General features: G+C 41.8%; 1 protein-coding gene and 1 long non-coding RNA gene across 8 annotated transcripts; both read left to right on the top strand.

The window, feature by feature from the left end:
• Window positions 1-579: 579 nt before the first annotated feature.
• Window positions 580-83,334, top strand: SHQ1 (SHQ1, H/ACA ribonucleoprotein assembly factor). 7 transcript variants are annotated; one of them, XM_014605227.2, is made up of 12 exons: window positions 580-655; window positions 2,249-2,425; window positions 3,012-3,076; window positions 4,408-4,530; window positions 6,906-7,063; window positions 12,311-12,423; window positions 15,234-15,364; window positions 31,461-31,615; window positions 33,729-33,782; window positions 36,969-37,092; window positions 47,629-47,749; window positions 82,152-83,334. In XM_014605227.2, the coding sequence occupies exons 2-12, from the start codon at window positions 2,283-2,285 to the stop codon at window positions 82,795-82,797; spliced, it is 1,833 nt and encodes a 610-aa protein (XP_014460713.1). In that variant the 5' UTR covers window positions 580-655; window positions 2,249-2,282; the 3' UTR covers window positions 82,798-83,334. The 7 variants fall into 7 exon arrangements, with proteins under 7 accessions (XP_014460713.1, XP_014460725.1, XP_059572076.1 ...); XM_014605239.3 differs by having other exon boundaries at window positions 587-655; window positions 2,252-2,425; XM_059716093.1 differs by lacking the exon at window positions 580-655 and adding an exon at window positions 700-896 and having other exon boundaries at window positions 2,252-2,425.
• A 5,345-nt stretch (window positions 83,335-88,679) lies between these two features.
• On the top strand, window positions 88,680-91,222 carry LOC109286184 (uncharacterized). The gene is made up of 2 exons (XR_002094139.1): window positions 88,680-88,757; window positions 89,386-91,222. It is a non-coding gene; the product is annotated as an uncharacterized LOC109286184 (long non-coding RNA).
• Window positions 91,223-106,617: the final 15,395 nt, after the last annotated feature.

Genomic DNA, 106,617 nt, shown 5'->3' with positions numbered 1-106,617 from the left:
GTTAAAATTATATTGGGTACATATGAAATTATTGTTCAAATGTGAAACCGTATAAATTGGTTAAAATGGTATTGTGTCAATATGAAATTATTTGTTCAAATATGAAACTGTATACATAGATTTAAAAAGTATATTGTGTAAATACGAAATTATTGTCCAAATATGAAATCGTATACATTGGTTTTAAAATGATATTGTGTAAATATGAAATTATTATATAAGTATGAAACCATATAAATTGGTTAAAATGATACTGGGTAAATATAAAATGATTGTATAACTATGAAACCGTATAAATTGGTTTGAAAGCATGTTGTGTCAAGATGAGAGCATTGTATAACATGCTAGCTACGTCCGCACCGCTGTGCTGCAGGGCGGCACCCGCCTGCCAGGCCACCCGCGTGCACGTGGGAGGCTGCCCCGGCCCTTTGCGACTCGCCCGCCCGCAGCCGCGCAGCCGCGGCAGAGTGACGGCGCACCCGAGGATCAACAGTAGCCCCGCGTCCTCCACGAAGCGCGCGGGCGGCGCCGACAACCAAAACCATCAGAAGCAAAAGCGGGGCGGCACCAAGGGGAGGGGGCGGGGCTCGCGTGCGTTCCCGCGCGTGCGCACGCCAGCCCCTCCTCTCCGCGCGCTTCCGGGTCACAGCGGCGGGTGAGGGGGCGGCGCCGCCGGGGCAGTTGCGGCCGTTGGAGCCGTCGGGGGAGTCGGGGCGGGCGCGGATGCGGACCCCGCGTGGGGGCAGCGCGCTCCCGCGCAGCACGAGGCTGCGGAGGAAGGAGCCGCTTGTTTCGTGGGGCAAAGTCAACGCGGGGCTGGGTTACAGAGCTCCCCTCAACCCAGCCGCTCATGATCGCGGCAGTGACGCGCACCAAACAACCCCCCCCTCCCCCCGGTGCGGACCCGTGCTAAAACTTGGATCCTGCTCCACGTGGTTGGAGAGAGGTGCTTTGCATCCCCGCTGTGCAACGTCACAGCCACGCTGCCGTTACTGCGCAGTATACTGTCATACTGCCGTTCCTAATTACTGCGCAGCAAAGTTACAGGGTGGCCAATTTGTGATGGGTGAAAAAAAAATTTTTTTTTTTTTTTTAGTTCGTTTTGTGTGTGCACATTTTCCATCATGAGACATCCTTTTCCAAAATGTGGTCTGTAAATTGGTTCATGGAGATTACACATCTAACACACGCACCTGGAATCCAGATGATTACTGGAGTTGTAGAAAACTAAAAGATTGATCGATTGTGTTTGGGGGTTTTTGTTTTTTTTTTTGCTCCTCCTCAAACTTGTTGCTCTTTGCAGCAAGGAAGAGCTGTTTATTAAGTTAATGGCTCTCTCAGTTGTTTCTGAGAGAGGTGGCATTTACCTAGACCTTTTCTGGCTTTCGGATTTGAATCTTTATTAGAATTTCATTACTGGGAAGGGTGAATACATTGGGGCCAGGACACATCAGGTGGCTCAAGCCTGCACGATCCCCGCCGCCCCCAGGGCTGTAACAGAGGCCAGGTATTAAAAATAATGGCGATGGGGCAGCCCATATATTCCATGTACTATATGGTTTCCAGTGATTTCTTCCTTATATTATTTCTACATCTGCCACAATATGTGCGGGGCAGTTCAGTAGGAATGGATGAATTTTCTGTTCGCTGTGATCGATATATATCTTCCTATGGGACTTGGTTTGCAAATATTGAGTATTGATCAAGTATCTGACTGCTTTTGATGGATAACCAGGTATTTAGGGACAGTTTGTTGTTTGTTGCCACCTTCCAATGAAGTAGAGTCTGCTTCTCTCCCCCCCACCAGGTGTATCAAGATTTAATAATAGCATGATTAGGTCTCATGATTTCTTTTGGCATTGTGGAAGTGAAAAGAAGTCAAGTATATCTTTTCACCATGGATTAAACTCCTTTTTGTTTCTTTATTGACATGATTATTAAAAGTAGTTAATTAGCTCAAATGTAACAGTATCAGCTGGATGCATTACATAATGAATACAGTTGGTAGTTTAAATGTTTACCTTCATTTAGTTGCTTTGTTGTAAGAGAGATGATTAGGAACCAAACAGGCAGTATTTACAATTGACAATGAAAATGTAAACTGTTCTTTTGTTGCCGTAGATGTTCTATTCATGGGAAGATAGTCTGCTTCAAGTTAAATATTCTTGTTTCATAGCAGTTTGAAGGAGAGAGGATTTACCATAATAAAAAAGAAAACTACAAAATAATATTTCTCTCTCTTTTTCAGTAGGATTCTATAGCCATTCCAGGCTAGATTCATCATGATAACTCCAGCATTTGAACTTAGCCAAGATCCAGATTTTCTTACAATAACAATCAAAGTACCTTATGCCAGAATTTCTGAGTTTGATGTGTATTTTGATGGGGAGGATTTTAAATTTTATGCCAAACCTTACTTCCTCAGGTAAGTTACTGAGGGATTTAAAAATCGTAAGCTTCATCAAATAAAAATATTGAAAAGGGGATGAGTTTTTTTCCTGGGTCTTGCAGAACATCCTAAAGCTCGAGCTCCTGTACAATGATCTGCAGACTAAAGTTATTGATAATAAGCTGGCTGGTCAGATGATGCTGTTAAATCACATTGAAATGACCTGAAGTATATGAAATGTTTTGCTAACATTATTCTTTCATGATGAATATTATCATTTGCAAGAGGTGGAAGTTTTTTTGTTCCTTTGCAAATCTCTCACGTAGGTTCTATACCAGTGTCAGTACGCAGAGGTTGCTCACGCTCCAAAAAAACTGAGAACCTTTGGTTTGCAATCATGAACTTTTTTATTTCCTGTGTGTTATGGAAGCTTCAGTATCACATCAGTTGTCATATCTTGTACACATTTAACAGATGTAATGGCACGATGGCCATTCGAACCAGTTGGAGTCATGCATTAAAAACTTTGTACTGCTTTTGGAATGGGCCTTATAGTTTTATGGGCTTATAAGGTGTTAGGTTAGAGTATGAATTCAATAAGATGCATCATTTTTGTCTGTAGACTGACTCTTCCTGGAAGAATTGTTGAAGATGGAAGGGAAAAGGCATCTTACAACACGGACAAAGGTACTAGTTAATAGCATTGGTCTTTTCTTAAAATATAACACCAGGTCCCTACAAATTCTGCTGCATTGCAGTTCCACAGAATGTGCAATCTGTTTGCAGCAACGGCAAGTGCATTAGGCTAGTTAAAAGGAAGGTAAAGGTGGTTTCCATGTCCTGCCCCTGTCTGATGTTAGGAGCTACTCCTCCTGGTGTCCAGCTCTTGATGGACCTACCATGAATAGTGACAATCCTTAATGGCAAAAGTTAATAAGCTGAAGACCAAATTCTTTCAGAATGAAGATCATAATCTTACTAATAAAGGTGTATCAGCATAATACAACCTCTTCAAACATGATGGAAACTATGCAAGTCAGTGAACCAAGATCACAAGTTCATTAAGCCTACAAGGCACCTAAAAATTGATAAGTTGTAGTAACTCAAAAGAGACAGCTGCCAAGGCAGATTTCTAGGTAGTCTGAAAGAAATGGCATACTGGCCTTGCTACTTCCCTTTGAAGAGATGCATTGTGGACACAAACCTCGAAAATTTGTTTGCGCTCCTAATTAAAGTTAAAACTGTATAAAGTAACACAAATGTTTTGTTGGCTATCAGAATAATATAATATTTCATGCGGTATGATAGTGTTTGATAAGCTATTTTCAAGTGTCAGAGAATTATATATATATAAAGTAGTTTAAAATTCACAGAAGTGAAGGACATGTAATTGGATTGTTTGTAGGATGTTGTGTATTTTCCCTCTGATAGCAGCATGACTTTGCACTGGTGTCTAGCTGATATAGATCTCAACTGCCGCCTCAAGACTTAACTTGTTAACTGTCCTGTACGAAAATAATATCACTTAAGGTAAAGCCCCCCAAAATAGGTTTTGAAACCAGGACCTTAATAAATTAAGATGTGGTCTGCTGCCACCAAAAACGTGTTGTTTCTACACTGACATAAAACATGCAGCAGAACATTAAGTGGATTTTCCTTCAGTCTTAGATTTAATTACTTGTGAGGAGAAAAGACACCAAGTGAAAAGTAGATACCTGTCTATTCATGTTATATGAGCTGTGTTGAGATGCTATTACAAGTGATAATTAGTGATGCAGTGTTTAAGTTCTTTTTAAGAAACAGTAGTTTAAATCTTTGACTTTTGTGGATTTCACGCAGCAAGTTAACTCTAGAAAGATGCATAAAGATTAATACATAATAAAATATTAGTTGCATGCACATATGTAGATAACCTATCAATATATTTATTTTTAAATGAGAAATGCTTGTGCATTTTACACACTATATCCTTTTTCACACATTAATTTTCTGAACTAAATTCTGACTTTTCTTTCAAGGAATATTTACAATTCAGTTACCAAAGGAGATTCCTGGACAGTACTTTGAAGGGTTGGACATGCTAACAGCTCTCTTAGCCCCAAAGAAGGCAAGATCAGCAAAACCTTTAGTGGAAGAGATAGGTATGTGTAGAGACATTGGTAGATACTACATATTTAAATAGTTTAACTTAATGTGTTTGATAGTTGTATACGTGTTTGTAAGTATAAATTTGTATACAAAACAGCTTCCTACACCTGAAATGCCTAGTAAGCTTATAGGGTTTTTAGAAAGCATGTTATACAAGTTACATTTGTTTTCACTTGCAATGTTTGTTAAACACATGCTAACCCTGTGTGGATCTTCGTTCCCCTCTAGTGGTTATATGGTGCAAAGAGGTTTAATCTACCGTTGCCTTCAAACTAATCTACCCAGTCTTCTAGCTCAAAAAATAGCAGCTTGGGAAATCCAGAAGTTCCCTGGTTCAGTCCCTGCAGATAACTATTCTTAATGCATTATCACATATACAAGAATCCGTGGTTAATTGTGCGAATATCTGTTGTCTTATCAAATTAGTTGCAATATTACTTTGTGTTTTTACCCCACATTGTGGAATTTCATTGAGTAAAATTCAATGCAGAATGACATTATTGGGACCAAGGTTTCACTCTGTATATAAAAAGAAATATCTGCTTTTCATTAGTCTCTCTTTTCATAGGGAGGAGAGTGTAGACAGGGATCTTAATCAGGCATAGAGCACCCATCTATTTGACACAGCTTAATAACCAGTGAGCTACATTATTTACAAATAGAACTATCTGAAGATTTTTAAGCTATGTTGAGTCCAGTGTGAATCACAATTCAATAATGCAATACCCATCATCAAAGTGACAAAGGTTTGGAAAATGTAATGTTCAGATGCCAAGTACAGAAGATAACATTTCTCTAGAGAACAACCACTTGGATATCCAGAGGTGGCAATGTTCCTGCAAAACTCAACACATTCTAAACCAGAGTAACAAATAATGGGCATGGAAACTAATGCAAACCATCATTTTTTCCAGTTTTTTCCTTCGCCTTTAGGGCTTTTACTGGTCATCTGTGGATACTGTTTCTTTTAGTTAGCCCTTAACCATGCCACGCTTTGCTTGGCATTGGTATATTTTCTTTTTGAGGCCCACCATGGTAAAATAGAATGGATTTAGAGCTAAGAGTCATTTGTATAGAGGTGCCGCTTTGAATAATCCTTGAGGATTCCACGTGTTCAACAGGATGAGTGATGTAGTAGAATCCTGCTGAGCCCTGCAAAGAAAAGATATGGTGATGCTGAAGAACAAAATAGATACACTGTCTGGGAGCTCTCAAAAAACATTGCAGAGCCATTAGTGTACAGGTATGTTAGCTGTTAAAAAATCAGACATCTTCAGTGTATTGAACCTGTTGTTTACTCAGGGCTAAAACCAAATTGGCTTGTAGTAGGGAGACCGTAGAACCATAGATGTGGCTGAAGTTACCTCACCTTTCTTATTATCTTTATTATAGCAGTATCCGAGGGCCCCAATGGGATCAGACCTCACTATAACAGATGCTGTGCAAACACAAAACACCAGTCCCTGTCCCAATTAGAGCTGTTTTTTTTATAATCTTCCTTCCAGGAAAGAACTGTCTGAAAGATGGTGATGACTGAAAAAGAGAAGTCCTTCCATCAGTAACCCACAGTCTTCACTTTAGTTACTATCTTGCATCGTCAAATCGGAGGTGTTAGCACTTTTTTTAAAGCCAAGTTCTGATCTTTACAGGCTTTTAGTTGCTTAGAAAGAAATGAATATATTTTGGTTACAGATATTTGGGCCAACTAGATCTGACTCGATATTTTCATGCCTGATATTTAGAAGAGGCAAGAATTCTTGTGGGTGATACCTTTTATGGGACCAAGTGCATGATTGGGATAGATGTAGGCAAGCTTTCAGTATCACAGTACCCTTCCTTAACCCTCTGAACCTCAGACCTCTAACTACCATGCTTGGTATTAGATTGCATTTATCTATACCACTACTACTTTTTTCCCTTAGATAGTTTTATACCTTTGTTTTACAAATGGCTTTCATCCTCATCAGAGGCAAAGATTTTTGGGTAGTATCTTGTATTGGAGAGCTGTATAGTTGGGAAAGATCTTGGATAAACCTTTGGGTACAAAGTACCTTTCCCTCAAGTAACCATTTGTTGTTATTTTTTTTTCTTTAAGTCAAGCCAGATACATGCCATTTTAGAGAAGAAAACAGTAGCAGTAGCTAAGCTAAAGCCAAATTTTGCTATTCCTGAAATCCTAAATGTCTTTTGCTAACCTTTCTTTTTCCTTTTTATTCTCTCGGAATTATTGGTTGTTCTGAAATATTTTCACATTGTTGGAATATAGTAAAAGGAAAATGCTTAATAGATTCATCTTTCTGTTAGCTGTTAATTTAGTCACATTGTAACTTTATAATCCTTTTCCTTTTATGATATAAAATATTTCTAGGTAACTCTGCTGAGCTTGCTGATGAGGAGGAGGAAGAAGAAGAATTTGACTGGGAAATTGAACAGACTCCGTACCAGGAGACTGTAGAAAGCACTTTGCATTTACAATGCTCCTATGGTTTTGGAAACTTAAAGTCAGGAGTGTTTCAACGACTGCAGGTGTCTGATTTTTCTTTGAAAGGGCTTGATGATTATGAGGTTTCTAAGGTAGTGTTTGGTATAATCTAGCTTTCTGACATTTAAATTCAGTGCAAATATTACATTTTAAAGATTTGTCTAAAAGAGGGCAAGCAATGCTTTGAAAATTAAATATAAAAATGTTATTCTTTTGATTCTTTGTTATGCTTGTTTCACTAAATTCCTTTTTCACAGTCACATCATGAATAATTTTCTCTTTGTATGTGTAAGTAGTTGGAAGATAGTGACTTTTTGGAGTGTGCAGTTTACTTGTTTTAGCTTGTGTTTGATTTTGTTATTAAGAATATTTGATTCCTTCTAACTTGCTGAGATTGCCCTTTTTTTTTTTAAGTATTCACATCCTCAGATGAAAAACCAGAAAAAATCTCAACCACCAAATGTGAATAAAATCTAATTTTACCAGAAAATAGAAGAGCTTCAGGAATACTATAAAAACGAGTATAGCAGGGACTGCTTACAAAACTTTCCAGTCCCACCTTATCATATTTAGGGAACTTCAGCAGTACAGTACAAGTTTTACCCAGCAAAGCTTGTGGGTAACAAAATATTACTATAAGGTGCTCTTCTAGAAAATGTTTGTAGAATGCAGTATGCCACTAAGCTAATTTCTTGCTTTCCCTCTTGATCTCTGTAGCAAGAATTACAATCTAGTATGAATTCAAGTATGTATTATAATATTAAAATAATCTCTCATTACACTCTTCTTTAACTTTTGTGCTTAGCAGAATTTGAATCTTTTAAAGTTTTCTGTTTGAACTTTTCAAGCAGTGTAGTTTCTTGGCTATAGTTTTCCATTTTGAAGAGGAGAGTCAGTTGATTTAGATTACTGGTTGGATACCAAGGAGACCCAGGTTCAGTTTCCTGCTCCACAAACTTCCTGTGTTTCTGTGGGCAAGCCACACTATTCTCTGAAGGAAAAATAATAGTGCAGCAGAACTTGGATCTTTCACATCCCAGAGGTTTGCAACCCATTTGATTCTCAGCAGGTTGCCGAATTCATAGATTCATAGATGTTAGGGTCGGAAGGGACCTCAATAGATCATCGAGTCCGACCCCCTGCATAATCAGGAAAGAGTGCTGGGTCTAGATGACCCCAGCTAGATGCTCATCTAACCTCCTCTTGAAGACCCCCAGGGTAGGGGAGAGCACCACCTCCCTTGGGAGCCCATTCCAGACCTTGGCCACTCGAACTGTGAAGTTCTTTCTAATGTCCAGTCTAAATCTGCTCTCTGCTAGCTTGTGGCCATTGTTTCTTGTAACCCCTGGGGGCACCTTGGTGAATAAATACTCAGCAATTCCCTTCTGTGCCCCCGTGATGAACTTATAGGCAGCCACAAGGTCGCCTCTCAACCTTCTCTTGCGGAGGCTGAAAAGGTCCAGTTTCTCTAGTCTCTCCTCGTAGGGCTTGGTCTGCAGGCCCTTGACCATACGAGTTGTCCTTCTCTGGACCCTCTCCAGGTTATCCGCATCCTTCTTGAAGTGTGGCGCCCAGAATTGCACGCAGTACTCCAACTGCAGTCTGACCAGCGCCCGACAGAGGGGAAGTATCACCTCCTTGGACCTATTCGTCATGCATCTGCTGATGCACGATAAAGTGCCATTGGCTTTTTTGATGGCTTCGTCACACTGCCGACTCATGTTCATCTTGGAGTCCACTAGGACTCCAAGATCCCTTTCCACCTCTGTGCCACCCAGCAGGTCATTCCCTAGGCTGTAGGTGTGCTGGACATTTTTCCTCCCTAGGTGCAGCACTTTGCATTTCTCCTTGTTGAACTGCATCCTGTTGTTTTCTGCCCACTTGTCCAGCCTATCCAGGTCTGCCTGCAGCTGTTCCCTGCCCTCCGGCGTGTCCACATCTCCCCATAGCTTTGTGTCATCTGCAAACTTGGACAGAGTACATTTCACTCCCTCGTCCAAGTCACTGATGAAGACATTAAAGAGTATCGGTCCAAGGACCGAGCCCTGCGGGACCCCACTGCCCACACCCTTCCAGGTCGAGACCGACCCATCCACCACGACTCTCTGGGTGCGACCCTCTAGCCAATTCGCCACCCACCGGACTGTGTAGTCATCCAAGTCACAGCCTCTTAACTTGTTCACCAGTATGGGGTGGGATACCGTATCGAAGGCCTTCCTGAAGTCTAAGTATACGACATCCACCCCTCCTCCTGTGTCCAGGCGTTTCGTAACCTGGTCATAGAAAGAGACTAGATTGGTCAGGCACGATCTGCCTGCCACAAACCTGTGCTGGTTTCCCCTCAGCATAATTTGCCCTGCCGGGCTCTCACAAATGTGAGCCTTGATAATTTTTTCAAAGACTTTACCAAGGATGGAGGTGAGACTGACTGGCCTATAGTTGCCCGGGTCCTCCTTCCTCCCCTTTTTGAAAATGGGGACCACGTTAGCCCTTTTCCAGTCCTCTGGGACTTGGCCCGTGTGCCACGAGCGTTCGAATATTCCCGCCAGTGGCTCTGCAATGATGTCGGCCAGTGCCTTCAGCACCCTCGGATGGAGCTCATCTGGGCCTGCCAACTTAAAGGCATCCAGTTCCAGAATTAAGGATGAGCTACTCAGCTATTTGCTGTGGCTTTTACTTTAAAGGATACCACTTCTCTGATTAGCGGGGATTCATCAGTGGTCCTGCAGAGCTGTTTGCCGTAGCTCTGTGTCTCTCTAGATTGGTTGCAAACCTTCATCTTTGTGGGAGGATAAGGAACCTAACTAAATGCTGTACTTTTCTACCTGAAAATGAAGTGAGAGCTGTAAAGCTATTTAAGTAACTAAAATACATAACTATACCTCTAAAATCAATGATGGTAAGATAGACAAGTAGGCTTTTTGCTGGCAGGTGTGTTTTTTGTTATTCTCAGAGTTGGTACCAAATGCAGGCACTTGATTGTCATTAAAATCAATATATGGAATTCGTATAAAAACTCAGAAGTGGATTTTGAGAAACCTAATTTGTTATGGTGTATGTAGAGACTAGGGGTGTCAAAGATATGGCCCATAGGCTGCATCCAGCCATTACCCAGCCCTAGTACTGCCCCTGGGTTTCCTGTGTGGCACACACTGGTCCAGCCTTACAGAGGGTACAGGATGTGCACTGTATGCAGCACCTGATCCAGCCACTCTGGGATCTCTGATACTCCCCTAGCTAGCCAGGGATGCACACCACAGACAGTGCCTGCTCCAGTTGGTCTGGGACCTGTGTTGCCCATGGCACCCACAGGCACTACATGCATCATTGGTTCCAGTCTGGCTGGAGTGGGTGCTGCATGCAGCACAGTTCCGGACCCGCTGGGGGAGTGCCATGGCTGCCATGGATCCCAGAACGAATACTGCATATGGCACAGTCTGGCCTGAGCAAGCACCATGCATTGCTTATGATGCCCTCTCCCAGCTAGTCTGGGGACCATGCTGCAGCTGGACTGCACTGCACATGGTGCCCATCTCAGCCAGTTTGGGAGCCCATGCTGCATGCCCGCTCGAGCCAGGCCATGATCTGCGCTGCATGCAGTGTGGGTCCTAGACCAGGTGGAGTGGGTATCATGTGTAGCGCACATCCCAGAGCAACAGGAACAGATGAGGTGTATGGTGGATCCGGCATGCAAGGGAAAGGGGTCTGTGGAGCTAGATGAGTTTGACACCCCTGATAGAGACTATGGAAAAAGATCCAGATAATCCAGGTTACTATACCTGTGTTACCAGTTATTTACTGCCTCACTATATCCATGTATGTTAGATCTTCACAATAGCCTGATTATTGATTATAGATTAAAACTATTTTGTTGTCTCAGATTGACATGTACTGAAAGGACACTGTTTAACTAATCCTGCCTGTGATTAAAAATAACTGAAACATGATTTCGCTTTCTGTTAGTGCCTGCTAGAAACTGTGGCTAATTTAAGTTCTGCGCCTCCAGCATGGGTAGACTCCATGGAAGTCGGTGGAACTCTGTTCTGGCCCTGAAATTTGCCTTTGTGGAATAAGTTGCATTGGAACCTTAAATTGTAGGCTTAACTTGCATTGCTTGTGTGATGATATCAAATGATTTATTTATTTTTAGACTACTTGGAGTAAGCTGAATATGTACAATCTATAGAGAATAAGAGTTACATAAAGATACAATTAGAATGTACAGCTTTTATCAAGATAATAGTAGGCAATTTACAGAGTAATATTCTGTTTATTTACATATCAAGAGGTAGGAATACTTGTTGTTTCAAACAATTCTAATTGTAAAGATGGGGCAATGTAACTTGGTTACTGCATGAATTATATTTTCTTGTGTTGGCTAAGAGAGGAGTACTGTCATAGGGAAAGCTTTCATATTTTACTAGTACATTTATTAATTGGTTTGTTACCATGGAATTCTTGTAGAAGTGCATATCAAACCTAGATTAGTGCTCCATTATTTCATGATGGATGTTATTACTCTGTAATTCCAAATTAACTAATGATTGGCCACTTCAAAGTGGTAACGGTGTCAATTTGTGCATAAATGCTGAGCTGCAATGTGTGAAAGTCAGTGAAAACAGAATACTTAACTATTCGCAGGATTGGTTCCTCAGCTTCCAGAAAGTATAATGCATGTGTTTTATCTATACCCTTGTTACAGTGACTTGTTTCATTAAGCATTAGAAGTTTGATGCATCAATGGAAAAAAAATATGCTTTTTGTTTTTATAACCCAAATATTTATAATGTTTAAAAGTCCTAAGATATTTGGCCATTATTTATTAAGCAGTGTGATTTGTACTTGAAAGATGATCAGAGTTGGTTGAAGCAAATCTAATTAGAATAGTTAAATTAATTTATACATTTCACTAATACTGTAACATGGAGTCAGCAGCAGATATTACAACTCAAAAAGCAGCAGAGTTACAAAATTCTTAGGGAGCGCCATTGGAGACTAGACAAAAACTCTATTTTCTCATTGTATGCTAATATCTTAGACAATATTAGCATTATGTTAATTGTGCATATATCACTAAATATTCAGTGGAAGCTGAAGGCACAGTATTATGTCACATAATGCATAGTTTTTTTGGGAAGGGAGACTTGGTAACATTGCCTGTAATTAACTACAGTCCTTTTGTGTAAGTCTGTTTGCCATTCTTCCTACACGCTCATTTTTAATGAAGTAACCTACTGTGGCATCTTTGTGACTTGGATTTCTTATTCTTTATGTTCTTATTGCCTTTCCAGGATGAACTTAGTGATGTTATTGACCTTAAGGATCCAGACTCAACTCCTGTCAAAGAACGCAGACAGAAGCAGCTGGCAGCTGAGGCTGCCAAGTTTGATCCTGATCATTACCTGTAAGTACTAATTTATTCCTCCTGACCAAGTGAATGTACATCAGTTGAAATATTTTTGTTTTGACATTTAACAGATGATGGATTTTAAGGTCACTTTTGACTATAATAGGTATACTTTAATATGCTTGACTCTTTGTCTCATATCTCTAGACCTCAGAGGATAATTGTAAGTGTAAGAGTGACACAAGACATTGCTTATCTGCTTCAGGCTTGCCTTACTGCTCAATTAAACTCAAAGGCCAGCCTGTACTCAAGCAGAGCTGCTGCGAACTGTGCAGAATGTTGTTTCATAGTTGACCTCTCCAGCAGCAGGGTAGTCAATCCCTGCCAGCATTTTGGGGTTATAGACATTGTAGCTTTGTTTTCTCTTGAGTAATGATGGCAGTCGACCCATCTGGTCCACTTTTAGGTGATTTCCAGTTGTTTTTCCTTGCATTTCTGTAGAATCACAAAATCATAGATAAGTAGAGGTGGAAGGTTCCTCTGAAGCAGGGGCTCCCAAACTCTGGTACAGGTACCCCTGGGAGTATGCAAAACATCTCTGGGAGGTGTGTGGGAGAAATTGTATAATGGCAGATTTAATTTTCATTATAATAATAATCGGCATGGAAGTGGTTAAAATATAAAATGTATGCTGGTACCTGGGCAGCTGGTAAATCTGGAAGGGGATACACAATAAGAAAAAGTTTGGGTACCTCTGCTCTAGAGGTCATCTAGTTCAGCCCTTTACCAGAGGCAGGATCATCCCTATTCAAACCATCCTGTACAAATCCATTGTTAAACCTATTAATCGAACTAATCCTGTCACAGCCACAAGACATAACACCTTAACGTGCCACAGGTAAACTGGAGGGATAGTGGTGGTTAATGTCTTTTTGCAATGAGGGTTGTTAAAAACTTGGGCGGTCCAAGGAAGAGGGAAAGCCCCGCACTACAGAGATGTGTACCAATCTGACTGTGGGGTTAAATTTCTTCCAGAATCCAAATATGGTGATTGGCCTGGCCCTGAGCAGAGGGGAAAGTCCCTTTAGCCAGAACCTCCAGGTTTAATTCACAACAGGAGCATTGGTACACGTCAGTCAAAATAGCCCGTGCCCAATGAAATCATGTAACTTATCTTCAGGCCATTTTTATTTCTGGTCATAAACTGTTCCCTCCTATCCTGTTTTCCTTCTTGCGTTGCTTGCTCAGGAATAAGCAGAGAATTTGCAAAGACTGGCCTTTCAAACAAAATTCTATATGTTCTATTATCAGACTGTTTCCTCCCACTTAAGGCAGAAAAAAATGATCTTTCATGGAGTCTTCCCTTTCATATCAAAGAAGGGAGAAAAATTAATTGATAGGCAGACAGCATAAGTGTCAAAAAGAACTGTTAAAGCACTCCCTTACAATAACACTCCCTTGCTTTTCTACGTATAGACCTCAGTTATCTCATTTGTTTGTGGCAGAGTAACGGTCTGTTGTAGGAGGAAATCATTCTCGATTTTTGGTTTGTAGAACGTTTGAAACAGGAATTACAGGAAGCATTCTTTGTTTTGAAATCTTGTGTATGCAATATGTGGGGGTTTTTTTTCTTTCTCTTTTCCAAACAATAGTGTGTAGGACTTTTGCCCTTCCCTGTACCTCAGCCCGCTTGAAAATCTCTGAAGTTATTTGTCTTAGTTAAAGGGTCTTCTCCTTTTCTACTTTTCCAGGAAGAAAGAGCTCCAGTTTTTACCTTTTTCAGGTGGGGGTCATAATTGTCCCCATAGATTGTATAGCTGACCATCCATCTCCCCTTCCCCTGCATCTAACTGACAGAACAAGGAGCAATGGTTTCAATTGCAGCAAGGGAAGCTGAGGTTAGATATTAGGAAAAATTTTCTCAGTAGGAGGGTAGTAAAGCACTAGAACAGGTTACCCAGAGAGGTTGTGGAATCTCCATCCTTGAAGGTTTTTAAGATCCATCTTGACAAAGCCTTGACTGGGATGAGCTAGTTGAAGCTGGTTCTGCTTTGAGCAGAGGGTTGGACTGGATGACCTTCTGAGGTCCGTTCAAACCTTCATTTTCTATGGTTCTATGAATGGGAGCAGTGTTAGCAATTCTACTTTTTTCCTTCCTAGTTAGTCATAACTGCCTAGTGGCTTCTTGGTGGAATTTAAGGAGTTTAGGTTGACCTATAAAGTCCTAGGTTATGCTTACTGGCTCTAGCCAAGGTTGTACAGAGATACCAAGCAAGCTTTAAGACTGGAAGAATCGTAGCCATGCTAGTTCAGCGCTGTACCTAGGCTCTTATACTCTGTGTTTCAGCAAACCTACTTAGCCCAGGTCTAGTGTTGTGTTAATGTGCCAGTATTGGTCCCATGTCACTGCTAGTGCTTGTGGAGCTAATGTAGGTATCTCTACATGGCACTGCACAGTGATCCAGAGAGACAGCCTAAATGGCTTTGTTGACTACTTGAAAATCTGTGTGTCTGTAAAACCGCTACTACTGTAGTTAGCAAAGGTACTTATGCTGAAGAATATTGCTATAAAAGGGAGTTTAAAGCTGGTACGACATTTGCTGCGAGATCTCATGCAGCAGCCCAGATTTGTTGACCTGAAGGAAAGCTTCAGTGTCCAACCATTTCCCAGGCTTTGGGGATTCTGTATGGTAAAATAGGGTTGTTGTTTGGATTTTCATCTGATCTTTGGTTAAAAAATTTCTGGTTTTAGGGCAGAGATTTGGGTCAGGTTTGTTTTTAAAGCAGTTGTATTTCTGATGTGTTCAGGTCAGGTGTTCTTTCTCTCTCTAAATTGTCATAAAAGGCATGTGACTCTTCTTTTCCAGTGCTGACTTTTTTGAAGATGAAGCTATTCAGCTTGTTTTGAAGTACAAGCCATGGTGGGTTGATGCCTATGAGAAAAAGATGGCTTCCCAAGAAGGGAGTCATCAGGAACAGGAGAGTCAGACAACTTTTGGTAAGAATGTCTAATGTGCAATCATGTTTTTCTTGCGACTGTTCCACATTGCTTGTCACATCGCTGTTGTCAAGTTGAAAAATCCTATTCTTACCTAACAATTTCCAACCATGTCCAGTAATATTAATGCCTTTTGTAGAGAGGGCTGATTCCACACTATTTCTTGTCTTTGTTCATTCAAAGGATACGTATATAATGGGAGTGGTTTAGGAGGAATGTGTGTCTGTTTGGAACAGTTTATAAGATAGGATAAATTGGTTATCTCTTCTGCCGCATTTATATGTAACTTCTGTTTTATGAAATACTGTATTTATGCTTGGTGCATCTTCACAACAAGTGTAGCGTTAGCTCTCTGGGTCATCTTTTCTCCTTAAAGGTTATATTGGACACATCAGAGACCTGTGAGGTTGTTCCCTTTAAAGACTATACAATGGTTTTTAAAGATGTGACAAAACCTTCCAGTGAGTCACCAAGTCACAAAATCTAAATGCAAATTTAAAATGTTTTTGCTTGGCCATTATATTAGCTAGAAGGTTGGAGACATCCATGAGCTATTAGTGTATCTCTTTTGTTTATCTTTTCAAAATTTTCAAGTAATTTTTTTCCTTGTACAAGACAGGTTTCTTCTCCTGAAAATATAACAGTAGTGGATTTTTATATCCACTTATAAATATGATGCGGATGCATTACTGTAAGATTCATTGTTCAGCATCATTTGAATAAGTCTTTTCTAATATTAGCTAGGTTTTCTGTCTGAGATGTTTGTAATTTTTAGGAATTTGTACTATTTTTATATAGTATTTTAACTATACATTGCACTTGCTATTCCACAGATAATGTTATGTGTCCTAGGGGCTTATTCCCTTCAAAGGAAAATCATTTCCATTTCTTGCTTAGAAACTACAAGGTGTTTTTGAGCTTCAGTAGATGAATTCGTTGTAATACTGCTTGCGAGGTGAGGTTACTGCTTCTGCATACAGTGGTTACAGAATGTACTCTAGGTTACTGTTATGCTTGTTCTGTGATTATCCTATCAAACAACTTGCTCATTTCCTAGATAATTTAGAAGCATAGCATTTTCCACACTAGATGATAATTAGTGTTCACAGTTCACTGAGCTGATCGTGGCAACATTGGGCTATATTATAGAAAATAATAAAAATGAAAAGCAGTGGAATATAAAATAAATAGTTTTATTGCAGTTTATAGTCTTAAAGAAAACTTACGGACTTCATGGATACTAGCACATGCAAGCTACTCAAGTATTACAAACTTGAGTACCTATTTTAGGAAAATTGTGCAGAGAATTGAACTATACAAAAGGATTGTTCTTTTCACCTTCCCCTCTCACCCAAGCTCCCCTCTCCTCCCTCATTATCATGAAGAGATTTTGATTTTTTAAGTGTAATCAAGAGCTCTTAGTCTATTGGCCTGCACGTGGCTGAACTGAAGAAGCTCATGGAGTTTCGTCAATCAGTAGTAAATTTAAATGTCTTGAGACCGTCTTGTTTGAGTTGCATAATAAAAGTAATCAAAAGCTTTTCTGTCAAGTCTCACATTTGAAAAAATAGTTGTTTTTGTTTTAATGGATACATCAGCTAGAGTTGACAGGGAACTGAGTAAGGGTCTAAAGCCAGTCAAGATTGTTGAACCCTAATTTAGCTGTGGTAAAAGAAATCGCCATGAGAGGGAGTGCAGGTTCCATCTGACAGTCTGTCGTAAATGCAAAACAGAGCAGGAAGCCTCAAGGGTACAGAAAGTATGCCCATGCTATGGATCAACAATTACACAATGAGATATCTGATGAGTTCCCTGCGCTTGGAAAAAAGCATAAAAGCAATAAAATCAAAGTCATGCCAATTTGAGTTACAGTGAAGATTTAGATTCTGAGGTAACAGTTAAGTTACAGAGTTGCTTTACTTATTTTTCAATTTTTACAAGGTAAATGCAAACTGCCCCTCGAGTGATGTATACTGGAAAAGAACTAGTGCTGCAGGTTATTGTCAGAGTAGAGGTAGCATGGAAGGGGAACATGTAGGAACTGTATGAGCAAGTTATGATAAGTGAAATATCTCTCTTACTGCCTGACAGAGGTTGTTTCATTTCTGGTAAGACTGAAGAAAAATCTTACTATAATGGGCAAAATATGCCTAAACCAGTTAGAGGACTGTCACTGACTCATGGCCTTTAGAGCATGCCACATTAACAAGCCTAAGAAGCTTTGGCCAATGCTCAACTCCAAGAAGTCAAAGTACAAGTATAGGAGATCTACAGGTGCAAATTATATACATTTCAATAACTTGTACAAATCTAGTTAGATGATACCCATTTCAGTATAAAGCCATGGTGCCTTGAGGGGTATGTTTTAGTGTGGATTGCATGATAGGGTATACATGAGATTGGACTTTTTTTTCTAAATAGATAAATAAATCTGTGGCATGCACCATTTACCTCCTTGGGTTCTGATGCAAGGGCATGAGGAATTTCAGCCTCTGACAACAAGTACCTCAATTTCTCCTCCTTCTGAATTTTAAACATACTTCTTTCAAACTGTTTGATGAAGAAAATGTATTTATTGTCCTTACTGAATAAAGAAAAACTCCACTCCACCCCAACAACACTTGTGTATATGTTGGGGCTAGCTGTTGCATGCCTACAGCCATGGCAGACTCTAATCTTCTGGGTTTAAACACGTCCCAGTCTGTTATAGACTTCTCCTGTTGGTGGGCAGATTTTAGCAACACCTGTTCTGTTTGGGGAGAAGTTACATCCCTGCTAAGTGTGATGTGCAAACCCATTCCCTCAAGGACTTGGGGGATGTGTGATGGAAATGACTCCTAACTGAGCAGTTTGTGCATGCCACTTCAGCTGAGGACTTCCAAACAGTGAAAAGGATTGTTTTCAATGAATACTACCTCCAGAAAAGACCAGACCCTGGGCTGAAGCAGCAGTGGAAAAGCAGAGGAAATGCTGCCAATTGGCAACAGCCAGGGGCAGATCTGGGGGGAATGCAGTGGTGCAGAGGCAGCCCTCTTTCCATTAACTACTCCACAGGAGAGCAGCCAGGGACTTTTTTTTTAAGTCCCTGAAGCAAGCAAGGATTTCCCCTCCCTTCCCCTCCATGCACAGCAGCACCTGCCCTTCTGTCCCCTCCCCACTCCCCTGCTCACTGCTGCTAGTTTCTAGCTGCCCTAGGAACAGGGGGGCAGGAGCTCCAGAGCAGTTTCTGCCTGCTCCAGTCATGCTTCAGGCAGAACTAGGCTCAGCCAGGGACAGCAGCAGCAGTGGGTGGGTCCTTGCTCCTTGTTCAGACCCCTCCAGCATTTCCTACCAGCCGGGGAGCAGGCAAGGGAGAAAGGAACCCAGCTGCTACTGCTGCTGCTGTCTCTAGCCAAGCATGGCTGCATGCGCAGCTCAGCTTCAGTGGGGCACCTCTGGAGCCTCACCCCCTTGCCACCCAATCTGCCCCAGGTTAGATGAAGACAGCAGCAGTGGGCAGGAGAGGAGAGAAAAGGAGGGGACCTGCCACTGTTAAGGAGGAGGAAGGAGTGGAGATTCTTACCTACTTGAGGGACTAAAAAAGGCCCCTGCTGCTGTTTCTGCAGGGGGCCTGCCCATCCTGGTGTGTGTGGGAGGGAGACTGGGATCTGGGATGCAGCACAAGTCACTTCTGCACTGATGTTTCGAAAATCCTGCATCTGCCCATGACAGCAGCCACATTAATGCAGGCAGCCTTGGCAGAGTGGTCATTTGCACTAGCACCTATTAAGTTGTGCCTCTAGATTTCCTGTACTTTGTAGTCTTTGACCTCTTGTAGGTAGACATTGGCCTTACTACCACTGGGGGTTGAGCACCTTGGTGCCAATCACAGCACTAGTGCCAGGGTCAGTGTCAACACCATCACTGGATTTTGACGTTGGTGCCAGGGTGAGACTGAAAAGCATGGTCAAGCAGAATGTAGGTATGGTTCTGAAGATTAGGAGATTTTCTGGAAGGAGAAGCAACGTTGTCTTCAAAAGAGAAGGAGATAAAGTCTTCCATCACATTAGGAAGAAACCATTACAAAAAATCTCTTGGGTCCACAACTGTGCTGGTTGTAGACCCAAGAGTTACCCTCACTGAACTAGTTCTGTCTCCTCTGGGGACATCTTTGGCACATGGCCAACGCCTGGCGTTTGTGCTAGGCCACGTGCAACCAACCGTTGGACACATCATTCAAGGAATGCTTACATATTCTCCAGGTCATCTCTTCTTTCCAGTATGGAGCAGAAATGCCTCTCCTTTATCATATGAGAGCAGCTCCAGAACCAGTACTAGTGATTTCTCTCACATGGGCTGACCAGACTAGTACCCATCAAGTATGCCACCCTGCCCATAGTGTCCCTACAGAGGTCATCAACCCAAGTGTCTCATAGTACATGATGTCTATTATTATACCATTAGTTTACTGTACTGTTTTACTCTGTCTATAACTGTGGGGTTCTTTAGGTCATCTCAAAAGAAAGTACGCAGTGTTACCAATGCCTGCAGTGTTACCAGTGTTGTGTTACCAGTTGTCTGAGGTGCATCTCCCTGCAAATCAGGAATCTCTCTACTAGCAGTTTTGCTAACACATGGCCATATTGAAGATCTGCGAAGTGGAGAGAGAATAATCCATTGATCTTTGTCAAGCACTGTGTCTTGGTTTTAACAGCTAGGTCATAGAATCATAGAAGTAGGGTCGGAAGGGACCTTGTAGATCTTCAAGTCCGACCCCCTGCCTGAGCAGGAGGAAAACTGGGCACAAATGACCCCAGCCAGGTAGGCATCAAGCCTTTTCTTAAAGACCCCCAGGGTAGGAGCCAGCACCACTTCCTTTGGAAGTTGGTTCCAGATCCTAGCCGCCCTAACTGTGAAGTAGTTCTTACAGATGTCTAATCTAAACCTACCCTCCAACAACTTGTGGCCTTTATTCCTTGTTATCCTGGGGGGCGGTAGGGGAAACAAGGTCTCCCCCAAACCCTTCTGGTCCCCCCTAGTGAGTTTATAGACGATCACCAGGTCCCCCCTCAGCCTTCTCTTGTGAAGGCTGAACAGGTTCAGGTCCCATAGCCTCTCATTGTAGGGTCTGCCATGCTGTCCCTGGATCATGCGGGTGGCTCTCCTCTGGACCCTCTCAATATTGTCCACATCCCTCTTGAAGCGGGGTGCCCAGAACTGGACACAGTACTCCAGCTGTGGCCTGACCAGTGTCACGTAGAGGGGGAGGATCACCTCCTTGGCCCTACTTGATATGCACCTGTGGATGCACGATAAGGTCCGGTTAGCCCTGCTGACCGTGACCTCGCATTGTCGGCCCGTGTTCATCTTGGAGTCAATAATGACTCCAAGATCCCTTTCTGCCTCCGTGCTCTCAAGAAGGGAGTTTCCCATTTTATAAGTGTGCTGCTGGTTACTACTGCCCAAGTGCAGCACCCTGCACTTGTCCGTATTGAAACGCATCCTGTTTTTGTTAGCCCACCCCTGACTTGGTCCAGAACCAAGTCTGGAAAAGCAGTACTGCAATCACTCTTTGCCTGAAGGTGAAATTTATTCCCATGATCCTGAGATGCTGCTTACCAATCGCCAGTGGTAGGACTCACAAAGACATGAAGAAGGAAGAGAAGTTATTCAGCAGTAACTGGTTCTTCAGGATATTGCAGTGTGTCAATCCCATAGCTGGCCTCCATCCCCTTTGTAGAGTCCCTAGGTACCACTATCTCTGAATTGCAAGGGAACTGAGAGAGGATTGTAACTGCTGCAGCCTCCCAGAAGAGCACATAAAAAGCATATGGTGCATTTGCTGTGGCTCTCTTGGATTCGGCAGTTAAAAACAATCCAGTCTCGTGCACAGGAGGCTCATGCATACCTGTTGGCATCCATTCTGAGGAGAACGCTTTGGAAAAGCCCCCTGCTATTTTAGGGTAAATAATCATTCTTTTTTCATGCAGCTGTCCTTCCTTCCATGTCTTGAAAACACTGCTTTGGCCTTTGTAAGTACTGTTTTTATGCCGTGTGTAGCCTTGTAGAAATATAGTACAAATGCATTTGCTCGTATCATATTGATTCATATCATGAGTTAATATGTTTATAATGCAGTAAGTTATAAGGCTTCATTTTATGCCATTTGGCTCTAACACACATTTCCTTCCAATTGTGGAAGTACTCACTACCTCTGCCAGAAATTTCACGAGAAGGAAATCTACCTTGAGCTCTGTCAATTCAAAGAGGTTATAAAAATGAGTCATTATGCTTTAATTATGTTTGTAAACTAATATAAGTGCAAAATATGAGTGGTTTATAATAGGTGAACATCTCATTTCACTTAAGAGGTGCTATATGATTAGGACCATTCTGTGTTAGAAAACTTTGGTTTGCAGATGCTTAGCAACTGTATATCTACCATACTGAATAGAAATGTGATGTGATAAAAGTGGTGATTTAGTTTTCAGATCAGTTAACCTAGTTTAATCAGTTTTAGGGTCCTTTCTGTACTTTGAATGGATTAGAGTATGGGAACATGATGTAAACCTGTTCACAATATCAGTGAAGATGAAAGATAAACGTAATTAAGAGTAACGACTTTTTAAGGGTTTTAGAAATGGACCTCTAACACCATTTTGTTTAAAATAACTTTTTAAAGTTCAGCATTTGCTCTTAGCTCTCCAAGTCCAGAGTCTGCAGCTGAATTAAAAGTCCCTGGTCTTTCCTTAATCAACCCAGTAAAATGATAGTCTCCTTCAGCAGTTTTTTATGCCAACTGCATGAACTGCTGTTTCAATGATAGCAGGCAGCAGTCATTTTTATACCTTTTTTTATTGTAAATACCAACACTGTAGAAATAGATTTTGTATTTGAACCCTGGGCCAGTGGGAAAGTGCAGGAAGGCATTCATTTATGTTTCAGAACAGGATAAATATTTTTTGATTTATTGGGTATGCAGGTTTGGAGTTTTGAGAGTAAAAGATGATGTGGTACTTTAAGGTACTCTAATTTTTATTGCTTATCAGTTTTTCTTTAAAAAAATCACAATCTCAAATTTGTTGGGAGTAGAAGGCTTATGTGAATAGTCATCTGTTTTCTAACACAGTAAGCAAAAGAGAATATTCACATTAGTATTGGATTCAAGAATACCAGGGTTAACAAATAGAACTAAGGCCTGGGGTTTGGTTAACATGATAGTAGTCTGGATAGCTAGATAGATAAAACACATCTGGCAAAGGACTTTAAAAAGCAGGAAATGGCCATTAGGAGGTATGCAACTGATACTTCCAAAAACATTTTACTTAAATGTAAAATGAATGAGGGCTGTGATTTGTAATATAATAATAGAGCATGAAATATAATACTCTGGTCCAAGACCCTTCTGCCATAACAAATTCAGATTTTTTTTTTAATTTTGAAGTAAAAAAGTTACCATGACAAGAATACAATCCTGATGAATATTATGCAGCTGTGTAGTTGCATTAGCAATAGAACAAATTAAGAGCTCTAGGAGAACGATGGCTAGCAAAATATTTTTCTCCTTTGTAATTCATGCACTGAGATATATTACTGTATTTTCTTCTCTGTAAAGCTGTCAAGGTGTTTCTGGATCTGTCTAGATTGGGCAATAGAAGGATCCCACCTCCTCTAAGTTCCCAGTCGATGTTCTCTCCAGAACTGGTGGTAGTCCAGGCTCTCTACTGTCTGGTTATTGTCAGAAAGACAACTAGACATGGTTCAGACAGGTACTAAAGCATAACATGCCTCACTTTAGATGAGAATAGTCTGATTGAAACCAGTGACGCTACCCTAATACTTAAGGTTAGGAATGCACTTGAATACTGTGTTGAATTGAACCTATAGCTCAGCAACCATGTTTTTTTATACTAGTTCATAGAAGCAAGGACTCCTTACCCAAGCTTTAGAGAGCCAATGCAGCTCTCTGCTTTGTTTTCAGCCTGTTGCAGTCCCCACAACCTGCTCTCTCCCTGTACATTTCTTATGGTTTCAGTGCAGCAGTTCTGCTGTAGAAACATGGGCTCCGTCCTATTACACCTCTCATTACTCCACTCCTTAAGTCTGCAGGAAAGCAATGCTTACCTTGGTCTTCTGTGGATTCTGCCGTCTAAGGAGGACTCAGCAACTTGCTTGTCCGTCGCAGCAGTAGACCAGAAGACTAGAGGAAAGCAAGTCTACTTTCCATTTAAGAAAATGACCACATAATGCACAAAATGTACTAAAATGCTGTGTGAACTAGTAGCTTCATGAAAAGATAAGAACTCAGCATGAACATTCATGTATTTTCTTCTTCAAAATGTTGAACTGAAACAAAACTATTGCTTACTTTTGCATCTATGATGTTTTTGATTGGGAGGAATAATTAGAAAAAATTAGTCTCTTCTTTTTTGCATAGTATTACCATTAGCAAGATATTGTATTTGATTGAAAAGTGACATTATTTCATCCTTAGTTATGATCCTTTTTTCTTCTTTGTTTTTTTTTTTGGCTGGGGTGTTGTTTTTTTAACTTCATCAGTTTTCTGAATGTCTCATTTCCAGATTTGTTTTAGATCAGCTCTTCTCATTAGGATTTAATGTCTTTAGTTGTTTTCTCTTACCTTTTCTGTCTCTTTATCTAGCTCTTTGTACACACTGTATATTTTCCCTTATATCTACTGTGCTGTTCTTTTGCCCTAAGTGGGTTTTTTATTTTTTTTGTTCTGTTTTATTTTTTAAAATGTTCCTTACAATCATTTCCAGAACAGCTTAGCTTTTTCCCTCGTTTTCCTTCTCGACTTAAATCACAGCCATCAGTTAAGATCGCTGAAAAATGGCTTTTCAATTTGACCCAGTATGCCTGGGACACCAGTAAGAACATTAGAGATCAGACTCCTTCATTGTGTTTACAGAAAAATATCACTTCAGGAGTGGACACCTTTTTCCAAAGCTGACAGGCCCAAATTTTTATTCATACTTTCAATGTCTAATGCAAGTCAAATAATCCTCCCCAAAAGCCTAACTAATTATATAGCCTTTCCCATGGGGGAGAGACTTTTCAAAAGCTCTCTTTCTTCTGTTAAGGTTCACATTAGAGACTCGCTTCTACAGATTCCAGATGAAAGGCTTTATATTTTGTAACAGTCACGTTCAGCTTAGTTAAAAGTTCATTTTTATTCTACTTCAAATCACAGAACAGTAAAACTCCTTCTTAGGCAACACAAAAGTCTTCAAAGGCTCAGGCAGACACATGCATTTAATATAACATGTATATGCTCCAGGGATAATTTATTTTATTTACACTAATCCATCATGCTTACTGCTGACCAGTCTCTCTCTGATCTCTTTTAAGAAGAGAAACAATTCCTTTTTAAAGATCCAGCCTTTCAATAAGCCTCTGAATGCCCAAATACTATTAGCAAGAGTTTCACAGATTTACAATGAATTACTGTTTTCTCTTCCTGAGGTCTCTGAAATTGTTATGCATGTCTTGCACAGTCTTTCTGGCTCACATTGCATGAGTAACATTAGTAGCAGTGATAGTCCTGAGCACACATTCTCTTCAAGTAGGGGAAAAATATTTATATATGTATTTATTTAAGCACTGCTTGAAAGGGTGATAGGCTTTGTACAAAAACAGGCCTCTTCCCCACAATTCTGCAGTCTTGAAAGGTGACAAAATGATACAGTAACAGGAGGAGACATTTTTAAATAGAGTTTTTGATATAGTTTATCTACAGGTTTGAGGATTCATGGAAAAAATGGGCCTTGAAGAGGGCTTGGAAGATGTTTGTGAAATGCAGGTACCGTCAGCGGTGACCTAGTAAAGATACACTTGGAGGGGCTGGGTGTGTTTAAGTCAGTGGGACCGGATGAGCTCCATCCAAGGGTGCTGAAAGAATGGGCCAGTGTCATAGCAGAGCCACTGGCATGGCTGTTTGAGCACTTGTGGTGCTCAGGTGAGGTCCCTATTGTTTTTTTCCCTCGTTTTCCTTCTTAGCTTGAATCACAGCCATCAGTTAAGATCCCTGGAAAAGGGCCAGTGTGGTCCCTATTTTCAAGAAGGGGTGGAAGGAGGATCCTGGGTACCTATAGGCTGGTTAGTCTCACCTCTATCCTTGGGAAGACCCTTGAAAAAATTATCAAGGATCACATTTGTAGGAGTCCAGTGGGTAATTTAATGCTGAAGGGCAACTAGCATGGGTAGGTAGATCCTTCCTTACTAACCTTGTTTCTTCTTATGACCAGGTCACTAAATGCTTAGATGCAGGAGTTGAGGTAGATGTCATCTACTTGGACTTCAAGAAGGCCTTCGACACAGTATCCCATTACATATTTTTTTCCTCTTCCTGTCTTTAATTTGATATTAAACATTAAAAAGCAATTTGAAACACATTTATTTATTATAAAGTCCTAGCAATATTTAGCTTCTCCAGAAAAAGTTGCTTGTGCAACTGTATGCCACTGCTAGTTCCACTATGCTATGATTGCACAAAAGAAACTTTTTTAAAAAGGTTTAACTTAAATATTTTTGTACAGAAATTATCAGAGTTGCTTTATAATAGTCATACCTAATAATCTCTTTCTTGAAAAAAATGTCTTGTTTGGAGTTTGATAAAGAGAAAATGTATATTATGACCTTTTGAAAAACATAATTACACTGTACCAAGAAACATAATTTGGGCATTACTAATGTATAAATTATAAATCAAGTTGATTAGAAGGGCTCATGTAATTAGCATGCACTAGATAATGACTGATACTGATCTGCAAGAGATTAATCTTAAATACTGTGCAAATATTGTTAGCTACAACATTAGTAACACAATGTGCAAAATACAGGTGTGAAGTAGTAAAAATATAATTATGGTTTTATTGTTCTTCTGATCTATCTAGGCAGAATATTTGAAAAATGAAATGAAGGGGTAGATGTTTTGATATGTTAATGAGCAGTTTCAGGCCTGGCTAATTTATAACTCAAAATCTTTAAGGACTGGAAAGATCTTTATTTGTCAACTAGAGGAAAAGTATTTTCTCTAGAGTGAAATTTTATTAAGAACACCTGGCACTTAGTAGCTACTAAATTAATGAACATCTCACAACATTTACCTTAGGGAATTGTCTGCTCCAGAACTTATTTGCTGATTTCTAGTGGACCTGCTTTTCCCCTGTATAAATTGGATGTACATTATAAAGTACACTCTTTCCCTGCTTCAAAACACACAACTTCTGAAGCATATTTTTGTCATTTATGCCATCTCATTTTGGTGGGTTATACTGCTGATCACCTCATTCATGCAGGGTTCTCTTGTTTTTTTCAGGTCTAGTAATCTCATTGCATGCTCATGCTTACATATTCCCTCAAAATGTGCACTTTGGTTACAGAATCCACATTTTTTTGTTAGTAGCAAAATTTTAAGGAGTCAGTTTGGACTGATTCTTGTCCCTGATAATGTGTAACTCATGTTTATGCATGTATTGGATTGTTGATCATGTTTTACCTATGCATATTTCTGTAGCACTCACGGAGTACAGATTGTTGTATTGGATCAGTCCTACGGTCTACCTGGTACGTTATCCGTTATTCGACTGTAGCCAGCAACAGATGTCCCTGAGGAATTATTTGGCTTCCCTGAAGTATCGTTTGCCTAAATTGTTCTGTTAGTCTTTGATAGCAATTCTCTGACAGGTTTTCTAGTTATACTTAAATATTTTTTGTTTGTTTTCATATCTTAGGCTGTTTGCTCTTTAGATTCCCTCTTTAGCTTTTAATCTTTTCCATCTTCCATTTTACCTAACGTAGTTTGTGTGCCTATTTGATAGCCTCAGTAGGGTGAGATTTCCATTTACATATAATTGTGCAATAAATTGCAGAACAGTCTCCTCCTGAGGTTTCTCTACTGGAAGTTAGTTGAAATTTGAAAATGACTTGTTTTTTTTCCAATTTGACCTCGCTTTAAGTGCGGGCACCCTGATGTGATAGCGTTGATACCACCTCAGAGCCCACCGTTCTGTAACAAAATGCAAATGGTTTTATGTTATGTTTTTTTCAGAAATTGATTTTTTTCAAATGTTTTGTAACATTCACAAGTAGGCTTACAGACAATTTAACATAAATGAACCAGGTCACTCACTGAAAAATCAATAAGGGTTTATAAGCAAACCTCTTGGTAATTTTAAAAATCTAGATCGCACCATGTGTTTATATGATGTAAGGGATAAATGCTGAACCACATGGTATTGATGGAAAAAAGGGCAGAATTATTATTCGTTTGATAAACTGTCATTCTTGCTAACCTATGGCAAAAGGAAAAGATAGGACAAAAGCTCGGATTTCTTTATGTTGGAATTTGTAAAGAAGTGGATGCTGGCTTAGGTTCCAAAGAAATGTTTAGTTCACAAAATTAACCAAGTACTAAAATCAAAGTATTTAATGTTCATAAAGCTGTAAGCTAACAATCTGAATGAAAATCTTTTAGAACAGCCTCTTTGTTGTCTTAATTTGACGTGAGACCAGTTTCTTTTTAATATAGTCCAAGTGTACATAGGAGCACTTGTAGTTAATCATTCACTTCTCTCTCCTACAGTTTAAGGAAAAGTTCAAAAACCTTTTCTCATTACATTTAGGCAACTATTAGAGGAAATGCATTGTTCAACATTAACCCTAATTTGTACTCATTAAAAATAAAAAGTCAGTATGAGAAAGAAGAAACAGAATTTATTCCTTTGAAAATCTAAACAGCAAAAATCTTTCTTACTAATATGAGCATGGGTTACTAATACACTAACAACATGAGTTAGCAAGATAATGATTGCACTATTTAAAAAAAAAATGGTTGCAGTTAATCACAATTTTAATCACACAGCTAACAAGTCAAAATTATGCAGGTACTTTCTATGGTTGGGGGTGGGGTGCAAATGTGAGGGAGAATTTGTGAGGCTGTGGGTGTGTGGTGGGGGTTTGGAGCCTAGAGTGGGGGGCGGTCCCTGCACACCCTGGCAGGATGCAGGGTACTATGGGTCAGCAGTGAGGGGCAACAGCTGGGGTGGGGGCTTGGGAGTGAGGGGCAGAGGCAGGGCATGGGCATATCACTGTCCCTCCCCCCACAATCATATTACCCCCAGCCCCAGGTGTCCTTTTTTGAAACTGGAAATATGGTAACCCTACAGGAATACAGCCTGTTGGCTCCTGGGGCAAAGGCAGCAGGGTACAGAGCCCCAGCCCCAGTGGACAGCCCGCCTCTGCCCCATGTACAAATCCGGGGAGCACATGCTTCCCTGTGGGTGTGTGTAGCAGGGGGGAGCTGCGCCCACGTCCCTGGATGAGCTGCCCACAGGTCTGTCCCACGACTGGCTCCGGGGCTCCGTTCACCCCTGCCCCATTCCCTCTCTCACCATGTGGGCCTTAATCTGCCACCCTCCTGCCCCCGCACCCCTTCCCTTCTACAGACTTACCTACTGGGTACTACTCTACACCTGCTGGTTTGCATTTCTGGCTGCATGCAAGCTGCGTCCGTGTCTGTGCGCCTGCATCTGCGTGTATCATCCCCCCCCCCCCCCCCCAACCCCTTTCCTGCTGCAGGAGCCTGGAGCCCGTAACTAGACTGCTCTGCGGTCCTCTGCACTGCCAGCGCTGCCCAGCTAGGCAGCTCAGAGTCAGTGGTGATGGTGGTGGAGCAGAACTCGGGTGCAGGCTCCAAAACCACGTGCGTGATTAACACATTAAAAAAAATAACATGTTAATTGGTTCTTGTGTGAATCGCACACTTTAATGGCGATTAATTGACAGCCCTAGGTTTTATATGATGTTTCATCTATCTGCAGGACCCAAAAAAATCTCAATCTTTGGCTTGCGGCAGCTAATTGAAATGGATGATTTATTGCTTTAAAAATGCCAATAGGAAGTAAGTGGGTTTGTTCGTAGCTATTCTTGGAATAAAATTGAAGAGTGGGTAGGTTTTACTCGTTCATATTTGTAAAATTGCCTGTAACAACCCGTTAGGTATAGAAGAATAATTTTATGTACAATCAGAAATCAGTTGGACAAAATGACGATAAAAGGACCTCGTAACCCATCGAAATGAACTGCTTTTATTCCTTCCAATGCTAATTGGTCTCTTTTCCTTCATTCTGGAAAAAATCTGGGAAGTAGATTAGCTTTGAGACGCATACCAAAGATGATCAAATCTAATCTGCATCAGTCTGAACAGGGAGGAGAGTTCCATAGCTTGTGAAAGCCTCTTGTCACCAGGACACCTTTAGTTTGAAACCTCAGAAAGTTGCCACTGTAACACTAATAGAAAGGCAGAAACAACTCTTCAAATAATTGGAACCCAAACATTTTAGCCCTTTAAAACTCCCAGTCAGTAGCTTAAACTGCAGTTCATGCAAGTCATAAAACTGTAAAATGCTCATTCCTAGAAACGTATAAGCAGGTAGTCTCATTCTTGCATGAGTTGCATATTGTGAACGTCCTTAAAATGTAGCCCTATAAGAAGTGGTGTTGGTTGTAGCCATGTTGGCCTAAGGACATGTTGGTCTAAGGCGTCTGTTCTATTGTGGAGAACACACAACACCAGCAGACTTACCCTGTGCCTGAAGAAGGGTGCTTATGCCCGAAAGCTTGCAAAGAACATTTTTTCCAACTATTTAGTTGGTCTAATAAAAGATACCACATTTACCCAGAAAACCTTGTTGCTCTATAACAAGCACTTTGTAATCCATCCTTAAACTCTTCTGCAGTTAGCCTTGACAATGGCTATGTAGAGACATTACATAGTTTCTGGTATAAGTGATTGGAAACCAGTCTATACCCATAACAGAATAGAAGTTCAGCATACAGAATCGATCTATACACATAACAGACCAGAAATGCGGCACATGTAGCCTGGTTTAAAAATGGCAGAGCCCAATCTAAAATTTCTTTCTTCCTGACCAAAGGGCAAATGTGTGTTGTGTTCACTGCCTATCTAAACTATGCCACTTTCAGAAACCTGCATAACTTAAATCAGTTCCATGCTGGGCTTTTTTAGCCAGTGTCTAAATCTAAAAAGACCATGACTTTTCCAAGCAATGGAAATAGCTGGCAATTCCTGCTTTCTGTATCAGTGACAGGAGCTGGGGAATCCAGAAGGCCCACATGATGTGCAGCCAAGTCACAGATGCCCTTATTCAAAGAAGCCAGTATAATTTCTGCCAAGTCTTCCTTTGCTTTGTAATTGCTCATCTTACTGCCTACTTACTGTTAATTAACTGCCCAATTTTTACCTGGGTTTAGTGTCTACTATGTCCCATGGCTTCCTGTCAAAACCTCCTCATAACCCCAAAAAATGAACAGGAAGACTGACAGTTGAATTCTGTTTTAGAAGTCCTCAGATAAAAAGGACAGTTGCCCTCTAGAAACAACCTCATCAGACCTCATGATGGCCTGCAGTGTCAAGAACACAAGTATTGCAAATAAGTGTCAGATCAAAAATTATCATGAACAAGAACTGAAGTTGACTTCAGTGGGAACAGGATTTCCACACTGATCTTTCATCTGGTTCTGGGAGGATATTATCTGCCAGTACAAGCAGTGCTGCCTTTAAAACATGTTCATAACTTTAAATTATTCCCCTTCCTCTACTGCTACTTTTTCTCCTTCCTCTCCTATCCTGCAGTGGGGAAAATATTCTGTTTTCCTTCTCTTGCCATTGAACCAAGAATTCCGATTTCTGGTTTCTTTGATAATGACTTTAGAAGTTTTTCAGCACTATCTTTTAGCCTCATCTTGCATTAATTTCTGTATCAGAGACTTCAGAAATCACAGATCACTTTCAGTGGGTTTCTAATATGTGCAAGATTCTACCTACACAGAGTATGTTGCAGAATTGGGATCTGCCACTAAGAAGGGTACACAAAAGTTGAATAAAATATTGATAATAGTGGAAGTAAAAATGATTTAGGCTTTTTCTCTAGAAGGTACATAATTTTAAATTTGTGATTTAATTTTATGTTTGCTTTTATGGGCTGGTGGAAGGAAGTCATGATGCCACTTGTTAAAAATGAACATTTCAGTTTTCATTTTTTTAATTGTTTGCTCTTTTTGCTTCTTGCAGTTGTCTTTTCGGAAGAAGAGAAAGAGCAGCTGAGAAAATTCACAAATAAATCTTACCTGCTGGATAAAAGAACCTGTCATCAAGTATATCTCAGCTTAGTTGATATCCTTCTGGCATATTGCTATGAAGTCCGTGTTACTGGAGGAGAAAAGAATGTAAGTACTTTTTTTTTAATGAAACTTTTGTAGTAGCTTAGCAGCTCAGCTACAAGAGATTGTGCTTTTCCCTGGGAGGCATGGTTTTTAAAGTGAACTTTGTTCCCAGCATTATAAAGGTTGGTGGGTAAATTAAAGTGAAGGACTGGAACATTTTTTTCTCCAAGTTAGCCTGTGGGGTGGCAACTGGTACCGTTCTAAAAAGATTTTTATACTGGTGCTATAGCTCTGGAACATCATTTTAGCTGTGGGAAGAGGAAGCAAAAGGGAGTGCTGGAAATACAAAACACTTCAGATTATTTCCTGGGTTGCTGCTATGATTTGATTATCTATGTAGTGGTTACATGAAAGAACCTTTTTCGATACTGGTTTTAATTTTTTGTGTGCGTTTGTCTGGACTTGTTTATAATAGAAATGTATGTTGTAACAGCAACACTATTTGTGTAGATACATAGTGACTAGTTAGGAAAAGCATGATGGGCCTGGAGAACAAAGAACAAAGTTCTAGTGTGGGGTTGGCAGTCTTTTTGGACAGAGTGCCAGAAACACAAAACCTCTACTTCAAAAACGTGTCAGGGGCAAACAGCTGGGGAGCCACAAAGAGCCCGATCCTTGTTGTGGCAGCGCAGCCTTGGCCCCTTCCCCATCATCTGCCCCAAGGCGTGCGTGCCAAACAAAATACCTTTGTGTGCCATGCTCTGGCACGTGCGCCAGGGGTTGCCTACCCCTGTTCTGGTGTTCTGTAGCAGCTGCCACTTCGACTTGAATCTGTCATGGAGGGAATTTTAGAGCTCTGAAACTGTACCTGCTTCAGTTTTATTTTAAAATCCTTTTGAACATGGGTGATGGGCATTGTTAAATTTAGTGAATAATAGAAAAAGCATTAAAAGCTGCCACATAAAACAGCCCAAGTCTCTTACCCGTAGTTCAGTACAAACAGGTGGGCAGGAGGAAAGTTAAGGCTTCTTTTAGTCTCTGATATTCTGACGCCTGTCTATTCACCTGCGTAAAAGTAGCCATACACCTATCTGCTCTGACTTGCCTTGTGTTTCCTAGAGTTCACTGTGGACTGTGGGAAAACTAGAAAACCAGAGCCTAGCATGCTCAAGCTATATTTTAGTGGAGTCCACTTTCCCCAAGAATGCCTTGATCTCTTTGCCAAGGTCTATGTGCAGAGTGTCTGAATGCTCTACTTTGTCCAGCGAAGTCCCTTGCTATGCTACTTTCTGAGGACTGTTACATTTCTTTTTTTTTGCCATCTTATTGCAACAGATAACCCATCCTTCTGGGTTGGCGTGAGTGTTGAGGGATAGAAATGAGAATTGTGGGTGGAACTTTTCAGGTCTGTGCAGGTCAAGTGGTGGTTGTGCCTATACCAACACTGCTGCTATATCACCTCTTGTTTTCATTGTTCTTGACAAACATGGATTAATTCATCCCCATAACAGCCATGCAGGATAGATGAGTAAATGCTGTTATGTTAATTTTTAAAATATGGGAACAGAGATACTCAGCAGTTGCATGGCTCGCCCAAGGCCACAAATCAGACGTTTGTCAGAGTCAGGATTACGGTTCAGGCTTTCTGGCTTATAGCCATTCTCAATCCACTAAACCATTCTACCTTGCAAATCCCATGAGCCTGCCAGATTTAAAAAATAACCACAGTGTGTATGTACTGCTGCCTTTAGGATTCCCCACATCTGGAAGCCAGAATCCTTGAGCAGTTTTCAGAAAACCAGGCATTTTAATTTGTGCTGTATTGTTGCATTGGGAAGACAGATTCAAGCTGCAGTTAGTTCCTTGAAGAAAGTGTGCATGGGAAAGACAGAATCCTACTAAAATGCAGTTGCATTTTAAAGACTTTTTGAGCACAGGCTAAACATTCCAAATAGGGAGCAATACTTGACTAATTTAACAGGATATTGCGTTTAAATCTGTCCTGTGGCGTTTCAGTACCATAATGTGATTAATGTTTCATATTCATAAATGTTCCTAAACTTTGCAGCTTTAAACTGTCTTCCACAAAGTTTTATTGGCAATTTGGAACATTGGATTCAGTAACATTTATGTCGTCACCCCTGCCACCTCCCCTCTCCCTGCCTCTCCCCATCAGGTTGAATCACCTTGGAGTATCAGAAAACTAAGTGCAACATTGTGCTGGCTTGAGGTAAGGGAAATTTCAGGTCCTACGTTGGCATTGTTCCTGTAACTCATACTTTGCTCATTCATTTACTGTAGATACATTCTCTGTTTGTATTTTCCTTTGCATATGTGCCATTTTAAATTAATTCTAGAAGTTAAACATGTTGTGTAACTACTTATTATAACTTCCAAAACTGAGTACAGTACAAGGTTATTTATTTAAGACTGATTTTTTTAGGAAGTGCGTCATATAATTCCAGGCTAATGTTTGGGGGATTTTTAGACTGCATAGGTATCTGGTAAGTGTTAACCACCATGAAGCAAAGTGTAATATCCATAAGATGAAATGAAACGCTATAGTATGCAAGAGCAACAGGAGTCTTGAGAAAGTGAATGAAATTTCTTGGCCACCTGGCTTTATGGTAAAACAGCATAAGATGAGATGCTGTCTCTTGCTTTCATGAACTAGACAGTCACTCTGAAGAGCATTAGCTATATCATTCTTCCCCCAGGAAGCCATTTTTTCTTTGAACAAATACACTTTGTCTGGTTGGATGTGCCTTCTGCATATATCAATCAGGTTATTATAGTAAAGCTATGGTAAGAATGAACTTGGATTTTGCTTCCTGTTATGAAAAAAGAGTAGTTCTTTCCCATCTTTATACTGTGATACGCTGATGTTTTAGCAAAATGCCTATTGTGGGCAACTGTATGCATATCATTAGAAAATGATCGTTAAGATTCCAGCTGTTTGAACAAAAGCTTGAGACAATATTTTTTATTTTACTGACAAAATGTAGTGCTGGATGTTAAGACAGCAGCTGTCGATCAGAACCTTTCAAATGTGTCTTAACATTAGCTTTAAAACTGGCAAGAGGTTTTATCTTCCAGGGCAATTAATTTTAGAAAGGATTATTCTAATGATCTTTTCCATGCTGATCTTCACATGCATTGTACTCCCTTTTTAAAAGGGTGATGAATATATATTGCTTTGAAATTGTTCTGTAGCTAAATTTTATTATTTAGAATGGCTCTGTTTCTGTCAAGGAAATCCAAGTAGGGGAGAATGGGGGGGACATAAATAGCACAGTATTTTCTGTGTGCAAATCCTAGTATCATGCAAACTTGCTTTGGTGACTGGAAATCCCTTTTTTAAACGAATAACTGAATTAATGAACAATAAAGATGAAAAACTGTGAATGAAATGAAAGGTATTTTTCAGCTAAAAAATTCTCTCATCCTGAAGACCCTCTGAGAGAACATGAATTTTGTAGGTCTAGCTCAGGGCCACCTTCCCTATTATGTATGCATAGGGTACGTAGCATAAATGGGTCCAGCCTAGCTGGGGCCTTTAGGCCCTACTGCCATGTTCTTTTGTAATAAAATAATAATTTGTGCTGGGGCTTGTGGGGACTTATAGCCCTTTCAGCAGATCATCATGCCAATTTGGTGGACCTTGGCTTCCGAGCTTTTTCCCCAGGTTTCCTAGTCCACGAGCTTCCTTTTTTGGCTCCCTCTTTGTAACGTAGCTACAAATTGGGTTCTGGTTCCCTGTCCTCTGCTGTTTGGGTTCAAGCAATAGGTCAGACAGCATGCACGGTCATCTAATTTTCCCTGCTTGAGGGAAGACAGGAATCCAGAGGCAACCGCAGCCTGGTAGGGGGCTGTAGGTTTCTTGGCTGTAGCAGAGTGGCCAGATTCATGAAAAAGATTGAATTTCATGAGCGCTTAGAAAAAAATTTCACATTCTGTAGTTGCAGAATTGCCGAGTCCACAGGATCCTGACTGATCAGCGTGGGGTAGTTTCATTCGAGTTATTGTTTTTGAGTTGTCTGCAAGCCTGAGTGGTTGTCACAACTATCCTTCATGTTAAAGCTGCAACTGTGGGTATTTTTTTATTTTTTTTAGAATAGGGTTGGGGTGCTGCTGCAGCCATGGAAGAGCACTTTATGGCCAAAAGCTGGTCCAACATCTCTCCAGACTATACAGGTGGACCCATAAAAGATATCACCAAAACCTCCTTTTTGTTCAGACCCTGTTAGCCCTACAGAACTAACCATGCCTGAATGAGCTGAAGGGCTTACTCGTAACTCTGTTTGCAGACCGGCAGTTTGAAGACTTAGACCCAATTTAGAGCCCAATCCTGCAAACACTTCCAAGGATTCACTTGTCAAGGTGGCAGGCACTGTTGGCTTAGTCCTGCGTTTTCAGGATTGGACTTTGTTTTATACATTTTTTTAAAAATGTCAGGTAGCCGATTGCAGAATTAGTCACAAATCGTGAAGTTAAAAATGAAGTGATGGCCTCAGCGCTTGTTTTCCAACCCCTTCATCCCTGCCCAGTACCTTACCTGGGCTGCCTCAGATATAGTTTAAATTGGCTGCCATTTTGCTCTGTATGATGCTCACACCTTCTGACTGAATAAATATCAATGTGTAAATGATTAAAATGCTTATCAGTCACCTCTAAAATGAAAAATAAGTTGCAGCATTCATATAACACCAAAAATACTGTGTTGTCAGCATCATGTTTTTTATTAATTTTAATAAATTGTGAATTCAAGATGAAACAGGTTTTCTTTTTTTAAAATTAATAAATGGAATGCTTTATCTTTGAAAAGTGGAAGACAGAAAGGAAATCAGTCTTAAGAGAGTCTTTAATAACTCACTAATGCCTCTGGCCTAAGTAAATTAGAGGTCTTCCTCACTCATAAAGGAGGACAATGAGCTGCCTTCCCAAGGGAGATATATTTATGCCTATCTGCAGTATCCATAACTTTCTTGAAAGGCAGAGTCGTATATCATTTTTAAGATCTTACAAGTGCATGTGTATTCTGTTAAAATCACATGTTTTTAATTTTTATTTACTCTTAAAAGGCTTTTTATAGGTTTGCTTTAATATATGTAATATTAAGGGGAAGAGCTAAAATTTAATCTAAAAAATGGCAAAAATGAGTTAATTATTTTATTGAAATATTCACTAAATTCATTTTTATTCAAAACTACTAAAATGGATCATCTTTTTATAACCCTGCCATGCAGTTTGCAAGTACAAGGTCTTGTTGCTGTTTAAAATTAACCTGGTGTTTTCCAGCTCTGTTAAAAGTACAGGCTTTTTGTGTATGTAGCTATGACTTCTTTTAAAACGCTTTTCAAAATGCAGCTGTGTTCATTTCTGTTCAATTAAATTAAACAATTTCATTGGCGTGAAGACTTTCAGTAGTGTTCCTGATGTTCTGGTATCCTTCGGAAGAAGAGTTTTGTGTTACCCGCTCTACAGACATTTCAGATTGGTGACGTGTGCATTCAGTGACGCAGCCATGGTACTGCAGTTAGGTGAGACACTTCAATATTTTTTAATAATTTGTATTAATTAGCATGTTGCGCATATGCTGCATAGTTGTGACCATGTTGTATGCTTGTGTGTATGTTTTGAGCAAGAGGGATTTCCTTTCACTGGGATATGATGATGAAACTACTGTCATATGAAGTAAAATGACAGATTTTGTTTCCTGTTTTAAAGTAACTAAAATATACTTTTATTTCTGTTAAAATTAAATGGTTTCAAAGTGACAGCTTATGTTCAAAGCTTTAGATGGGCCATGGTAGCTTACCTTAGGACTGTCTTCATGGGGGCATCAATTGCCTGATCCAAAGCCTGCTGAAAAACATGGCAAATGAGATTCCTGTGGGTTGCAAATCAGGCTCTAATTAAGGGCAGTTTTGAAAACATTCCCTAAGTTTGGCTTTGGAGACCATTCTGTTCAGCAGTATCCTATTGATCATGATTTAAAGTTTCTGCTGGAGTGCATGCATGTTTGCTGTATGGTCTGAGTCATCTCGGCAGTCATTGTTATACGGTCATGGCAAGACATACTGGATGGTGACCAAATTTGTTAAACAGGTTAATGGGGAGCTCCTAAGTCCAAAGTTGAATAAGTACTAACTTAGTTTTATCAGTGACCAATTATGGCTTCATGCTGTGGAAAGCTTCAAATAATGTGGTATATGTCATAAAATGTTCATGTGGGAAAGAACGAAACCTCCACTTTTTCCATGTCATCATAATGCTCTGTCTTTGCTTTTGCATAGGCAGAATCAGGACATTTCAAGTAATAACCAAATATTGCTATGTAAACTGAACATGTATAATAGAGGGATCCTATACCGACATGTTTTTTCTTTTAAATTGAGGAATAAAAACCTGACTGTACTAGGTACTTGTAGCCTTGCTTTGTTTCACGGTGCAGGGCTGTCGTCTTTTTAATGGCTGTCAGTAAATCTTGCAGCACCAGCACTCTTATTATGATTCCTCTTTCTACTCCAGTTTTTCCCATAACCATGCAGATTTTCAAAACTGCTTTCATTTTCAGAACTGCTTTGCTTCAGGTGTACAGCGATACACACCCATGATTGTATTTTGCATTGTTAAAGTTACTTAAAACCCTGCTATGTACGGTGGATAGTTGCATTCAGAAAAGCAGTATGGTCCACATTACAGGGGTTTTTTTTCCTTTGGAGAAGTAACAGTTATTAACGGATTACTTTTCATTGCGTGTATGGGAACTGCAGCTGCAAATTATGTACAGTTCTGTCTAGAATTCACTATATTTAAACGTGGGCTAGTGCCAAAAAAGTACTGCTAGTTCAAGTTATCATTCACTGGATAAGGGTCAGACACTGAACTTCAAAGGGGAAAGTACTGAACTTCCTTTCCATTTAACTCCATTGAGTGATGTCAGGAGAGGCATAGAGTTCAGGTAAAACGATGGCATTCATGTTTCAAGGCCCAGTAACTGACAGCCTGTCCGAGTCTACAGTTGTTCTGGTGGGACAAGTTGTGGCTGTTTTAAAGAATTAATACTTTTCCCTCGCTTCCAGTGCTGGACCAGGGGCCCACAGAAAGAAGAAAAAACATCTGTGCAGTGAAAATGTGGTTCTACTATTTTAGTATTTCCTGAAATAGCAATGAGAGGACTATTGTTGTTATGTCACAAGGGGCCAACCAAGAACAGGGTCTAATTGTGCTAGGCACTGTACGAAGTAACCATCGTAGTAACTGTAAAAGTACAGCCTAAACAGACAAGACAGCCAAAGGGTGTAGGGGAAGAGGATATTATCATGTAAGCAAAGTGGATAATGTGATGGCTTGTGAACATCACACATCTAGTACGTGCTATTAAATGTTTTTAGGTAAGGTTTAGGAAAGGTTTTGGTAAATTGATAGGCAGGAAAGAGGCTCATAAGACTATAGCGAGGGGAGGAGGGATGGTGGAGGAGTAAAGTTGATGACATAGCGATAGTGGCAGCAAACAGCCAGCCAGAGTAGCAGAGAAAATGTCCAGTCAAAGCTATAGGAAATATATTGGTAACAAAATTATCAGTGCCCTACAATTCCTGCTTAAACTGCAGACTTTGGTCTCTGGCAGAATCCTATATGCTGGATTGCCAATAGCTATAGCTAAGTAATCCATAGCCAATAGCTATAGCTAAGTAATCCATATTACATTTCCAGTTAATAAAAATGATCATACCACATCTCAAGATAACATTTGCACAAAATAATTTATTGTTATCGTAAATTTAAAATAACCCCAATTTTATGCCTTGAACATATTTGTATGCTAGCAGATAGAATGGATGGCTGCATACATTTAAAATATCAATAAAGTTGTCTTCCCTATACGAGCCATTTCACAGCAGTATATGCCTTGTACTTTTAGAAGTGAACTAAAAGAATTAGGTGCCTTCTGCAAATTTCTTTCATGACTACATCTATAATATGTTTAGGACAATAACTGTTCTTGCATGATGTGGTACTCGATGCACATTATCAACCAAAGAGCGTAGATTTGAGTGCTGAACCTCTAACAAACAACATTTCCCTAAATAGTGTCTAATTTGTACAGGGTAGTTTAGTGGGTTTAGGGTATCTAATGGTAAAAGGAATGTAGGGAAAAGGTACAACTTTGGGGATAAGGTTGGAAAGTGTTACACACAATGCTACAAATGTGTTTAGTGTTATTTCTATGCCTTTATTTATTAAATAATAATATCAGTTGTTTGTCAGCCTTGTATCACCCTCATCATGTTCTTCCATCAACTATCTCCACTTGGCATGTATAATGACAGCACCAGGTTCTCTGTTGGTGCTTTGAAATCACTTGGTACATTGGCAAGGAAAGTGGATCTTTGATTGTAAACTCCTTTGAGTAGCAACTGTGTTTGTGTAAAACATGTTCTGCATGTCTCCGATACTGCATAAATCATGTGTGGTATTATGAACATAGTAAAAATAATAGATAAGTATACATTGAGAACCAACTAAATTCAATTTCCTGTAGGTCACTGAAAAGTAACAACCTTGTCTTTCTAAACCAGTGGTGTCAAACATGGCCAGTGGGCCAGATCCAGCCTGCAGAACCACCCTGTCCAGCGTAATGGGCTACCAGCGAGTCATTGGATATTGAGGCCCTTTGCCACCTCGGGCACTGGCAGTGGCAGTGAGCGGTGAATTTGGCTCACTACCACTGCTGGCAGACCTCTGCCACAGGACCTCTCACTGCCCCCAGATTCTTTGCTGCCATCTCTGCTACTGCCAGATCCACCACTGATAGCCATGGCAGCCACATGCGGCTGCTGTGTGCCCCAGAGTCCAGATTCGGCCCAGGGCTCCGGGTGTGTTTGGACACCTCTCTTCTAAACTGATTCTTAACAGCCAAACTCCTGAGTGAAGCAAAGCACTTGAAGCTCCTCTTGTAGTTAGTAAAGTACAAAATGGATAATCTAGGGGAGACATACTGTATATCCTGTATCCCATGAGCCATTTAGTTGTCCCCCCATCATTTAATATTTAATGATTTAAAAGCACTGGAAACAGTAAAAATGCAACTAGTTTAGTTCTGTCCAGGTGTATTGTATGCATTTCTTTGGCTGTATTGGTTACCATGGAAACCAAGGCAAGATGAAACGTGACTGGCTGTCCTCACAGATTGCCTGTCAGGGTAATAGGTAGAATTTTAGGAGTTCAGACCGGTTCATGCAAGGCAGCAAAAGTGAAGATATGCCTGTTACAGCTTCTATCGCAAATAGGAAGAAAGATACTATGCTGAATTAAGTCATGATGTTTTTTAATACTTAAATTAACCCACTAGTTTGCCAGATAAGTGGAAAGTAGGAGATAACTTCCCTCAATAGATTATGGTTATAAAATGCTTTATGAAGCCCTATGCCCTACTAGGGTAGCCATGATATAAATAAAAGAGATCAAGATCCAGAGGGTTGAAAATGTTAATATTATGCTCTGAAATTATTTCCTACTGTTATGGTCTTTGGTGTATGGCATATGAAGCTCTACATTTCTAAATTAAAAAATAACCAGACTACAATTAATTCTGATGAAGTGTGTTTTAGATGTGTATGTATCATTTATCAGAAAAAATAAACGAGACTATGTATAAATTTGTAAAAGGCAATAGAGGCTTAAATTACATAAATTTCATGTTTTGTTCTACTGACAACTTAATAATACGCTACTGAAAACTTAAAAATAGCAAAGGGGGAGTTAACTTGGTGAGTTATATATTAATTTTGAATATGCCGGAAGTCCAGCACCACTAAATTTATGCATCACTGTGTACCCAGATGTCTTATACATTATGTATGAGTAAACGTGACTATATACATCCGTAAAAAGCAAATACTAGTAATAAATCTTAACTACAAGATTATTTCATATGATCTACGCACTTACATGAGTGCTTAACTTTAAACGAGTGGCCTTTTTGATTTTATATGGGATTAAAGCCCATCCCTGTACAGTGAAGGCAGATGCTGGTGCACATTAATAATGGATTTGGACTGTAAAGCTTTGTAGAATATTTTGGCTTGGAAGGTCAGTCCATGCCTGGTGATGGCAGTTGTTCAGTTTACTGACAACTTTTTCAAAATACTTAACTGCAAGTCTCGAATTCTGTCCTGCCTCATGTTTCTGTCTGAGTGAAGAATAACAGAGTATAACAGAATGGCAAAGAAACAGCCTGTAGGAAATAAGTCATTTCCACTCATGTAAAAGAAAACAGAGTACAGTTTTGCTACAAACAATTAACAGCTCTGCAGTTCAGTTATTTGACTTAATAACCAGTTGTTCAGAAACTATTGGTTTTCCAAGGTAATGAATGTAGTATTGAAATTTAAACAAAAAGTAAACAGCTGTGTCAGGAAAACAAATAGGAAAACAGTGCATGATTAACTATTCCTCTTTTTTTAAAAAAATGTAAGTAATTTGGTTTTAAAATGAAGTGCTACAGTGACAGCTCACTCTCCAGGTTCAGGATGCTTGAACTATTTTTAAGCTGGATTGTAAAGTGGGTGAGACATTTGTTTAAATTAGTCCTTCCTGTTTAGTCATAAGTATTCAGAAAAGTGCATTATGCTGATTTCTGTAAAGATCCCTAGCAAGTTTTTTCACGTTCCCATGATGGTCCATGCTTTCTATTCTATAAATGCTTTTACAGCAAAATGGTGACACTTTAGTACTTTATTTCCAGGGTCCTGGCATCTAACTTGTCTAATACATTTGCTCTGTTTGTAATGGATTTATTAAACTGATTAGTGTGTTGACCAGTAACAAAAAAAGTCCTTCCAACCAAACTAGTATACTAAAATGTTTCATAGATTTCATAGACATTAGGGCTGGAAGGGACCTTGGAAGATCATTGAGTCCAGCCCCCTGCCCGAAGGGTAGGAAGTTCAGGTGTTTAAAGCACAAATTAATGATGTGAAGCTGGGATATATTTACTTAGAATTTTTTTTCTCAATCACACTGATAGGTATCACACTTTTTTGTTTCAAAAATAGGAGATAGAGATTATTTCTCAGTATTGGTACTATTAGATGATACTCTAGAGACAGGTGGCAGCAAGGCACAAGGTGACCCTGATTGGCTGACCCAGACTGCTCAGTCAGCCTGTGTGCACAGTGTAGGATTGTGAAGGGGCTTCTTGTGTTATTTTGAGAGGGAATGGAAGCCAGCCACTTTATTGGAGATTGCAGGACACAAAGTTACAATGGACCTCTGGCTTTGTTGCTGTTCGTGTGATGTGGATTGTATCATTCTTTTGTGGGGATAAGGATGCCTCATTTGAAAACCAGACTGTAAAGTGTGCAGTTATTTCTGACAAAACGTTCTTCATGAGAATGGCTAAATACTATACTGTGAACTTCACTGGCTGTCTTTTATCCAACCCATGCTTCAGGTTCAGACAGTAAACACAGACTCTCAAATGATACTTGACTGATCTATTTATAGGATTCATTGCTCTTGTTTCCAGGTGTGGCTTATGTGGGTGGAATTTACAGGTGTGGCTGAAATTGCTTGTCTTGACTTATCGTAAGAAGGACAAGAGGAGAGAGTGTTTTCCACCGAGGATCAGTAATTCTGGATTGGCTTCTATAGCTACATATAACAAAGTGAATTTACAGCATCCATTCTCAGAGCGTACAACTTTTTTTCTTTCCTTTTGGCTCTGCTCCATTCACCAGCTTTTGGGGTTGTTATAGAAATATTGCTGATATTTGTTTTAACTTTTTAGCTGTCTTTGTAGGGTGGCTTAAACCCACTGTGTAGGGATACCCTCGGATGATATATTGTTGTGTATTACTTGTACCGCTGCAGAGTTCAGAAACTCGCTTAAGGCGTTTATGCTCTAGGGGCAGAACGTGCTCAACAACCCCTTCTAGGATGACTGAAAGACCTTAATTAATGGGCTCTGAAGAGAGTTGATTGCCCCTGGAGGTTGCTGCGATGTTTGGCCTTTGGGGCTATGAGGTTGGGCTCTCTTAAGGCCCCTTTTGTCTCCTAAAAAAAGAAAAATCAGGCATTATAGAGCTGCAAAAAAGAAGTGGGGCTGTAGGACAGAACAGTTGTTAAAAATAAGTGCCGTTGAAGTGATGGACAGAAAAATAATGTATACATTAAAAAAATCTTTTAATTTTATTGCAGTCATTGTGGAACTGAGAGTAAAATATCCAGTGGGAGGGTAAGGGGTGGCAGAAAGAAGAGAGACCCAAAAATGGAGAGACATGTTAAAGCATCGTAGAGTTTGCTAGCAATCAAGAAATTCCAAAATGAAATCTTCTCTCGACCCCAGTCAATAGAAAATTTTTGTTGACTCTTTTATCTCCAAGCAATACAGACAAATGAAATTTAAATCCCTATTGATTCCTGGTTTAAATCGATCCCATGGGTGGAATCCTGGCCTAGTTGAAATCAATGGCAAAACTCCTGCGGGTTTTCGTTAGGTCAGGGTTTGCCCTCTCCTTCCCTTCTCCCCCATTGTTTTTAACACGCCTTGGCCTCTGTAAGTCTGAAGTGCACCGTACTGTTTGTGCACTTCACTCCTCCTTCACCATGTAAAAAAGATATGTGACTTTGCTGAAGGGCAGCATGATGAAAGTGAAATCAGTGATAATGTCCAGCCTGCCTAAACGAAATAGACTAGGACTCTAACAAAATAGCAGCAAGCTTATGTTCCTTTCTTTTTACCTAGAGTGTGCTGGATGAGCCCAGACTTTGTGAAATTAAATAAGTTATAAATTAAATATGAAATGAAAATGTCTCTTTCCAGCTAGAACATAAGGAAAAAAGGCAGTACTAGGCAGTCATTAAACTAATGTGCTGTTATCTGTAGTATCTGTGCAGAAGCAGTCAAAAGGCAACCAGGCCTCCATGAATATGAATGAAGAAAATGCGAGGGGAGAGCTGGAGTGGTAGCCTAGTGCCTAGTGTGAAGAGTGGTTTTTATTTTCCTTTATTTGTCCAGTAGACATTTAAACCCTGTTTTATACATTTTCAGTTGTCTTTCAGTCCTGTTGCATAAATGAAATGTTTTCAAGCCCAAGCTAGGATATAAAACAGTATCACATTTTAAATACACGAGGGGACCCAAAATATTACAGTTATATTAGGTGTGTACTGGTATCACTGAAATGCAGCCATTTCTGCAGAATAGGTTGGAAATCAGCCAATGTTTAGGTTGCTACTCAGCCAAGGGTTGGTGGAAAAGACACATTGCAGACACGCTAAAGCAAATGCCTGCTTTTTAAGAAAAAAACACTATGGGATCTTTAAGGTTCATGTCAATCAGGCAGGACTTCAGCTTAGCTAAAATTGTTATTGCCAGAAACAGAGGGTTCTTGAGCCAAATTGTTAATAGAGACAGAGGAGAGAGAAATTTGTAGTGACTTAAGTAACTTACCAGTACTTAACAGCAGTGGATGCAAATTGTTGAGCCTAAAAATTTGACAACAAAACCCAGTCAAACAGCTGAACAAAGTTTTCATTTACACTGTCCTAATTTCATTTAAATATGTCTGCTGCTTTAGTTGGAATAGTTCGGCTTGATTGGCTTTATCTAGACCAGTGGTACTCAACCTTTCTGGACTTGAGTGAACCCAATTTCAAAATCTATTTAATATGTTGCAGTGCATACATCTTTGCAGAGGAGTCAGGCAGTGGGGGTGATGGATCAGAGGCTGATCTTACTGAGCCTGTACTTACCTGCATAATTTACCTGCTTATCTTGTCATACCTCACTTATCTCCTCACACTTTGGGGCACCTTTCAAAGGATCTAGTGGCATCAGTGGTTGAGAATCACTTGTATGGACAAAGAGTGAGGATAATAAAACATGGGACAGTGATTCAGTTCGGTGATTGGAATCACTGTCCTAAATAGGTTTAGCCAAATCTCTGAATCAGCCAGGCCCGTCCCCCCCCCCAGCCCAGCAGTGACTGCCCTGCCTGCCCCAGCTCCCAGCACTCAGAGGGAAAAAAAACCCTGACTCAGCAGGTGCTGCCAGGTGGCAGGGTGATCCCTGCTGCCCCCCATGCTGCATGGGGGTCTCTGCCATGAGCCCCCTGACCCCCATCCGAAACCACCACCCCCACCCCATGGCTGCCCCACCCGCCGCGGCTCCATCCCTTTAAGAAAAAACCCCACAAAAAACTAGAAAACCCCTGGACTCGGCACTTTTGCCGGTGGAGGGGTGATTCCTGCTGCCCCATGCCACGTGGGGGGCTCTGCCTGAGCCCCCTGAAGCCCCGATGCTGCTGTAGGAGCGGTGAGTCCTGGGGCTTGTCTCCATTTTTTTTCTTAAAAAGCCAGAACTGGCCTGGGTGGGGCACCTGTGGGGGGAAGTTGGGGGGCTTGTGCAGAGCCCCCCCCAAGCAATGTGGGGCAGTGGGGGGCAGGAAGGAATGCAGCACCAGTGAGCACCGGGGCTTTTTTTAAAACGTCGGGAGCTGGGGCGGGTGGGGCTGGCATTGCAGGACTGGGGGAGCAGGGGGGGAGTCGAGGGGGAGCTGGGAGAGCAGGCAGGGGATGGGGGCTGACAGGAGTTCCCCCATGGTCCCTCCCCTGTCCCTAGTACTTATCAGCTCTGAGTTCTGCTGCACCTCCCTGCTGTAGCCACTGGGGACTGCCCAAATCATCAAAGCTCTTCGAATCTTTTCCAAAGATTCGGAGAGCTTTGAATTGATTTGGACCTTTTAATTGGTCCCCTGATTCGATTTGGAGATTCAGCCACCGAATCGGGCCGAATCTCCTCCAAATCGAATCACCACCCAAGCTTCGCACAGCCCTAATATTTATCTAGATTCTTTCTTGCCTGATTTATTTGACCAATTCTCCTCTGGTGCAGTACCCTTATTCTACCTGCGCCAACACCTCTTCCTGTCTCTATGCTTCTCTGCTCAATTTACATGGTGTCATCTGGTGGTCTCGTGTGCTGAAGTACATAAGTGATTGTGTGCTTGGACAGCAGGGGGAGTTTTGAGTTGATCCCCAGATGGTCGTAATTTATTTGTACAGTGTAACCTTACCCAAATTCAAACGAAATAATCTAGAAGCGAAGGCCAATAGACTTCTGCATGCCTTTTACTTATTTCCATGTTTATTTTCAGGGTTTAATTGCAATACATTTAACAGGTGTTCTCAGTAACAGACAAACAATTAGTTGCCATGAGACGTGAATGCCCAGACTGGTGGCCAATGAAAGGAAAATGAAGGACAACATGCAGAGAGGTTTCTCTTGGTTGTAGAATAAGAAAATGTGTTTATGCTGCCAAGCTGTCACATTTAAGAGGTTTATCAAATGTATTTAAAAATAGAACTTTTTTTAGTTAGGAGAAACATACAGATCTGTTCAGGTACTTTGAGCTTCAACCAACCAGTCAGTTACAGCAGCAAGTGATTTTAATTAATGTGAAGGCTCTGATCTTGCAGGGAGGTTTGTATTGGCAGACTCTACTTAATTTCACAGAAGCTCTCATGTATTTAGGGGAATCCAATGGAATAGAACGCGTTGTGCAATTGGGACCTAAATCCTTAGTTTATTTTGTTTTTAAAGGAGGGAGAAGGGAGAAATTCCAGCAGACATGAGTACCTAAATCGGTGATTCTCAACCACTAGTAGCCCTTGAGGTACCCTGAGTTCCTTTTAAGGGTGCTTCACAGTGTTAACACTGTTAAGTGAGCAGACATGATTCACAAGATAAGCCCAGCATTTTCAAATAGGAATCCATAGTGTTAAAAACATTCTGATTTGTTGTGGTCTTTTTAAGTTATTTGTAAGAGAATAATTACTCTATTTTTCTGCACTCTAGGAATGAGTGAAGGCAAAAACTTGGCATTTCCTGAGGGGTGCCTTGATTTTAAAAGGGTCGAAAACCACTGCCCTAAATCAACTTTAAAAAGTGATAGGATCATTCTGATACTGTTGTAGCTAAAAGGTGTATAGCAATAAAATGATTACTGCGCTCTCAGGATACTGAGTCATGAATCTGTTTATTAAAAATCGTAAATATTTTCTAGGTAAAAGTGCTGTTTTGAAGTGTCTGCTGGATATTCACAAGATTTTTCGAGAAAATGACCCTGCCTACATCCTTAATGATCTCTACATATCAGACTATTGTATTTGGATTCAAAAAACCAAGTAAGTTGTAAGCAGTTTTTTTGGTTCTTACCTCATTTTTACCAGCGTTGATAATTTTAAATTTAAAATGTTGATGATGAAAAGAATCCTTAAAATTCCCTGATTGAATTTACTTACCTTGCTTTTCATAACAGGCCAAAGAAAGCTGCTTTATTTTTATTGGTAATAGCAGCAGCAGTGAAAGATTTGCTTTTAGATAAAAATAATATTTGAAAAATCTGTGGTCTCCAAATATGAGAGAGGGATTTTTCTAGGAGTATTGTAAAGCTGCCCAGAAATCAGTAAGCTTTTTTTCAAATGGAATTAAAATGATTAAATAACATTCATGTAACATTTAGAAAAAGTTTGTGGCAACTCCTCATACAGAATTTTAATGTGTTTTTAATGTACTGTTAATATGAACAAGCTATTTGCACATACTCAAAACAGTTGACCTGTGTATTTTACAGGAGGTGGTGGTGGTACTGGTTGCTTACAACTTCCAGAGTAAGGTTGGAAACAGACATTGTATCACCATAAAACTTTTTATGGCAGCCCAAAGGCCAAAAAGACAGATATCCATACCCCTTGTTTTGTCACAAATACCCAAAATTTGTTAGTGCAACATAGGTGTGCCACTTTTTTGCAGCAAATGTGTTCCTGCATTTGTAGAGAAAAGGAAATCCCTTGCTAGGGGATTCCTGGAGCACGTGTCTGTCAGTAGGTAACCTGGGGTTCCCCTGTTCACAGTTATCCCACAGGATTGGGCCCCTGAATCATTGGGAACAGCACGGTCCTGACCCTGCAGGACAACAGTCAACATCTGTATAGCCCAGTGAAGCAGATAAGCTGTGTTGGGACACATCCCAGCACAGCTGCTCCACTTTACTTGGCGACCTCTGTTTATAGCATAAGTCACAAATCATAGGCTTAATAGTGCCGTGTACTGGTTAGCAGTCAAGAAAATAGCATTCTCTTGGGCTAGGGACAGAAATGGCTCACAAATCTGTGTAAGTGATCGGAAACCAGTTCCGATCTGTAACGCAACAGAAGTTCAGTGCACATAAACCACTTTCAAAATGGCTGAAGCTGGTTTAAGATAAACCTGGATAGATATAGTGTCAGACTTAAATGATTTAGGTTAAGCAGTTTATTGAACTTCTGTCCCAGATCCCTTCCAGATTCAAGTTAACTCACAGTCCCCCAGCATCCCAGAATGCTTTGCACCTCCTATGCAAATCCCCCCTCCCGCCCTCTGCCCCTCTCATGTTGGGTGGGCTAGCCTTGTCCCAAGCTGCCTGCTCCAGCCAAGCAGCGAGGCAGGCTCTAGCATCCTCCTTCTTGTGGCCTGGGCTGCCGCAGGCATGTGGCTGCATTTCCAGAATCAAAAGTAAATGACTGTTCACTTGCTTATCGGTTCAATCTACTCAGCTTAGACTAACCTGTGAAGACTGAATCGATTCAGGCTCGGGCTTTGTGACTCTCTGTACTTAGCTTTGGTGTGTGTGTCAAACTCACCTCTAGCTATTGCCACTGCACATTCAGCTCTCATTCGTCTTACCTTTCTCTCTAGACAGGGCTCTCTAATGGTTTAGTGTCCATTTAGTCCTAGGCTTCAGCTTGGGAAAAGTGAGTCTCTTAGCCTGGCTGGAGCCAGGCAGGTGGCCATTTTCCAATTAATAGCTTCCCTGCTTTTCTGCTGAGGATCCTTGGTATTTTGTCTGGAGATATTTCACCTCTGCTGCTGTCCCATTTTCTAGTTTTGTTCCTCCAACAACCATTTGTAACTCCATGCAGCCAGACAGAATAATATCAAGTAGTTAGACTGAGCTGCACGTCATACTCATAGAAATAATACAGTGATCTCCCACGTTCTTCACAGAGGGTTTTAACACAGGCACTGTTGAAGAGCAGCCTATGCAGGTTGATTGATTCACCTGGTCCTCTGCCTGCGTCTCACTACACAAAAGGCCCTGCAGGGCGCTGTTGCGCAAGTGCCTCAGTTGCTCCATGTGTTTTGGAACAATAGTGGTTGTAAGATGTACAATGCATGGCTTTTTCATGAGGGAAGCCTTATTACCATCAGTACAGTAAAATGATATTGCAGTACAAGATAGTACTGTATTATTATGACTTGATAGTCTAAAATCAATGTCTACATTTTAGCTTTTAATTTGACATCGATTCACAATACATTTTATTCTCTGAATCCATACCAATCACAACAAGCAGAGAAGGGGTTAAGGCAGAGAGAAGTGGACAAGGAGCAGCCACAGAAATCTCAAAGAGAGTTTTTATTTTATATACAATGTGAGGCCAGCTTTAATGGGCTGCTGATGATACGTAAAGGTCCACCTCTACAAAATATGAGCTCGTGATTTGACATCACCAGAATTTCTTAATGAATTATAGACTGCTAGTTCAATGCTGCTTGTGACTAATTCTGTGCATTACTTGATTGCTTATTCATTTGTTCTTTTGTGTACTTTTAAAATGATTGATTATACTCCCACAGTTAACAGTGCTAAAAATGTCCTGATTTTGGTGTAAAAGACCTGGTACATTGAAATAAGTCTAGTTCGGTCCAATTATTCACTTTTTCCATGGGCTAATATAGGCCAATACTCTAGGATAGTCATTGGAAAATTCATCAGCAGATTGAAGGTTTAGAAGAAAGTATAGTAAATGAAGATAGAGAAAGCTATTTTGTGTCTCTTTCTTGAAGAAATGAGTCATATGAGAGCTATATTGTTCCTGTCCATGTCAGAGAATATAACATTTAGCAAGCAAGTCATCAGAACCTAGATCGTCTTTGGCTACAGCGAAGAAATTGTAGGGTAGATATAAGTGACTGATAGATTAGCGCATTTACTGCAAGATACATACATTAGGTACCAGTTAAGCAGAACTGACATTCTCTGGAAAGCAGGCAATTAAGCTGTCTTACTATCATAATGACATGGCACAGTAGTTACCTGACATTAGATGAGCAAGAGGAAGAGGAGCTGCAGAATTCCTGTCCTATTTTTAGGCTTTAAATCAAGAAAACATTTAACCACATGCTTATGTCCTTCCCTATTCAGGATGACATGGAGCTATGTGCTTGAATTTAAGCATTAGCTGAAGTACTACTCTGAAAAGAGATCCTTTTTGTAGATCAGGGCATAAATGTTTTTTGACTCACTGCGGAGAATTGAAGTCCACCCCTAATTATGGAAAATATACTGAGGAATCAGAAATGGGCATTGGCCCATGAGCAGGCGTTCTCACACTTTTTCACTTTGTGGGCACCACTTCTTATTAGAATGAGGATATGGGCCCCATCCCTCCCATAAACGATCATAGGGCGTCCTTTTGGTAGCTCCAGCAGATGCTTAACACTGAGAAGGGTTCTGAGGGGGAAGCAGCTACAATAGTTTTAGCAGTCTATAATATATTAAATGTTTTGTCTCTTGAAATGCGCCAATAGTTCCATCTACTTTTGCTCTTCATTTTATTGTTTCTTCTACTGGTTAGAGGAAGGTTAGAGTCTAACCTGTTCTTTGCTTTTTGGGAAATACCGTTAAGCTGCAGTATTCCCTCCTTCTCTTGGGTGCTTCTCTCTTCTTGCAGCTGGTAGTGTCAGTCCCGCAGGTGGTTCTGAGTCTGTGATGGCGGCTTTGTTGCCTTTCATTTTCTGATGTGCCAGCAATTCCAAGTAAAGGCTGAGTCCTCTTTCTTTCCATCAGCCTTTTTGGGTTTGCAGGCTCCTAGGTACAGCTAAGAACCTGGACACACAAACACAGCTCTGTTTAGCTTCCTACACTAGAGGCAACAGTTTGGGAGTTGCAGGTTAAGAACAAACTTTTATTTGATGGCACTAGACACGATGTTCTGGAGTTGAGCTTATGGAAAATTTCAAGTTTAGGGCCCTATCCACAATATAAGGACACTGCATGTATGTACCAGTCTCATGTGATCTGGTTACGTCAGAATTAGAATTGTGCTCACAGTGCAGCTTTTCTGATCTTGAGGTAGGGATAAATATGCTCGCATGTCTCTGCCGACCATGCAATGTGATTTTGTTTGTACTGTGTTTTCTGAGTGGAAATATGTGCCCAACAGCCACCAAGAGCACATGAGATTCTGTACTTTGGTGTGTCCTACTGTGCAGGGCTGGGAAGGTGGATTAGCTCAGCTGGATGCAGAAATCCTGTTAGGTAAAAGATTCCTGCAGCACTTGCAGTGGTGACGGTGAGGAAAGCGTGTGTTGTTAAAAAAAATAAAAAAAAAAAATTATATGCCAAACTAGGCCACTCAGATGAGCCTAATTCACCCAGCACTGACTCTGGAGAGGGGTTCATGAAGGATGCTTGATTTTGAACATAGCAAATGTCATGTTTGAAAATAAGCCGTTGAATGGCAGTGTGGAAAGTGCATGGTTAATGGTCAGTTGGGTTTGACAAAGACTATTTAGCTGTTTTTCCTTAGATTAGCAATTTCCAGGCATTCTGATAACATATGGATGTTACATGTGTTACTTTTCTGTCATTTGAATGTCTCAGCCGGTGAAAGACATCGTCAGATGCAGCCTAAATTCCGTCCTGCTCAGTACTTTTTTAACGAATGCCACCAAGTTGCTTGTTGATTTAATGTAGTAATTGCACTGAATATTATAGACGCTGACATAAATAAGTTTTGGTTTTTAATTTTCCCATTTGGTTGTGGGGGAGGCAGCATATTGCTCAACTAAGCTAAACAAAAAGGAAGGAGAAACAAATATGTTGACCTAAACGACAGAAACTACATGAAGAACAGTGAAGGCAGCTGAGAGTGAAGCTCGGCAGGTGGTGTCAACATTTATGTTGAAAAGCCAGATGCAGCCAGATGGAAAATTGCATCTTTAACCCCTGAGGTCATAATGGCATGTCATCACTTCATTTGATCCCTCTGCTAAGTGAGCTTATCATCCACCCTGCTGTCATTCCTGTTATTACTTTCATTTCCATAATAAAATTAAATTTAATTTGTCTGGTTTCCTCGCTGTTTTTTTAGGTCAGAGATTTTACAAACTGCTATGATGCAGATAGCGGTGTCTTCAAACTTAATATTTCCACTCAGTTTCCACTAGAAGCCTAGTTTTCTTCCCTACTTCCCCATGCCAAAATAAAAGCACTGAGTCTCTGATGCAGAGGAGGGGAAGAACAAGCGTCTTCCTGAGGATTGTGGGTGGGCTGCCAAGAACAAAGGAGTCACTTTGTGTGAGAAGTGAAGGCAGGTGTGAGAAGTGAAGGCAAAGGGAATAGGAGTCACTACTGCCAGAAGAGCATCTTATGCTGCTGGGAGCCACAGGAGTTGTGGAAGCTGGGGTGTACTCCCACCATTCCTAAAGTACTCTCCTTTCTCCCTTTTTCTTCCTCCAGCTCCTGTGTCCTTCTTGAAAAAACTCACTCTGTCTCCACAATGCCTCCCAATACCTGCTCTTGCATAGAGTTGCCCCCTCCATGGCAAGAGCTTGGTCAGGTGGGACTTGGCCAAGTTCATCAGGGGTTGGATGCATTTTATACTGTTCAGTTTTCTCTGAATGTGTTTAATTTCTCTCCTACCTGTTTGTTCACCATGTAGTTGGAAGTTCTTAGAGGGCCTCAAAAGGTAGGAGGCCTGTTGGGTTAGACACTATGCAAATACAATAATGTAAAATGAATTGAACTTTTTCCTTCTGTTGTTGATACTGGATTTCAAAAAGTAAAATCTCATCTTCACCCATTCCATGTTTCTTTTCTGTTGACTAATTTTATAGAGATTTATTGAATCCACATTAATATGACAGTTTTTATGCACTAAGGGAGCTATGAATTTCATTTGCAATACAGAAGAAAAATCCATTTGTATGGTCAAATACTTGCACTAGGGTAGAGTGCAAATGGAAACAGAGTAGGAAATATTTCTTTTGCTTTTATGTGTAAGTTTTCTTTCTTATAAAGAATATTATTAGAGCCAGAGCAAGTAATACTACTTATTAGTTAAGTTTACCCAATACGTCTTGTTATAATATCCATATTCCATTGTTTATCATTTTGAAAAATATTAACCATTGAAGCTGAAATTTTCTATACACTTAGTGTCTGCCTCAGATTCAAGTTTTGAGGAAAGTTTCAGTTAAAATGATTCAATCATTTTAACGAGTGAGACCAGAGCATAACCTATTGTTTTGACATTATTTTTTGTTTGCGTTTATTAAAAAAAAAAAATTCTGGCATCATCTTCCATAAGAAAATCTAACATCCCTATGCTTTAGGGCAGGGATTTGATGTTTGACAGGGGATATGGGCATTGTCACAAGTGTGCCTGTGAAAATTCACCCAAATTTGACCGTGCTGCAATTCTTTGAGCAGTCACAGTTCACACATTTACTGCAGTCTTTTTTAGAGTGTAATAGCTGATCTGGAAGGATCCCATCCCCAGTGATCAGACTTCATCCTCTCGTAGGTCCTTGCATTGGCTAGACAGTGCTTGCTCCATCTTCTCACAGCTTGCACATGTGACTGGGCTGAGCAGACTTCAGAGAATGATTGAGCTTGCTTGTGGGGGGCAGTTTGTGATGTTCTGTCCACACAATCACCCTGACAATGTGAAGGAGAAAACTGCCCAGTCCCAGTACAAAAGCCCTAAGAGTTAGACGAGACAAAAGAATAGATTAGCATAAGTTGCTTCATGAGAAAGAGTCCAAAGAAAGAAAAGAACTGGAGCTGGGAGCTTGGGAGGAAAATGGGAGAGAAGACTGAGGAATTGGTTTGGAGTGATGAGAGGAACAGAAAGGAGGAGCAGACTGGAACTAGGAACTACTAGATCTGACAAGGAATTGGGAAAGCTGAGGTTGCAGATGAGCCAGAGCAGTGGTGGGGGAGACTGTAATGGGGTAGGGAGACTAGGAAAGGCAGCTTTATCCAGAGGGCAGTTCAGAGGGATTTTTTCATTGTGCTTTCTAAAAAGCTGCACACACAGTAGCATGTGATCACGTCATTAAAAACTGTCTGACAGTGCATCTGTGAAAGAGCCCAAACTAACATTACAGGGGCAACCTTAATTCTGGGATTGACTAATTTCTGGATGCGTCTACACATGCGCATTTACTGCACAGTAAGCAAAATTACTGCTCAGTATGGGCACACATCTACACGTGCATGCCCGTACTGTGCAGTAAATTTGACAATTTATGCCAAGTTGAGCGTAAATTTGCTACCTGCGTCATGTGGGTATCAAATTTACACCTTATTAGTTACTGTGCAGTAATGCATGTGTAGATGCCTTACTGTGAAGTAACACTGTGTGTGTGGACTGACTTGGGACTAACTTTAGTCTCAAGTCAACTTGCACACAGCATTAATGCACTTTAATGCTTGTGCATATAGATGCCGGCCTATTCCCTCTTACTGAGCAGTAATTTACTGTGCAGTAAATTTAAGCCAGCATAAATGCACATGTAGACACGCCCTCTGCGTGCAAGGCTTTGCAACCCAGGTGTTCTATTACTGCTGTATTTCTGTGTGTGATAAAAGAGCATAGTGAGTGGGGATGAGCATAGTGAGGGGGGGTCACAGCCAAACGCTGAGGAGTGGGTGGGGAGGGAAGGGGGGAAATTGGGTGGTGAGCAGCTGAACACCGCAGAGGGGGAAGTGAGCAGCAGGAAGTGGGTGGCACAGCATTTGAATCACTGGCTGGAGCCATGCCCCCCCCATCTGTCTGGCTGCCCGCAGCCATGGCACACCGGTTGGGAAACGCTGTTCTACTTTATGGCTGTCTCACTGAGCTTCACTCTGTTCCAACCTATAATATACCTCGCACACCTACTAAATTTTATACTAGGTACTGTAATATGAGCATTAAGGAAGCAGGCTGAGGCCAGCAAATTTATTTTTGGTTTGTTATCAAGATCTGTTAAAACTGTCATGTTTGCATGTTGTCATTGTGTGGATTCATAATAACCCTGCATCCCATTTGATTTGATATAATTATCAGGAAATTATTGAAATAATTTCAGGACTCAAGTGATGGCCTTTAATTATTATATTTTTTAATTAAATCTCTCAAGCGTGTGCTAGTATGAGCACTCGTTTATCTTTTGCACCAAGACTTGTACTTGTCAATATCTGCTTAGCATTTCAGTAAGGAGAGACATAGACACATTTATTTAGGGGCCTTCTATGTTATCACATAACTTAGCAGTACCCAGAAGCCATTCTTTTTTTTTTTTTCATTGCACTTGTTTTGTGAGCCGTTTGTCAATAATTTATGGCATAATAAATATGTCTGAAAAGTTTTAAAGCTAAAATAAGCTTTTATAAGGAATCTGAGGGCTGTATAAACCCTAAAGGTAAAACTTGGCTGACAAATAGTTTTCTTATTCCTTTCCTCTTCTAAGGTTTTTTGTGGTAATACTGTGTAAATGCAAAACTAATTGGTGGAATATTTTTCCTTCACAATTTGTGTGGAGCTGCTTAGTAATAAATTGAAACTTCCTGTGCAGAATACTCTGTAGTATTTACATGTGCTGATATAAAGAAGTCCAACAGTGAAAATGAGTCAATTCAGTAGAATAGTACCATGTTCAGTCTGCTTGGTTCTGAGAATACCTACATGGCTCCCTGGAGATGCAGTACCCAGGATGCTGCACAGCAGTTTTAAGAGTACATGCTTTAGAAATGTTCAATGTTAGACATTGCTCAGGAACATACAAATTGCCAGATTAATATAGACCAGAGGTCCATCTATTGCAGTAAATTCTTTCTAAAAAGCATCAGTCAGACGGCTGTGTTAGAATGCCCTGGGAATAAGTAGAATAATCTGCCCTATAAACCTTGCCCTGGTCTCTAATAGTTAGAGGGTGGTTTAAGCCCCAAAACACAAAGTTTCTTATCTATTCCAGGATTTTATTTTTGTTCTGAGAATTCTGGATGTTCATGGCATCTGTACAGATATGCAATCCCTTTCTGAATCTCATTAAATTCTAGCTCCTGGGGACTTCCTGTGGCAGTGAGTTCCACCATTTCATTTTATGTTTTGTGAATATGTTTCCCTGCTTTTGGATTTCTCACCTTTTAATGTGCCTTACTTTCTTTTACTCTTTATGTATTTTATCCTATTCCCTCAAATGTATCTCCTTTCTGAGGTCAGCAGTTCCCAGTTTATCAGTCTTTCCTCCTATGCAAGTTTTGTCATGCATGTAATAATAGTTTTTCCCCACTCTTAAAGAGTTTCATTCAGGTCTCCAGTAAACTTCTGGAGATGGGGTGACCAGTTTTATACAGGTGTGGTCACACTCTGTATTAGTATAAAGGCATAATTACATTTTCATTTTATCTATCGTTCCATTCTATACATCTTCTAACGTACAGTTTGCCTTGACTGCAGCTTGAGTTGAACAGAGGTTTTTTATTGAGTTGCCTGCAGTGACTCCCTGTTCCTTTTCCTAGGTAATTAAGAACAGTGTAGGGTGCTGGAACACTTATTTTGGCACTCCAGAATGATTTATTAGCATTGTTTCACATGCCATTATTATCTATTCACCTACTTTGGGAGGCCTCTCTGAAGTGCCTTACAGCCTTTGGTCCTGACGCAGTGTTTTTATGTGTATAAGAGAAAAAATGAGGAGTTAAGAGCTGTATGGATCTGAGACTTGTGTTTTTTCCTGTAGACTTGCTACTAAATCTCTGTCAGTATATTCCCTATGTAGTAAGACACTAGGAAGAATACAGTGGGATGCAGATAGGGTGACCTCACGTCCTGGTTTGGCCAGGACAATCCCAGATTTCGTAGGCTGTCCTGGCATCCTAGCCATTTTGGTGAAAATTGAAGCAAAAGTCCCGGATTGGTGGGGATCAGTCACAGCGGGAGGAGAGCGCTGCTATATGTGTGTGTGTGTGTGTGTGTGTGACAGTGGGAGGAGAGCACTGCTATGAGTGTGGGCTGCGCGCGCGCGTGTGTGTGTGTGTATGTGTGTGTTGTCTGGGGGGGGCTCCCTTCAGGAGATACTGGAAGCTCAGGGAGCGGAGGTGAGGTACAGTGCTGCCAGCTGGATTGTCTCCATCTGTCCTCTGAAAGAATTTCCTTATCTTTTATAATATAATAGTTGGTCTTGTTATTTTTTGTAACAATTCTAAAGTTTAATTATTTTTATAAAATTTTAAATAATGCAGAATATTAAACTTTTTACTTTGTATTCAGAAGCCTAAAATTACTAAATACACATGTTTTCCTTTTAAATATTGGATATGCCAAAGCATAGAACTATAGTGCTTTTCTATGCTGTTCTCATGTCATTTCTGATTTTAATGTTGGCCCACTTGTTTAAAAAAAAAATTGAGCACCACTGTCTCACATGATCTTTTTGGTGCCACAAGGAGAATGCTCATCCTAGCTGGCCAGCAGCATGTGCTTTTTGGAGTTAAATCTTAGTACATTTTTCAAGAGGGCCTCCATTAGCTAAAGCAGCCACGTTGTGCTGTGTCAAGTTAGGTTCTTAACCTTGAAAGAAAAAAAGTGTGTTTGGGCAGGGGGGAGAGAGACAGCTTTTAAAATATAATAAAAGACCAATTTTTTTACTCTTTTGCTTGAAAGGAAAGCCTATGTAATACATTTAAGACACATAAAAGGCCTTTTCCTTGATGCAGCCTCCTGAAATTTATCTCTGTCTGGATAGGACCTGGCTGTTGTAGCAAGCGTTAATTATAAGAGAGAGAGAGGGTGATGACTAAGAGCCTGTGTATTTTAGGTATCTTGTGTCTTGCAAGATTTTGGTTTACTAGAATTTGGATGCATTCTAATTCAGGTTATTGAAACACCTTTCTGGGAAGTGTCGTGCACTACCATGGGTGTGCTGCTACCAAGTTTTACATGGTGCGGGCTTTCTTAGTATACACCCAAAGGTATTCTTTTAGGAACACTGATTTGAATCAAGTCCAAAGTAGGCTTTTTCTGTTTGTACTGGAGTCAGGTGGTATGATTGCATATGGGTGGGCATACCTGAGTTAATCTGGTTAGCTCTGGCAACAGTAACAGGAAAGATGGAGCAAAAAGATGTGTCATGGACTGGCTGCTGGAGTGGGGGACCTAAGGTCCCTGTTAAGATGTTTGCAGCTGTACTGCATCTTCACTGCTGTTGTTACCCAAGCAAACTAGAATTAAGTTATCCCAGGTGTTTCTACCCACGTTTAATTTGTACATCTTGATTGCAGTGTAGCTGTGATCTAAAATATACACTCCTTAGCAGTATTTTCCTTTTCATCTGCTCATTATGATCAAACCCCAGTCCTTGTTGTAACATAATTACCTAGTCTGAAACCAGCAGGGAGTTGCTGCTTTATGTGTAGGGTATGAAGTTCTCTAAATAAACATAGGATTAATTACATTCACAGCAGGTTGTTGAGGTGATGAGATTGATTGCGATTGTTCTGCTCTTCTTTCCTTTCCACATGCTTTGTGAATTACTGTTTTCATCAGTAGAGAGTAGTGTTGGCCAAAAACTAAGGACATGTGGGTAAGTAGAGAGCTAAGTAGAGTTAGTAGAGGGAAGTTTTTGATTTTCACATTGACCCATGTGTTGGTTTTAGCTGACATCAAATATTTGTCTTACTTCCACTGATTTCAGCAGTTGGCTCCATTAGGCATTGATCAGCATGTTAAACCTGTGTGCTAACAATTTGCTTCCTGAAATATATGTTTGAAAATCAGAGCACTATTGGTAGTTTGGCCAGATAAGTCGATTCTTGGTAAGTAAGTGGAAAGTAGCATTAGGATTAATAAAGCAGGTGAGGAAATTAATGATAAACCACGTATAATAATTTTCTGATTGCTAAATGAATTTATCCAGCACATGGGGGTGGTTTACTAGTCTGGCCCATCTCAACTGCTGTCATTAACAGCCCCAAAGCCAAGCCTTACTAATTTCCAGGCCATTATTCATGCAAGGTGGTCTGAGTAACAATGGAAAGAGCCTTAATAAGGTGTGAACAGCTGAGCAGAAGTTGTGCATAAGCTCTGAATAATAATGTAACAAGAGCTTATGAGCTGTGAAAAGTGGAGAATAGGCTTGTTTCCTCATGAAATCTTAGGCATGCTGAAATCTGTTTGAGCCCTTTAATATTGAAATGAATAGGATTTGGCAAGTGGCTAGTATTGTTTGCAGGCAAGGTTCTTTGAGTAGGTGTGATATATTTTGTTAGACCAACTGAGTAGTTAGCAAAAAGTTCTTAGCAACCTTTTGGGCGCAGTCACCCTTCTTCAGACATGGGGAGAGACCAGCAGAGACTTCTGCCTGAAGAAGGGTGACTGTGCCCAAAAACTTGCTAAGAACGTTTTCCCATCTACTCAGTTGGTCTAATACAAGATATCACATCTACTCAAAGAACCTTGCTTGCCTATGTCTTTAGACCAACACAGCTATAACCAAAAACCCAGCTAGTATTGTTTGTGTGATTTAAATGGATGCTTTGCCTTACTGGCAAAATACTTTGACTTTTTTCCATTTTTTTTCTGTCGATCAGTTGATTCCTAAATTTCTGTTGACATCATGTCAGAATCCTCAGGGTGGTTACAAGAATTTAGCTTTGCATCAAGGATGAAAGAGCAAGTCCTGTTTGCCATCATTTTTTGGTAGCACTGTAAAAAAGAAATGTAAAGAGCAACATTGCCAGGCAGAATTGCTTCCGAACAGGTTTTTTTTTAAAGTTTTGTTTGTTGTTAGCCTATTAGGTAACCAGTGGGTTTGTATCTATACATGTGAGAAAGTATTTATTAGTGTCCCATAAAATAACCAATACTTTAAAGCATGCTCTAATGATTTGTGAATGTGCATTTTTCACAGCTATTACACCCTTGGGTTCAGCAGTCATTTCTAAATCCATCAGCACCTTCTGTTGTAAAATCCTCCTTCTGAGTCCATGGGGTTAAACTGGCTTCTAGTTGTATGCAGGTGTGCATAAAGTTTTACTGTTGAGACTTGAGGAAAAATGCACATCAATGTTCAGTGTTTTGTGTGAATTACACTTTTGTGTTCAACTGTGTTATGGCTGAGGTCTTTATTTTGTTTTCATTGCTGCCTATTTAACTTCAACTATGTGAAGGATTTGATGGTTTCACATTGGATACAAACCCAGTATTTAGTTTGGAAGTTGTAAAATGAATAAGACTTGATCTTTTTCTTCAGCATGGCTGTTCCTAACACAGCCCTGTTCTAATTTATTTGGGAATAAGTGTATATCCTTTCTATCAGATTCACCCAAGGAACCTTGTCTGCCTATGTCCTTAGACCAACACGGCTACAGCTTACACCCCTGTATCCTTTCGATGTTGTTTATCAGTGTAACAACCCCATCTCCACCTAGCAACAAAATTCCTTATTTTTCTCGGTGCTGTAGTCAGAGGGACATATTTCACAGGATCCTTCTTGAATGGTACTGTCTTCTGGATACATTTAAACAACCTTTTGTCAAACCTAAAACACCTGAAAAATTACTAATGTTGTTAAGATTATCATTCTGAATAAACTTCTTTTCCAAGCCTTGATTATTGAAGAGACCTGTTCAGCTAGAATAAAGTGAATAATCTCCGTACCACTTGTATTCATTCCCTTTCTATGAATAGCCCCATGTGTTTTCTCTACTTGCACCCTTCTTTATCTTGTGATGACTTTGCAACAGCAGCAGCTTATGGCCACAGGGCTTGATTATTGTAATATCCATTTAGCAGGTTTTACAAGCAGGGCATCTCTTTGGCTGGCAGCTTGTTCAGAATGTGGCAGCACATCTGCTTACTGCTCTGAGTAATCATGCCAAGTTGTCCTTGCCATTCATTCATTTTGTTGGTGGCCTATAGCGGTGGATTGATTTTTTTAGAAGTCCCTGCTAGTTTTTAAACCCTTGTCTGTATAAGAGCTGGCTACTTTGAAAAGGCCTCTATGCAATTTCCTTACTCATATTAACGCTTACGTTCCATCCACCTTGTTCCTGAACAATCAGTGTTAATTTCTGGTGAATATTTCAACCCTGGAGATATTTCTGAGGCCTGGAAAAAGGCAAATGCACTAATATTTTTAAAGGTTCCATAGTAAACATAGGTCTATTAGCTTCATTTGGGTCTCAGGCACATCATGGTAAAGCTGATGTGAAGATAAAGTCAATAAAAATGGAAGCATAATTAATGCCAATCTAAATGAGTTTGTGGAGAATAGGTCTTGCTAACCACACTTGCTGTTTATTTTATTGGTTGTATAAGCCTGGTTGGTAAAGGTGACAGTGTTGACATAAGACTTCTGTAAGGTATGTGGCATGACATTCTAATTAAATATATTATATACTTTCAGTTTAGTGCATATTAAATTAATTAAAAACAGAGCAGCCATTTAAATTAATTGTAGAGAATCATCTTCCAGTGGGAGCATTTCTAGCAGCGTATTTCTGGTCCAGAGTTATTCAGTGTCTTTATCAATGGTGTGGAAGAATATATCACATGAATCATTAGTAGTAAAATTTGCAAATGACAAAACTTAGTAAATAGTAAAGTGATATGGAGAACACCATCTAATGGGGATCAGTTCTACAGACTTCCCCAGTTGAGTTTTGAACCTTGTTGGGTACAGTGGACTCATTTGAACAACATATATTTTAACGCAACCAAACACAAGTTCACACAGGCAGGATAAACTCTTAAAGGTCACATTTATATGATTGGAGACCAAATCCTGGAAGGCAGTGACTTAAAAAAGGACTTGGGGATAAGGTTGGTAACTAGTTGAATGTGAATTCCTACTGCCATTCTGTAATGAAGATATCAAACTCAGTACTTTGATGTGTGAACAAATGAAGCGGTCATTTACTCACAGGGTGGATAAAAATCAATGATTTTTTAAAACAAAAAATTGGATTTTTTAAAATTTAATTCTAATTATATTTGAGGTTTTATATTCATATAACCTTTTGAGAAAAGTTTTTATAAGTAGGTCACAACGGGCCATCTATTAGGGTCCCAATCTTATGAAGTTCCCAGAGGTTCCTCTATAGATCAGTAAAGATTAAAGAAAACCACTCTGCTCAATAGGATTCGATGCTCAGTCTAGAAGATCCCATTAAGCATCTCTGTGATGCTTAGTTTCAGTTCTCAAACAATGGATTTGTCTCCAGAGATAACATCCTTGTTAACAGTAGTATATGGAGATGAAAGATAACAGACCTGATTACCCACCCATCAGCCCTGTTGTCTCTTTGCAAGTTTGTGTACACAGAGTCAAGCCCTTACCTCTTTTCAAGAAGTTAAATGAACAGAGGATTGTTGGGGTGGAGTAGATCTGGGCAAGGAGGCAGAATCTAGAGCTAAATGCAAGGAGGGAGGGGCAGTAAAAATAGAAGAGAAACATTTTGAGCAGAATATTCCAGAAATCTTGAGGGATAAGTTTTTGAGTATAGCATTTCCATTTATTTTGGATCTAGTGAGGAAATGAATGGTATGGTAGAAGGGGAAACCTATCATGGAAGCAGGCTTGCAAGGCTGTAAGAGAGAGAAGAAATCAAAGATAAGAAGAAATCTAGAAGGAAGTGAAGAAAGCCCCAAGCTAATAACATATGGCTGCAGCGCTCATTTGATGTCCTCCTAATACAGCATGGCAAAAACATCCCCCAAATATCCATAATAAGTCTAGTGAATTGGAGATCAGTCACCTCCCAATGACTTCACAAATATCTGTTTCAGTTAGCTATGATAAATAAAATAACCAAATCATAATTCAGTTTCCTGATGATATAGCTGCAAAATTAATTTGAAAAACAATCAAAATAAATCACTGCTTTTAAAACGTATCATATGTACCTTCTAAAAATGAAACCTACGCCTATCTCTGAGTTGTGAATAATATATATTAAGGTTATATCAAACAACAAGAACGCACTTTTTGTAGAAAACAATTTTTAAATTGAAGCTTCCTGAACAGTGGTTTAAATAGTGATTTAAATCAATTTGATTTAAATCAAATCCACTCTGCTTAGTCGTGTTCTTTCAAGTATCTTAAGTGTAGCACAGGGATGTCAAAGATGCAGTCTGCAGGTCAGATCCAGCCTTTGGAGCCCTTTAATCTGGTCCCATATACTGCCCCTCGGTCTGAGCTGAGCCATATGCCACCAGACCAGCCACGGGTGCTTCCCACATTTCAGATTGGCAGGAGGGGAGTTCCCTGTGTGGTCAAGGTCCCAGACCATCTGGGACAGGTGCCATATGCAATAAGGGTCTAGGACTGGCTAGAATAGGGGTCCACGGGCCCAGTCCAGCTCACAGACCAGCCTGGCACCACTCATCCGGCCCACAGGATGAGTTTGACACTCCTGGTATAGTTAGGCTTACCATATATCCAGGTTTTCTCAGACATGTCCTCTTTTTGGGTCCTCCCACCTCCCTCTAGGTGGTTTTTTAAAATACCAGCAAATGTTCACTATTTTTCTGTGCCTCTGCTTTCCCAGCACCTCCTGGCTTGCCTCAGCAAGGAGCTACTTGGGGTTGGGGGCAATGGGGTAAGATGATTGGAGGCCACAGCATCATGTCCTCTGCACACGTGCCCCAGCAGCTGTAGGCAGGAAAGAGAGAGAGAGAGAGAGAGAGAGAGAGAGAGAGAGAGAGAGAGAGTGTGTGTGTGTGTGTGTGTGTGTGTGTGTGTGTGTGTGTGTGCGCGCGCGCGCGTGCGCCTGCTGGCACTGGGCTGCAGCAAGGTGGGAGGGGGTAGCAGGGTTCTTTGGGGGTAGCAGCGAACTGCATGGGCAGCAAGGCTGCGGAGGGTGGGGGCTGTGGGTCAGGATTGAGGGGCACTGGCAGGGCTGGTGGGGCCTGTGGCTTGGGAGTGAGGGGCAGGGCACAGGCATATCACTGCTCCCCTACAGTCATATACCACCTTTCCCCCATAAAGATCTGAAAATATTAACGCTTAATTTTGAGGGGAACAAATGAGGTACCAGGGATATTAAGCCATAAAGTCACACTGGGATTTAGCGCCTGAGTTGGGATTAAAAACTGCGTCTTTTGACTCTAGTTCCAGTCCCTAAAACCTAGATTATGGTTTCCTGGTTTAAAAATATTAGCTAACAGGTTAACACAGAATAAGCTGGTCTCCTTTTTCATTCTTATGACACTTGTCCTTTGTTACATTTCCCTTTATTTATTGTCATCTGGATCTACTGCATCTTTCAGCTTGCATCTTCTCTGAGGTCCAGGCCTGTCACTCGAGTTGTGAGTAAGGCAGTAAGTACACTTAGGATGCTTTGTAAATAATAATGCCCATGGATTATAAAGCATTGACTAGAATTGAAGCTTAAAGCAGCACCCTATTTGCCCTGCAGGCTGAAAAAGACAGGTGAATCTAATGCCAGAAACTCCCCCTTTATTTATGTTTTAGCAAACCCTGTAAAACATGAACTTTTAACAAGGGATTTAATCTTTCCTCCCAGCTGCTGGCTGCAGTTTCTTTTGATGTTTTTCTCTCTTCTCCTCTCTTGTTTTTCCCCCCCCTATTTATTCCATCATTTTTCTACAGCTCGTATTCCTCCAGGCTGTGTCTGACTGCACCTTGCTGTGGGTAGAGAAGAGGAAGAAGAAAGCCAGCGTTTCTCCCCCTCAGGCTCATGCTTTGATTTTTCCAAAGTTACGGGGAGTCGGCTCCTATCTGCCTACAGATGGGTCAGCAGATCATGTCATCCCTCTTCAGTCAGCACGTCTCAGCTGACTCCCCTTCTGTTTTTGACTAGGGCAGCGATGAGCTTGTGTAGTTGTTGCTTTTTTAAGCAGGTGGAGCATGCAGCTGTGATCAAAGTGAGCGGCTGTTCTGGAGGCAGATAACGTCTTCCCTTTCTGTTTTCAATCTTGTCAGTAGCTGGCTTCCCCCTCCCCTCTCGCTGGCCCCCTTTTGGCAATGATTCTGCCATAAACCATGAGTGAACAAAGGATGGAGTTAGAGGAAGCAAAAGAATGAATGTGCCAAGATTATAATTTAGAGTTTGTGGCCTAACGCCTATTAGCCACTGTTCCCAGGGGACTCCTTCCCTCAAGAGTGACTGCTCTGGGTCAGCTGCGCGGTGTGTGGGCTGGCTGCTCAAGGTGCAAACGTCAAGTTGCCTGCAAAGTTCCCTATTACGATCGCAGCTAGAGAAAAAAGCATAAGCCATTTTACTTGGATATTGCAAAGATAGTACCCAGGAGATGAGAACTTGGTTGTACTTGCTGTAGAGAGATGGAACAAAAAGCTGTAGCCAGAATGCCATACAAAAGGGAAGAGCCTGAGCTTCCCCCCGACTCCCTGGGTTGGTAAGATGGTCAGACTGGGCGCATCTCCATTTTAAATGTGTATGTTGCAGGGAAGGGGTGGGAAGGATGAAAGAAAGCTTTTTTCCTTTGTCAGGATGAAAGGTGGTGGCAGGAAATGGGAACACTATTACAGCCAGAAATCTGGTCTGCATAACTAAGGAGCTTATTATTAGGTTGGTAAATCCTGTGCTCAGAGACTGCATTGGAGTGTGTTACTTTTTACAGTGCTTTTAAGTGTCTGTTTTGCATTCCTCATAAGTTCATTAGCGTTATTCTGGCACGAATATGTGCATCTCCTGGACTGCGTTAAATGGATGCCCAGCGTGATACTTGGAGTACATGGCTGCCAGTGGTAGGAGTACTAAATCCTAGGAGGGGAACACACTCAAAGAAACAAGCTGAAGACCTACATAATGAAGGGATGTAAGATGGACAGAGGGCTCATGAAGATTTTATAACTTTTTTGTGTTTACAAGCAATTGTCAGTGCTTCGTTTCTGTAGATCAGAATTCAGGAAGCTGCTTTTCTTAATACGTTCAATGCAAAATTGCCACATGTAATTACAGCTGTAAAATCTATTCTCTCTCTTCCTCTCTCTTCCCCTCTACCCCCCACCACCCATGTGTGTTTTATTCTGTGGTGAGTTAGTAATTCATCTTTTATTATTCCTATTTTTCAGCCATAATATTGGAAGCTGAGCTATCATTAGACATTTTGATTGCTTGCAGCTTTCCAAAGCTATTTGGCTTATTTTGGCAACATTAAGCTCCTTCTGAAAGCCCAGCTGAGGTATTATCAAAAAAGAGAGTATTAATATTGTTCATTTTCTTTTTACAGTCCAATAATTATTCTTTCTCCATTTCTCCCTCTGAAAACTCAGACAACTCTAAATGAGTTAGCTATACTTAATATCTTTCATATATATAATATATTTCATATATATGGGGGCGGGAGTTTGACTTTGAGAAAGCCTAATGAAAACAGGATGTCACATCTTAAAGCTTTATCCTTGCGTAATATTTATCAATATGCATATCAGCTAAGGCTTGGTGTTTGTATTTATTGTGAAGGGAGCAATGTGGAATTTCAGAATAACATGAATGAGATGCTATTCTTGTTATTCGAATTTACTGAGATAAAACAAGGATCAATAGTACTACATTTTAGATGGAAACATGTTTAACAAACTAATGCTCTGAGCCAGCACGAGCACCAGTTCAGGGTTACAATGCTGTCAATTTGATTTATAATGCAAGATCACTTCCTTGGTTCTTCCTCTCAAGTCATCACCCTCTTCACTTTAGAACCCGTAGAACTTTCTCTGAAAGTCAGACTTTCAAAATGAAATCTGAGCTTGTCTCCCAGGCTCAGTGGCATCTTGCACTGTCTTTCACTTCATCCAGTGTTTTATAGGGCAGGTTCAGCTTCTGTTCTCTGAGGCCAGAAGGGTTCTTCCTGCTTTGAAAAAGAGTCTCTTTTTGCTGTATTTCTGCTCCTTTGATCTGGACTTCTAAAACGTGGAAGCACAGCCCTGCATTTTATAGGGAGAGGAATTAATTTTCAAGGCGATTGCTTTTACCTGAGGCTCTCATTTTCATTACACTTTTTTTGTAGGTCTCCTAACTTCATAGCAGAAGAGTTGGGCTGAAGTGAAGAATTTTGTATCTGACCCGGCTTATTGATTTCAGGATCCAAATCTTGCTTTGGGCATGAGAGGTCATTCTCTAGGATTTAAAACTGAATGAGCCAACTGCTTGTTAAGGGCTAGACAAATATTTGCCTGGGCACTGCCTTGAGCAGGGGGCTGGTCTAGATGACCTCTTGAAGTCTTTTCCCATCAAATTTTTCTTTGAGTCTGTGATCCTAAGGGCCCCTCACAAGGAAACAATTAAAAAAAGTCAGACTCATTCATAGGAAAAACTGGGACGTCTCAAGGCTTACCAGTCCCTGCTCTCAGCAATTACAGGAGATTTATTGCCTGGGGTCTGGGAATCTAATGGCTAATTCCACTGGAGGAGGGCTCAGAATTCTAGTGGTCCTTGCTACTGTGCCAAGGTGTAAATTATGGCTTTCCCATAGAAGTAGTGATTTGTTTAGTCCTGATTCATATGAACAAATACCGTTTTCTTAATGTTGTGTACACGTGCGCGTGCGTGTGTATGTGTTCTGCAGATAATGTTGTGAGTAGGTGAACCTTGGTTCAGTTTTTACTAGAGCCAAAGTAAAATGGTCCTGGTTTTGCAGCACACCCACTAAATACAGATAGTTTTATAATCTAAAAAAATCCAGGTTTTCTTTAATCTCACTGCTCTGATTTACTACAGCTTTGTATTTTAATGAGGAACAGAAATGTTGTTCATTGGTGTTGATCTCATAAAAATTATATAAGCTAAATATCTACTCATTTGAACAGAGTGATGGATCTCTTCTTGGTAGGTGATCTCTGGGGAACAGATACCATCTGAAATGCTAGAAGTGGTGTTGCTGATTTAGTAAATGCTGCCCTTTCCCATTTATTAATACCTCATTGGTGTGTTAGAGAACATTGTGCTCTTGGACACACTGGCCCAAATCCAATTCCACCCATAAGTCTTCTCTGCAGCTAGCACAAAAGGGATGCATCTTGCCTCAGGAGTGTGGTTGTAATCCACCCAGGAGGAGACACAGCTCCTTTTCACTCAATGGACAGCCTACCGCGACCCCAGAAAACAAACCTAATCTGCCCTGCAGAGATAAATGGCTCCCTTATTCTGACAGTGGACAACCTTTGCTAATTCCAGTCCATCCAGAGGAGTGCGTAGTGCTGTCCTGTTCTTTCAGTGGGGAGCTCTTATATGCCTATATCATAGAGGAATCCAACCTGTAGGATGGAGAAAAAGGACCCACCCTCCTTTAAGGTTAGGGCACTTACCCAAGTAAGAGACCCAGGTTCCACGCCTTCCTCAGGTAGGGAAAGGAATTGAAACCCACATCTCTCAGTTCTCAGCAAAGTGCCCTAACCACCAGGCAGTGGGTTTGGGCAGGGCCAAGAGCATCCTCTACCCTTCCTGTTGAAGCTGGGCCACTGGGCAACCAAGAGCAAGAGTCACGCGGCCAGCAGGTGAGTGAGTAAGAGGCAATGGGAGTCTGGCTGCATAAGGAGAGAGCTGTGCTGGCAGGAAGGGAGTCCTGAGCTCTGGGCCCAATACTATTTATGCATTTTAACCAAAGACTATTCAGTGCAGTAGACACAAACAGGATTTTCCTCCTCCTCCTCACCATCACTTCAAACGGTCATTAGCCATGGATGGTCTTTGACTAGGGACTGGGGGACTTAGAACTGAGGTTCTTTTTAGCTGGGTTAAGAACTCGGCATATCCTAAGCAGAGGTGGCCACTTCGGTGGAGCACATCCGAGTGTGTTCAGAAGGCCAAAATGGACTTGGGGAAGGAACTTAGACCTTTGTGGCTCTTGTGCAAGGTGAAATAGGATTACTTTTCATGATTTAGAAGCCTAAAAGCTGCATAAATGCCTCAAGGATGGAATAGCTTCTGGCCACCCATGTTTTAGAGGATGTAAAGCATTCCCAACCCTCGCGTTTATTAAAAGGACCCGTGGTGTTCTTTTTTAGATTAGTAGTGCAAGTCTGCCTTTGCCACACCCCTGCTGAGTAAGCACGTCATGTCCATAAAAGTTGCAACTCCGCTTTTAATATATATACTTACTCTGCTTACTAGATATTTGCCTCCAGCCCGGACTTTAATGGACAGTATTACTATAGTTTTGCTAACACAGCCATTTTTCACTCAAGACGATGAACGTGCAACGTTCAAAATATGGTGGAGCTTAGGAGGACTGAGCACCCTCGTAAGCGCCCCCATAAGAAATGAGTGTCCCCAGCCTGCCCCATGCCTTGCTAAGCAGCTTAGGCGGCGGTGGCAGGAGCAGCAGCAGTGGCTCTTTCCAGCTTCCACCGCTGCAGACCCCCGCAAAGAGTCGGTATAATTCAAACCCTGTGAACCCATACTCAGTGTTGGATAAAATGAAACCCGTGTATAATTTGTACAAGAATATCAGTTTGTTTTGGAATTAGGGTGAAGAAAATAAATTAAAATAAAGAGCATCATTATTATAACGATTACCATCAGGGATCCTGGTTTTCTTTGATTAAAAAAAATCCAAAATTCTCTGATTTAGAAAAACGCCCCCAAATCCAGTTTTCCATGATTAAAACAAAACACCACTGTATATTATTTGGATTGATATAGTGTTTTGTTTTAATCATGGAAAACTGTGTATTTGGGTTTTGGATTTTTTTATTAGAGAAAACCAGGATCCCTGATATCATCATCATCACCACTATTGATAGAGTATATATATAGGCATGTCTGAGATTGTTTTGAAATACTGGGGAGAGGCCTGAGCCGTCTAATCTTAATGTTGGATTTCAGAGTAAAAATAGTATAAATTAGGTTCATTTTTAGGTGTATATGTTACCTTGCTTAGGGCGTGAAGATATTCATAGGTCTTAATATGCATTATAAGGCTTGTTTGTTGGCTGACTACAGAGCTTACTTTTTAAAGTCATTTGACTAGAGTTGCCAGTGGCTGAATATCTTATAACTTGAAGCACTCATTAGAAATAACCTTGAAATTGTAATGAGTAGTATTGAAATATGGCATCTCATGTAAAACGCATATGCTAAAAGGTGCAGTTGAGTCAGACTTTATCTTCAGGCACATTTTGAAGCTTATTTTATCTTTTGTAACCCATTGCTTTTTAAAGAGTAGTTTCAGCAAATGGATGGTATGTATAATTTGATGAGTTTCCTATTATTCTAGCTAAATGACCATTTGTCAGGATTATTTCTGAAAAGTGTCCTACACTAATCTTCATTGTTGGGTCATTTATGCTTTTGTGTGCATGTTGGCTACGTATTTCTAAGTTAATGAGATCCGATTTTGCATTCTACATCATCATTGTTAACACTGCTCTATTTTGTGCGATAGTGATGGATCAAGCCTGCTCCTACTGTCTCGCATATTTTATTGAAAGCTAATTGTCTTCCTCTTCTATAGAATAGTAGTTAAATCAATGTCACTTTTTTCTTTCTAGCTGTTTTGAACTATTTTTCAGATTTAGAGGAAACTCTCCCTTTTCAGTTTAACATCTAAGGGCAGTATGTTGCCCTCAATCACAGCCATTAACTTTAAGTAATATTAGACTTTGTTTTCTCTGGATGTCAAAATATGCCAACCCCGTAATTTACAGTGTTACCCTTGGGCTTTTCATTACCAATGTCAAGAGATGTTCCCAAAAGAGCAGCAAAACCTAATCATGGTTTTGGCTGTTGAAACACCTGTCCAGGACCAGATGAAAACTCATTCTTTAAAACTAAATTTTAATGAATAATTTATTTTCTCTGAAATACATAGAAAAAAAGAAGGCTTTTGTTCTTTTTAACTCTTGGATCAACTTCCTTTCCTGTTTTCTATTTTCCCTTGATGATAGCACAGCCAACTAACTTAGTTGAGCCTTCTGCTTCAAAGGACCCCAAACATGAGGCCTACTGCCACCTGGGAATTAGTTTTTATCAAGATCATGGCAAAGTTCCTGTGGGAAGTTAATGTTGACATTATTGGCTTTAACTGTTGGGGATTACACTCAGCAGTGTCTCTTCCTTATACTCCCTAGGATATAAACTTAATATGCATTGGGCTGGAAGGCAGCAACAGCCCAGCAAGAGGGAGCCAACATGCGCATGGAAACAATAATGAGAAGGGGCTGAGCCTCTATGGATGCCCTGTGCTCTATTTAACTTTTGTTCACTATTGACCATTCCTTCAGAAATATAAATGGCCCTCCTGCTGCTTGTGTTGTGCCTGTTAGGTAGATAAACAGACAACTTCCTTGGCTTTTATATTTTTGCCTAACATTTCAGTGGTTTATGCAGATGCTACGTTCATACCTTCGTCTGTACTCCAGTAATGTCCCACTGGCAGATGTGTCACTAAAAATGACTGGAACCACTCTGCTTTGGAATAGTGTTGATATAGAGCATGCAAAGGGCTGCAGTGACAGTATTACTTCTTGAGTTGGTTTAAGACTTATGATAGATCTAGCTAAGGAATAAGTAGCTGTGGGCAGTTGCAGTCAGTGTTGCCAGGTAAGATTCTGAATCAGCCCCAGGTAGATGGCCTCTCCGGATGGACTGTACCGCCCGTATGTTATTACTTTTTATATGATCTAACAAGTGCAGCATTTAATGGAGCTTCTTCTACATAGTATGTAAGTGTGACCTTGGCAGGCCCTTACTGAGAGCAGAAATTTGACTTCGCCCCTTTTCCCACTGAAACCGAGTAACTTCTCTTAAAACAAAAGTCCTGTACTTGGGTGATTATTACTAATGCCCTACCATCCAGCATCCAGGAAGGCTTCAACTTGATAAAGCTGCACCTTCCCTCGAAGGTGAATCCCATGTGTCCAGATCCCCTGTTGAGTAGAAATAAGTTAAAGAACTGCTTCTGTTAAATCAGTCATCTCTACTGGTTGGCTTAGGATGCTAATGTTGTTTTGTATTTGAATGCATATCAAGGCATTGCGGCTTGCCAGGGGGGATAGATATTAGCAATGGCAAACCCCATTTTGGCAAGTGGTAGAGCCCAAGGAAACCGTGGAGAGTGAGAGGAGTCTGCCCTGCATCAGTGAAGCTTGTCCTTTTTCTTTGACATTTAAAATCCTAGGTTTGCATCTAGGGCTTGTCTGTCCTACAAAAGGAAGTTAGGGAACTACTAGCGGGGCAGAAGGACCTGCCCTAGTTACAACACAGTTCACATCTATTTTGCAGATAGGCCTTAACCAGATCACAAAGGGCATGTGAGACTTAGCTGATGTGTTTTACTACCCACTTAGTTCCTGTCCAAACATCAGATTTTACATGCTGTGACCAGGACCAGAGACAACTTTGTTGCAACCAGATCCCTTGGCTGGATTCCTTTTGGCTGCTTCCTCCACTAAAGGCACAAGCAAATGCAGTCAGATTAATAATTATAGACCTTTCTTGGAGCACTGTGGAAAATGCACGTAATATCAGATTAGCTCCATTATACATGCACTCTGCCCTGACAGCATCCACACAGCACCCAGCACTTCAAGGCAATATTGTAAATGTAGTCAGTAAGAATGCACCGTTGCTTTATACATGTATTGTGCCATCTCATGCTGTGCTATATCTAATTTACATTGTAAACTTCTCAGGGTAGCAAGCTGTCTTTATCTCTGCCAAATCTGTGATGCAGTAGAAACAATCCTCCTGTGGTGTTTAAAAAAATGAGGTAGAACTGGTATTTACAAAAAAGGGAAATGTTTTATTCTGTTCTATTTAGTAGCAAAATGTCACTGAGCTGTGCCTTTAAGGCCTGTCCTGTCACTCTGGCTGCTGTACTTACTTATAAGGGTGTACATATATGCTACACGATAGTGAAGTTGTGTAATTTTTGTGGTGGTGATGGATGTGGCATGGTTAAATCCCATGCAAAATGTGGAACATCTATTGCTCACTGCGAGTTTAATCCATTCAGGTGTTTACTGCTTGGATGAAATCACTAACTCAAGTGTTGCAGTACTGGGCAGCCTACCTGAAGGATAGAAAGGCCTGACTCAGTAGCTTTCATGTCATTTAGCGTTCCTGTGTCACATTATTTCTGGTTGACAGCTGCATTACTTGGGGGAGGAGAGCATACATATTACTCGTACTACAAATATTTGGTTAACCCCCTCCGCCCCCCCCCCCCCCCAAACTACAGAACATTGTAAAGCTGGATGAATGCCCCAAATGGTATAGGGGTTTAGGTTGTAGCTGTGTTGGTCTAAGGATATAGGCAGACAAAGTTCCTTGGGTGAATTTGATATCTTTTATTAGACAAAGGGTTTTTGAACCGGAAAGCTTGCTTAATAACTATTCTCCAGCCATTTGGGTTGGTCTAATAAAAGATATCAAATTCACCCAAGGAATCTTGTCTGCCAAATGGTATATGTGTTCTGTGAATTCCACCCCCAGGTTTGCTTTGCTGTCCTACTACACACTTCATCTCATAGAGCTCTAGTTCTCTAGGTAGCTTCTCCAGAAGCATGTAAAAACAATTTACCTCATCAAACATGGGCATGACACAGAGGACATCTACTCCCTGCGGGCACCAGGTCCCAAGGGAGACCTCAGGCTCCATGTTAGCAGAGGCAGTGCAGAAAGCCAGCCCCCAGGAGCAGCAGCTCTGTTGAGACGGGACATTTTCAAACCTTATATGCAAATAATATCATCTGATTGCATTTTAACTGATATTATATTAGATGGTTTTGTATTCTAATTGGTGTTTAGTTTCCAACTCCTTTCTCCTTGCTGTCTTCTTGCTTCTGGCTTTGCTCAGCCTGCCCTCCAGGCTCCTCTCCATCCTTCTACCTCTCCTCCTATTATGATTTTCTTTTCTCCTCCCCACTTCACTTTGCTACCTTTTATACTACTTCCTTATTTATTAAATCCCTCTCGCCCTTCCTCTGGTTTTGACTTCTTAGGAAGCAGCATCTGAGGCCAGGAGCTGTGCCTTTACCTTTCACATTAGTCTAGATCAGTGGTTTTCAAACTCCTTTTGACCACTTACCTCCTTACTTGCAAAATATTGCTGCTCATACTCCTTACACCTGACACATCTCTGCATGTTCACTGATAACAATGCACAGCGATGCCTTTACCCACTGCATGTTGCTCAAACAAGTTTCACTGCCAGTATTTATAATTTAGGTACATGCCCCTTGGCAAAGCACTGTGTACCCTTGGTGGGTATATCTGTACCTTCATTTGAAAATCACTAGTCTAGATGATAAGGAGAAGGCAGCTGTCTTCGGGTGCATGGACAAGAACTCAGGTGCCTCCATTGCTGTCTGTTCCTCAAAGCTTGTGCATTAAATAGAACATGCATCTGATCAATTTAACCTGCAATTAAACATTTTCCCTAAGGAATTGACATCTTGACAAGTAATAATTACCATGCGTAACACTCTTGAAACCTATTATGCATGTTTATGTGAGATCACTTGTTACCATAATAATAAGATATCATTACTACAAACGTGCCTGCTAAACGAGCACATCTTAAAATAATCATGCAATTTCATTAACCATATTGAAGATTTTAAATATTTTTTACTTTTTAAGTACTTTTCAGGAGGTCTTGGAAGCAGCAGGTCCAGGCTCTCTACTACAACCCCCTTCTTTGTGGTCACTGGTTTATGATCTCTTCTGTCCCTTCTCTTTGATCTGTATCAGTGATCAGATCAGACCCGTGACCTCACTTGGGAAAATTTTCTGTGCTGTGATTCCTGTAGATTGCCTTCACTGAGAGAAACCTCTTTATAACTCACATAGAAAGGACTCGTGCCAGCTGTATCTCCCCAGTAGTGGGCTGTTTCCTTAACAAGAAGATAGCCTGGCAGTTTTTTGTAACAGGTGTTTGCCAACTGCAGTTTAGATTTGTTTATCTCCTAAATAGCAAACAGAAACTTTCTTTCCCCGGAGTGGCTGTTGCCAACGGCTCATCACGTTTACTTGCCTTCGTTCCTCTGCAGATCAAAATATGCATGTGCAGCCCATAGTTTGTTTCCTGAGGCCAAGTCTTCAAGTCCTGCCTACAAAACTCTTAGTGCTTCCTCGCTGAAGAGGCAGAAACGCCCCTTTCTGCTGGCTCAGGTCCACCACCCTGTCACAGGGCGCAAGGTTTCTGCTAGCTGCCACAGTCAGTTCAGCAGTTTGACGCTGTCCCAGGGTGCACACCACTGCCATAGAGCAACCATGCAGCTCCCCCAGAAATGTGTATATCCCCAGGGGTGGAAGCTGTCTGGCAGCGGCAGTTCTCAACCAGGCCTGAGTCTTCAGCTATGCTCAGACATCAATATTCCAGGTCTGTAGGGGTTTTTTTTTTCTTTTCAAAGACCATCAAGAATAAGGGAAGGACTTCTTGGAAAGGGAAGTACTCCATCTTATCAGGGTTCCTTTTCTTCCTCTTCCTTCTCTCCCAGAAGGCACCCTTTCTGTCACCCACCTAGAAGCCAACCAACCGGTTGTCAGCTGTACAAAAGTATACATCCGGTCACCTTGTTCTTTATCTTCTCAGCCACAGAAATGGAGATTGCAGAATTGCTTTAGCAAAGGTTAATAAAAGCTGAAAATGGTTAGAAACGTGCACATACAAAGTCTTTCATGAGAAGTGCACATAGTTATGCTTTTGTTGAAATCAAACATTGACAGTCTACTTGAATGATATGTAAGAAAGTGTACTTGTTAAAAAAAATCGTGATGAGTCCTTAAATGTGGAATAAGCAACAGCATCTCAGCAATTTTTTTACAATGATATATGCAATACATACGCAAGCAGCTCTCCAAGTTCATACTTACAGAATATGAACACTAGGGAATATCTTGTTTTACTAAAGCAGAAAGCCACATTTCTCAGGGTCACACTGTGGATGACTCCGCAGCTCTTGAAATCAGCCTGTTCTGGATTCAGATGCATCCAGGGGGTGGTTGTTTGTGGTTCTGCTTTAACCTCCCAGAACTAAACCAAATGACCATGCACAGAATCAAGTTGTAGTAATGTTAACATTGCAGGGCAGTCAGTCACAAGGATGTATTCAGCAGAACTTGCCTGGGACAAGGAGATGCTGTGCTCTTTTATGCTTCTGTAAGACCTGAAATGAAGACCTGAAAGTGGAGAGTAGTTTCTGCTTAATTTTGCCTTAGAAGGTTTGAACTTTGCATGCTTCAGTTTTCCTGGAAGAGACTGTAGAGAACTAGAGCATTTGTAACAGTAAAGTTTAACATATACCAAGAAGTGGAAACCGGAATAACTGAAAGGAAGAAAGATTTTGTTCAGACTGCTTAAAATCTTTTGAACTCAATTGCGTGCCACTGAAGAAAGATGAAAAATTTTGTAGTCCTTCAAATGCCTGCTCTAGTTCTCTGGACCTTTGCTTCACCAAAGGTAATGGAGACCAGTCAAGCAGGGGAGAAACAGTTTTAGGTCTTCTTCATAAAGAAAGAAGGGCAAGGGGCCCAAATCTATTTTCTTCCCTTTCCAGGCCACTCTACAGTAAAGCTGCCACCCTGCACTTGTCATCTAATTCGTGAGCTGCTGTGCTTGCACTGCAGAAAAGGACGAGGGTGACACGCTTAGCTTTGGATTTCCTCGGTTTTGAGTAGCAACAGAAGCTGCAATGTAATGACTGTGCGGTTCTGAAATGAATGCAATCCGGGAGTGAAAGACTGGTTTGGAGCCATTCCTCAAGTTTGTTAAGCCAAGCCTGCAAAGCTACCCACACGCCAGCATTACGGGCTAATGCAAGATCCCCCTGTATATAGGTCTCATCATAGTAACACTGCATTGTCCCCTCATCCAGCTGGGCAGAAGATGTAGCTACAGTGCCCTGTACCTTTTTTTAATCTCCGCTTGGTCAAAAGAGCCTTCTTGGGTTGTCAGCATCTAAGGCAGGGGCGGGCAATTATTTTGGGCGGAGGGCCGCTTACTGAGTTTTGGCAAGCCATCGAGGGCCGCATGGCAGGCAGCCAGGAGCAGATGCATATTAATTTTCTAAATTTTTTAGGGGCTCCGTGGGCCAGATAGAATGGCCTGGCGGGCCACATCTGGCCTGTGGGCCGCATTTTGTCCACCCCTGATCTAAGGCAACTTAGAGCAGGCTTCCATGCTCTCCAGTTTCAGTGGAACCAACAGAATTCCCCTGGCCTAAAACCTGCACCTCCAACCCCACAGCTTTTTCTGAGCTTGCCAATAACTTGTATGACAACTCAGGAGCTAGGCACCTATTTGTACTGTAGACAGTCACGCAACTCCCCAGGTTCCTTGAACATGAACGAGTCCAGCAACTGCAGAGTTTAGGAGGACAGATGGAATGGTTGGCTCTAAGAGCCCTTGCTAATCCACTTAGAGTGCTCACAGTTGCTTTATGCGTCTTGCTAGGAAGTAGCTAATTTTGTTTGTGACTTTTTTTCTATCTCCTTTCCTTGTTTAAGGTGAAGAATCTGTCCTTTCTCAGCAACTTTGGTGACTCTTCCAGCATAAAGAGAGAGATACAGATCTTTTGGCTGTGGTTTTATTATGAGATCAGTGAAGACCGTTATGTTCCAGTCTAATTAGATCAGTGTGTAAGATTTAAACCAAGGTGTTTCGAGATTGAGGCTGCTCTGTAGTGCTGGCTCATACCCTTCCAGTAGTACGAGCGTTTGTTAGCTCCCTTATGACCTGCTTCTCTCAGACATCTACTCATTCAGCCATTTCCTCTGGATTCCCTGTTTAATATGTTGTGCCAATACTGAAAGAACAAGAAGTTGCTTCTTCAGAGATTGCATCCCTTTCTTTATATTGCTAGTGTAGTAATATAGCCATACATACTACATTTTTGTTAAGTAGCAGAATACAGACGTGGAGGAGCCAAAAGAGTGTATTGCTGCATATTTTCTTCTTGAAGTCTGGGCTATCGATACTCAAGGGCACAGATAATTGTATATTATTAGTCAAAAATGATTTAATTCTGTAAATTTGCCTGGCACTTTACAGACATATTTCTGTCTCATAAGTGCTACTGGTATACGTGCCTTGAGAGAGGAGGAGAGACTATTTTGGAAGTTGCAGAAGAGGTGAGAAGACTGAATTTTTTGGAATAAGGCTTTTTTAAGGGGCTATATTGGGGGAAGCACTTTCCAGCGAAGGGTTATGAATGAAAGAAGAGAGAAGAAGGAAGGGAGAAAATACAAACATGATTGAGAAGGGGCGCAAACCTGTGTAGGTGGAGGTGTTATAATAGAGCCTTTTAGCTGAGAAGAAAAGGGTCTGGAGTGAAAGAGGAAGGGAGAGGCTTCTGGCTGGAGCTGAAGGTGAGAGGAGAACGCTTCTCCTCCTACGGGCAGTCACAGTGTTCAGTAAAAACCAAAAGATGGCAATTTGTTAAATGATAAAGGAACATTCTACACAGCATGCATTTTGCCAAGGGAACTCATTGCCACAAAATATGACTGAGCTCAGGATTTTTAAAAAGGTCTGCACTGTTAACAAAAGCAGTGGAATTAAAAAGTAAAGATTAAAAAATGAACAGCGGAAATTATATAAACCCATGTGGCCCGAGGCATAAGCCAAATGCTCATTAGTGGAGTTAGGAAACATTTTCCTTTAGGGCATGTACCTCTACTCCAACCTTCCACTTTCTTTTGAAGCAATTAGCCGTTATCACTGGCAGAGACAGGGCAGGCGACCCCCAAAGCTGATCCTGGCTGGCAATCCCTAAGTACCCCTGCAACTTCTTGTTTTTGAGGAAAATCTAGATGAAGATGATTGGGTGGGAAGTCTTATGAATAAACCGCTCTGGGATTACTTAGCGAAGTAAAGTTAGCTTACTGAATAATTTAAACAGAGTGGCATCGTGTATTTGCATCAGGGGCTCACAGATAAGTCTGGTTCAATATTTATGCTCAGGTTTTGGGGTTTTTTTAAAAACTTTTATAGATCTTCCACTATTCTTTATAAACGCTGTTATTTCAGTTTTCTTCTCTTTCAGTTGAACTGAGGAAGTTAACCAACAAGCCCTGTTCGGTTCAAGCTTTGCGTTTAAGTGCTGCACTTTCTCTGTAAAAATGCGTAAGAAACTGCATTAAGTTTCCCTTCCCCCACCTTTTAAATACAATTCCTTTAGGAGAAGAAAAAAATTGCACAGTCTGTGTTATACTGAGTAATTATCCCCCCTGGGAAGTAGAATATAAAGATCTTTAAAATCATTCAGCTGAGAGAACAAGCACTTTAACTTTTGCCTTGCAGGAGTCATGTATTACATTATCAGCTGCTTGCTCCAGTGTCAGTGTGTCATGCCTTGCAGGTTAGCAGGTTTTGGCAGAGGAAATGAAACCCAGTCAGTTACTGCAGGATTTATAGTAGACCTGCTGTTGCAGGAAGTGGTGAAAAGTTGATTGATAGTCTGAGGCAAAACTCTACAGCAAGAAACAGGATGTATGTTTGCTATTTATACCTGTTTTTCTTTTTTCCCCAAATTTTCAAGGCACTCTTGCTTTTTTGTTCTCTGCCTTTATAAATGTGGCACAATTGTCTGGGAAAGCATGTAATTTTATGGCTGTGGCTGCACTCAAGGAGGTTGCTAAGCTTAGAAGATGACCTCCCGTATCTGTTGTCTTCCATAGTTGCCCTTAGCTAAAGAGTCCAGACATTTGTTTCTTAGCTACAGTACTAAATACTTGCATACAGAATCCGCCACTGATTTATTCTGCAGCTCATTGTACAGCAGGTGCAGCAGTCCTGTTATGAGCGGGGAAGGAGTGTGCCTATGAAATAGAGCCATAATAAGTTGCCTGGTTTCAGCTTATTTTCTTTGAACTTTGTGTTTCGGGAGAGATCAGCTTTGGAGACTCATTGGTGTGAGTCAGTGAATTGCCTTTTAAATCTACCCCTTTTGCAGTGCTGTCTTTTTAACAAGTATAATGAACTATTTTGTATCTAAAAGAATTGTTTAATTTAAACGTGTCATTCAGAACAAGACTTGAATAGACAAGTATTTTTTTCCTGGAGAATACATTTTTAACATATAGTAATAAAAATATAAATTAACCTTATTATTGCAGCAGGATTTTTAAAATTCTTGGCATGAATCAGAATTTCAGCAAAAGGAGAGTATTAGGATCATTAAGGATGGAAAAAAGGGGTATCCAGTTTTAAAAAGTAAGCTTTAAAGAAGCATTTAAAATCAGGGGAAGGAGCAGAGTGGTTTGGAGGATGGTTGTAGATGACAGTGGTCATTTAGGAGTATAGAGGTTGGAAAGGGATGAGGGAAGTGGATTTGGAATGGGTGCATCTACATGTACATTAATGTGCCATAATTAGGATACATTAAGATTAGGACCTGTAATAACAGGTACTCATTTCAATGTGCTGTAATCGGTGCTACTGCACGTTAGCTCAGATAAACACTTTTTACATGATGTTAATGCACATTAGACTGTCTACTGCATGTTAGCGTGGTTTTTGCTAGCTGAGCTAATGTGCGGTAGAATTTGTCTTCTGCTCCTTAAGCGTCTTGTGTAGATGAGCGCACTGGGGAAGAGCCTCATATGGAAGAGTTACTCATTATAGAAATCTGGTAGCTTTCTGATAAGCATGAAAATTGTGTCCTGAATTAATTTTGATTTTGGTCTGTTGTGTTCATTTTGAAAATTTCCAGTTCTCTAAGCATCTTTCTTTTGTTGTCAATTTAATACATTTATTGTCTAAAGAACATACCTCATGTAGTTGAATAAAAACAAACTCAGAACCAGGTTTCCTAAGTTTGGTAATGTTTCCATCACAGAGGTGCTTGCTTACTTCGGAGGTATGTTGATGTACCATCATTTACGCCTATTAAAATAAGAATGTAGTAGGAGACGGCGGGGGTTGGTCAAAATGTAACCGATAAAAATTGTTAAGATAATTTGGAAACCGTCCGGTAACAAAGGAGAATTAATTGGACGGAGGGAAATGAAAGCTTAGAATAGTAAATAGTACCCCAGTCAAAAAAGCTGATCAGCTGTATTGCAAATGGATTGAATTTAGATAACACCTTGAAAAGATTTTCTGTGTTTAAGGAGCTACATTGGAGCATGGCAAACCAGAGTGCCTTTGCTCTTCCTGGATTCATGCCTAACCAAGCTGCCCTTTGGTTCAGCCGGTGCTGCTGTAATTCAACACTGAAGAGAGATGTCTCTCCTAGGAACTAGGTGGTTTCATCATTTTAAGCACAGTTGATTCCCATTTCAGTGCCTTGCCAAAACTTTTAGGGAATAAAGTACCTTCTTCTGGAAGAAAGCCACTAAGTTTGCTGAGGTAAACTGATATAATTAGCTGCTTGTATAAACCTTTGTGGCAGTGAGCCAGCCTAAAATACAAGGGATGTGCTTTTTCCATAGCAACCTGAAAAAGAAATTTGTTTACAAACCAAATAAATAGTGCGCATGGTTAACTCCATGGCAGTTGTTAGCAAATAATAGATATTTTGTTTCTATATTTTAACAGTACATTTTGTTCTTTCTTTAAGGTCCAAAAAGTTGGCAGCACTTGGTGAATCTTTGCAGCAAGCCAAAATTACTAAAGCTCACCTAGGATTTGAGCTAGAAGAGCTGGAAACAGCAGCAGTTCTAGTACAGGAGGAAGAAAGTGAGTTAAAAGCTGCCGGTGCAGTTTCCAAGCAACAGCTGCCTTCCTCTGAGTTAGAGACAAGTGACTCTGAAGAATCAAGCAGCACTTCATCATCTGAGACAGAAGGCTCTGATTCAGATGAACAAGAGTCCTCAACCAGTGAAGATGGGAAAATAAATTCTTTACAAGGCACACTCCAAGAGAAGAGGACAGCCCCACTTATTGACTGTAATGGATTAAGGCGAGAGACAAACACTTTGACGCTAGATCTTAGTAATGAAAAATCAAAGGCTCCTTTACAATCTACATCTGTTCCTGGAAAACTGATAGAGGAATTAGGAAAGCAAATGCAGACTGCAATTAAGCTTTCAGAACAGCCTGAAGGATTGGCTGCTACAAGCTACCCCGCTTTGCAGGAGAAAGGAGCAAATTGTGCAGCTGAACCCAAGATACTATCACAAGATCCTGCTGGAAAGGTAAATACATTGGATGTTTCTTCATGTAGAAACCCACTTCTTTTTCTAGACTGCACAAATGAAGATTAAGACTAAATAAATCTTGACCTTTTGGATAACTCAACTCAATGCTATAATGAGATGCTCTTCCAGCTAACGTGGGGTACAAGGAGCTGATGTTTTATCTTTCTTATTTCTGTTGACTGATTTTAAACACAAGGATGCTTTGCAGCAAATCAACAAGGCTGTTATAAAAACCATCATCATTAGATTTATTTTTACGTCAGGGATTCATCAGAAAGTAAAACGTTGATCCGTGAATGTGAGAACCATAACTTCAGTAAATACTTTTAGGAGCAGTTTTGAGAGAGGTTAGTACTGGAATGAAGGCATAGTCAAATATAACCGAGTACAGTTACCGCTTCTTTAGGTGTGTGATATCTGTTTAGTAAATAACCCACTACATGTATATGCATTTTTAATGATATTTTACAGCACTCTCATTTAAAGTATTTTATGGCTAATTTCCCCACTTAAGAGTTTAATAAATCTAAATAATGCTGTCAGGTTTTATTTTTAAATCTAAATAATGTTCATGAAGTTTAACAAATAAATGATGTTTTTGTATGTTCCTGTGTTATCTATTGGACTTATATTTCTACAGTACTTGTGTAAATAACATGCTTCAGCACTTTCAGCAGTTAGGTTTATTCTTCTGAGCCATTTATATTTTGTAAATGTGTTTCCATGCATGTATGTTATCAACAGCTGCTGTCACTTTAGAAATGAAAGGGTGAATCATTTTCTAGAAGTATTTCAGCTATGCTGTTAGCAACACTAACAGGCGAAACAGTATGATGTAGTGATCTGAGCATAGGACTGGGAGCCAGGATTTCATGACGGTTGTTAGCTTGGGCTCTGCTACTGATTTGCTTTGCATCTATGGGCAAGGGACATAGAGCATCTCAGTACCCTCCAATTCATGCCTAGAAATGCCACCGTGGAGCACTCACCATTCACTTGCTCCAGCTCTGCATGTGCCAGATTCCAGACGTGAGGCAATATAACTGCTGGAGAGTGACCCTGCCGCTGTGCCAGCAAACACTGCTGGGACCAGAACCCAGGAGCGGTATTGGGGTACTTATAGGGCTGCCCTCAGGTGGCTGTAGTGCTTCGTTTGTGGGCAGGGCATGTTTCATAGTAGGACTGTGGGTACAGCGTGGTGTGGACATGACCTCAATGCCCCTCTACTTTCTCTTCTATGCCAGTAAAGTCTGAATGATGCTTCCTATCACTCGAAAATGTGTGAGAACTACAGGTTTCCCTCGCCAACCACTGGGCTTAGGTTCCTGAAAGTTCCTGTGGTTGGCAAAACCATGGTTGGCAAGACACAAAAAGCTTATGGGAAAAATGACAGGTGGCGGGCTGATGCGCAGCCCTGGAAAACCGTCGTTAGTCAAAACTGCATACTGTAGTCACCAAAATGATATCTAGAATATTAAGCGTGGATACCGAAAACTGTGGTTGGCGAGTGAAACCTGTAATTGCATTTGAGCAAACAGCAATGGTAATAGCAGTCTCACATTGTACAAATGAAATGTTGTATTTTAAGACCTGTATAACTTACCCATAAAAGACTGCTAGAGGACAGGAGGTGGCAAGAATGGCCCCTCCCTTCTTTTAGCATAACTAACATCTCAATGATCCCATTAGCCAGTGTTTGGGTAGTTTTTGTCTACGGCAGTTTTCAGCTCTTGAAACAGGCTGGTCTGCTGCTACTCCGTCCCTGGAAAAAGGTAACTAATTGGCAGTGCAGGATTTACACGGTCCCATAGGAACTGGGCTACTCCAGCCTCAGCTCAAATTTGTTCTTCCTAAGAAGTGCCTGCTGTTGCTCCTCACCCTTTATTTATTGTTCCCAAAGCACGTAGAAAGTTGCAATCTTAAAAGCTTTAAGCTCTTAATTTCTGCAATAATCTCAGTGTGCCTGACATCAGGAGACTTTTTCTGCTCCAGCACCAACCCCCTTTTCCCTTTCTTGGTTGGAACAGCAGCCTGCAGTTGTTTCGACGATCGTAGGTATCCTTGAGTCACTTAACCACCACTTGGTTTCTTCTCTTCCCGCAAGGGTGGAGCCTTTCTCATCTTGCACGTCAGTGAGCTGTTGTTTCCCTCAGTACCAACAATCGAATCGAAATTGTAAGTGCGCTTATGCAGCATACATTCAAGAAGGAATGAGTGTGTGTATGTGAAGGAGAGAAAGAGGGAGAGAGAGAAAGTAAAAATAAAGGTGAACAGGGAAATTTCCCTTAGCTAGAAATGACGTGCAGAGTGCTGAGCTAATGCAATTTAGGGAAGGCAAGTTGCAGAAGTTAAAGGGGGCATATCTAAGGGCATGCCTTCCATGCTTTCATTTTTTCTGCCACATCTTATGGCCAGCTGCCAAGCAGAACTGTTTTTCTCTGTTTTCCCAACAGGTCAGCTGCCCTTCAGGGCCTAGTTACCTCTTTTTTTATAGTGAAAGTAATCTGTCTGGAAAATACAGAAGTGGACACTGGCTCCGGTCAGTCAGGCACTTGATCCCAAACATGTCTACGGGAATCTTTTTGGGCTGAAATATTTGCAGTATCTCTTAGAAGGGACATTGTAGCAAATCCCGTGTGGGAGGAATATACAAAAAATGGTACCATGTACATCTAAATGTTGAGGTCCTGCATTGTATGTTCCTTCTACCTCTCGTAAGACACAGTCCCCTCCAGTCATGAGTCATGGCTGTTCTGCCAACTTATTGGGCTTCCTTACTTCTCAGTCCCCTGCCAGCTTCATGCATTCATCCCCGTATTGGCCCCTATGCCTGGAATAGTTTTCTTGGTCAAGCTGCCCTTCAAGAGTCTCCCATTTCAGTTTACAGCCGATCTCCGCTCCTGCCGTCTTGCCAAGCTTGCTGTGACAGACATGCAGCTAATCATGAACGCTAATATTATGAGTACTGAAATGTAACAATTTTATGAACAGTCTGGGTGACTGATGAGAAGTTGTTGCATGTTGGGCGATTGGAATTTCCTCTAACTGTATTAATCTAACTTGCAAAGGAAGAAATAGAAGGTTTGTGACACATCTGTAATGCTCAAAATCAATGGGGTCTGGGCATGAAGGAGAAACAAAAGCTTCTCAGCGTGAACAAAGACACACACACACTTGAAAGACATTGAAAATGATCCCAGCTGTTAACTTCAAGGATCCTGGCCTCATTCAGTTTCAAACCTTGGGGTATTTTTGGCTAGTTAACAGATCAATGGGCTATAAACAGTTAAATAGTGACCTGATTCCTGTCGAGGTGGGTGAGTAACCAAGGACCTTCCTGGGAATTGTTGACGGAGAGAAGCTGACGTGGAAAGGTGTAGCAGGAGAATCTAAAGGAAGCTAATTCTGCCACGGTCTCCGTGTAGAAGGTGATTAAAGACATGATAAACTAGACATGCATATGTCCTTTATTGTTCATAAAATATTTTTTCTCTGTAATGTTTGAGAAGTCATATTTTTCTTTAAAGGAGGTGGTTTCCTTGCTGATTACCACTATCATTGCTCCAGAGGTAGCAGAATAGGAGACTCGGGGCATAAGTTAGACCTGCTGAAGTAGGTCACGTATGATACACAGGAGATTGCAGGTCTGGCCAAGAGAGTGGGAGAATCATATGACTTCCCCCACCTGAGAGTCTCATGGTGGCTGGAGACTCAATATCTTTGGGCTCATGCTTGGAGAGACCAGGAGAGGACAGAGGTACAGTAAACTGACAGTGTCCTCAGACTGTTCTGGTCACTTCACATTTAAGATCTAAAGCATGTCTAAACAGGAACAGGCAATGGCACGGGCAGAGGGGCCAGGCACCCACCAATGAGCATGAGACTCCTGAAATGGAAGCAGGTCCTGGCTAATTAAGCTGCCTGCAATGCTACAGAACTATTGCCACAAAAACACTGCAGTCTCACATTGTACAATGAAATGCTGTATTTTAAGACCTGTAACATTGCTGTGCAGCTTCTGATACAGGAGGTAGTGCATGGAGGGCAGCAGGTCTCTGAGAAGATTGCTGCCTGGCACAGTACATTTGCAGCGTAGATGTGCCCTCTAGGTTTCTGAAAAAGGTTTCAGGCTCATGTTTTGCTAGTACAAATTTACCTAGAGCTAGGGTGGCCAACTGCGGGCAGATTCTGCCAGTGTCTGCACCAGGAGGTGCAGAGCCAGCGTAGTGACTTCTATGCTGTGTCTTGCTCCCAGCTGCTCTTGAAAGGTGGGACCAAAGCTTCCCTGGGATTTCCCAAGCCTCAGCTGCCAGAATAATCAACTGGAGCTAGTAGTAGCCATCATAATTCAGAGCAGTGGAGGAGACAGAGTTACTTGGGCCTTCCTGCATCGACAGGGAAACCTCTGTTCTTCTCAGAGGGAACCCCACGTCACTTAGGGCCAGGCTCTGTGGTCCACTGGAAACCTGTTTTGCAGTGTGCAAAAGACACTTTCCCTACTGCTGCTTCCTTTGGCCCCAGAGCCTGAGGGTCTCTTGTGTCTAAAACCCTGGTGGTGTCGCACCCCTATTTTGCCTAGATGTGCAGAGAGAAGGTCACCATTAGGTCTCATTCACAGCCCCTGTCTGCTGGCAGTCCTACTACTGCCTGGGTAATTTCAGAAGGCAGTTACCGGCAACAGCTGGCAGTAGACCAGCAGGAGCAGCCTGCGTTCTTGCTCAAGGCCCCGGGAAGTCTACCCTCCTTGCTACTGCTTGGAGTCCTGCCAGCCATGGAAGGAGAGGGAATGTGTATGGCATAGTTATGACCTGGGTGACGTATGCTAGCTCCACTGCCTTCAGCGAAGTTGCGTAAGTGTTATTTGGAGACCTGGTGAATGGGAATTGGTGCTGATGGTGCCAACAGGGAATAAAACCCAGCTCACTGAGTCTTGGCTTTAGCAGGGCTGAGAAAAGTAATAGACATTTGTTTCGTCACCAGTTAGCCAGTGTGACTGAATGCACGGCGTCCAGCTGTGTTAAACCCAAAGGCACTTTGTTCTAGGATCCCTTCTATGAGCAGAATTGCACTTCCATGTGAAAAGCAGGCAGTGAAATCAGCTCCATCAAGGTCGATGGAAAATCTCTCCTGGACTTCAGCGGGGGAAGGATTTCCCTTGATACACTGTCAAAAAAAAAAAAAAGACTGAATAGTTCATATTTTTTGTTGTTAATTCAGCTTATTTTCTTTTCACCTGCCACGTTGTTTTCTTTAAAGTTTATAAACGTTTCATCCTGCCACAAATGAAGAAAGCATTGATTAGACTTGATTTACCACAGTAAATGATAAATGTGCCAGCAAAATTGATTCGCACCCCTGGAGTGAGTGGGCATGCAGGCCTCCATCGTTGACACAGCTAAATATTGTCAAAGCTGGAGCTGGCTGTCTCAAGGCTGGAGAAAACAAACAGGGAAACACATGTCAAATAGATAAATGGCTTTGCTGTTTAGAACTCTCCGTGGAGGCCATTTGTCTCCACGATAAGGAAGAATGCGCTCCAAAGCTGTGAACAGATAAGCCAGAAAAGCAGAATGAACGTGGAATTGTTTTGTAGGCCCAAAACAAATTGGACATCTTAACACTTGGAGTGAGTACCTCTCCCTATCCAGGAAAAGCATCTAATGTGAATTTGTATCTCTTTTTTTCTTAAAATATTATGATATACTGTGCCACTTAGTCATATAACAACATGTGAGCAAATGGCGTCCCTATCTGTTGTCTGACAAAGTCAATAACTCTCTGTATGATTTTTCTCATGCTTGTTGCAGATACATTTCTCTCCTTTATTGCAGTAAGTGGGTTGCAGCACACGAATGTGCTTATGTAACGGGTGGTTGTATTATTGAAATGAAATTGAGATTGAAATATTCTGATACCTAAAAATAATGCTATGCTTATTTTTTAGGTTTGGCAGCAGGGGCAGACCCTTCAGCCTTCAGGCTGTATGTTTGGAAGGCTGGCTTAGATCACAGCTGAAACTGAGCTTGGTAATGTTGGCCTACTTTTCATTCAACATTTGTCATATTGCAAAGCCACGGTGCAGTTCAGCACTATTGACAGCATTGGGAAGAAGCTCAGGACAAGAACAGAAGCAGTGTATTTTGTCAGGCCTAAGATAAGCTGGCAGAGATGAGCTTGCACTGCTCCTACCCATCAGCTTGGCACTTTTCTGAGAGCACAGTTTCTTTTTTAGATACTTTTTTGGGGGAGAGGGGGGCGGTAAGAGAACTGTCTAGTAATTGGCTGGGAGCATAACTAAGTTGGGGTGAGCGGGGCACCAGCCCCAGGCACTGACTATAAGGCAGTGCCAGAATCTTTTCCCTGGTGGTCTTGGCTATGGCAGAGGTGAGGCAGTGCTGCACCAAGCAGTGCATGTAGGGGAGGAGGGCAGGGAACATTTGCCATAGCACAATCCTGCACCCAATATGTATTCAGTGGGGGGGGGGAGAGGGAGGAAGCAAATGGGGTCAGCTTTCAGGGAGCCCAGCCTCAGGGTTGCTACTGCAGGAGCACAACTGATGCTGCCATAGCAGTGGCAACTGTAGGCCAGGTAAGGTAAGTCTTCCCTTCCACTCGCCCACACCTCTCTCCACCCTTCTTGTCCTCTGTCTGCAGTGGTTGGCAAACCCTTGGCTGCAGACCCAAGCCACGTACAGGTGTTGTGTTTCTTCACTGCTCTCCCGATAGAAACCACAAGCATACAGTATCAAGTTTCTCCTGCAGGAAACATTTCTCCTGTGAAAGAGAGCAAGCTTCCTCTTTCAAGGAGGAAGATATCTCTTGTGGACAAGTTTCTCCTGCAGGAAAGACCCCTGGACACTTCCTTAGTCGCATACAGCATGAAAAAGCAGAAACACCTCTTGGAACAACAGCTTTTCACCCGAGAGCGCCGCAACTTGGTCTGAAAGCATCGGGAAGGTACAAAGCAGCACACATCATGCCCTCTAATTGCTCGTGGACGTGTGGGAGACATGGACGAATAACTCATAAATGTTAATGAGACATTTAAGCATAAATCACCTGTATATCAAGATGAGGACAGCCCCCTGAAGTCCTTCTCCTAAGCACTCTAGGCTGTGACAAGGGGGTGATAAGGTATCCTACTTACCAGTGGCATAATTAGTTTCTGCCTTGTGTCCGCAGTTTTTGGCAATTAGCAGAAATGTCCCATTTACTACCGTAGACAACCCGGAATTCATGTTTTGCTTGATGTAACTCCTCCCACTCTAATATGCTGCATTGTCCATTCATTTGCCTAATTATGTGTATTACAACTGCATAAGGCTCACTGTAGCAGCAGGGGTCCTTACTCTGGAATGAGGAGGATGATTGTTCCATCTGTTCCTTCTGAGCTGAAGGGAAAAGCTGAGGGGGGAGGAGGGGGTGATGGTGGAGAGAGGAATTACCATTTAGTGCAGGTGTCTCTGGAAGGGGAATCCCACTGCCAGGTGCCAACAGACAGCATTGCCAACCTCCTGCGTATGCTTAATTACAGTATATTGAGACTTCCCATGTAAAATCAGGGCAGGCAGTTGCAACTGAAGTTTTGAAGCAGACACAGGGGAATGCGGTTGCAATGAATCTATCTCACTACGGAGACCCATGTTCATAATTCTGGGAGATTCATATCCCATTCAAAAATACTTGCCTGGAATTAAATGATTAATTTTAAAATCGGAATGTAGCAGAGTAAGCGCAGAAAATAGCGTCACAATATTTGAGTCTGGGAATCTGTGTTTAAATGACGACATTTTAAAATGCAAATATGGCAGCCCTTAATGATATAGGTCCTAATTCAGGACAGCATGTAAGCTCAGATTTGAACGTAACCAGAGAGAGGTAACCAAAACTCATAGGAGTGAATGCAGGTTTGAATTCTCATTCTGGCGTTGCCTCAAACTGACAATGAAGCCTTGGGTACATTTCTGCAGTCCTGTCCTCAACAGCCCTTTCCCCTTTGCCATTCCACTTAGTGTCCAATTGCTAATTCCACTTAGACCCTTTTCTGCCATGCTGCTCACAGATAAATCTAGCTGACTTATACCTATAACATCCCTCTATACTCTTACCTGTTTGTCCATTTGGCAGTGAGTATTTTGAGGTCCTGTCTTGAGTATGAAGAAAGCTCCAAGTCAGGGGTCAGCAACATTTTTGGGCCGAGCGCCGAAACCATCCACTGTCTCGACTTGTAAGATGTTGGCGTGCCAGGGGTGGATGGTGGGGGAGCCGCGAGGCACCTGATACTCATTATGGCAGCACTTTCCCCATTGTCTGCCACAAGGTGTGCATGTCAAGCAAAATGCCTTTGGATGCCATGCTCTGGCACCTGTGCCAGGGGTTACCTATCTGTGCTCTAACTCATTGTACTGTTGAAATAATGCAGGGAGAAAGGCTGGTGTAGACAAGACTTCTGCAAGGATTGCCATGTGTTATAAAGTTACAGTGTCCTGGGTGTCTCCTTTCACCTTGTGCCTTGTTGGACTAGGGCTCGTCTATGTGGATAGATTGTGTTGGTGCAAATCTAGTTGCATCAGTGCAAAAAGACCTGCATGCGCACACATGCTCCCACCACAACTCTTTATGTTGATATAACTGGAAAATTGATCCAGTGTCTTTGCTTTTGCAAAGCAGGAGTGGTTTCACACTGGAGTATGTTGTGTCTGTGCCCTGAAGTATGTTGGCAGTCCTCCAGCTGCTTTCCCACGTTGCTTTGCACTCTGCCCTGCTTGTGCAGTCTGTTTATCTATGTTGCCTTTGCTGCCCCAGGGTCATGGTGATTGGATATCATCGCCCAGTTAAAATGCTGGCATGCAGCCAGATTCACTCTGGGCTCACAGGCTCCATCACTCCACATACTTAGCAGCTGCACCCCACAGCCTTTCCCACTTTGCCCTGGGCCATGCCTGTCGGTCATGCCTCCAGCTAGATCCATGCAGAGCTCTTGGATCACCTTTTCTGGGAAGAGGTGATGAAGCTCTTGGAGACCTGATGGGAACTCTGACAGAATTGAGGAAATGGCTGTGGCAGTGGGTGAGCATGTTCACACCCAGGACCTCATCCAGTGCTGTATCAAAATCAGGGTATTGTTTACGTGAGGGTGGCTTACAACGGTCTTACAGACAGAAACTGGGCCTGTGGTCATGCTCCAGCTGCCTCTTCATGTTCCAGAGAGCTGGACGGGGTTTTGGTGCACAGGCCCTAGCTTTGACTTGGACAAAGGATGCAGAGGGCCGTATGAGTGCTGACCATGCCAATGCACCTAACACTCAGGAGTGCAATACTTCAGAACCCAACGGCCGGGTCCTGATGCAGGGACAGAGAAAACCCTGCCTATTGCCAATGTGCTGCAGAAGCCACCTGGCCCACATTGGGCGCAGCCTTAATATAAAGGAAATGGGACATGTTACGTGCTAATATATGCAGTGTGCACTTGATTTTATTCCCAATGCTGCATGCTGCCATTTTGGATGGATACGAGCTCGTGTCCTTTTGTTGCAGTCTTTCTGAGTTACGCCCTCCCTTTGTCTGCTCAAAATGGCAGGTGGCCAGTCAAGCGCTAGTCAAGCCTGTCAGCTGTAGCCCTCTTATCTTTTCTTCCTTGTGCCCTCTCCTAGTCTGATTGAGCCAGACCTATTCCCTGAGTCTGGCACACAGCAAGTGTCCTCACCACAATAGACTTCCTAAATGACTGCTGATCTCTTGTCGCAGTGCCAGGCCTCCCAACGCCCTCCCACACACCATGCCATGTGTCCATCTCTCAGCCCTACCAGATTTACAAAAGACTGTCTTGCCATCGCAATATTTATTGAAAGCCAAATATTCCGTAGTTCTAATACACGGGCATATACTGCATTGTGATCACACAGGAAAATGTGATTGAATTATGCTTCATCAGTATGTTTGTCATTGGTAAAAATCTTAGCAAGACATTTTCTTATCAGAACGTTATCACGAAGGCTCTTGTTTCCAGTGAAACCTTAACAAGGTTGTTTTAATCAATGCATGTCTTAGGCTTTTTATCAGTACAAACTTTATCAATGTGTTTCTTTAATCTTCAAAAAAAACCATTGAGCAATAATCAAACTATAACATATGGGCAATATATCACACGGTGCAGTTTACAAAGCTCCAGCATTGTTGGCTCACACGATACCCTACACACATTGCAAAACAGCATCAGTGCTACAGCACACATAGAGCGTGTCCACAAGTAACGCAGAACGGAGCACTGGGGTGTGACACCGCAGGGCAGGGCTGCCTTTTCCCTCGTCCCCACATCGGGGACTGTCCTCCCAGGCACGTTACCCTGCCAGTAATGACAGCAGTGCTTGCTTTTCTGGGTTCCTCTTAGCCTTCAGAAATAGTCTCTTTCTGTACTGCTTTCTCTGATGGGGTATGGACACCTATTGCAATAACAGGAAAGCCTGTGAATGAGCCACTAGCCTGGCCTCAGCAGTGCAGCCCCTTGCAATGTCCCAAAAGGACACAAACCCTGCACAAGAAACTGCCAGTGCCCTGATTGACATGGACCCTTCTATGGAAAAGGCCTGCATAGCAGGTAAAGCCAACCCCTCACAGCAAGAAGAAAAATACACCATGTCTTCATTGCCCCAGCCCCAAATGTAAATCTCTCCAAGTCCGATAGGTGGGTGATCAGCATTTGGTAGTTTTAGGTCTTGTTTGTGAACGACTCGGGGAGCTCCCATATTGATTTGCTGTCTCTGGGATGACTCGGGACAGACGCCCAGGAAAGCATCCTTCCTCACCCCCAAGTTCTGCAAGCACGACTTCTCCCAGACACTCCTCCCCCACCTGTTGATGCTCACGTCTCAAGCATAGACATGCTGCTACATGGAATGAGCCTGATCCAAAAACTATACAGCAAATTCCTCCTGAAACAATAAAATACAAATGCCTCCTGAAATGGCTTCTTAGTGAGGTCGTTGTTTCCTCCCAGTCTGCATTCCCACTCTTCTCGGTGCAGCTAGTGGGCAAAGCTATGCCCAGCTGGCTATGCCAAATACATGCGCACAAGTTCCTGCTTATGTTTCCATGCAGCACAGATCTGTGTAGTCCATCACCGTCCAATAGGACCAAGAAAATAACGCCTGATGTCCCCAGAGAGGTGGAAAATTGGATGGTAAGAGAGGAATCATAGAGTTTCTTTAAGAGTTGGATTTGAGATCCCATAATGCACTCCACAACAGAGACTGGGATACCACCCACAATGCAGTCCTCCTCCCCATGTGGAAGCAATGACTGAAGAAGTCAGCTCTTCAATTTAGATGCACTGTTAGCGTGAAGTCATTAAGCTGAAGAACTTCACCTCAAAGTAAACCCTTTCCTACAGACAATCCCTCCGTAAATATTGATGAAGTGCCTTGATAATTAATTCAAAGCACCCTAGATGTGCTTGTTAATGTACTTTTACTTATGCTGTGTAATGCAGTTAGTGCTGAATAGCCTCCTGCCTCGAAAGAATAAATTTGGCCATGCCCTAGAAGGTAGCATAAGGGCCTAGTGGGCTTCAGTGCAGGCTTCAAGGTGCCCAGGAGCAGATGTCAGCACAGGAACATGAGCTGTTTTCTTACCGGAGAAGGGAGGGTTTTTTTTCTCATGACCACGACTACCCCCCTGGACTAATCACCCAAGTGTGCAACCAGGTAAATTAAACTCATCCTAGCCACTGTGCTACTGGGAACAGTGGTGGCTGCAGTCCTATGCAACTGGGATAACACTATTATATCTAGGGCTGCGAGTTATCAATAATTAAGCCAATGGCATATCTTTTTCAAATGTTTCTCTATGGCTCAGAATAACGTACATGTACGTGGAGCTCCAGTACAATGCTCTAACCTGTTCTAAAGAAAAGTCCTAAATTGAGCTTTTTTGATTAATTGAAAAGCTGATGGGCACAAAAAAGGTAGCTAAGCGGTGGTGTTTGTGTGCGTTAATCAATTTGCTTTTCAAAGTAGCATAAAAACAAAAGTCTAAGGAGTTCCCACTGTGAGGTGATTTCCCTTGGTGCTGTTCAGTTCACAGTCTCAGTGCTAACTGCTTATTGTGCTAATGGTATCCTCTCACCAGAGAAAACATTATACTTCAGATCTGAAGTGGTTGGCAGCAGCTGTAATTGAGGTGTGAAGTGACTTTCCACATAAGAACATGCCTTTCAGTATTGGGTTCCTCACTTGTCTTGCCACAGAGTACCGTTAACAGAGACTCTTCAGCAATTAGCGTTTATAAATGGTCTGATAGCAGCATTTCCATTTGAGGGATTTTGTCTGGATTGCTAATACTGGGCTTCCTTCTTCAATCTCTTAAAATAAAAAGAAACAGCTACCGTTTTTCAAAGCGATGGATGTCATTCCTGGAACATGTTCTTTCAAACATAAATAACTTGGACAATGAGTTTGCTGCGTGCGTAATCCCGATGAAATCTGTTTGAAGCCAACAGTTAACTAGCTGCGAGCGGTGCAGCACGGGGAATAATTTTGTTACCCTCCTTTCTCCATCGGCATTTCTGCTCTTTAGAAACATGACCAAGATCTTCTTTTGCTTTAGTGCGGTGTCATTTTTCTGGTCAGAACTGGTTTTTATGTGAATTGCAGAAGAGCTAGACAAAACGGAGTATTAGTTACTAGGAAGGAAGACTTAAAATTACCTCTGGGAGGAATCATAAGAACACCTGCTACTTAGCATGTGTTTAATGGTAATATATATTTTTTGCTGGTCTTGAATACCGACAACACTCCCGTGCTTGCATTTCCCAAACACCAGGACGAATTTAATAGCTAGCCAACACAGGCTAGCAGCATCATATGCATCGTCTTAGTTTAGAAACTCAGGGTCTTTCTCATTTCACTTCTCTGGCAGCCTGGAGAGCCTTAGGACCAGTCTATTAAGGCCTTTTTAAAGACAGTGAAATGGCTGCTTGGGTCACCTGGAGACTGCCAGTGCCCACCCCCAGCCCGTGGTACAAGTGAGAGGAAGGATGGCTCAATGGTTAGGATACTAAGCTAGGATCTTGGAAACGCATACAGTTCCTTCCTCTACCACAGGCTTTCCTTGTGACCTTGGACATGTCACTTAGCCTTAATTTCCTATCTGTAAAATGGGGACAGTAGCACTTCTCTGTATTCTTGGGGGTTGTATGGACACATACAGTAAGATTGTGAGATTTTTAGCTTGTGGTAATGGGCACCAAGGGAGTGGGAGCGGGGTGGAGCTGACTTATCTACTACACCCAATCCTCTGACAATGTAAGAAACCTTAGGACAGCAGCGAGGTGGAAAGCAGGGCACTGGCAAGCAGCCCAGAGCTGGGCGGGCTTTTACCAATGGCTCTCCCCTGCTCTGTAGTGCAGCGCACTGCAGCGAAGATTAAACCTTCCACCTAGTTTTAACAAGCTTCCTTGTTTAACAAGTTCTTTGTACTAGTGTCCTGTTTGGAGCAGGAATCTGTATTATTGAATATCCTCCAGGCCTCCACCGGTGCTCGTATCATTGAATATGCTAAGTCCCTTAAGTTTTAATTTGAAATAGGAGTTTGCCACCACCGCTGCTACATAGCGCTGTAAATGTTGGCAGAGCAGCGTGTTGTGCTGTACTGCACAGACTGCCCCACTGCAGACCGGAGATGAGGTCCCTTCTTGTGATTAGTAGCCCACCTGGTTCTTGAGCACCCTTCTCACCCTTTGGAAGAGAACAGCGGCTTGGCAAAAGAGACTTGCACATTCAAATTCAGTTTGTCTCTCTTATGAGATATAGACACTTTTTTTTCCCCCCTTCCAAGCTTCCCTGGCTTCTTTGTACCCTTACTCTTACTTCAGTGACACCTCTGAAACACAGCCCTATCCTAGATGGAAGTGGAGGAACAAAGCAGCGCTTCATGCTTTTGTGAGTAGTGCTGCAAGAGAAGGACCAAAAATTGTGTGGCTGAAAAGGTGCCCCTACATATAGGAGACCCAAGGTGCAAGCACTGGCTTAATTCCCATGGGTAGGAAATGAGCCATTTTGAGAGCTCTTGAACAGACTTGGTTTCTACAGTGACTTCGTATAAAGCCGTTTAGCCCAGGTTTTCATTTTTTGCATCTGTTAGGTGCTCTGGTCTACATACCTTGTACTTCAGACCACTCTGCTAATTGCATTCAGTAGATTAAGACACATTGCAGAAGAACCACGCAAACTGGCATACCCGTCATCTCTTCTGAGGACAGGTAAGAAATAAAGCCAGGACTGCTACAATCTGAGGCACAATTGGAATATAAATAATAAATATTAGGCAGTTCCTAGGAAAATGTGTCTGATGTCTGCCAGAGTGATGGCGATAATATTAGTAGTTACGAGGCACTCAAAATAAGTAATGTGATTTAAATGCATAAAATGACCATTACATTATGCGAGTAGATACAAGCCGCATAGTAAGCAGGTGTGAGTCCAAGGGAGTTTCTAAATTGATTTAACATATACAAGGGGTGGGACAGGAAAGGTGCATGCTACTTGGACACAGACCGTCTCCCACCTTCGGATTCTCCTCTCTGCGAGCCCAAAGCTGAGAGGAGTTTAACGCTTAATGCCTAGGATAAATCTGCTGGACTGGGTAATCTGCCAGCTCACAGCAGCAGTAATTGCTATATGCTGCAACCTTACAGTGGTTTCCCACAGTCTTCAAAGCCCAGGATTTCAGGCTGCCCTCAAGAGTTTACCATGTCCCCAAAGATGTGGACAAAATGATGGCAGGATGAAGGGCAGATAAAGCTGCTCCTTGCTGCTTGCATCCATCTGGCTACCTAGGGGCTGGATGGACTTGTATTTCCAGTAGACTTCAGGGTCATTAAGGACCATGGGGCTCTCCAGTGCTTCGTTACGTAGGCTGAGAGCAACCCCTTCAGATCCAGCTTAGTGACTGCTAGAGCCAGTGCCTGTTCCTCCTCAGCCGAGAGATTCCTTGCAATCCCCATTGAGGCTGCAGGTACTCTGCTTGACCCTGCACCGTAGCAGCCCTGTGGTGAAAGGAATTTGGGCAGGTGTAGGCTCTGATACCAATTAATCCTCCTGGCACCCTGGAGCTGGGGCCGGAGCGCGTGCTGACACAGCCTGCCTGGATCTGCAGGCTTCCTCTTGTCTGCCTCATCCTGTCTGCTCTCCACAATGCAAAATTGCCAGATAGGGTTCCTGTCATATTTCTGCATAAACGATCCAATTTGTGAAATTGCAGGCTCCACCGATTTACTGAGCTGCATAGAAACGGAGTTCACCGGCTGCTCTGAAAAGGATAAGGTAGACCCACGAACGGTGACGTTTTGAGCCTTTGAGAATCATGTGAAACCAAGTAGTGAATCCGCTACAACATTTTTCCAAATCACTTTCCGCTCTTTCCACCCAACCCTCGTTCAAAGCCACCGTCCCGGCTGTTGATCGCTAGGTAAGATTAAAATGTGGGTGTTCGTCATGTGTAACTTGAAATGGGCCCAGGGGTTTCAGTTTCTGTAAACGGCACGGGTTCACTGAAAGTTCTGATTCTCTTTTTCCGTTACTTTTGCCCTGTTACTAGAACAATTAATTAAAAACGGTACTGCTGAACCCTGTTGATTCATTTAGCACATGGAAGCTTAATGAGGTGTAAACCTGCAGACTGCTGCATGGCACAGCTGACATAGTAATTTATATCAATGGATGTGATTAGTACAGGTCCTCAATCACTTCATTGTGGCTCCTGGCAATCTGTCATAGTCTTAACGGGGACCTTAATGCTGCATTTCTGTTCATTTGGGTAAAGCGCTCTCTCTGTTTGACAAGCACGTGGAGTACAGTGTAGCAATGCCATCGTTTCTGTGAACAGACAAACAAATGCAAATGGCTTTTACTCCAAAGATAATGACAGACGTCCAAGCCGGCTGTGTCATTTGGACAATTGCTTGCTCGGTCATGTTAGCCGGGTGTGCAAATTACTTCCGTGATCTGTATCTGGTCATTTCTATGAACACTTTTGGACAAAGAATTTATTTAGTATTTTTAAGCACAACAGATGTGGGGCTCAGTGTTTCAGTCTTTCCAAACTATCAAGCGCGACCCAATTCTGCAAAGCAGATCTGCAAACATTTTTAGGGGGGGGCGTCACTTACTGTCATGACTTACTTGTAAAATGCGGGCATTTGATTTGGGATTTTTTTTGAGAACCTTCCCCTTTGTCCGTCACGAGGACCAAGAAAGGCTCAGCACCACGCTCAGTTACACACGGGCAACCCCACGTCTCCCAGTTACGTCAGTTGGCAACACCTGAGACGGGAGCGTTGTATTTATTCCCCACATTTGCAAACATGGGACTGATTGGCACTTAGCAAACAAGTCTCCTGGCAGTTGGCAGTTGACAAGGAGGAATAGAAACTAATGTCCCTCTCTTTTTGCTATATTAAATCTGCTAATGGCAATAAAGAGCAATAACAACATAAAATCAGCAGATATTTCTTTGGCCACCCAAAAATTACAGGTCTGTTGAGTATATGGCCTTGTCTCTGCACAAACTTGCACTGCTTTTATTAAAGGGTTGCTTTTGTATTGCATGACTTACGTTGATACAAGGTTGTCGGTAGATGTTCTTGTTTCAGTTTAATTTATTCACCATAATACACTAAAATAAAATGATTAAATCAACTCAAAATAAACCACTTTGGGACCAAAATGAATCTGTAAGCAGTGTTTTGCGCTGGTTTGACTAATCAGTTTGGAAAACAGTTTAGTTATGGTGATGTATCTTGTGTAGTTGACAGGACCTAAGAAGCAAAATGAAGTTACCATTTAGGAAAAACAACCTTTGGTCCTGTTAAAAAGGTTATATATCACAAGAATTTCTATTGTGTTACACCCCACCACCACCACCACACACACACGCACACAGGCAGATTTTCATTTATTCTATGGCCTCTTTACATCACTTTAATAGTACAAAAGGGGTCTTAAAGTTGGTGTAAATTACATTTACACTTATGTAAGACACCTTGAATTGCAGGAATAAAGGGGCTTGAAAGCAAATTACTGTAAAATTAGTGCTATTCTCATAAGTGTTGCATTCATTTCAGGCCCAATCTGAGATTCCTTTAAAGGAGTGCAATTTTTTTAATGAGATTTAATGTAATGAGCTTGGCTAATAAATGATTCTTTTTTTTTTGAGTCCTTGATAGGGGCCCGGTCAAAGAACAATGTGGCGGTGGGTACAAATGCTCGCTTTCTCTGTAAAATGCCAGGGATCAGACCATCTTTTAGTCGCATGCATTTTGTTTAAGAATCTATTTCCATAAATTACTGCATGGGAAGTGAAATAAATCAGCCTGTTCGGCAGTGAAATCGTAAATGCTAATTGAGAGTCATGGGAGCAACTCAAGCCAAGGGAGAGAAAGGGCATGGCCGTGACTGCACAGTACGGTGGTGGTGGGGTAGCTGGGCTGGGGATTTTGCTGGCGGGAGCCATTGCTCTTATGCCTGAAGTCTCTGACATCATCTACAAAACCAATCATCTACATAGATATCAGTAAGATGAGCTTCCCCCCGAGTTTGTCTTGTCTTCTGCTGATGTAGACACGAGGGTGGTCCTGGCAAAGCAGGTAGGGTGCCTAACTGCTTCCCCAAAGGCATGGGTTTGATTCTTGTCAAAGGCTGTCCCCAGTTGTATCTAGATAACCTGGCCGTGTGTGGGCTGGAGGATCAGTGGTAGCCAGATGTGCTGTGAGAGTTAAGCCCAAGGGATGCAGCAGTTCAGCCTATACCATCCTTATGCGTGTCTCTTATTGAGGAAGCTCCTGTGAGTACAGGAGCCTTTGCTGAGCCACAGTGGAGCAAATTCAGCGGGACCTTTGTGGTTCTTTAAATAGCAGAAACCACATATGCTCGTCTTGCGTGTGTGGAGGTGGAGGTGGCAGGCATGAGCGGAACGTGACCTTCCTGCACCAAATATATTGCTGGCCCATGAGGCAGACCAGAGCCGTCTGTGAGCGCTGCCAGGCAAAGATGTTGTGGGGGTGAAAAATAGGAAAGAAACTCTCTACAGGATAAGGCTCCTGTTAAAGGAAAACATCCAGAAATACTCGGAAGAAATACGCCAGGCATTGAAGACACGGTAAAACGAGTCACCTGCCCATCTTGAAAATGCCTTGGCACAGATACGCACAGAGAGAGAAATACAAGAGGGAGAGAATACAGAGCAAATTACGGACCACTCTAACATGTTGGCATCGTCACCGGGGACTCGGGACAGCAGACCTGTTTGGGGGATGCCAGGGGACTCTGCTTCTTGCAAGGGGTGCAGCCAGTCTGCCATAGCCCATCCCTGGTGCCGTGCAGAGGTGGACTTGCAGGTTTGGAAAATGACTCGGTTCCCCAGCATGTGCAGGGAAATGGAAACGTGGGGCCGTGGGCACTGCTACAGCTTCCTGTAGCACCTGCAGCCAGCTCTGGCTTGGGATCAGGGGGAGCCCATGTCCCCTATTCAGACCTCCAAGGCCTGTTCCCACGGCCAGCTTTGCATGCCTGAGTCAGAGCTTGGCCCAGCACACACACTCACAGAGCCAGATTTTCATTTATTATATGGTCCCTTTATATCAAAGATAGTGCAAAAGGGGTATTAACGTTGGTGTAAATTACATTTCCACTTACACAAGTGTAGTGTATCATTGTACCTTTCTGGCATGGAGGTGTCATCTCTGCATGTCAGGGCTGTTCTTGGTGGTTGTGAGGACTGTTTCATTAATACTTTCTGCTTTTTGTGCCGCAAGATTTCCAGGGAGACTACCATTATTTCCTATTTGTAAATGGCCCATACAAAGAGGCAGGCCTGCTCTGCTCCCAGTAAGATCCCAGTATGTACCGGTATGTATGACCCCAGTAACTACCAGTATGGCCCCTTAGATTAAGGGTGTGATTTATACTAACTACTGTATTTCAGGTCGATGTGGTGTATAAGTTGACACCTTTTTTCTGATGCGAAAAGTTAGGATTTTCATATGTGTATATGTCGACCTAACTTTTTTGATCAGAAATACGCAGTCAACTTATACCGGCCCCTGTGCACCCTCACCGTGGGCTGGGCACCTGGGGGTGGACATGCGCCACAGTACCGCTCGCAGGGGATGGGGCTGGGCTCCGCTCTCGGCTGGCGTGGCCCAGGCAGCACTGTTTGCAGGGGACAGGGCCGGGCTCAGTGCCCAGCTGAGCAGCATCTCCCTAGTGATGGCAGGGCCCACAGGCTGCACGTGGGTTGGGCCCAGGCCCCATGGCCTCCAGCAACGGGGACGATGTCAGACTGGGGGCAGGAGTGGTGCTGGGGTGGGGATCAAAAGTATAAGTCGAGGTGGAAATTTTAAAGGTAAATATTTTGGCTCCAAACCTCAACTTAAACTGTGAAATACGGTACCTCTGCAGGGCAACCCCTAGTGTGGTTCCGGCTATATTTGTGTACAAGTGTTACCGTTGCATAGCTTATCTCCTTCCTTCTGTAATGCTCCTTTACACCAGGAGAAGGATTGTATTCACTCTAAGGGATAGGGAATAGTTTTAGAGGTACAACATGTGTGTGGACAAGCACTGCAGGTCAGAAGTGGAGCTGGGAATAGACCTATAATGGCTTAGCTCTTTGTTGTGTATCTGATGGCTGGCGTGTGATGCTGGAGGCAGTGCTTCCCTTCCCACCCCTTTGAAGCTCTTAATTTCATTTTTATACCTGACCCTCACTCTGTGACGATCGGCTAATGGAAACAAGCAATCGGCAGCATCATTTACACACAATGCAGATATGACAAGAATATTTCCCAGGTAGAGCTGCAGCATCTTTGAATGCAGCAGCCTAAGACTGTGCTGAGCAGATGAAAGATTGTAGTGATCAATTTTGTGAGAAGGGAGATTTTTCTCCATCTGTCCACCCTCAAGGCTCTATTTTCTCATAAACTATTCCCTGAGACATCAAGAAAATTGAAGCTGTTCAGAAATGGAAAAGATAGTTAGCCCAAAATGAATGAATATCCGATACACTGGGTGACTTTCATGAAACATAACGGAGGCAGCCAGCTGAACTGATGGCTTTTCTGCAGGATGTTGATTTTTTTTTTTTTTTTTTAATAAAACTCCCTGTGTAGCATATTGTTTTCATACACCAGCACTCCTCTCTAAGTTGTCCTGCTTAGTGAAATTAATTGCAAATCCTCCTCCTCTACTGCCAAACCTATTGCTGCCCTCAGCCTAATATCAGTAAAGGGGCTAAGATAAAGCATGCAAAACTCAGCCATGTTATACACCCTGATCAAGCTCCAGCATATCTTAGTAGCAAAGAATTATGTTAAAATTCATTAAGAGCATCTTTCTGCACAGTGGAGCCAAGATAACGGCACTGGGCCAGCCGCAACTGTTAAAATGTCCTGTTGGGGGTGCGTTATCTCACATCCTTGATGCTTCATTAATTCTTGAATTTGGGGGGAGGGGGTTTCCCCATGCATTTAATATTCTAGCTTATATTTGGATTGCTTTTATTTTTCAGGAAATAAAGATGGAGGAACAAAAGACCAGATGGGAGCAATTGGTCTAAGGCGCTTCCATGCTCCCCACACTTTGTCTTCACCAGCATGTTCTGCAAGTTGTTTGAGCAGCCAGAGCCCATGTGGGGGTCTTTATCCTGGTTTTTAGCCCTGGCCCTGAGGAGGGAGTGTGGTGTCTCTGCTCCCTTCATGGAGACCCAGGGTTCCCACCACGGCACAGAAGACCAGTCTCTAATGCTTCCCTCCACATCCTTAGTTCTGCTGGCAAACTTCCTATGAAAAGGTAATGCAGGGGTTGTGCAGATAATAGATTAATAGAAAATGAGGGTTGGAAGGGACCTCAGCAGGTCACACCTAGTCCAATCCCTTGGTCAGAGCAGGACCATTCCCCACTAGATCATCCCAACCAGGGCTTTGTCAAGCCAGATCTTAAAAACCTTAAGGATGAAGAGTCCACCACCTCTCTGGGTAACTTGTTCCAGTGCTTCACCACCCTCCTTGTGAGAGTTTTTCCTCATATCCAACATAAACGTCCCTTGCTGCAACTTGAAACCATTGCTCCTTGTTCCGTCATCTGCCCCACTGAGAGCAGTCCCCTGAGCCCCAGGGAAGTGTGGTGCATGTGGTCCTAGTGACAGCAAACTAAGTAGGCGAATGCTGGGGGAGCCTGAACTGATCTGGGACAGCAACTCAGGCTCCATGTCTTTAAAACTTGGGAAACGGATTGTGAAGGGCAAGGTCTTCTGAAATGTGTAACACTGCACTAAGCTTTTCATGTGCCCACAGTCCTGGGATAAAAAATCCCCCTGTCTGAAAACCGAACCTCTGTCATGCTGGAATCGGCACTCCCTTCTAACCGTGCATTTTGCTTGGCCTGGTGGTGCCCCATGAAATCACCTGGGCTTGGGACAGAAATTACACATAAACTGGTATAAGTGATTGGAAACCGGTTCAAATCTGTAATGCAACAGAAGTTCATTGCATATAAACCACTTTTCAAAACGGCCAACACAAGTTTAAGGCAAACCTGGATGGATGTAGTATCAGACTTAACTGATTGAAGTTAAATCACTTCCTTGAACTTCTGTCCCGGATCCCTTCCAGATTCAAGTTAACTCACAGCCATCCCAGGATGCTTTGCACCTCCCCTGCACACACACCCTCTCCCCCCCCCCCCCCAAATCACAGGCTGGGTTGGTAGGCCCAAGCTGTCTGTTCCAGCTGAGCATGGAGACATGCTCTAGCGCCCCCCGAATTCTGGCCTGAGCCAGTGCAGGCTTGCAGCTGCATTTCCCGAATCAACAGTGAATGTCTGTTCACTTGCTTATCGGTTCAATCTACGCAGCTTAGATTAACCTGTGAAGATAGAATTGATTCAGCCTCGGGATTTTTGACTGTCTGTACCTAGCCCTGGTCTGTAAGATCAATAGACTGATTCTGCCAGCTGCTCAGCACCTGGAGAACAGATCAGGAGCTGAAACTGGCAACCTGCAAGGCCAAGAGGTGAAGTAATAATCTAGTGCTGAGCTGACCGCTGTTTGCAGGCACTTAGCAGAACTGCCATTAAGGACTGAAGCACAGTAGGCCAGCCAGAGCCTAGGGCTGCTCTGCAGTAGCCCTAGTCTCCCAAGGGTCTTGGCTGGACCCTGTACTCTGTTGAAGAGTCACTTGATTTACCCGAGACCTTATTAAAGGGGCAGCGTGGCTGAGCAAAAGAGAGATCCAGGTTCTGTTCCTGGTAGCAAAACTGTTCTGTAGCCTCAGACTGGGCAGTTCACACCCGTGCCTCCTTCCTCTCCCATTCATTGTCTTGTCTATTAGCCCGTACGCTCCTCTGAGCAGGGATGGTCTCTAGCTATGTACGGCACAAGACCCATCAGAATAGGATCCTGCTTCCCATTTTGGGCGTTGATGCTCTCCTGTAGTATGAATAATCTGCGGGAATAAACCTGCTGTTTTAACCAGAGCAGACCACCACAGCAGTCAAACCTGGTGACCTGATCACCAATTGCTTTCAGCAGCTCTTCTTGTGTTTCCTCCAGCTTGTTTTAAAAATGTTGTCAAGTGTGAGAAAACAGGAAGCCGTGGCGACAACACTGTCTTTTTTTTTTTCTTTTCACATACCCCCTTTGAACTCTCTTTTTACTATGCCTTTCCTCAAGTGATGGTTACAGACCCTATAAATAACCTCTTAGGACTTAGAAATGTTTTTCAGAACCCAAAATGTTCCATACAGCCTGTACAGCAGCTGAACAGAAAATCAGTAGATGGATTTGTTGAGAACAGCTCACCTTTTACCTCCTTTCACGCTGTGAATGGACTGGAAAGGGGAGTAACATGCAGAAACAGTGCCAACTTGCATGACTCTTTGTTTTGTGAATGGGCTTCACTGGGCCGAAACCGTCCCCACCCCTCATCTACACCTGTGCTCTGTGTGCGATCTGGCATATGAGGCTCTCTGTTTGTCTGCCTGTTAGTTCGGAAAATGGAGTTCCTCTTCTCTAGCAAAATCCCAGGCAGAGGATGCTGAATGGCTTCTAAACCTTGTTGACCAAATCTTTGCATTCTTTACAAATGCAAACCGCAGGGAACATCAATGAGAGTTTGCATGATTTAAGCCTTATTGTGTGGAGCAGGCTAAATAAGGTCCTGGGGACCTAGGCTATGAGGGAAGTTACTCTTTCTAACTAATGCCGGGGCAAAGAGCTTTCTTCTAATCTTTCCTGAGGTCAGAACTCTTCTCTTCTACCATGAATGCCTTCCTCTTTGCTGACCTTCAGTGCTGCACCCTCTTCTCTTTCCAGGGGAATGTGGTGAACCAAGTGCAGGGAAAATAACTTGCAGCTCTTGCCCCAGCCTTTTCTAGGTGTTCGCCAACAGGTTTGTTGGGTTTTTTTTAAAACTTATAGACTGAAAACAGTTTGCACCAGAACTGTTGATAAAGCTGACAAAGTTCAGTCTGGTAGTGAATTTTTCCCTCTCTGTGTTTGCCATTTTAATGAAATCCTTCATGTCGTATATTGTATTTAGCAATAAAGAATCGACCCTAACGCAACGTGAATGTGATCCTGCCCTTGCAGTTGGACTTGTTCGTGTGCTCCCCCTGGCGCACAGCAGACCATCTTTTATGCTGCTTATAACATGGCATTAGTGGGAGCATTGCTGGCAGATCGAGGGCAGTGATTATTCCCCTCTGTTCTGTACTGGTGAGGCCACATCTGGAGTCCTGTGTCCAGTTTTGGGCCCCCCACTGCAGAAAGGATGTAGACAAGTTGGAGAGAGTCCAGTTGAGGGCAACCAAAATGGTGATGGGGCTGGGGCACCTG

The sequence above is a fragment of the Alligator mississippiensis genome, chromosome 12 (assembly GCF_030867095.1).
Source record: "Alligator mississippiensis isolate rAllMis1 chromosome 12, rAllMis1, whole genome shotgun sequence".
Lineage (NCBI taxonomy): Eukaryota > Metazoa > Chordata > Crocodylia > Alligatoridae > Alligator > Alligator mississippiensis.
The sequence above is the reverse complement of the archived record's forward strand: the minus strand, read 5'-3'. Positions and strand labels throughout refer to the sequence as shown.

Bases quoted from the DNA above. Each gene is read 5' to 3' on its own strand.
- SHQ1 (XM_014605227.2), top strand. From the start codon at position 2,283: ATGATAACTCCAGCATTTGAACTTAGCCAAGATCCAGATTTTCTTACA. The intron at 4,531-6,905 runs GTATGTGTAGAG...AAATATTTCTAG, and splicing joins ACCTTTAGTGGAAGAGATAG to GTAACTCTGCTGAGCTTGCT. The intron at 7,064-12,310 runs GTGTCTGATTTT...TTGCCTTTCCAG, and splicing joins GAGTGTTTCAACGACTGCAG to GATGAACTTAGTGATGTTAT.